Source organism: Hemicordylus capensis, chromosome 2 (assembly GCF_027244095.1).
Source record: "Hemicordylus capensis ecotype Gifberg chromosome 2, rHemCap1.1.pri, whole genome shotgun sequence".
NCBI lineage: Eukaryota > Metazoa > Chordata > Lepidosauria > Squamata > Cordylidae > Hemicordylus > Hemicordylus capensis.
The window spans coordinates 65,254,718-65,398,896 of NC_069658.1; the positions used below are offsets into that span (position 1 = coordinate 65,254,718).

Consider the following 144,179-nt stretch of genomic DNA (forward strand, 5'->3'; position numbering starts at 1 on the left):
TATTGTTGGGGAGCAAAGCACTGAGTGCCCATCCTGTCATCCTGTCCCATTTTATTTTATTTTATTTTATTTTAATTTTATTTTATAATTAATTTATTACATTTCCATACCACCTGAAACACAAGTTCTCTGGGTGGTTTACAAAACAATAAAAACAGCCAATAAAAGATTAAAACATTTCAACAATTAAAATTAAAAAGTTAAAACTATTAAAACACAATTAAAACAGTATCAAATAAAAGCCTAGGTGAACAAATGCATCTTGACTGCCCTTTTAAAAGTTGTAAGTGACGGGGAGGCTCTTATTTCAGTAGGAAATGTGTTTCAAGCAATGGAGAAGGCCTGTCCCCGAGTAGCCACCAGACGAGCTGGTGGCAACTGCAGAGAAACTGCTCCAGATGATCTCAATGAGTGGTGTGGTTCATAGCAAAGAAGACATTCTCTTAAATACTCAGGGCCCAAGCTGTTTAGGGCTTTATAGGTTATAACCAAAACCTTGTACTCTGCCCGGAAACATACCGGCAGCCAGTATAGATCTTTTAAGATAGGAGTGATATGGTCTCTCCGAGATGTCCCAGAGACCAACTTGGTTGCTGCATTCTGGACTAACTGCAATTACGTACAAATGCAGCCCCACATAGAGCACACTGCAGTAGTCAAGTCTGGAGGTGACCAGCAGATGTACTACTGTTCTGAGGTCATTTATCTCAAGAAATGGATGCAGCTGGCATATCAGCCAAAGCTGATAAAAGGCATCTCTGGCCACTGTCTCAACCTGGGACACCAGGGAGAGTTTTGTGTCCAGAAGCACCCCCAGACTGCATACCTGTTCCTTCTGGGGAAGTGTGACCCCATCCAGAACAGGCAGATAAAAAACGTCTCCTGAGTTCCGACCCCATACAATAAGTACCTCCGTCTTATCTGGATGCAGTCTCAGCTTGTTACCTCTCATCCAGCCCATCACTGCCTCCAGGCAGGCATTTAGGGAGGTTATGTCTTCTCCTGATGATGTTGACATGGAGAAATAGATTTGGGTGTCATCAGCATACTGATAACACCCTGCATCAAATCTCCTGATGTTCTCTCCCAGCAGTTTCATGTAGATGTTGAACAATATCGGAGACAACATGGAGCCCCGAGGGACACCATACCAAAGTTCAGTTTTTGAAGAACAAGAGACACCATCTGGAATCTGCCCAAGAGATAGGAGTGGAACCACCACAAAGCAGTGCCTCCCACCCCCAACCCCCTCAGACGCTCCAGAAGGATACTATGGTTGATTGTATTGAAAGCCGCTGAGAGGTCCGAAAGGACCAACAGAGTCACACTTCCTCTGTCAATACCCAATTGAAGATTATCCATTAGGCTGACCAAGGCAGTCTCCACCCCATAGCCCACCTGAAAGCCAGTCTAAAACAGGTCTAGATAATCAGTTTCATCCAAGACTGCCTGGAGTTGGGATGCCACCACCCTCTCAATTACCTTGCCCAGCCATGGAAGGTTGGAAACAGGCATATAGTAGCTCAACTCTGAGGAATTCAGGGCAGGCTTCTTCAGAAGTGGTCTAATGATTGCCAAGGACAAGGAGGCATCCTGCCCTCTCTCAGAGAAGGATTTATGATCTCTACTAGGCCTTCTACAACGACCGCCCTGCCAGACAGTATTAACCATGTTGGGCAAAGGTCAAGAGAACAGGTGGTAGGGCGCATCGCTCCAAGCAGCTTGTCCACATCCTCACAAGTCACAAACTGAAACTGATCCAGCCTAATCACATAAGAGGAGGCGCTGGATGCCTCCAATTCAGACACTGCAGTAATTGTGGAGTTTTAGTCCAAGTTGGCCCGAATATGAGATATTTTATCCACAAAGAAATCATTAAACACATCACAGTGGGTAATAGATGGTTCCAAATTCTGATTCAAGGGAGGAGGGGCACTCACTAGCCCTCTCACCACCCTGGACAACTTCGCCAGACGTTAACTTGCAGATGCAATACGGGCCGAAAAGAATTGCTTCTTTGCCGCCCGTATAGTCAGAGCATAGATCTTCAAATGTGCTCTATGTTATAATCTCTCAGATTCAAGTTGAGTCTTCCTCCATTTGCGCTCCAGTCATCTACTTTGCCGCTTCAGCCCCCATAGTTCTTCCGTATACCAAGGGGCCAATTTTGAAATGGGTCGGAGAGGACGCTTAGGTGTGATCATGTCTACTGCCCTGGTGTGCTTGCTGTTCCAGTTCTCCACCAGGGCATCAACAAGATCACCGGCAGAGTCAACACTGAATCCCTCCAAGTCTTCTTGGAACTCTGTTGGATGCAATAACCTTCTTGGGCAGACCATTTTAACGGGCCCCTCGCCCCTGCAAAGGTGGGGGTGTGACTGTGAGTCCAACCTTAACCAGATGGTGGTTCATCAATGACAATGGGGAAATCACAGGAGTCTCTACCCACAAAATACCACCCTGATCAGAGTTAAAGACCAGATCAAGCATGTGACCTGCAATGTGTGTCGGTCCCAAGACCCTTTGGGTTAGGCCTATAGTTCTCCATATGAACTCCTGAGCCACCCCAGACAAATTGGTCCCATAGTGGACATTGAAGTCCCCCAACACCGCGAGCCTGGAAGACTCCCAACGCCAAACCCGAGACCACGTCCGTCAGCTCAGTTAGGGACTCCACTGTGCAGCGGGGCATTCAGTACACCAAGAGAAGTCCCAGTCTATCCCTGGTCCCCAACCTTAGGTACACACATTCAATATGGTCAGACACTTCCACAGGGATCCTGGTCAGGTGTCGTAAATCTATTAGCTCGGGTAACCCAACAGGATTTACAACCCCCTTCAGCACTCCCCCTGTGAGATAACAGAAAGCAGCAGCGAAACTGCAAGAAGGAAAAGAAAAGGCTCACAAAGAAAATAGTAAATGAATTAAGTCCCCTGAACTAGGTACCCCCCTCTAACAATAACTGAGTAATAAGTGGGGAAAAAACCACAAAGCAAGGAATGAAATGAGCGAATGACACCAGAACAAGGAATTAACGGAACAAAGCAGGAAAACATAAACAAGGCAAACTGGAACTCGGAAAAGTCTGGAATTTAAATAGCACACTGTCTGCCGCCAGCAAAAGTTGCAAACAGCATCTGAGCAAGAACCAGCAGCCAATCAGGCTTCCCCGAGTCAGCACTTTGGCTTCCTCTCGTGATCTCCTGCACCTGCGTGACTGCCACTGTTCTTGCCTCTTGAGACACCATCTCAAGACAGGTAAAAATCCCAGGCTCCTCCCCATCAGAAATTATGTCAGGCAGCTGTTGCGAATCCTCAGCTCCAGAGTCTAGTCTCCCTGCCAAATCCTGTTGCTGTGCCTCTGAGCCCTCACTAGCAGGCGAATCCTCCTGTTCTGACTCTTCTGAGTCAGAAGTCTGAGCCATGACATCAGGGAAAGGTTATTCTTATAGACCACAGCCACTCCACCTCCCCGCACCTGCTCCTCAACAGAGTACCCTGGAGGGATAAGCTGGGACCAGAAGGGGCCACCAGCCTCCCCCAACCAAGTCTCTGTAATACATACCAGGTCTGCCCCTTCATCCAGTATCAAATCATGGATAGTTTCTGACTTATTCTGGACAGACCTGGCATTACAGAGGAGCAAGGTGAGAGTCTGTGGGAAGTTGGCACTGCTCCCCAAGGTCAAAGAGCTGGCAGGGCAGCTGGAAGGGGAAACAGCTAATAGATTTCTGATTTCCCTTCCCCTGTAACGATGCACTGACCTGCCAACTTTACTTCCTCTATTCCCCACCACCACCGGAATAGCCATCCCACAGTCAGTGGACACCCCCCATGTCTCCCCATCCCTAGACAAATCAAGACATATCTGAAATACCCAGGTTCCAAAAACAACAACAGAAGCCAACAAGTATCACCACGCCCTCGCCCTCATTGCCCCCCAAAGTGCTCCCGCAAATGAGCGACCCCCTTTGGTGTCACCCCCTCAGTGGCCGGCCCACCACCACAGTGCAGCAGTCCTTTTATAAGCCCGGAAAGATGGCTACTCTGAGCAGCTAACTCTCAGGAACTGCTGACTCACCCCCTCTGGCCCCGATCCCACACAGGCTCACCTGCAGGGCAGCCACAGCCCCACAAGCGAGGGGGCACCCAGGCTGCCAAGCTGACAACAGCTGACAGTAAACACTCAGGCTCTCACCACTAACAGTGGGCAGCCACTGTCTCTGGGAAGCAGATATTAAAGCCTCCTCCTTCCTACAAGGCTTCTGGCAACTGAGTGAGGCTTCTGAATGAGGCCCATTTCCTCCGGCTTGCCAGGTGGGGTGAGCGAGTGATTGATTAAGAGGAGGGAATGCCCCTGTGTGACTGTGCTGCTTGACAGGGACCTGGCAGCATCCCTGTTGCCAGGCAACTCCATAGCTGGATAGGTGACAGGAGGGGTGGGGCTGCTTTTCAGAGAGGCAGCCATTGTGAAGTGCTGCAGCCATGGAGCAGCTACATTCCTGGGTGGATCTGTACCACCATCTCTAGACTGCAGTTTAAAAATCAGCACGAAGCTACATTTATGGTCATGTCTGGGATCAGATGTAATACTTCGGTGGTCTTGGGGGCAAACCTTTGTGCAAACTGAAGGTTCAAATTGGAGTTTGGCAAGCCAAACCGCATGTCGCTTTCAGGTCGAAACTGCGGTTTTCACAAATTTGGATATAATGGAGTTGCAACCTCTGCTCCTTGTAATGGAGCATTTTTACAGTTGTGCAACAGCTTTTTTGCGCAAGATTGCAGAACTGTACAAAGGCATAAGTACAGCCATTGGAATAATGACATTCTTTTGTGCAGTTGCATTTGCACAAGTACTTGTTCAGTCTTGCACAACTGCACAAGTACTCCATTACAAGGCAGACAGAGCATTGCACTGTCTTTCAGCTAGAATACATAAATGATGCATGTCTTCATTTGTGAGTGGCATTACAAAAGCTATGTCCATTCTAGTATGCATGCTTCACACATGGTTGGGTAACCTATGAAAGTAGGAGCATATCAGTGTTCCTGCTTTGATATAGAGCACTGTTGTGCAGGCAGACATTTGGACATATGAGAATAGTGGCTAACATAGTGCGCAACATTCTGTTTGCCTTGCTATGGAACATGTGTGCAATTGCACCAGAGTGTTTTTGCACAAAATACAAGAATGGTTCAAATGCAGATGCATGATGAACAGCCATTGGAAATCATGGCCTCCATCCCACAACTGCATTTACGCAATCTTTGGTTTTGTACAAGAGCACTCTTGCGCAACTTTGTGCATATTCCATTACAAGGCAAGTGGAAGAATGCACAGTTACATCAGTCACTAACATCAAAACCAGCCATGAAAAACACTTGAAAGAACAAAAGGACGTGATCTATCCAGAGCTGTCACAAGTTAATTAGCATAAATTCATGATGATCATTTTACTGCACTATAAAAACAGTAATAATATAATGTTACAAATACATCACTTAAGAGGTCAATATCAGTTGCTCTCATTTCGATTCCAAAATGAATTAGTTATGCAGTTTCATACACAGGATCAAACAAATTATTACTTCATCAAAATTAATGTGGATAATTATATTAAGAAAATAAAGCTGATGTGTTTCCAATTCACATTGATTTCCATTTGACATTTTAATTATTTACTTCATTTCCTTTGGGTTTCAACACTGATGGGAGAAGGAGTGATGAATCTTTCAGACTTACCCCACTAGGACCTCAATATTCCAGTAGATGAGATACTGCCAAAGTTCATTTGCACATAATAATATCAGAGTCAATATTTATATCAAACAAGTTTTAGAAACACAAGGATAGATGTAATGAGGATTATAACAGCTCTGTGAACTGCAAAGACTGGCGTATGAGAGCCTAGTTAAATGAAATTTATATACCTGCTTCAAGATTGCAAGCAAAATAAGAACAGAAACTTAAATTTGAAATTTGAAATGAGTGTGTTCAAACTAAGATATTACTTTGATGTCTTGAACTTCGATTGATACCCCAAATCCTAGAGTTGCAGATTTTCTTTTGACCACTCTCCTGTCTGTATAATGCCTACATTCATGGTTGGTGCAAAGAGGTCTAGTCCGAGATGAACAGGTTTTTTTTGCACATGAATAGCTGTAGTTAAATTAATGTTCTTCCAAAAACTTTTGGACAAAGAATGTGGTCATCCCCACATCTCGTGCATGGTGAGGGGTGGAGAGTTGCCTCACCCATTTAGAGAAGGCATGAGCATTGGGGCTGAGCCATGGGAGAGGTGGGTCTCTTGGTCAGCTGTTGGAAAGGCACTCCCCTCCCAGCCTCAGTCCTCGCCGGGTTGGTTTCCCCCCTCTTTTCCACTCTGGGGACAGAGAGGGCTTTGCTGGTTGTCCATTTGGAGGCCAAGTAGGAGTGTTTTGCCTACTCCATTTGGTTTTTCATTTAGTTAGGTGCAGTGTGGGTTGGGTTCACAAATAGCGGGGTTTTCACTGGTGAACACCCTTTGGATAGTTGATATAGGTGAGTGGTTAATCAGTCCTTGGAGGCTTCATGGCTCAGGGCTTATTATTTAATTCTTACCTGCCTTGGGACTTCACATACCTCAAAAGCGGCACGGCTTGGTGTGGTGAAGTCCACGAAAGTGTCCTGACTTGTAAGGGTTGGCAAAGAGGAGTATGAATCCGCATGGTGCTGAGGGTATAACCTATCCATACAATCAGGCTCTGGAACTGGAAAGTAGCAAATGTAACACAGATTTTCAAAAAGGGATCCAGGGGCGATGCGAGAAATTACAGTCCAGTTAGCTTAACGTCTGTTTCAGGCAAATTGATGGAAACCATCCTCAAGGATAAAATTGTAAAGCACATAGAAGAACAGGCCCTGCTGAGAGAGAACTAGCATGGCTTCCGCAAAGGTAAATCTTGCCTGATCAACCTTTTGGAGTTCTTTGAGAGTGTCAACAAGTGTGTGAATCAAGGTGATCCAGTTGATATAGTATACCTGGACTTCCAAAAAGCTTTCGACAAAGTTCTTCATCAAAGACTCTTAAGAAAACTTAGCAGTTATGGGATAAGGGGACAAGTACATGTGTGGATTGCTAACTGGTTGAAAGACAGGAAACAGAGGGTAGGTATAAATGGAGAGTTTTCACAATGGAGGGAAGTAAGAAGTGGGATCCCCCAGGGACCTGTACTGAGACCGGTGCTTTTTAATTTATTCGTAAATGATCTAAAAGCAAGGGTAAGCAGCGAGGTGGCCAAATTTGCAGATGATACTAAACTCTTTCAGGTAGTGAAATCTAAAACACATTGTGAGGAGCTCCAAAAGAAACTCTCCAAACTGGGGGAGTGGGCAACAAAATGGCAAATGCAGTGCACTGTTGGCAAGTGTAAAGTGATGCACATTGAGACGAAAACCCCCAACTTCAAGTATATGCTGATGGGTTCTGAGCTGTCAGTAACTGACCAGGAGAGAGATCTTAGGGTCGTGGTGGACAGCTCGTTGAAAGTTTCAACTCCTTGTGCTGCATTTGTTAAAAAGGCCAATTCTATGCTAGGGATCATTAGGAAGGGATTGAAAATAAAACGGCTAATAATATAATGCCCTTATACAAAACTATGGTGCGGCCACACCTGGAGTACTGTGTACAATTCTGGTCACCACATCTAAAGGAGGACATTGTAGAACTGGAAAAGGTACAGAAGAGGGCAACCAAGATGGTCAGGGGCCTAGAGCACCTTCTTTATGAGGCAAGGCTACAACACCTGGGGCTTTTTAGTTTAGAAAAAAGACTACTGTGGGGAGACATGACAGAGGTCTAAAAAATCATGCATGGTGTGGAGAAAGTGGATAGAGAGAAATTTCTCTCTCACACATATAGCATTAGAACCAGGAGTCACATGAAATTGATTGCCAAGAAATTTAGGTTCAACAAATGGAAGTACTTTTTCACAGAATACATCATCAACTTGTGGAATTCTCTGCCACAAGATGTAGTGTTGGCTACTAGTTTGGATGGCTTTAAGAGGGGTTTGGATAACTTCATGGAGGAGAGGTCTATCAACAACTACTAGTCCAAGGGCTACAGGCCACCTCCAGCCTCAGAGGCAGGATGAATACCAGCTGCAGCCTTGCAGGGGAGTAACAGCAGGAGAGAGGGCATGCCCTCAGCTCCTGCCTGTAGGCTTCCACCGGCATCTGGTGGGCCACTGTGTGAAACAGGATATTGGACTAGATGGGCTTTGGGCCTGATTCAGCAGGGCATGTTCTTATGTTCTTATTTTGAGTTATTTAAATCCAGTTCTTAATTATGTTTTATAATAATGTTGTGGCCCAGATCTGTGTTCTGTATATTCTTTCACGTCGTTCCTTCAGGTTTAGGTGCAAAGAATGTGCTAAAAAAGCAAAGAGAGAGGGAGGGAGGCAGAGAGTTATAGCACGAAGAAAACATAGATCACTTTCATCTAGCAGGACCAAGCAGAATGCTTCCATGACATATCCAGCTGCTTTGGAACTTCTGACTTTGTATTCTGCTTTTTGTCTTCCAGATGTTCTTAAACATCATTGTGCTGGTTCAAACGTACACCAGCTGCTGCATGTGATAATGGCAGAACCATGACGAGAACGTGCCCGCCCCAACATCACTCAAGGATGTGCTAATGTGATTTTGACATGTCCTTTAATTGCATTTGAGGGGTGTTGATCAGAATTGCCTTCTACACCTGCTATAAAACCCTGTTTGAATAGGGAGGGACTATAAAGGTTCCCTGTTTTGACTAAGACTTAAGATTTTTCCTCTGTGGCAAGGTCTCCTTGCTAATATGGCTTTCAGCTTATCTTCTGATCTTGGCTTATTTGCTCAGCACAACTTTGGCTTTGTCTCTGACCTCCAGTTTGCTCTTTGATCCTGCATCCTCATCTGTTTGCTAGCTTGACCTTTGGCTCTGTCTCTATCCTCCAGGTTACTGCTTGATCCTGTCTCCTGGATTGATCACTTTGTTTTTTGAACCTTGGATTTGGCTCTGATTCTTGCCATTTCCTGCATCTGGTTCCTGGCCTCAACTCTTCCAATCCTGACTTTGGGTCCTGCATCATCCAGAAGTTTAAACTGGGTGTTGGATCACATGAAGAGGTGCAATTCAGGTGAACAACTCACTCATGCAATTAAAGTATGCTCTGATAATGCATCGGGATGGGCATGCACTCAGGATGTTCCCCTTCTGCTTGCATGATAAAGCCAGTGTTCATCTGAATCAGTTCATAGTCATATATTCACTTTCTTTGTATACTCCCTTTCTGCAAACCTTGCTCTCAGGATGGCTCATAACAAGGGAAATCATAAAATATTAGCAATAATATATCACTGACCACACTATATCAATAAAAAAACTGTTAAATAATATATGGTATCAATGTGGGTAAGCAATAACAATATAACAAATTTTACACATTAATAGATTTGCAGCATATAACCATTTAACATTGCAGTATATAACCATTTAACATATATGCCTCTCAGCTTAGTTCTAGTTATGAACACTGAAAGTACCCTTTGAAAACCATTTTGCTTAAAACTGCATTCTATAAAGTGATGTAATAGAACCTATGTTGATAGTCAATGTGCGTATGTCAAAATAGTTTTCTCAAAATACTATGTGCAGATATAAGCCTTATTCAGGTGTTATAATCATAGGTAAATTGAACCCAGGTAGAAGAGGAATGGGAGTGTGCTGGCTAGCCATGCCCCTCTGCACCCGATGCACCCTGTGGGCATGCTCTAACTACAACCACTGCTTGTTCTGCAGAGCCAAGCACTGAAACCAGAGAGCCTTTTCTCCTATGCTCTGGAAACCCCCCCCCCCGCTCTCCCTGCTGAGTAGGGGCATGCACAAAACCAGACGGCCCAGTTTGATTTGAGTCCAAACTGGACCTGAACTGGACCGGGCCAGTTCAGTTCTGCATCGCCTCAACCCCCCCTTCAGTTCAGGGGGGCGGTCACACAAAAAACCACCTTTTAGTACTCACCCCCTCCGGGGGGCTTCTCCAAGGTCAAGTGTGTGTGGTCAGTCTCCCTGCCAGTCTCCATTATGCAGCAAATCGCCCTGTTTGGGCAGTCTTCAGCCCATTCTGGGCCTCACCCCATTGCAGTGGCCATTTTGGAGGCCACCGTGCATACCCAATGGGCCTCTGCATGGATAGTTCATGACCCATGCCATACACTGGACCATTGGGCATGTGCAGCGGCCTCCAAAATGGCCTTCACAATGGGGGTGAGGCATAGAATGAGCTGAAGTCTACCCAAACCAAACATGGCAGTTTGCTGCATAATAGAGGCCAGTGGGGGGAGGGGGAACCTCTGGAGACACCCCTCACCATGGCCTTGGAGAAGCCCCCTGGAGGATGCGAGTACAAAAAAAAAAAGATTTTCACAAAAGATTGTGAAGCTATTCCCACAATCAGGCAAAATCGGGCTAGGGGAGCCTAGCCCGTTTTTGCCTGACCGTGTGAACCACCGGGCTCACAGGTGAGCCCGGTGGCCTCCAGGCAATTAACCCGCCAAACTATCCCTCCCCTTAAACTGGGTTTGCAGAGTGAACGCTCCGCAAACCCGGTTTTTAAAATTGTGAGTTGCCAGGGCACAGCTCTGCGCCGTGGCTACTCATGAGGAGACCCCCAACCGGGAGACTCAAAAGCAGCCTCCCGGCTCGGGGGTCTCTCCAGCATGCCCTGTGTGCATGCCCTGTGCGCTTGCATGCCTGCGAGCTCATGCCCTGCATACTCACGCAGGTCATGCTGGAGCTTCCAGGGGCCATACGGCCCCTGAATTCCCCAGTCCCCGCCAGCTCCGTGATAGAGCTGGCAGTCATGCGGGCAGCTAATCTGGCCGCCCAGGGCTGCCACCCTGCTTGTGTGCGGGGAAAGTGGGCTAAGCCCGCTCTTCCCACTAACCCCCTAGAGGCTCTTCTTGCGGATCGTGAGAAGAGCCTCTGTGAATTTTCTGAATGGCTGGGGGTGGGTGGGTGGCTGCGTGTTGGTTGGTTCAGTATCAGACCATTGAACCTAACAGGTTCAATGTCAAACCTGTTTGACATCAAGCCTGTTAATCCCTACTGCTTAGAGTATCAATAGAGGGAGCAGTGTGGTGCACAGACTGTGATCAGCCCTATGAGAGTAAGGGGTGTGGCCACAGTCACATCATCACAGAGAGCCATGGCTAGCTGGCACACTTCTGTCCCCCGCTGCCTCTGGGTATAATTATCCAGAAGAAGGACTATAGCACAATGGAAGAACATCTGCTTTGCATGCAGACAGCCCCAGGTTCAAACAGTGGCATCCCCAGACGTGGTTGGGATAAATCCCTTTCTGAAACCTTGGAGAGCTGCTGCCAGTCAGGTAGACAATACTGAGCTACATGGACCAACTGTCTGAATCAGTATAAAGTCACTTTCTATGTAGTCTTATTCAGAATTATCATGGCAGAATAAGGCTAATGTTGTATATTAAAGTAAGTCCTAATTCTCCTTCAGTTTTCATATTAGTCATTGCCTGAAGTATTAAATGTGTAAAATGCAATGATTTGTGAAGAGATGTTGCAAGTAATAATTATGAAGTGCTTGAAATCTATTAAATTACTTATAAAATAATTGGATTAAATGGCTTGTTTTAGCAATTTTATATTCATGTTAAATGTACTCGTAAATTATACTTATTTTTAAAATTACAAATGTAAAGATTTAATTTCCCATTATCATAATCCTAGCCTTCTTACTATTGGATAGACTCTGAGACAAGATTTCACTTTTCTGCCATTTGTTTTACACAAGTCCCATTGCTGTTGGTTTTACATAAGGTACATTGATTAGCAAGCACGGATATCTAGCATAAGGACTTCACCTTCTCTTCCCTTCTTTGGCCCGTGTCATACGTAACACAGAACCGCAGGTCCAGTAGACCCACAGTTCTGCACCCCCCTCCCCATGCTCTCCTGCCTGTGTTTGTACATTTTGGAGAGCAGTTTCTCAGCAATGAGGGAGACTGCAGAGAGGCCGGGAAGCTGGCTGTGCAGGCTTCCTTCATTGAAGGACAACCCGCACAGCCAGTCGGGCCAGAGTGAGGGAGGAACTTTGGGGCCCAAACGGCACTGCCAGCATTCATATGTAACACTGGTGCCATAGAAATGTAGTTTCCAGTAGGGGTGTGCACGGAACCGCACAGCTGCGGTCCGGAGGCCCAGTCTACTCGCCGGCAGGGGCCGAGGCCGGGTAGACCGGGCCTCCGGCGTCGGGGAGATGTAAAGCTCTTGTGCTGCGTGCGCGTGCGCAGAAGGCTTGTCGGAGCCTTTTGCGTTGAGGAGCAGTAAGGAGCATTTCTACAGTATTTCTACATTTCATTTCAAGGAGCATTTCTACAGGAGCATTTCTACAGTAAATACGAGCGCTGGAGGGGGCAAAGCAGCGGGAGGAGTAAGTAAACCCTCCCCGCCCTTAAAGGAACCCCCTCCACCTGGACCGGACCGGCCAGGTCCGAACCGGTCCGGACGGTCCGGAGGCCTTTACAATGGCCTCTGGACCGGTCCGGACCCATCCCTAGTTTCCAGCAGCAAAACTCTACTGTGATTGAAGGTTTAGAGTGGAGTTTGGTGAGGGAAACCATGGGTCGCCCTCCCCACCGTAGACCGCCCTGAGCCATTTTTGGAAGGGCAGTATATAAATCAAATAAGCAAACAAACATCATTTCCCCCGGGTTGTGTGTTCAGGTTTGGTAACTAGAGGTGATGGAACCTCTGGCTTCCCATTATGTATGAACCAGGCTGAGTACTATGAATGCTGATGATATTTTGAAGAAACAGCTGATACAGTTTAGCATTTGGAGACTTTCGAGTCCCATTGATCTCAACAGCAAAGTTAAACAGATGCTTGAATTCCTCTTATTGAAATCAATCCCTCCTATTGAAATTGTCTGGATCATGCCCCAATTTTTTAATCTCAGCAAACTTTATTACATTTACTTTCATAAATATACCTTTAATATACACTGGCAGGATAACAACCACTGGATGACAGTGGCCAACATACCGAGCAAGGATGCACCAGTGTGGTGATAGAGCAGCCTAACCGAACTTCCAACTAACTGCACCAGTGCAGCGGGAATGCATAGGTTTTAACACCTTCCCCTACCCCAGCAGCCGTCTGTGCGACTTGAAAATCTGTTCCCAAAGGCTGCACAACCCTCAGGCACATATTTTTGGGTGTCAGAGTGCTTCCTGGAGATGGGGAGAGAGTAGAAACTTGCCACTTCCCTGCTGCACGGGTGCAGTTAGTTGGGAAGTGCTATTAGCTTGCTCTCTCACTGCACTGGTGCATCCTTGCTCTGTATGCCAGCCAGTGTCCCTAATTTAACATTTCTAAAACTCCTTTTATTAAAAGTAGTGTCATTTTTTTCCTTGTCTTCTGCTCCTTCTTTTTGATCCCTTCAGACTGGTTAATGACTACAAAAGATGCTTATGGTGTGGGCTGAACAAGAAAATACACCTCTTTAATAGCTGCAAGGTTTGAACGCTGCTAGAATCCAGGATGGTGGCCCTACACATTCTGGTGACTAAAGCAGAAAATCTGCTGGTTCTAAATTCTAAATAATTGAGATTTCATTGCCCTTAAATGATAAAATTAGACATCTGAAGTGTGCATTTGACATTACCTAATGGTAGAGCTGGGCCTGCTCCCAAGATAGTATATCTCAAATGTGCAAAGTACCACTGCCGTTGCTGGAAATGGTAACCCTTAGTTCTTCCATCCCAACTTCCACTCCAGCGGACTGATTTCAGATGTTTTTAAGAGGGTGATCCTTTCTGAGACACAGACCTCTAACTTCAACATGCATGCTGTTGTGCAAGCGTGATCTTGTGCAAATGCAAGAATTGCGCAAGCGTTTCACAATAGTATGACCACTGAAAATAATAGTCATGCCATCACACAGCAGCGTTTGTGCAATTTTTGCATTTACACAAGAACTTTAAAGTGTACATGGGACACACACTGTGAGGATTTTCAGTCACAGGCAGTAACTTACATACACAGCAGAATCCCCCTGGAGGCTTGACATGAGCATACACAACATTCTTCCCTGCTTAATAAAGAACTTTAGCATTCCAAGAACATTAACTAACTACTCAAGCAATCATGGATTGGTTGATGCAATGCAGTTACAGGTCGAGCCTGTCAAATAGGGGTGTGTGTTTTGTTTCGGATACAAAACGTTTTGTGCCCCAAACAGGCCTTTTTGGCTGTTTCGTAGCCAAAATAAAACACCCAGTGCTCAAACCAGAAAATTTTGTAGCCGAAACAAAATGTCCCTGTTTTAGATACAAAACATTTTGTTGTTCTGGCTGTTTCGGAACTCCATTTTATAGTCACGAAAAAAGCAGGTGTGGATCCAACCAACTGGCAGCCTGTGTCCAGTCCTGCCTGGTGGCCCACAAAGGGGGCATGGCCCAGGCTCGGGATAGCCCAAGCGAGCTCTCCCCCGTCCGTTTCCGGCAGTGCTTGCTGCCTGACAGCGCTTATTTCTCTTTCTCTCCCTTGCTGGAGGGCGAGAAAGGGAGATAAAGGCTGTCAGGCAGCAAACACTGCCTGACATGGACAGGGGAAGAGCTTGCTCTGGCTCTCCGGAGCCCAGGTATGGTCGGGGGAGAGCTCACTTGGGGCTCTCCAGCGCCTGAGCCATACCCCCATGCTCATGATGTCACATGCACGGGGGCTTTTGGCGGCCTTTTTCATTTGCGGCCCAGGTTCTTTGAACCCATTCGCACAATGGTGGCACGGCCCCTGGGCTACAGAGACTGGCAAAATGGCTACCTGCCTACCAGTGACAGGAACAGCAGGATATGTTGACTCTGGAGCTTCAAGTACACAGAGTAGATCTTTCAAATATATCATAAGTAGTAGAGTAGTGAAGTAGTGTGGTAACTAGTTTGATTTTGGCTTCTGAGAATTTGAAATATTATTTAGATGCGAGTACCAGAGAAAACACGACACGCAGTATGCCTACATCCATGGCTATTTCCTAATAAAAACATTGACTTTGCCCACTTCAACAGAATATTGAACAGTCCTACATAAAATACACTGTGTTATTCCATTACCCGTTCTGAAGCTTTTACGTTTCCTAACAATCAATGTGTTCTGAGGTTCATGCTGGTTTTCTGAAACTCTTCTCTGCACGAAATAATTATTTCTCCCCATGTTCATATCTTTAGAAAATACATTGAAAATCTAAAATCAGTGAAATTGGCTCATGATCAGCATCAGGTCCATTATTCTTAGGCTTGTATTGTAACTGCTAGTGGGGAAAAATTGAAATATAAAGACCATGCAGGGTTGTAACTATAATTGAACAAGGGGAACGTGGGTGTGGGGTGAGGGTACAATGTCCCTGGGCCCCAAGGGAGGGGGCCACACTGGCTGAGTGTCAGCTTGTTCTTCAGTTTTCCTCTCCCACCTCCCCAGCTGACTAGGGATGGGTCTGGACTGGTCCGGAGGCCATTGTAAAGGCCTCCGGATCGTCCGGACCAGGCGACTTCCCCCCACATACAGCATGGCTGCCTTTCTTCTCCTCCTCCCATCGGGCCACGCTGTATGTGGGGGGAAGTCGCCTGGGAGCCAGAAGTGAGGGTGGGCTGGGCGCGGCGGCGCATCCTCCCTGGCGGAGCTCCTCTTAGTGGCTGCTGGCGGCGGCTCAGGATGGGGGAGCCGCCGGGCGGAGAGGCGCCGGAGGCCGGCTCGGTGCTGTGCCGGCTTCTCGTTTGGGTTTACCATTGCCATCAGTAATTACCTTTTAAAACGTGATTCCCTCAGCAACAGCATCTTCCCTTCGCCGAGCCGCGCGCGCGCCCACCCCGTCCTGGAGGCGGCATTGCAGAGGGACAAGGGGCGGCAGGGAGGTATCCTGCCGCCCCAATTATTACAATAAATACGAGCCCTGGAGGGGAAAAAGCGGCGGGAGGGGTAAGTAAACCCTCCCCACCCTTAAAGGAACCCACCCCACAGTGCCGGACCGCAGCTCTGCGGTTCCGTGCACACCCCTACAACTGACTGGCATGCTGTTGACTCCTGATCAGAGGACTCATCTTGAGGATCTTTTGATCAGAGGACTCATGTAGGTAGGTAGTAGGTGTATATGATTTGTGTTTATATATACAATATAGATACTGTATATGTGAGTCAGGGGTGTGTTCACATGCAGGCATGTGTGTGTGAAAGTGTCTGCATGTGTGGGGAGTGTGTGATATAATTTGCATAGGAGTGAGAGAAAGGGTATGAACACAATGTTTTGTTTTTCACCATGTCCTTACACTTCTTCTGCAACAAAGATAGAAGTGGGGGGAGGAGAAGAAGGTAGGGAGGTAGGCACCCATCTTCGCATTTGTCTCAAGGACCACTCCAACCTTGTTGCGCTCCTGAGACTGTAAGAAACTTGTTTCACTGATTAGCTGCAGCCCTAATTCTTTGGGAGAGCCAGATTTTATCCAGAAAACCAGGATACCAATATCTTCAGAGCAACTCAAAAGCTTAAAATAGTAAGAAGAGACAAGCGGTAATGACTGAATATTGGCATTCAGTTTTAAAGTACATTTCTAGGGTTTGTTGGGAAAACCTTTCAACTACATAGTTTCCCCTAAAGGTTTGAAAAATGGAGAATACGTTTACAGCATCTTTTCTTTTAAAGTCTCATAATTTCCAAGGCAAAATTTGTCCAAACAGTTCAAAAGCTTGTGTAGAGCTTTCTTTCTAAGCAGTAAAGTTTACCAGTTTGGTGCTATATAATTTCATTCAGTGTTGTGAGAGCTTTCAGGTTTTCGATGTGTAGGCTAGGAGGGGATTCTCACGATCAGGCAAAAGCGGGCTCAGGGAGGCCAGCCCACTTTTGCCCATTTGCCTGCTGCCATGGGAGCCACATGGTTCCCGGCAGCAAACCCTCCTAATTCCCACTCCCCTTAGACAAGGTTAGCAGAGCGAGCGCTCCGCTAACCCTGCCTTTTCGATTGTGTGTTTCCATGGTGTGGCTCTGCACTGCTGCAACACATGAGGAGACCCCCGCTGGGAGGCTGAAACAAGCCTCCCGGCCTTGGGGGTCTCTCCAGGATGCCCAGCGCTCTTGTGCAGGGCATGCTGGAACTTCCGGGGGGTCTGCGGCCCCCAATCTGTGAGGGAGCTGGCAGTCATGTGGGCGGCCAATCCGGCCGCCCAGGGCTGCTTTCCTGCTCGTCTGCGGGGAGAGCGGGCTAAGCCCACTCTCCTTGCAAACCCCTTCCCGGCGAGTCTCACTGATTGTGAGACTCGCCTCTATGACTGGTTAGCTGGTTGGCCATGAAAGCAATTCCCCTTTTCCTGAGCACTTCCAGACTGAAGGCTTTCACATGTTGCATGTGAAGGGCTGAGAGGCATCCTCTGGAACTAGACAGACATTACCTGTTGCATCACTGCTTCAAAATATAAAATTGGGGGTTATTAAAAAAAACCCTCACATCTTCCAAGAGCTCTTTTCAACCATGGATGGACTGTGGGCATATAGTGGTCACAAAGGGAGGTGTTCATTATGTTTGCATCTAGTGGGACCAATGGGGTTCATTCATAGCTAGCTGTAATAAGCAGACAGGATGGGCAAAGTCAAAGGCACAGCTGGTTGGCTGCAGCTTTCCCATGTACCATGTTGACATTTTCATACAACAGTAATAGACACTAAACCCCAGCAACTGAAGTCTTTTTGCTGCCGGTTGAACAGGTTTTGGAAGATTCTAATGTTACTTCCCACCTTGAAAGCAGCTGCATGGGGCAAATCCAGCTGCAGGGGAGCAACAGCAGGAGAGCGGGCATGCACATACCTCTTGCCTGTGGGCTTCTCAGAGGCATCTGGTGGGCCACGGTGTGAAACAGGATGCTGGACTATTTAGGCCTCAGGCCTGATCCAGCAGGGCTGTTCTTATGTTCTTAAATCCATTTTTATTGTTTGTTTGATTTCTATACTGCCCTTCCAAAAATGGCTCAGGACGGTTTACACAGAGAAATAACAAACAAATAAGATGGAACCCTGTCCCCAAAGTGTTCTCAATATAAAAAGAAATGTAAGATAGACACCAGCAACAGTCACTGGAGGTACTATTCCTGGGGGTGGATAGGGCCAGTACTCTCCCCCTGCTAAATAAAGAGAATCACCACGTTAAAAGGTGCCTCTTTGCCAAGTTAGCAGAGGTTTTTAACTTGAAATGAAGAATTATGCTCTTAATGTATTCATTACATTACTCTTACTGTGCACAACACATTCCACACTGAAATCTGACAATGTAAAGGGTGATATTGCATTAAAAACAAGCAGATGTTGCTTAACAAATGAGTTGAACCAAGGCCTCACTTTTCTTTGCCTTAAAAACAACAACAACAACAACAAACAGGTGATGGGGAGTGAGAGAAGAAAGAGCATATGAGTACCCAGGTGACTGCACAGCTGGAAAGGGTTTTCTCTTTTGATCTCTGACCTTCTCCTTAGTTGTTAGATGTCCTAATGTGTGCAATTCTTTGCACCTGTGCTGATAAGATCAACCTTTTTATGTGACAGCAGAGCAGAATTTCAAACAAGCTCTTTATGTCCCTGGTGATATTATGAAACCACCAGCAGCAAAACCTATATTTTTCCAAAGAGAAGATGACCGTAAAGACATTAGAAATATGTACTTTCAATTGTACAAACTGCAATGCTTCATATACTGTTGCTTGATAAGGGAGACAATGCAGAACATGCTCCTGTTCTTCTGTACTTTCATCTGGAGAGCATTTTAAAAATAGCCGTGCAAGTTGCTTTTTCTCTTTGTATGGAGCTGCTGTTTGGGCTTTGTAAAAAACGGCTTGTGTTTTAGCCTGGGATATATTGTCAGCATTATTGACAGCGATATAAGAGAGGCATCTTATTGCAAAGCCATATTCTGAGAGTGCTTCCTTTATCAGGCTCCTGCATGTGCTAAGATGGAATTTTTGTCAGGAAGTAGTTTGTCAGAAACCCTGCTGAGAGACATTGTTAGGGCAATCAAATCCATTAGAGCCACAACTCTTCTTTCTTTCTCCTCTCAAGGTGGGTCCATTTCCTTGCTTTTTGCAAACTGCAACTTCACTTTAACATCCCAAATTCTAACCAACAGGCTCTTTTTTATTTACTAGACATCTTTTCAAAAATCCTTTCCAGAATGTGTGTGTTTAAATTCCTGTGGAAAGAGACTATGAGGCTGTTCACACGATGGGAGGAAATAGGGCCAGCGGAGGCTAGCCCGATTTCCTCCTGTCGTGTAAACCACCGGGCTCAGCTGTGAGCCCAGTGGTTCTTAGGCGGGTAGACCCACCAAAGAACTAGTTTTTTTTACTCGTGTGTTGCCAAGGTGCGGCAACTCACGAGTAGACCCCCAACTGGGAGGCTCAAAAGCAGCATCCCGGCTCGGGGGTCTCTCCAGCATGCCCTGCGCTCTTGCCCAGGGTATACTGGAGCTTCTGGGGGCCAAGTGGCCCCCAAACTCCCCAGCCCCCGCCGGTTCCGTGATGGAGCCAGCAGTCGTGTCGGCGGCCACCCAGAGCAGACTGTTGCTCATCTGCGGGGAGAGCGAGCTAAGCCCGCTTTCCCTGCAAAACCCCTAGAGGTAGAGAAGAGCCTTGACCCTCTTACAAATTTCTGGCCCATGTTTGTAGGTATTTTATTGAATACTCACTAAATGTGTTGGTGTCAAAGACACTGCCTTCATCACTGATATCTTTGTGTCCATTTATTTATACTTATACAGGTCTGAATTGTCTGTATTTAGACATTACATCATACATGTTTACTGGTGTCTGTACACATCTACAATTTTTGTGTGTAGATGACTGTACATGTGTTCATTTTAAAAGTGAACTTGGGTAAAGGCCTCAGTTCAGGGTAGAGATAATACACTACTGTACATGCATTGAATATAATGTATGAATGACTATATGGGCATACAGATCTGTACATGCATTCCCAGTACATAGAATGTGCATGCATTGAACATAAAAGCCCTATCCAGACATTATGCTGTATATGTGTACAGTTGTCTGTGCAAACGTACATGTTTTTTGTGTGAATGACCGTGCGTGCATGCATTTGAAATGCGAACCTGGATACAGGCTCCCTCAAATGCAGCAAACAGTTAAGAACTGTACTGCTGTATGTGTGTTGAACATGTGAATGACTCTATGTCTGCATAGTTCTGTGTGTGTACAGAGCACACAAATTGTATGTGCATTGAACATAATATGTAAATAGGGCAAAGTGTGGATACAACTAGTGTGTAGGTAGTGATTTAGTGAATTTCTTTATCATAGATATTAACCATTTAAGACAGTGCACAAAAAACCCAGTTCATCACATTAATCTATTATACAATGTGCTGGTCTGTGATCGTTATAAAGGAATTGAATTGAATTGAATTGAACTGAACTGAACTATTATACAATAAATCCGGACAATATCACAGTAAAAATACCTAGCATAAAATTAACAACCCCCAAAAGCCAGAAACAGCAACATTAATGTTTGTCCTTATCTTTTCCAATGAAAAGATTCAGCTCTTTCCAAACCTCTTTTACAAGTCTGAACAAACAATCAAAATGCTTACATTGCTTCAAAAAAATAGAAAGATTTGAGTTCAGCCAGGTTTCTGAGGACAGCACATGGGCATATTCATGAGAACTTTAGTTTAGGAAGGACTAGGCATGGTGCCAGCAATGCATGTTACACAGTTCAGAAAAGGTTTCAGGCAGGGATGAAATTTTTCTGCACTAGTTCACGCACAAGTCTGGAAACCTTCCAGATCTGTAGGGTTTATAGAGTGCAATCTGGAGATTGCATCTTATTGTTAATGAAGTATATGCAATGGAAGAAGTTACTGCTATAACATCTTCTGCCTCATTAGTTTCCAGGTCCCTGGTCTCACCCTTATCCATCATCCACTGTAGGGGAAAAAAATCCTGCCTGATTCCATCTAGCATTGGTGGCTTTCTTCCCACTAGAAGTTGCTGCTAATCTGACTACACTAGTGAGTTTTGCTGGTTTGGAAAGGTAGTTTTTGGTACTGAGAATGGGAGGGTTTTAAGGGTACAAGTGCAGATTTGACTGAGATTTTAGCCATATTCACATGTTATATTTATGTGCACAGATCAATATCAGTGATTTGATTTCAGGTGGAATCGAATTGCAAACTCACCTAATTGATTCATGTCTTGGCCAGCTGCCTCAGCGAATCACTCTGATTCAACACGACTGATTTGGGTGCCATTTTTAGGCCTGTTTTGCTGGGAAAATGGATCTCAAAAAGGCACTTCTTTCTGGCAGAGCTGGTCTACCAATTGGGATCAATGCGTAGACCAGCTCTCCATGGTGGACTGACACACCAACTCAGGAGCAAAGGGTTGGTCTATCTGCTGATCCCAATTGATAGACCAGCTCTCCCAAGAAAACCAGAGAGCTGGTCTACCAATTGGGATTGGCAGGTAAACCAACTCTCCACTCTGGATTTGGTGTATCAGCCTGCCTTAGAGAGCTGGTTACCCACTGATCCCAACTGTTAGACCAGCTCACCCTGGAAAGAAAGAGGCCAATTTTCCCAGCAAAATGGGCCTAAAAATGGTTCCTGAATTGCCCAAATTGATTTGGGTTAAATCAGGGGTGATTCTGTTCTATCCTGAATCTAGCCCCCTTTTCTTATGGTGATTAAAATTGGGGTAGAATAATCGAATAACCCCCAATTCAACCCAGATCGATTCATGGGCAAATCAATTTGCACATCCCTACACTTAACTCTCAGCAGGTAGAGCTCGCTCTATCTATCTATCTATCTATCTATCTATCTATCTATCTATCTATCTATCTATCTATCCCCTACATTTGAGGGGGCTATATCCAGGCTCAATGTTAAAATGAACACATGTACGATCATTCAAACAACAACATGTAAATGTATGCAAATACATGTATGCTCACATAGTGAGTGTAATGTCCAAATAGGATGTAAGTTGAGCTATTTTCTGTTTTTTTTAAACTCGTTTTATTTCTGAAATAATCTGACATGAGCTGGAAAATCCACTCCTCCATCTCTAATACATATAGGGACGATTCTCACGATCAACAAAAATCGGGCTAGGAGAGCCTAGCCCGATTTTTGTTGGTCGTAAGAACCACCGGGCTTGCAGCCGAGCCCGGTGGTTCTTGAGTGGGTAACCCGCTTAAGAACCCCTGCTAAAAAGCAAGTTTGCAGAGCGAGCGCTCCAGCAAACTTGCTTTTTAGGCTCATGTAGCCGTGGTGCGGCTTCACACCACGCCTACTCACTAGTAGACCCCTGGCCGGGAGGTGAAAAGCCGCCTCCCGACTCTGGGGGTCTCCCCAGTATGCCATGTGTGCTCGCGCAGGGCATACTGGGGCTTGCGGGGGTCGCGTGGTCCCCCCACCCCCCGCCGGCTCCGTCACAGAGCCGGACTTCATGTGGGCGGCCGATTCGGCCACCCAGGGCTCCTTGCCCGCTCGTGAGCGGGCTTAGCCCGCTCTTCCCGCTCACCAGTAAAAACCAGGTCTCACTGATCATGAGACCCGGTCCATAATACCGTGTTTCCCCGAAAATAAGACAGTGTCTTATATTAATTTTAGCCCCCCAAAATGCACTAGGGCAATTAGCGGTACATCAGAAATTACTGCTAGGTCTTACTTTCGGGGTAGGTCTTTCGGGGAAACAGGATATATTAGAGGAGGCACTTTGAAGGTGAAGGAAGGTTTGAAGGTGTGTTTGTTTCATCTTTCTCCCCTTTCCCTCCTGGGTTGGAAGGTTTAGCTGAGGGCTTTGCTTTGCTTGGGGCTTCCTCTCCCACCCCTTTCCTCCTTGGCTACTCTGCCTTCCTTAATTTGCTCAGATACTGGGCAGCTGGGCAGGCCCAGCTCCATAAGTGAGTGCCAGGCTCCTGTGAGTGAGGTCTTTCCAACTCTTGGTCCTTAAAAGGGGAGAGCAGCAATGGGGCCTCAGCCTCGTCAGCAGGCAGCCACCAAAGCCAGCTGCCAAAGGGGGCTGTCCTTTGGAGGTGGTCTTCAGGGGTGGGATTGAAGGCTGAGGCTTATTTATTTATCTTCTTGGGCTCCTTCCCTATAGTGCCGGTTTCTCTTTTATTGCCTGGTTATTTGCAGCTGTGTGTCGGGGCTCTGGTATAGGTAGAGCTCCTGGGGGTTCTGGAGCGGCTAATACTGTAGTGGTGGGGAATAGAAGATTTGGTGTCGGCAGGTCAGCAGGCCATTACAGGGGAAGGAAGAAGAGAAATTTAATAGCTGTTTCCCTTTCCGGCTGTCTTGCCAGCTCTTGGGCCTCAGTGAGTAGTTCCAATCACCCTCGGAACCTGACCTTGTTCCTTTGCAATAGGGATGTGCACAAAACCGGTTTGGCCTGTTTGGTTCGAATTTGAACCCAATTTGAAACAGGGTGGGTAGGTTTTGTTTTGTTATGTTCGAACCCCCCTTTGATTTGGTTTGAATTCAAACCCAAGTTGAACCACTTCTAAAAAGTTCTACATGGGGTATAATGGGGACTCGAACCGGCCCATTATTCCCTATGCAGAGTACCTAGGGGCACAAAACTGGCACAAACCCCAAAACAGTCGGACTCTCCTGCGATTTGTAATGATTTTTTAAATTGACCCATTATTCCCTATGCAGAGCACCTAGGCGCACAGATCCAGGGTGGATGGTAGGCACCCAGGCATGGATGGTAGGCACCCAGGCACCCCCAAAGCAATGGTGATGGTAGGCACCCAGGCACCCCCAAAGCAATTGGACATTCCTGCAATTTTAGATTTTTTGGGAAGATTTTTCAATTTTTTGCATTTTCCCCGTAGGGAATAATAGGGATTTGAGGATGCCCCAATTACCCCCCTGGGGGGTGCCTGGGCACCAAAGTGGGTTTGGGTGCAAGGCAGGTATGGCCACAACTCCCCCTGGATGCCCCAGTTTAGCCTATTTCAAAGCAATGAATAGTGTGTTACCTTAATTGCTGTGAACTCTGAATTCAGAGTTCACAGCAATTAAGGTCACACTGCCCTACTTATGATTGGGGGAGGGACATTGCATTGAAACAGGCTAAAATCTTTAAAAATATATAAAAAATAAACCATGAACCCCACTGGCTTGGGGCCTAACGATTTGTGCCCCTAGGTCCTCTGCACAGGGAATAATGAGCCCATTCGAGTCCCCATTATACCCTATGGGGAAAATGCAAAAAATAATTTCTCAAAATTACTAAAAATCACAGGAGTGTCCGATTGCTTTGGGGTTTGGGTGGTAGTTGGCAACCATAGCTGCCTACCACCCCAAGCCAGTTTTGGAGACTCAAACCTTCAAACTGGTTCAAATAGAACCAGGCTCTGTTTGGATCGAACTTTGGCTTGCATTGCCAATCCAATGTCCTGTTTGGTTCGAGTTTGAACCGAACCGGTTTGAATTCGAACCTGTTCAAATTTGAACCTGTTTGCACATCCCTACTTTGCAATGCCAGGTTGGTTCAAAATAAGACTAAATAAAATAATGCATGAATTGATCATGGTTGAGGGAGCTTACTTGGGTTGTATAAGTGAGACCTGGTTGGGGGAGGCTAGTGGCCCAGTATGGGCTTGGCTAATCCCTACTGGGTACTCAGTGGTGGAGCAGGTTAGAGGAAAGCGGCGGGGGGTGGAGTGACTGTGATCCATCAGAGTAACATCTCCCTTACCAGAATCACTGTGAGACATTTGGGCCATACTGAGTGTGTGTATCTTGGCCTGAGAATTCAGGATAGATTGGGGATTCGGTTGGTGTGCTAAGCACCCTGTTGCACAATGAGAGCTGACGGAGCTGGTCGCAGAGCTTGTGTTGGAGTCGCCCAGGCTTTTGGTGTTGGGTGACTTCGATGTTCACTTCGGTCTGGCTTGTCTGGTGAAGCTCGAGTGTTCATAGTGGCCATGGCAACTATGGGCCTATTTCAACTGGTCACAGGGCCAACACACACTGCTGGTAACACTCTCAATTTTGTCTTTTGCTCAGATCAGGGTGTTCCATGGTTGGAGACTCCTAGAGTGTTTCCATTGTCATGGATGGACCACCATCTGGTTAAGGATGGTTTCATGGCTACAACCCACCTCTTCAGGGGTGTAGGACCTATTTGGATGATCCACCCAAGAAGGCTTTTGGATCCTATAGGATTCCAAGAGGCCTTGGAAGGTTTTGTAGTTGGTTCTGCCGGTGATTCTGTTGATGTCCTGGTGGAGACATGGAATAGGGAGATTACCAGAGCAGGAGACACTATCACCCTTAAGTCCCCTCCACTCTGCTTCAAAACTAGCTCCATGGTATATTGAACAGCTACGGGACTTTAAGCGGCAAGGGAGAAGACTAGAGCATAAATGGAGGAAGGCTCAACGTGAATCTGATAAGGAACTGCACAAAGCCCATTTGAAGGTTTGTCCTGTGGCAATACATGCAGCCAAGAAGCAATTCTGTTCTTCAAGTTCATGTCCAGTGGAGTTGTTCTGAGTTGTGAGGGGACTGACTCAGGTTCTCTCTTCTCTGAACGTGGATCTGGATTTTTCATTATCCCGCTGTGATGCTTTTAACAACTTTTTTGCGGTTAAAATCTCTCGCATTAGAGCCAACTTGGGCTCCATGGTTATGGCAGGATCAACTGCAGAGGTGTCCAGTATCTCCTCTGGTTCAATTAGAATGTATCAGTTTCAATTTGTGACTCCTGAGGATGTGGACAAACTCCTTGGAGGTGTTTGGCCTACCACTTGTCCTTTGGATCCTTGCCCAACGTGGCTTATAATATCGAGCAGGGAGGTTGTTAGAGATGGCCTAGTTGACAACATAAATGTCAACTCCTCCATGTTTGAAGGAGGCAGTTGGGAGACCTTTGCTTAAGAAGCCTGCCCTAGAGCCATTGGTAATGGATAACTATAGGCCAGTCCACTCTCCTTGAGAGGGTGGTGGCTGATCAACTCCAGGCAATTTTGATTATCTAGATCCATTTCAAACTGACATTATTATTATTATTATTATTATTATTATTATTATTATTAATTTGATTTGTATACCGCCCTTCCAAAATGGCTCAGGGTGGTTTACAATTAAAACAAATCACTAAAACAGTAAAGAGCTAAAACAAATTAAATAACAATATAGCAATTGACAATTTAAAAACATTTTTAAACAAACAATTACAGTGATTAAAATCCCAAAATCGGGTTTTTAATTTTAAAATAAACCAGATATTAAAACCCCCACAATTTAGGAAGCTGGGAAAGCTTGAGTGAAAAGATGGGTTTTCAGGTGTTTTTTGAAGATTGCCAGAGATGGGGAGGATCGTATCTCAGCAGGGAGTGCATTCCACAATCTCGGGGCAGTGACCGAGAAGGCCCGTCTCTGTGTAGCCACCAAACAAGTTGGCGCTAACTGGAGACGGACCTCCTCAGATGACCTCAATGGGCAGTGGGTCTCATAATGAAGAAGACGCTCTCTTAGATACCGAGGGTAACTAGCACTTCGTATTTTGTCCGGGAACCTATTGGCAGCCAGTGTAACTCCATCAGTAAAGGAGTAACATGGTCTCTCCAAGATGACCCAGAGACCAACCTGGCTGCCGCGTTCTGAACCAACTGAAGTTTCTGGACTATGTACAAAGGCAGCTCCACGTAGAGCACATTACAAAAGTCAAGTCTGGAGGTCACCAACAGATGTACCATTGTTTTGAGGTCATCGCTGAGGTCATCACTGTTTTGAGCCCCTGGTGGTACAGTGGTAAAACTGCCGCCCTGTAACCAGAAGGTTACAAGTTCGATCCTGACCAGGGGCTCAAGGTTGACTCAGCCTTCCATCCTTCCGAGGTCGGTAAAATGAGTACCCAGAATGTTGGGGGGCAATATGCTAAATCATTGTAAACCGCATAGAGAGCTTCCAGCTATAGAGCGGTATATAAATGTAAGTGCTATTGCTATTGCTATCGATCTTGAGAAACGTGTGCAGCTGGCGTATCAGCCAAAGCTGATAGAAAGCACCCTTGACCACCACCTCAGCCTGAGAAACTAGGGAGAGGTGTGAATCCAGAAGTACTCCCCGACTGCAAACCTGTTCCTTTTGGGGAAGTGTGACCCCATCTAGAACAGGCAGATCAAAATCGTCTCTTGAGTTCTGATCCCTCACAATAAGTACCTCCATCTTATCTGGATTCAGCTTCAGTTTATTCTCCCTCATCCAGGCCATTACATGAAACTGCTGGGTGAGCTCATCGGGAGATTTGGAGCAGTATATGGATCAATATGGATCAATATATGGATATGGATCAATATGCTCATGACACCCAAATCTATTTCTCCATGACCTCATCATCAGAAATGGCATAGCCTCCTTGAATGCTTGCCTACAGGCAGTAGGCAAGCAGTAGGCAAGCAGCTTGCCTACAGGCAGTAGGCAAGACTGGATAATAAATTGAAGCTGAATCAAAGCAAGATGGAGGTACTCATACTCGTACCTCCAGAGGTAAGGGGTCATATTTTGAGGGACATGATAGATCTTGCTGTTCTGGAAGAGGTTGCACTCCCCCTGAAGGAAAAGGTACATAGCCTGGGAGTACTTCTGGACCGAGGTCTCACTCTGGTTTCTCAGGCTGAGGCCATGACCAGAAGTGCTTTCTATCAACTTCAGTTGATACAACAGTTACGTCTTTTCTGATAAGGATCTCAGAACTGTGATGCACTCTCTGGTAACTTCTAGGCTTAACTACTACAATGTGCTCTCTGTGGGGCTGCCTTTGTATGTAGTTCTGAAACTTCAGTTGGTTCAAAATGCAGCAACTAGATTGGTCTCTGGGGTTTCTCGGAGAGACCATGTTATGCCTGTTTTAAAGCAACTGCATTGGCTGCCAATACTGTAGATTTCCGGGGGGAAAGAGAAAGTGCTGGTAATTACATTTAAAGCCCTAAACAGCTTAGTACCAGGTTACCTGGGAAAGTGTCTTCTTCTGCATGATCCCACTGCATATTAAGATCATCAAGAGAGGTCCATCTCCGTATACTGCCAGCTCGTCTGGCGGTGACTTGGGAGCGGGCCTTCTCTATAATCACTCCTGGATGTGGAATGAGCTTCCTATAGACATTCATGCCTTAACATCTTTACCAGCCTTTAAAAGAGCCCTGAAGACACACCTTTTTAGCCAGGCTTTTAGCAATCTCTGAATGTTTTAAATTTTTTATTCCTGTTTAAATTTTTTAATTGCTGTAATCTTTGAATATGTTAAATTGTAATTGTTGTTGTTTTTATTCTAATTCTATTGTGTCTATTTTTGTAAACCGCCTAGCAGTGGTTCCCAAACTGGGAGCCTCCAGATGTTGCTGAACTACAGCTCCCATCATCCTCGCCACAATAAATTGTATTGGAGTTGTAGTTCATCAACATCTGGAGGCTCCCAGTTTGGGAACCACTGGAGCCTTTGGAGTCAGGCAGTATATAAATAAAATAAAATAAAATAAAAAGCTAATTTTAACTTGAGGAAGAGAAGCAGAAAATTGAAATTCTATCAATTTGTGCCAAGATTCTGGATTTTTAAAAGAATTGTGGGCATGCAAAACATATAAACTTGTCACTTTTTAGTGAATTGTCATTATCATCTCCATAGTGTAGGTGTGCAGTTTTCAGTGCTACTTAATATGAATCTGCAGGACCCGGGGCTTTCAAAACACTGGGGAAGCTGTTGTAATGAACTTGCATCCTGATTCTATTTTAATTTTTTGAAAGCAAGTTCTATTATTTCTGTTCAACTTACCTCTGTATAAGTGGCTTGAAATTATAGCATCAAGAATCAAGCCCTGTTTTTAGTGCTAACACAAGTGTCCCATTAAAGTAATAAAAGTCATAAATTTGTCTCTTCAAACATTAAAATAGGATTAGTTTTCTTAGATCATCTGGGGAAGTGTGGAGAAGAATCATTAGTATTCTTCTGCTTACATGACACTCATATATCATGCCCAGCATGCATCACTCGTGACTAAAAGCATTACATACCTAAATTCCTCTCCGATGAGTCTCTGGTGGGCAGAAAGATCAGATCTTGCCATAAATTTCCCATTTTGTGAATGTGCAAAACGAGGTGCTTTAATAAGTATTAAGGATTTATTCCCTGAAAAATAACGGGCTGAATCACTGAGTGAGTTTGTCTTGAAAAAGAGACATACTGACTATACTGATTTGCCCACAGAATTTTCTTTTGAGAATCTGCACTGCATTACCTGTTTTATTATAAACATTCATTTCATGGGAACTTAGGAGATGCACATGATATCCAATGCTATAGGCATATTATTCTCCCTTCAGAGATATGAGTGCGTTCTTTTGTTTGGTATTGTGCCATTGTGTAATCTTAAGGCATTTGAGATAGGGTTTATGAATACGCCAAAAACGACAAATATTTATATACTGCTTTTCAATAAAAGTTCCCAAAGCAGTTTACATTGATATAATTAATTAATTAAAATATAAATGGCTCCCTGTCCCCAAAGGGCTCACAATCTAAAAAAGAAACATAAGATAGACAACAGCAACAGCCATCTGATGGATGCTGTGCTGAGGATGGATAGGGCCATTTAAATTTTAAAGCTAAAATTTAATATTTTTTAAAAATTAAATTTTTAAGGTCATTTAAATTTTAAACCTTTTTTTATTTCTGAACAAATAACTAGACAAAGCTTGTTTCACTGCTCTGGTGCTGTTCCAAAGCAGTAGATCCATTTGGCTGATTAATTTTGTGTATTAACCTATATTTATTCCCACATTCCATGAGGATCAAAGTTAAGCTTCTCTGGCTTTCTGGGGAAAGCTACATTTTTTAGAGCTGGCTACTGAAGAATTAATGCTATGTCGTGCTCTTTCACTTTTTCTTCCATGTAGAAAGTAGGTTTCATTGTCCTCACCAGGACGATAATGTTGAAATGAGAGACCCGGGAAAATTCACCTTAGATTTTCAGTTGGCCTCTCTTTAATGTGAAGCTATGGCTTATTAGGAGAAAGCAAATGCTCCTTTCTGCTTCATGTTGAGTTAAAAATTGCATGCCTCCCTTATTATATCTTTATCTTTTCATAACAGCAAAAGCCTTACTCTTGCTCACCCACTGAATTGTGCTCCTGCTACAAACATTCATAAGTTTTGTGGAGTATGTGGATTTCTTCATTCCTTTGACTTTTGGCGTTTATATTGTCTCAGTCTTGCACCTTGAGCCTGAACTTAATGCAGGTTTTTGTCACTGAATTTCTCTATTCTTCAAGTGTCAGATATGAATTAAACATTCTCATGCTATAGTCAAGCACTTCCAGCTGAGATGCCCAGATAATGCATCCTATTAAATAGAAAAATTCATCCTGCACAAAATGTGTTGTCATGTCAGCCTCTCTTTTCCTTTTACTATTTTTGAACCTTCTATTATATTCTTTTTTCTTCACTTGCAATTCCGCCTCACCACTCACCATATAGGTGCCACCATTCTTTGTCGTCTTATTTATTTATTTATTTATTTATTCATTCCATTTTCATACCGCCCTTCCGAGCTTGCTCAGGGCAGTTTACAATTAAAAAACAGAAATCATTTAAAACAATTAAAACAGAAATACAAATATAAACACCAATTTAAAAACATCTTAAAAAACAATTAAACTATCAAAACAATTAAAACCCTGAAAACCAGGTTAACATTAAAACAATTAAAACTAATTAAAAACCCTGAAAGGCCAGGCCAAACAGATGGGTTTTAAGGGCTCTCTTGAAGGATAATAAAAAATTAAGATTACGAATTTCTGCTGGGAGTGCGTTCCACAGCCCAGGAGCAGCTACAGAGAAGGTCCACCTCTGAGTTGCCAACAAACGAACCAGTGGTAACTGGAGACGGACCTCCCCAGATGGTCTTAAGGTATGGTGGGGATCATGTAAAAGAAGGCGCTCTCTTAGATATCTCGGACCCAAGCCATTCAGGACTTTAAAGGTAATAACCAGCACTTTGTATTTTGCCCGGAAACATCGGCATCCAGTGTAACTGTTTCAAAACAGGCATCATATGGTCTCTCCTGATTGCCCCAGAGACCAATCTGGCTGCCACATTCTGAACTAACTGAAGCTTCCGGACTACGTACAAAGGCAGCCCCACGTAGAGCACATTGCAGTAGTCGGGCCTGGAGGTTACCAGCTGATGCACCACTGTTTTGAGATCGTTCATTTCAAGGAATGGGCGCAGCTGTCGAATCAGCTGAAGCTGATAGAAAGCACTCCTGGCCATGGCCTCCACCTGAGATACCAGGGTGAGGCCCGGGTCCAGGAGTACTCCCAAGCTGCGCACCTGCTCCTTCTGGGGGAGTGTAACCCCATCTAGCACAGGAAGATCTAACTCACCCCTCAGATTCTGAGCCCCCACAATGAGCACCTCCGTCTTGCTTGGATTCAGCTTCAATTTGTTATCCCTCATCCAGCCCATTACTGCCTGTAGGCAGGCATTTAGAGAATGAGTGCCATTTCCTGAAGATTATGCGGAGAAGTAGATTTGGGTGTCATCAGCATACCGATAACACCCAGCACCAAACCTCCTGATGACCTCACCCAGCGCTTTCATGCAGATGTTAAAAAGCATTGGTGACAGATCCCTGAGGGACTCCATATAACAGCTCATGTTTTGAGGAACAACTGTCACCAAGCTCCACCATCTGGAATCTACCTGAGAGATAGGAACGGAACCACTGCAAAGCAGTGCCCCCTATTCCCAACTCCCCCAGGCGATCCAGAAGGATACCATGGTCGATAGTATCGAATGCCGCTGAGAGATCCAGAAGAACCAGCAGAGTCACACTCCCTCTGTCGATACCCTGGTAAAGGTCATCTGTCAGGCTGACCAAGGCTGTCTCAACTCCATAGCCCGTTCTAAAGCCAGTTTGAAATGGGTCTAGATAATCATTTTCCTCCAAGACTGCCTGGAGCTGGTCGGCCACCACCCTCTCAATCACCTTGCCCAACCAAGGGAGAATGGAGATTGGCCTGTAGCTGTCCATCGCTAAGGGGTCCAGGGAAGGCTTCTTTAAGAGTGGTCTAACCATTGCCTCCTTCTGGCAAGGGGGCACCCTGCCCTCCCTCAGCGATGCATTTATGATATTAACTAGGCCACCTCCAACAATCTCCCTGCTAGATAGAAGCAGCCAAGTCGGGCAAGGATCCATAGAACAGGTGGTAGGCCGCACCGCCCCAAGCAGCTTGTCCACATCCTCAGGAGTCACAGATTGAAACTGATCCAATCTAATACTGCAAGAGGGATTGCTGGACACCTCCTCCATAGACCTTGCAGAAATAGTGGAGTCCAAGTCAGCCCAAATACAGGAGATCTTATTTGCAAGGAACCCATTAAAGGCATCACAGCAGAGCAACTCCGGGGACTGATTGGAAGTAGAAGGAGGAGAAACCAAACTCCTCACAACCCGGGATAGCTCCGCTGAATGTGAACCTGCAGCCGCAATGCGCGCAGACCAGAATCTCTTTTTCGCTGTGTGCACTGCCACTGCATAAGCCTTTAAATGGGTTACATGCTGAATCCTGTCAGATTCGAACCAAGTTCTCCTCCACTTGCGTTCTAGTCGCCTACCCAACCGCTTCAGCCCCCGCAGCTCCTCAGTATACCAAGGGGCCATTTTTGCAGCAGGTTGGAAGGGACGCTTAGGAGCAATCGTGTCTACTCCCCTGTTGAGTTCCCTGTTCCAGGTTCCTACCAGGGCATCGACAGAATCACTGGCTGCACCAATGTCAAAATCCTCCAAGGCCTTTTGAAATCCCCCTGGGTCCAGCAGACTTTTCGGACGGACCATCCTAATAGGTCCACCACCCCTGCAGGGGTGGATTGTGGCTGTGAGACCATATTACAGGATAGTATGGAAAATTTCTTGGGGTATATTTCTCAGACTATGTGTGTAACCCTATCTAACACACACTGAATGTGTTCACTCACTTTAAGTGGAGTGTCAGTTTCTTCACAACCCCTCCTCTTCCGGAACAAATACAGGATACTTCCAAAAAAAGGAAAAGGAAAGAGGGGCATACACTTAAAATTAAATAAATGAACAGTATTTTGTGTTAAAAACATTTCTTTGATTTTATTGCTTAGTGCTAATGAATAAATGCATTAATCCTGGCCTGTGTAGGAGCCCTCTAGTCTAGACAGTAGCCAAACTGTCCTGCATTTCCCAGGTCCCTTTCTGAACCATCCTGAAGGGCATATGCAGCTGACTCCTAAAGGCTGCAGATATTATGACTCATTCACCCCAGCTGCAATTTATTATTTGGAAGAGCCCTTTGCTCAATTTATTATTTGGAAGAGCCCTTTGATCACTTTGACCAGTGATCCCACCTGGGAGGAAAACTTCAGAGCCGAGTCAAGTAAACTATCTCCCAAAGCCTTCTTATCTCTTTGTGATCCAAGGCTTCCTCCAACTGTCCTGAAATACTCATACCCACCTTAATCAAGCAACATACAATGATCATGACGTGGACAATGTTATATATGTAAGGAAGGTTTTATTGTTTGTATGCAACTTTAAGGAGCTGTATGTGGATTCCAAACTGTATGTAAATTCAATTGCCCAAGAAAAGGCTGTAAACAACTATAGGCCTGTGGCCAAAATTTCCTTCCTGGGCAAGGTGCTTGATCATGCAGTGGTTGACCAGCTCCAGAAACTCTTGGAGGAAATGGACTATCTAGATCCATTTCAATCAGGCTTCAGGCCCGACTTTGGAATAGAAACTGCTTTGGTCGCCCTGTGAGATGACCTGCTCTGTCTAGAGAGAGGGACAGGGTTAGTGCAACCCTGTTAATTCTCCGGTATCTCTCAACAGAAAAAGTAGGGAAGAAAACCCAAATCTGCAGAGCAAATTGATATTGTCTTTATTTTAGGCCTGATGCATTTCGAGCATTGCTCTTCTTCAGAGGCAAATGTACTTCATCTTTGTTTACTTGTTGGAACAAATGAAATTTGCTATTTTATGATATACTTTTCAACAAGTGAACAAAGATGTAGTACATTTATCTCTGAAGGGCGGGGGCAGAGCCAAGATAGTGACTGGCATCTGAAGCAGAGCAATGCTTGAAACACATCAGGCCTAAAATAAAGACAATATCAATTTGCTCGGCAGATTTGGGTTTTCTTCCCTCCTATTTTTGGTGCTGCATCATCCCCCTCTCCCCGCTTTTTCTGTTTCTGTTTTGGATTACTGCTCAGGCCCTTGGTAGTTGTGCTTTGGGATTTTGCAGGGTTCCTTATCTCTCTTTTTCAGCAGATGCAAGTGAGGCAGTGACAGTCCTGAATTAGTGCCTGGATGCAGTAATGGACTGAATGAAGGGGAACAAGTTGAGACTCAGTCCAGACAAGAAAGAAGTACTGTTGGTCAATGGTCCCTCTGCCCAGGTGAATGATGCTCAGCCTGTTCTAGATGGGGTTGCTCTCCCCCTGAAGGACCAGATTCACAGTCTGGGGGTGCTCTTCAATCCGGCATTGTCTCTAGAGGTTCAAGTGGCCTCTGTGGCTCGGAGTACCATTTATTTATTTAGAATATTTTTATACTGCCCAGAACTTGCATCTCTGGGCGGTTTACAATTATCAGCTTCAGCTGGTGCCTGGATAGAGATAGCTTGGCCACAGTTACTTGTAACCTCTAGTTTAGATTACTGCAACACATTGTATCTGGATCTGCCTTTGAAAATGATCTGGAAACTGCAGTTGGTACAAAATAGAGCTGCAAGATTATTAACTGGGACTGGACTGTAGGGACATGATTTGGACTTCTGCCCAACTCCTCCAGTTCCTCCTTACATTCGCTGTTGCACACAGGGGAGAGCCACCATTGTGTGTACCAGTGTTCAAAGAACCCAGAACACCATTCCCATGGAGCCACCCCCTCATCCAAAGCTGAGGTCAGGTGCAGGGAACATGGTCAGGTGCAGAAACGGGGCCTCTCGGCCCCATTTGTGAGGTGCTTCAGCCAGTGCTGTGGTTCCAACCTGGCTTGGAGCGCCTCTCTCTACCTCGAAAGGCAGAGAGACATGCACCCAGCCAGGCTGGAAATCCAGCATTGGCTGAAGCACCTAATTGATGGGGCTGCTCAGCTGGGTTCCCAGCCTGGTTGGGAGCATGTCTCTCTTCCTTTTAGGGAAGAGAGAGGCACTCCCAGCCAGGCTGGAAACCAAGCGCTGGCTGAAGTATCTTGTGAATGGGCCGTGTTTGTGAAATGCTTCAGCCAGCACTGCGTTCCCTGGCTGGGAATGCCTTTTTCTGCATTTCGAGGTCGATTGAGGTGCTCCCAGCCAGGTGGAGAATCCAGCACTGGCTGAATCATCTCACAAACATTTCCATGTCTGACCTCGTCCCTGAGCCTGGTGCCAGATGCAGGGCGTATGGCTTTGCCTGCGGGAGCAGCTCCACAGGAATGGCGGCCTGGGTTCTTTGTGTTGAAGAGTGATTACTTATAATCTATAAGTGATTGCACAGGAAGCTTGGCTTTAGTTGTAGGAAACAAGAGTTTGAACATTTATCCTTACTTAAAAACCCATCTTTTTAGCCTGGCTTTTAATGATATCTAGTTTTAATTTTAATCTGGTTTATTTTAATTGTATAATTATGTGTTTTTTATTTTAACGAAAAGTGCCCTGCGCCACTTTGGGAAGTGCGGTATATAACTCAAATAGACAGACACTAACTAACAAACATGCATGTGAGAGATAACCTCTCCATTTGAATTCTGAACAAGTAAGCGGCTTAACTGAGACGCAGACTCCACCCTCCAGTCTGAACACAGAAACGTACACATAGACAAGTATGCCCTGGACCAGAACAGAGACAATGCTCAATCCCATAGCAAATTGCAACACTTTGAACCCAGCGTGCAGTAGTGGTTCCGCCCTTGTGTACAACAGTGAATGTGTAGAGGGACTGGAGGAGTTGTGCACAAGCCCCATCGATGTCCCTACAGTCCCTTTTTACATGTGTTTATTGGTGCAGCCCCACCACTCACAGCTTCCTATGCTGCTGGTTGTGCAAGTGGGCAAAATGTCCCCACTCTGCCAGTAGGAACATAGGAAGTTGCCTTATACCAAGTCAGACCATTGGTCCATTAAACATTTTCCATCTAGTTCAGTATTGTCTACCCAGACTGACAGCAGCTTCTCCAAGGTTGCAGGCAGGAGTCTCTCTCAGCCCTATCTTGGAGATGCCAGGGAGGGAACTTGGAACCTTCTGCATGCAAACATGGAACCTTCTGCATGCATACCCTGAGGGGAATATTTTACAGTGTTCACATGCAGTCTCCCATTCAAATGGCAACCAGGGCAGACCCTGCTTAGCACAGGGGACAATTCATGCTTGCTTCCACAAGACCAGCTACTCCAGAATGTAGAAGAGAGGAAACATGTCGCTGAAACAATGCAGGTTTTTGTTACTGAGTCAGTGATGCATTTTAGGGGTGTGCAATTCGGATTTTTGGTGTTTTGATTCGGATCCAAATTGAAACACCCCCAATTCATTTTTGGGCCTGAATCTGACCCATCTGAATCAACCCAGATTTGATTCGGATCCGAAGCAATCCAAATCCAAATCCAAATTGATTTGGATCAAGGAAACAGGTCGCAAGGCCAAAAGAGTGGAGTAGTAGTGCCTAATGGGTGGAGGCTACCACCCAAATTGCAGAGGGATTGGGCAAAGGGCTGATTTTTGGTGAATTTTTCAAGTTTTAGTGTCTTTGGGGCAGATTGGGGGCATGACGTGGGATCTGGGGCGGAAGAGTGGGGTGGGGTGGTGGTGCCTAATGGGTGGAGGCTACCACCCAAATTGCAGAGGGATTGGGCAAAAGGCTGGTTTTTGGTGAATTTATGAGGTTTAAGGTTTCCCCCCATAAGGTATAATGGAGGTGTATCGCTTCACATCGGGGGGGAGGGGTGGCCTAGAGTGGTGTGGGGTTGGTGGTAGTGCCCAAGGGGGGCAAGGAAGCTACTAGAATTTTTTCAAAGGATTTTGACAGAGGGCTGATTTTTGGTGATTTGTTGAAGTTTACGCATCTTTAAGGTTTTTCCTCATAAGGTATAATGGAGGTTTCAGCAGCCCCATAAGTTCACTTGGGGGGTGTTGGGGTGGCCCAGAGCGAGTGGTGGTGTAGTGCACATAGGGTGCCAACCACCCCCATGGGTTTACTAACTCATGGGGTGCAGGGTTCTGTTGTTTCTGAGGTGTTCCTAGTGTAGATTATTTGGTAGCAAATGAGATTTTCAATACAAACCATGAATCCACTCTCACTTGCTACCAACGAATCTACCTGCTTTAGTCCCACTTTATAAATTTGTTAGTTTATTTGTTAGTCTGTGGCTCCCTGTCTCAAATATCTGAGACCAATCACATCTTTCTGATTCCTGTATGGTGTACTTGGACTCTAAGCATGTGGTGGCTAGTCCTGAGCTATTATAGAAATATGGAATACGCTTCAAATATGACAACCACCATGATTCATGGGGAGGGAGGATTGTGCATGCTAGCACATTGAATGTGCATTTCTCCAGGCTGAATTGTTTTAGCAGTTTATTTTATTGAAGTTTTATTTCTGTTTTTACCTTTTGGTTAACTGTGGTCTTCAGATGAAGGGTGGTATAAAAATATAAGTAAACAATAATTTAAAAGGTCTGATCCCAGAGCTAATTAAAACATCTTGCAAAGTGTTTACTGTGTGATGAGAGGGAGGGGAAATACAGGTTGGCATCAGAACCCCACTCTCAGGGCTCTTGCATGCTATCAGAAGCGGGTGGTTTTGGGCTGGGAAGTCCCCATGCTGAACAGACAAGCAGAGCCTCCGTTAGGCTCAGTAAGTCCAGAGCACAGACGTGTGGTGCAGCAGCAAGCTTGGATCAGGGAAATCTATCAAGAATTGGAAGACTCTATCCACAATGCATCACACTGCTAGGAGACAGGAAAATCTCATTACATCACAGCTACCCTTGGATTGACCATGAGGGGGAATGAGGTAGGGCAAGCCTTATTCAAGCCATTTTGAGAAAATCATCATAGAGTGGGCTGTGCAGAGCAGCACATTCAGAGATCACAGCCCCTCCAGCCACAGCACTCTCTAACAAACATGGTGGCCAGCTGCTGGAACCTGCAAACACAGAGGAAAGCAGTCACACGATCAACAACCCCTGCTATGGGGGCTGCTGCTTTGCACTAAGCCGGTTTAAGACTGAGGGTAAGAAGCAAGGTTACCCAGATTCGGACTACCAGGGCTTGGGGTTTTGACCTGGTTCACAATCACATAAGCATGCAACCCTGGGTTAGAGGCAGATAATCCTATTTAAAATGTTTGTGTGAAAAGGCTTTCAATCCTTCCCCAAAACAGATATTTGCTACTATTCATGACAACATAGCTGCCTCCCTTACAAAACTTTCAGCAATCAAAAGCACACTCATGGAGATAACTCACTAGACTTTTATTAAGTTTTTTTTAATTCTTTTATTCAGTTCTTTTATTAAGATATCATTGATTTGTCTAGATTTACAGTAGCCACAAAGAATTATATATTTTCCTGTGACTTTTCTGCATTTTAATTGAAAGGTTATCCAGGAAGCTTCACTCTCATACAACACCAGTTCATTTTCCTGATGCAAATCCAGAGCTTGGTGGATTGTGTCTATTGACCACATTCTACCCATCGCAACAGCACAACTTAAGGCAATTATTTTTAAAAACCTATTCTCTGCATCCTGCCTGTTCATTCCAGATGTTAATGTACTAGAATAGATTACAAAAATAAAGCAGGAACTTCTTGTTTTCTTTTAGCTAGGCTGTGTTGATCTTTCAGTGGAGAGTATTGGAGGTTACCAAAGCATGGCTTGGGGTTGTATTATACCATAATACTGTGATATATTAGAACTTATTGGAGAGGCTGTTGATGTACAGAAGACCCTTCTTATCCACAGGTTCTCCATCTATGGTTTTGTGTATCCATGGTTGGGTCATAAGGACCTGGTTTCTTTATCTGCAGTGTGAAAATAGGGCTGTTTTCACCTATCTGTGGTTCCTGAGTGGCCATAAATGACTTCTGACATCATTTCTAGCTGCCATTTTGTAACAGAGAGCAATTTTGTGGCTCAAAACATGGAAGGTCAAAAACATGGAAGATTTGGGGGGTTTGGGGATGTTGCTGGACAGTAAGGTACTGTGCTTATTTTTCCTCCCCCCCTGTTTCTTGTGATTTTCAGCACACTTCAATGTGCTTAGCAACCTAACCCCACCAATCCCCATAGGGTTAAGGTCTCTTTATTCATGGTTTTGTTATCTGCAGAAATCGGCAGGAATGGACCCCCCGTGAATAAAGAGAGCCTCCTGTATTTCTCTGGAGTTGAGATAGTTTTGGATTCTTTAAACTTTAAAAAGGTATATCAGAAGATGCAGAATCAGAATGAAATTAAAATGTGTATATCCACATAATCATCAGAGAAAACAAATACATCTTTGTCTTGCCCAAAGAAAGACTGCATCGTTTACATAAATAGGTTTGATTTATTTAGAATTTTCAGTGCCTACTAACAAAAGTGTGTAGAATGTCTGTAGACTTCTCTTATATCCCTATGGGTATTTGGTAATCTGATGAAAGAGCTGAAATGTTTCTTCTTTACCCATTGCTGGCCACAATCCAGCACAAAATTAAGTGTGCTTAAACCCATTGGCCCCAATCCAGAAAAAGCTAGTCGCGTTTTAAAAGTCCCATTCTAATCAAAAGCACAAATTACACATAACTAAAAGTTAAGTGGAATTAACTTCCTCTGGCTCGTAACATTGGATTTCAGTAGGCATAAGCATAAGGATTGTGGGTGTTATTTTTCATTCTGTGCTTCAAATAGATTATCCCCCCTTCCTCCAAAACCACAGTCATATGTGGCTACAATGTGTATGTTATGAACAAAAAAATGATGTTAGAAATTTTCTACTTGGCTTTATGTAGTTCTACTGAATGGATGATTCAGGTTGACTCAGCCTTCCATCCTTCCGAGGTCGGTAAAATGAGTACCCAGAATGTTGGGGGCAATATGCTAAAATCATTGTAAAACGCTTGGAGAGCTCCGGCTATAGAGCGGTATATAAATGTAAGTGCTATTGCTTTTGCTATTGCTATGATCTTTTATTCACGTCCTAGTTTCTATTAAACAGCAACAATGAAAGGTCATAGGTAGATCCTATGACTGGGGTATATTTTCATGTCTTCTCCCTTTTCAGCTCATCACAGATTCCTTCCCTTCCTGCCCTCACTCGTGTCAAGTCAGCAAGGATAGTTTGTTCCCAAGTGAAAGGCACTTTCATGAAATCAACCAACCATCCAACTTTTGGGACACGGGGTTGACTGGGGGTTCAAGCCCAAATTCAGTATCCTCATACACTAATGGGGTGAGGTAACAGATAAGGCTTCACTCAAAGCCTCCATATTCTTTGATTCCCTCCATCTTAACCATTCCTTTCACCACTTTCTGCTATCTCTTCACCTCTCCCACTTTCCCCATCCATGCCAGCCCTCTTTCACAGCTTATCACCAGCTTTCACATAGCAGAAGGCATTGCATCCTTCAGAGCTCTACACCATATCCATTTGCCTACTACAAATACATGGGGCTTCCTTTGAAGATTGTCCAGAAATTGCAGCTGGTTTAGAACTCAGCTAAGGAGAATACATTCACTAGTGCTCAAAGAATGGTACTGCTGCCTCACATTTATGTTCAAAGAGACAATGAGGGGCTATTCTGACAATCTGCAAAAATCGGGCTAGGCTCTCCTAGCCTGATTTTTGCAGATCGTCAGAACCTCCGGGCTCGGCTGCGAGCCCAGTGGTTCTAGAGTGGGTAACCCGCTCAAGAACCCCTGCCCCAAAACCAGGTTTGCGGAGCAAGCACTCTGCAAACCTGGTTTTCTGGATCGTGAGTAGCCGCGGCGTGGCTTTGCACCGTGCCTACTCATTAGTAGACCCCCGGAGGGGAGGCGAAAAGCCACCTCCCGGCTTCGGGGGTCTCCCCAGTTTGCCCTGTGTGCTCGTGCAGGGCATACTGGGGCTTCCGGGGGCCGTGTGGCCCTCGAGCTCCCCAGCCCCTGGCAGCTCCATCACGGAGCCAGCAATTGTGTGGGCAGCCGATCCGGCCACCCAGGGCTCCCTCCGCACTGGTCTGTGGGGAGAGCAGGCTTAGCCCGCTCTCCCCGCAGTTTGGGGGAAAGCGGGTCTCATGGATCATGAGACCCGCCTCAGAAGCTATTCACACGAGCAGAAAACAGGGTGACCCCATGCAAACAACTTTAACCCTATTTCAAGCCTCACAGCAAACACACATGCATTTGGTGACGCCTCGGCAGTGAACATGAGAGACTGGTGACCAACTTTTACAGGGTTCTCTTCAAGCAGTCAGCCACAGCTTGCAATGTTGGTACTCCAGTCCCCTGGGTGGCTAGGGGGGATCACGTGACCCAAGGAGACCACTCAGAGGGCTCCAAGCTGCAGTCCCGCTTTGTAGCTCTCTGATTGGTGGCCTCAGTTAACCCTTTCCTTGCAACTGCAGGACTGTCAAAGGAACTGAACTCCATCCTGATGCTCAAAAGGAGAGAGAAGAGAGCAGCTGCAGCTGCCAACCAGCCCCAAAGGAAGAGTCACCCCCCCCCAACGCAGTCCCCAGATCCAGGAGGGACACAGCAGATGCCCCCTGGAGCAATTGCCAGATGCCCCATAAGTAGCCCAGGCACAAGGCACACTCCGTACACCATACAGCAGCATGGTTTGGGAAGGCAGAAGGCAGAACCTTCCCCTTGCCAGCTCACCCTCCCCGCAGCTGTGGCTGTGGCCTCCACCCCTCCCACCCCACTGTATAGCGAGTGTAGAAAGTAAAAGGGAGAACCCCCCTTGCCCCCTTCACTGCCGCTGTAGCCAAGTGGCAACTCTGCCTCCCCATCAATCCGCCACTGCCACCCCTTGCTAGCCTCCCAAATAACAGGACAGTCAATCTGCAACCTCTTTGGGGCCTCTGTGTGTGCACAGAGGCCATTCGTGTTACCAGGCAAGTGGGCATAGGAGGGTGGGCATGTGGGGGAGGGTGTCCCCATCACCCACCTGCCCTGACGCCATCACTTGCCACTCTTGCAGTGCCAGCAGGGTGGGAGAGTGACTGACAAAGTGTCGCCCACACCTGCCCACGCTCATTGGCAGTGCTACCCTCTGCATCTTGATGATGGTGCAGAGGGTGGGTGGGTGGGTGCAGTGTCACACCCAGGCAAATTGGGCACTTGGACTGCCACCGCTGAGGTCTACCGGCCCAGCCTGGAAGTGAGCGCGGCAGCGGGCCGAACTGCTGGGAGCCTCTGGAGGTGGGATGAGCGGCGGGGCCCGTTGTGCTTCAGGAAGCGGCTCCCTTGCCTGCGGGAATGTCAGCCAGCCGTCCCACCCACTCCCTTGCTGTTGTCGGACCCACCCAGAGCAGCCGCTGTCTGCTTGGGAAGGAGGAGAGCGCTGGCAAGAATGCTGCTGCTCCCTGCCCTGTCTTTCCCTGATTCTGAGTGGGGCAGGGGCTTGATTCTTGGGCTGCTCTTTCCGCGCCTTTGCTGAGTGCATCTCTAGCCTGATTCCTTTTGAACTGGCTCCCAGCAGCAGCAGCTACAGCAGCAGCCCTCCCCCCCCCTACTGGCACCAGGAAGGGTAGAGCAGCAGCCCCATCACCCATGCAGTTTCCACCTGGAAAGGGCAAGGGTGCTGTTGCCCTTGCCTTGGCAGTCGGAGGAGGTGGGGGTGGGTGGGTTGGGAAGCATCTCCTCTGAGGCAGCAGATGGAAGGAGGAACCTGCGGAGCCCAGAGCGGTGTGCTACATACTCAAGTTCCTCCTCACAACAACCCTGTGAAGTAGGTTAGGCTGAGAGAGAAGTGACTGGCCCAGAGTCACCCAGCAAGTCTCATGGCTGAATGGGGATTTGAACTCGGGTCTCCCCAATCCTAGTCCAGCACTCTAACCACTATACCACGCTGCAGGCAAGGGCAGCTGCAGGCAAGGACAGGGACACTCCTGCTCTTGTCCAGTGACTTGCAGGGGACAGGAAGGAGCACAAAAATCCCCATTCAGCCATGATACTTGCTGGGTGACTCTGGGCCAGTTACTTAACTCTCAGTCTGACCTAGTTCACAGGGTTGTTGTGAGGAGGAACTTGAGTATGTAGTACACTGCTCTGGGCTCCTTGGAGGAAGAGTGGGATATTCTATATTATTAATTCTTCAAGATGGGCCATGCGCCCTGCGGGGCGGCTGGAAAGCAGTTTGACAGTTAGATCGGGGGCTCTGTGAAGCAGCAGGGAGCTCGGAGGCTGGGGGTGGCTTCGGGAGCTGGACGGTTGGCTCTGGGGGCTGCGGGCGGCAGACGGTTGGCTGAGCTGCCCCGTCAAGCAGCAGGGAGCAGGGTCACACAGGGGCGTAACAAGGCTGGAGTGGGCCCAGAGACAAAATTTTAAAATAGGCCCCTCGCTGATACACACACACTTCACAATATATAGTCATGTGACTTGCCTCTGGGGGGCCCCTTGAGGCGTGGGGGCCCCCAGGCCACCGCCTCCCCTTGCTTAATAGTAGTTATGCCCCTGAGCAGGGAGCTCGGAGGCTGTCAGGTGAGCAGGCAACAGTGCCTGGCAGTGGCAGGGGGAAGCAAGGACTTTGAGACAGAGATAGAAAGATGGAGGACAGAGAGCGTGAGCGAGAGACTTGTGGGGGGTGAGAGACTTGTGGGGGGAGAGCGGGGGTGGCGAGAGAGTTGCTGGGGCAGCGAGAGAGTTGCGGGGTCAACGAGAGAGAGTTGCGGGGGCAGCGAGAGCGGATGAGAGAGTCGTGGGGGGCAAGAGAGAGAGAGAGTTGCGGGGGGTGGCGAGAGTGGGCGAGAGCATTGCGGGGGCGGCGAGAGCGAACAAGAGCATTGCGGGGCGGCGAGAGCGAGCGAGAGCATTGTGGGGGTGCGATGCCACAGGCTCAGTGCAAGACCACACAGATGCTCTGTGCAGGGTCAGCTAGTAAAATGTAAAATGAATCAATAGTATGACATATGTGTCTGTGCAATTATTCCCCTTAGGGGATGGGGCTGCTATAGGAAGAAGAGTTTGAGCTCCCTGCCTGGCATCTCCAGGTCGGGCTGAGTGGGAATCCTGCCTGAGAGCCTCGGGAAGCCACTGCCAGTCTGTGTAGACAGTACTAAGCTGGATGGACCAATGGTCTGACTCAGTGGAAGGCAGCTTCCTATGTTCATATTTTCCCTTGGGCTCATTTGCAAGGTGCCTGCCACTTTAAGGAAATTTGAGTGAGTGCTCAGAGCTGTTGCTGGACGGGCTTTCGCCAAGTGTTCTGCTTGCTTTGCAGCCCACTCTGGTACGCAGGCTCTATGGTAGCTCTGTATAAACAGACCTTCCACAGCGTTCCGTGGCTTCACACGAGTACTGGAAGGGGGTAGGCAACCTCCCCAGCTTGCTAAACCTAGTTTTAGAGGAGGGGCTGGGAACTGGGTGACCCTCTTTCGACACAGCCCTGTTAGAGAACTTGCTGAGGTTTCACATGGTAGTGCTAACCCCGCCTTCAGACCTCAAGCCCTGTTTTTGCTGGTTGTGAGAATAGCCTCACAGTTAAGAGCTGCTTGTTTAAAGCCCCAAACAGTATAGAACCCAGGTATGTGAAGGAGTGCCTGCTCTCAGATCAGCCTATCTATGCATCTATAGGGTAGAAGACCCTTCAGATGTAGCACCCTGGTTGTAGAACTCTTTCCCTAGGGAGACTTGCTTGGCATCCACACTGTTGTCCTTTTAATATCAGGCACAGACCTTTTTTTCTCCCAGGCCTTTTAACTTACTTCAACCATTTTTAGCAGCTACTTTTAAACTGCTGTGTTTCACGATTGTTTCTGTTGTGTGTTATGATATAGTTTTATTATTTAATTTACTTTTGGGGAACTGCCCTGAAAACTTTGTTGAAAGGCAATATGTATATGTGTGTATAAATAATACATATTTATATATGTTTTATATACCTAAACATGTATAATATTTATTTAATTTGTTTTTTAAAATTTATTTTCACATTTATATCCCACTCTTCCTCCAAGGAGCCCAGAGCAGTGTACATGGTTGTTTATCCTCACAACAACCCTGTGCGGTAGGTTAGGCTGAGAGATACATGACTGGCCTAGAGTCACCATATGAGCTTCATGGCTGAATGGGAACCTGAATTCAGAATGTATATATATATGTATATGTACATGTGCATGTACATATAAAAATAAATAAATGGAGGGTGGGGAGACGGAATCCGGTTAATAAATTGCAGGCTTCTGCTGTCACATCAAACTTTATCACGTTGGATTTCTAGAAGTATAATTTTCCAACCATTCCTTACCTGTCTAGATGTTTACTCCAGGTAAACTGTCAGGGAACAGAGCTGAAGAGAAATTTCCATATACAAGATTTGGTAACATTTATTTGAATCTGACTTACTGAGTTTTGAACATGGCATCTTTTAAGAGGAGAAATTTATGATGTTGAGAACTATAAAAAATACTTTCTGATTATTATAGGCTATAAAATTTCCTTCTGTACTCCCAATGTGAAATAACAGACTGAGACACAGGAAAATTGGCTAGCTATATAGAATTGTTGAGATCTACAAATCCTGTTGTGCTAATCCAAAAGACATAAAGTCATTAAATCATTTGGAATTACTGTAGGGGGCATTTTATTGAACAATCTATAGAGGCAAATTAATTGGGCAATGAAACCTGACAGTTGCACAGGTGAGATTATCAAGCAATAATGATGCCCTCAGGGCATGGGACACAGCTGGGTGCTCTTCTTGCCCTCAGAATTGTGATTGTCTTGTGATAAAAATATAATTACCCCCTGTTGGGACCTAATGGCTTAATGAGATTTGTCCGGTGCCTAATATAAATGCCTTTTGGCATTTGTGTATTGCAGGACAAAATGGCTAATACTGGACTTCATAAAGTTTTAAGGAGACAGTACTGTATACAGAAAGGACACAAAATGTCCTTGCTGGCATTTGAACTGGATTTAAAACAGATTTCTCCTTTAAGCTCTTCCAAGATGTATGGCTGCTTGTAGGTATCCAAGAGGTTCATTTTCAAGTCAAGCAATGTCTCAGTGCAGCTTAGGAACAGAGGAAGTTGAAAAATAATCCTGATAATAGAAATTTGTTCAGAGTCTTAGAGTATTCAGAGTATTTTCATAGGTAGTTGCTTTATACAGAGTCAGACCATTGGTCCATCTAGCTCAGTATTGTCTACCCAGACTGGCAGCACCTTCTCCAAGACTGCAGGCAAGAGTTTCTCTCAGCCCTATCTTGGAGATGCCAGGGAGGGAACTTGGAACCTTCTGCCTGCAAGCAGGCAGATGCTATTCCCATAGCAGCCCCATTTTATCATAGGAGCATAGGAAACTGCCATATCCTGAGACAGACCATTGGTCCATTTAGGTGCACAGACTGGCAGCGGCTTCTCCAAGGTTGCAGGCAGGAATCTCTCTCAGCCCTATCTTGGAGATACCAGAGAGGGAACATTCAAATGCAAACCAGGGCAGACCCTGCTTCACAAAGAGGACAATTCTTGCTTACTACCATAAGGCCAGCTCTCCCCATATGTTGGCTCGTATACAGCACAGCACTCTGCTGATCCAAGAGCAAAGCACATGTTGCATGCATTCTGTGTCTCTCCACACTGTATGCTAACAAGCTTGGAGAGCCTCCGTCATTACTAATGGTAGCACCATCATTTTAGCAACAAGCTTCCCATTGGGACTGATGGGAGGTTCGTCACTGCAGAGGTGACACAATTCTTAATAGCTTCTGTGAGCTCAGTAGAAGTGAGCACATGGTTTGGAGAGACACAGAGCCGGGTCTCATGATCAGTGAGACCTGGTTTGGTGGGGTGAGCGGGGAGGGAGCACTGGGTGGCCGGATTGGCTGCCCACATGTTTGCTGGCTCCGTGACGGAGCCGGCGGGGGCTGAGGGGAGCGGGGGTCTATCAGCCCCCACAAGCTCCAGCATGCCTTGCACGAGTGCACAGGGCATGCTGGCAAGACCCCCAGAGCCGGGAGGAGGCTTTTCACCTCCCCTCCGGGGTCTCCTTGTGAGTACCTGTGGCACAGAGTGGTGCCGTGGCTACTCAAGATCTGATAGCATGGGTTTGCAGAGCGCTCGCTCTGCAAACCCAGGCTAAGGGGCAGGCTACTTGAGCAGGTTAGCTGCTCAAGAACCACCGGGCTCGCAGCCGAGCCTGGTGGTTCTCACGATTGAAGAAAATCGAGCTAGTGGAGGCTAGCCCAATTTTCTTCAATCATGTGAATAGCCTTACAGAATGAGCATAAGCCCCCTGCTCTTGGATTGGTAGGGTAGTGCTCTGTATGTCAGGCACTGGTTTGCATTTGGATGGATGAATACATGTGAGTGCTGACTGTTGTAAGATATTCCCCTTAGGGAATGGGGCTGTAGCTTTTTGGCTGAGCATCTGCTTTGAGTGCAGAAGGTCCCAGGTTCAGTCCCTGGCATCTCCAGTAGGGCTGGGAAAGACTCCTGCCTGAAACCTTTGAGAACTGCTGCCAGTCAGTGTATGTATGTATGTATTTAATAAATTTGAATATCGCCCACTACCAAAGTCTCTAGATGGTTTACAGCATCAAACAAACCAAGAATAAAAGAAACCAAGAATTTATCAGTTAAAACATATAAAAACCAGATTAAAATACAGGATAACCTTGTTATCCATGGATTCAGTACCCATGGTACCCATGGATTCACGTATCTGCGGTTGGGTAAAAGTCACCCGACCTCCGCATAAGTGGGACAAAAAGAGAAAAAAGCACATTGACCTCATGTATCTGTGGGTTGGGGGTGGCTGGAAATGACCATGGAAGTAAGTTACGGCCGCCATTTGTTCATTGGAACCACAAAAGAAAAAAATTGGCAACTTTCGGCCCATTTGGGGGCATTCCGGGACACAGCATGACATGGGGCGAGAGCAAAGCAGGGTAAGGAGCTCCCCCCATCTCCCCACCAAACATTGGATGATTTTCGGCTATTTCTGGCTGACCGGGAAACTAACCCTCGTGATCCCATAGCCTCAATGCCTCAGTATTTGCCACATCCACGGCTGCAGTCAGGAATGGAACCCCCGCGAATACTGAGGTCCACCTGTATCCATAAAAATGCCAACTAACTAAAAAGATTAGCTGAAGAGATGTGTCTTCAGCTGTTTCCTAAAAGCCAACAGGGATGGACCAGCTCTAATCTCATGCAGGAAGTGCATTCATAGTCCTGGGGCAACTACAAAGAAGACATGCCTTTGAGTCTCCACCCGACGAGCTGGCGGCACCCTCAGATGAACCTCCCCTGAAGATCTTAATAGGCAGTGGGTTTCACAATGAAGAAGGTGTTCTCTTAAATACCATGGGCCCAAGCCATTAAGGGCTTTAGAGGTAGTAACTAGCACTTTGTATTTTGCCCAGAAACCTATTGGTAGCCAGTGTCTGTCTTTTAGAATCGGAGTAATATGATCTCTACAGGACATCTCGGAGACCAATCTGGCAACAGCATTCAGGCAGCAGTGTAGACCAGTGTTTCTCAACCACCGGTCCTTGGACCGCTGCCGGTCCCCGAAGGGTTGAGTGCCGGTCCCTGACTGGGAGTCAACCCCCCCCCCCCAACTGAAATCAAGGCACTCACTTCCTCAATTTTGCACATGGCACAGAAGAGGAAGAGTATCACAGAGGCATGGGACCCTTCTTGTGCCTTGCCTCCACATGCTGCTGAGATCTTCCTACAGCTATCTTATTCCCTATCTTTACAGCTTCAAACAGTATGCGATGCGGGGGCATGGAGGAAAAAGTATGGCAGTGGGCGCCACTTGAAGGGCTGCTGGTTCTTGCATGCTCATTGTTTGCAGCCAAAGGTTGGTTGATTGAAACCCAGCTGCCTGTTGTGGTCGAGGCGCCTTGAGAGGGAACACTGTTTCCCTCTTGCATCAGTGGGGCTTGCTTGTATGTTGTTTTCATTGGCCCCGTGTAGCTTTTGAATTTTTCTAATGGCCCAACATCCCCTCTCCATTGAGTAATCACAAGCACCTCTACTCCAGACATACTGGAGACAAATTTGTTCACCCAGGCTTTTAGATTCAGGGGTTCTCAACCTTGGGTACCCAGACGTTGGTGGACCTACTCCCATAATCCCCAGCCATAATGGCCAAATGCCATTGTTGTTGGGGGTTATGGGAGTTTAACTGAGGGACCCAAGGTTAAGAACCCCTAATATTCAATGTTTGCAAAAGATTCCAAATTTAATTATTTTAATGCTTATATTATTTTCATTCTAAACTGCCCAGAGATGCAAGTTTTGGGCAGTATAGAAGTCGGATAGATAGATAGACAGACTTGAAACCCCTTTACTAACTGCTGGTCCGGGAAACTGCGCATGAAGAATGTAGCGGTCCTTGAAACTCTGCACGAAGAATTTAGCGGTCCTTGACTCCAAAAAGTTTGAGAAACACTGGTGTAGACAATACTGAGCTAGATGGACTGATGATCTGACTCGGTATAAGACAGCTTCCTCTGTTCCTGAGTTTGCTATTTGTAATCATTATATTCAAATGTAAGAGTAGCTGAATATGCTGCCACTTTTTTCAATTCTAGATTGTAGAAATAAAGGGAACTGAAATGAATGTTACAATACATTAATTTTCGCAAGGTTTGGAGGAGGTCTCCTGTGTGGAATCAATGGGTGCCTCTGCATTAGGCACTTAAAGTTCTTTAACTGGCACTTTAACATCAGTTACTTTAAGCCATTTTATAGCCATTTGGGATATGCCCATTTGCTCTCAAATAATTCATATGGAATAACTGGCTTGCAGTCACCTAATTCACAGTCATCAAGAGCAATCCACCTGCTGCTTTTGATGCATTTTCATGGTGACCTTACCAAATACTTAAAGAGGGGGTTTAACCACATCCTTTTCTCTTGGTGATGTATTTCATGAAATAGCTTGCCTGAAAGTATTTTTTGGGGGTACAGTAATTTCCCTGTTTATCAACATGGATACCATGTGGCACAACAAGTTCCACATGGAACATGGGCAAATGGCAGGATGTCACTGGCTGACATCCTAACCACCAAAATGTGTGTGTAACCAGCAGCTTCACACATGCAGCAGGACTGCCCCTGCAGCTCCCCTCCACATGCATTTTAATGCATTTTTGTGCAACAGAGTCCATGGGCATTTCTCCTGGAGTGCTCTCCCAAAAGTGATGTGCAGAAACACATCACTGCCCTCATAGAGCACAGAAGAGCACTCTTGAGAGCACTTCTGGGTGCACAGGGGAATGCTCTTGCTGGTTCTGTTGTGCCGAAATGTGCACATAAGGGAACTGATGGAATCACGAGGGCACTCGTGCTGTGTGCACACATCAGCAGTTTTTGTGCACACTTCTCTAGTTAAGATATCTAGCCACTGGCTGGCATCCAGATGAAGCACTGGTGCTATGGGAGAAACACCAGTGTAGCACCAGTGCTTTTGAAGAGTTCCAGATTAATGCTACACTGGTGCTTACAGAGAGGAGTTAATTTCAACAGTCTCCCCTTTCCCTGGAAACACACTGTGCCAGCTGAAAATATGTTCTTAAGGGTTATGCAACCCTCAGGTCATATTTTAGGATGGCATAGAGCACTTCTAGGGGAAGGGAAGGTTGTCAAAATTTGCCGCCACCACTGACCAGTTGTAGAGCTGAGTTAGTTAAATGCTTCAGGAACACCAGTGCTCCATTAATCTGGTTGTCATCACTGAGTGCAGACTTCATTGCATTCCAATTATCATGTGAATTGCAATTTGAAAACCCACAGCCCAGTAATAAGTCTGCACTGAAATATAAAGTCTTCTTTTAATATAATGTGGGTACCTAACATAGCAACCTGAAATTATTTAATATAATTCCAGATTCTGAAACATAATTGTTGGGAAGGAGCATGTACATACTGTACTGCACTCCTCGGCTGCTCTGGCCCAAAGACTTAAATAGATTTGTTGTTGTTCCCAGGTTACCTCATGATAATAGTCCTACAGCCATGTTATCTCTTATGGACCCAGACATCATCTGCATCAGCCAACAGCCACTGAAGTGAATAAATACTGCTGAGCCATTTGAGAAGTGCCTTCTCTTGTCCAGCAGTTGTATCATGTCATGACCCAGATCAGCTTTTTAGTCTTGTAAATAGTCACACTTGAGAAACATGCATGCGAGAGAGTCCTAGGGTCAGTCAAAACAAGGGATCCCTGGAGCAATAGCACACTGCCTAGCATGATTCTTTTGAGGTACTCTCCTCCAGCACTCAACCAATTTAAAGTGCTTTAAATAAGCAATAGGGCAGGCATATTGTGTCTGGGGAATCTGAAATGTACATGTAAAAGATGGTTGCACAGAGACAGAACCTTGAACTTTTGCAAGCACTGTGAAGCAGTCATCTCTGTGAGCATTCTCTTCTTTGAAAATGTTGACAGGCTTTGTGCGCTTGCAGGCTACTGTCAATCTGTTTGTGGAGCTGTAGAATAACATTGCATCCCTGTAGCTCTCAATGCTTGGTTCTGCAAAAAGATCATCCCTTTCATATGATCTCTTCATCTGTTCACGTGAAGGATGATTTGGAGCTCCCAAATTTCTATGCCACCTTCTATGCCAGCGTGGTGTAGTGGTTAGAGTGCTGGACTAGGACCGGGGAGACCTGAGTTCAAATCCCCATTCAGTCATGAAACTCGCTGGGTGACTCTGGGCCAGTCACTTCTCTCTCAGCCTAACCTACTTCACAGGGTTTTTGTGAAAGAGAAACTCAAGTATGTAGTACACCGCTCTGGGCTCCTCGGAGGAAGAGCGGGATATAAATGTAATAAATAAATTAATTAAATTATTGTCAGGTTATGCAGAAAAGAATAGATAGCAGCACCAGCTATTTCATTCTTTTAATAAGTAGAAACTACTTCACTTACTAAGATGTATTTGCTTGGCAGGCTATATCCTGATGTTATATATCATGACAGTGTGATATCGAGGAGAAACTGATTTAATGAGATTTTGCTGCCCCAGTATTATCAGAATTTTGTCAAATGGAACAAACAATTTAATGAAAATGATGAGTAGCAAGAAATAAACCTCTGAAAGTGCAAGAATCAAAGTAAAAATAAGCTATCATATAAATCCTTTTATAATGTAAATCCTTTGAATCAGACGCACTTCTCTCTCTCTCTCTCTGTCTCGCAGGGTTTCTTAACCTTGGGCCCCCAGATGCTGTTGGACTCCAACTTCCATCATCCTCAGCCACAAAAGCCATGTCTGGGGATGATGGGAGTTGTAGTCCAACAACATCTGGTTAACAAGGTTAAGAAACCTATCGCATAAGCAATCCCCATGCTTCTATTGTAACAACTGTAAGCTGATTTTGCTACACTTGGGTTAAATGTAAATAAATGGGCTGGTCATAACTCGGGATGTTGTAGAAATCTGGCTGTAGTAATTAATTTTTTGTAATGGATTTGAGTTTGTGAATCAGCCTCAGGACTTATCAGAATCTGTCAGTGGGCTGAGTGGCCTCTGGAATATCTTTAGAACTGTGGTATGATTCAGTGTTCTAAGTCAAGGCTTACAGAGTTGTTTCCACCACCCACCTGTGTGTGATGTACCAAAGACTTGGAACATGGAAAATAATAAGCTGGTTCTTATGCCCAGGAGGAGGAGCATCCAGCCAGGCTCCAAGCCCTGTGTGCACGCCCAGGAAATGGTCATGTGTCGGCAAAAATCAAGGTAGGAGGAGGGAGAAGTGATCGTGTGCTAGCCGTGATCTGGGTTGGATGGTGCAGGATTTTATTTATTTATTATTTTTATTTATTGTTAAATTTATATACCGTCTTTCCTAAAAATAATCTCAAGGCAGTTTACAGCAGAATTTAAAACAAGATTATAAAAATGACATATAAGCTAAAAATATAAAATATAAGCTAAAAGTCTAAAATATAAGCTAAAAATATAAAAACAAATCTGATTAAAAATTTAAAACTCTGAGGCTCTTCTCACGATCATGGAGAAGAGCCTCTATGGGGTTTGCGAGGAGAGCGGGCTAAGCAGACGACTAGCCAGTCTTCTCTGAGCGGCCACACACACGACTGCCGGCTTCATGACCGAGCCGGCGGGGGCTGGGAGGATGATGGCCTGCGTGGCCTCCGGAAGCTCTAGTATGCCCTGTGCGAGTGCGTAGGGCATACTGGAGAGACTGCTGGAGCAAACCCGGTTTAAGGGGAGGGGTTGTTTGGTGGGTTAACTGCCGGGAGGCAACCGGGCTCGCGTGTGAGCACGGTGGCTCCCACAATCAGCCGGAATCGGGCTAAGCTCCCCTAGCCCGATTTCAGCCGATTGTGGGAATAGCCTCACAAGCATAAAAACAGTACAAAATACAAAGAGAAGCAGCAGAGACAATCATATAAAAGCCTGGGTGAAAAGCCAGGATTTAACATGGAAACAGGATGTGTTTTTACTCCACCCTCAACATAGTGCTGAGTACATGTCGGCTGGCCACCACCTTCCCATCCAGATCACAGCTAGCATACAATTACTTCCTCCTACAACTTTGAATTTATCAACGTATGACAATTTTTTAGGAGCATGCATGGGGTTGGCGCCTGGCTGGACACTCTTCCTACCCAGCTGTCAGTCATGAAAAAGAGCCTAAGGCCTAGCATGTGCCAGGGGAAATGTGATGGATTAAGGGACCATTGTGCTGGTTCATTCTGAATTCACACCAAATTTGAACTAAACCATGGGTCCCCGAACTGGTTCAGTTGAACCCACCAGCTGGGCCGGTCAGGTAGATTAACCAACTCATACCAGTTCGAACTGATTTTTGATCAAACCACTCCAGTTCATGGCAGACCAGTTTGTGATAGAACCAGTCCTGCAAATCCTAATATAATCAGCCTATCCAATGTCAGATGCCTCTGCGCATGCTCGGCAGTTCTGAGTTGCATATGATCTCTCTCTCTCTCTCTCTCTCTCTCTCTCATTTTTATACGCCTAGGCAGTGTCCAAATTTAAAATATTTAAAAGTCACAAATTAAAATACATGACAATAAAAACAATAGAATTTTAATAAGAGCATCTTCTTCTTTGTTTGTTTGTTTGTTTGTTTGTGGTTCTTCCTGAAAACAAACAGAGAAAGAGATGTTCTTATTTCAGTAGGAAGCTAGACATTTGTATGACCTGTCTGGAATCATACGGATTGCAGCTTTATCTGAAGGTTTAGGGGAAGAAGGAATCACATACCCCCCCTCCCCAAACACACACACACACACACACACACACACACACACACACACACACACACACCACCAGAAATAGTCACTGGAGAGATGCTGTGCTGTGCTGAACAGGATCAATTGCTCTCCCATGAACAACTTTAAAAGTGGTTTTGCCCAGTTAGCAGAGTCCGGTTATTATCCACCACTGTGATGGAGGTGCTCCATAGATATCAAAGGAAGGACATCTGAGTTGATCTATGCTATATCCATAGAGCAGCTCACTGTAGGGTTTGTATGGTGTGGTATGCATCCTCTGCTCCCCACTCCCAAATCTGGGAAACCCCGTTTACCAGGAGCAAACTACTCCAGCACTTATTAACAAATTGTTCTAGTAAGAACTAATCAGCCTACTTTCCTTTCACTGTCTCTACATCTGGACTAAATTTGGTGCAAATTGAGGTCCACAAGTTAGATCTCTCACACCTCAAATGTTCATGGCTCTGCCATCTTGGATCAGGGTGGATGTCATCATTACAAACTGCACCATTGAGATGTCCCTGTATGTCATTCACTACAGCTGTTCCAAATTTGATTCAAATTGGCTAGACAGTCCTCAAGTTAGTGCACTTGTGCCACAAAATGTTTATGCATCTGCCATCTTGGATCGAGGTGGGTGACATCATCACAGACTACACCACTGCGGCATCCCTATGTGTCCATTCAGCTGTAGCAAATTTGGTTCAAATCGGTTAGACTGTCCACAAGTTAGTGCACTGGTGTCTCCAAAGTTTACATGTTCACCATCTTGAATTGAGGGGGATGACATCATCACAGTCTTCGCCATTGAGGTGTCCCTTTGTGTCCCTACAGCTGTAGCAAATTTGGTTCAAATCAGTTAAGTGATTCACAAGTTAGCCCACTTGCACTTCAAAGGTTTATGTGTCTGCCATCTTGAATTGGCATGGATGACATCATTACAAGTTATGCCACTGAGGTGTCTGTGTGTGTCACTTACTGCAGCTGTACCCAATTTGGTTCAAATAGGTTAGGCAACCCACAAATTAGCCTGCTTGTGCCTCAGATGTTCATGTGGCCGCCATCTTGAATTGGCATGAATGACATCATCATACACCATTCCATTTGGGCATCCCTATGTGTCCCTACATCTGTAGCAAATTTGGTTCAAATCTGTTAGGCGGTTCACAAGTCAGCCTACTTGTGCCACCACATCTTCTGACGTCACCACAAACTACGCCGTTGAGGTATCTTTATGTGTCCCTACAACTGTACCCGTTTTGGTTCATATTGGTCCAGGCATTGCAAAGTTGATGTGGGGGCAGGGGACACATGAACACACACACAGAATGCCAAGTGATCTCATTACCCTTTTGGAGAGTAGGCTAAAAAAGATAATTTGTATGTGGAGCAAGAGCTGTTACTCTGCAATATTATTTCCCATCAGAAAATAACACCCACTATGCTTGCTTCTTTCACGCAGAAACATAATCACGCAGAAACATGTTTTATTACTTAATTGAAATACACATGAATGTGAGAGAGCTATAATTATCCACAGATTTGTAAAACTCTTTTAGCACAAAAGCATTCCTGATCCCTTTCTTTTCCTGTATTCCCATGTATTCTGACTTTCCCCTCAGCATCAAGGAAGCTGCTTGTTTGTTGGCAATCCTGAGACACAAGAGATCTTTCAACGCTTCATCTCTTTTTAGATAAAGAGATTTCACCAGTTCTGCACTGCTGTCACTTGGCTGACTTTAACACTGATAGAACATGTATTTATTTGATTCAGGAACAGTATACTAGCAGTCAAATGACTCTCACTTTCTATTATTTTAGAGGCATACAGAGGGGCCATCCATTGGGATGCCAGCAGGGCAGCAAGATGTCCCTCACCATGGGAGGAGAGCTGGTCTTGTGTAGTAAGCATGAATTGTCCCCTTTGCTAAGCAGGGTCCACCTTGGTTTGCATTTAAATGGGAGACTACATGTGTGAGCACTGTAAGATATTCACCTTAGGGGATGGGGCCGCTCTGGGAAGAGCAGAAGGTTTCAAGTTCCCTCCCTGGCATCTCCAAGATAGGGCTGAGAGAGATTACTGCCTGCAACCTTGGAGAAGCCACTGCCAATCTGTGTAGACAATACTGAGCTAGATGGACCAATAGCCTGACACGGTATAAGGCAGCTTCGTATGTTCCTATACCATCCGAGCAGCTCTTTGGGATGACCTGGCCCTGGCAAACTTTGCAAATCTCAGGGAGAAAGCAGCTCTCCTCTCCTAACACTCCTTGGAAGCTTGGAAGAAACTCAAGAGCAGGTGAGGAGGCTGCTGGCAATGTCCCTTCCATTTGCACAGCCTTCAGAGGTTGGCTTTGAAAAGGGGCTCACCCTGCCCCACTGGAGGCATGGCTTAAGAAGCATTTGGTGCCTTGCTTCAAAGTTGCCACAATACCTTGGGTTGCCCCAGGCCTACTCCCTATTTTAACAATGACTGCTGGGCTTCCTAATTTTCAAAAAACCAGGCTCATTGTTGACTCATTGGTAGAGGTGAGGTTCAAGTATTGCATCCCCATTCTGATGGTCAGATGCAGCTGCCAATCCCCATAATGATACAACAACCACAGTTTGTTTAGGATTTACATGATTGCTTTGACAGAGCAAACCCATAAATGTAATAACTGAATAGAACATAGGAAGCTGTCTTTTACTGAGTCAAAACATTGGTCCATCCAATCCAAAACAGTCTATGACATCTCTGTGTTGGAATGTCCAGTTCTGATAAATGTGTACCGTCCCCAACCACCCCTGTGTTGTGCAGACACATACAGGTGCTCCCAGTGTGGCCAGCTCTGTGCAGTGCCTGCTATTTTGGGTGCTGGACTCTGGAGGTTCCTCTTCAACAGAACTAGAGTCCACAGAGAAGGCATGTGGGAATTTCACTTTCCCCATTAGGAGGAACTACACTTCCCAGATCTCCCTGCACAGCACTGGGGTGGGGGGTGGGGGGATGAAACACATTTATTGGAACGTGACATTCCAACACACAGGGCTATTGTCTACATTAGATGGCAGTGGCCTTCCATGGTTTCAAGCAGGTGCTTTCACAGCCCTACCTGGAGTTATGAAGAATGGAATCTGGGTCTTTCTGCATACAAAGCATACATTACCTGCATACAAAGCAGTTAATCTGCCACTGAGCAACAGCTTTCCCCAGAAGAATGTAGCTGTTAAAAATGGTGAGTAACCTCCTTCAGTGAAAAATAAGAGTTTGAACAATGTTAAAGTGAGTGATATTATGCCTGCACAGTGCTAAAAACCCAAAACATTCATGTGAAATGTGTATTAACTCACTTGAGTTAACATAGATTAAAAGGGCAGCACCGGGTATCCAAGTGCAATAGGAAGTGATGAATCATTTCCCGCTATTGCTTTTAGACTGTCCTTAAAAACAGGTTTTCCATCTCCATTTGTTGTATGACGCACTTAGATCCACAACCGATCAGCACCACATCATTTGAGCAAATAATGAATTTAAATTCGACGTAAATTCAAATTTAAATTCAAATCTTAAAATAATGTTATGTATTGTTCTTGATGCTATAACATCTTTTTAAATTTGTAAATCTCAACAAGGGTGATCTTGGCAAGTCCCATGTCCCACGTTGCCACAGAAGTGTGTTAAGAAGGATGCTCATCATCAGTGTTCCCTGTCACAGGGAATCCCAGATGTTGTTGACTGCAGCTCCCAGCATCCCCAGCTGCAGTGGCCTTTGACTGAGGATGGTGGGAGTTGTAGCTGAGGTTCCCTATTACAAGGAACACCGGCCATCGTTTCTTCTTCTTTACCAATTTCCTTCTTATGTATGGACAAGGCCTTGAGGCAAGTACTGAAAGCGGGGGGGGGGGGGATCCTAGTGAATATTGTAGAGCCTGAGCAGCTTCTTATTCACTTAGCAAGGAAAAGAGCCAGGGACACTGCTACCTGTACTGCACTGATAGGAATGGAACTCATAAGAAGGGAATGGTATATGACCTCTATGGCCAATCAAAACTGATGCAGGAAATGGTCTGGGGGGAACCAGGAGAAGCTTACTTAAGGCTGAAAGGAAAGACAATATAGGGCAGGAAGGAATTTCTGCTGGGCACTGAATGTATTTATGACACTGAAACCCCAGGAATGTCGCTCTGGCTGCATGCGCTCATAACGTGGAACCAAGGGTCCAATGGACTCATAGTTGCACACCACCCCCCAGCTTACCTGTCATCATTTGGACATAATGACCAGGACCTGAACTGCAGTCAGGGAGACTGCAGAGAGGAGGGGAAATTGGCTCTGCGGGCAGGGAAAGTGGATGCTGGGCACCCTCTTTTGCATGAAGTACAGCCACGGCAGCCAGTCAGGATGGAGAGAGGGAGGAGCTTCCTTCCCTCAACTCTCATCTGGGAGAAGTCTTCCTACAGTTCAGCATTTGGACATAACATTGCCGAATGCAAACCTCAGGTACTCACAACCCAGGGTTCAAACTGGAGTTTGTGGAGGGAATCCTCAGGTTGCTTTTTGAATAGGACAGAGGTTCCATGCATTTGGATGTACAAGAAATCCAACCTCTGCCCCATTTAATTTTGGTTTCCCATTACATGCAAATGTGGTGAGTGTCTGCATTTTGCTCTATCAATTTCAAAGGAAGATAAGTGATAGAAACAGGTGGGATGTGACAATGTCAATAATAAGCAGCAGCACAGTACACAAAATTTAATTAAGGTCCTGAATGTGTATCATTATGAGGGACACTTGGGAGATTTGAGTAGAGCTCAGGGAAGAGAGAAGAAATTTCATAAATGTTTTTGCTAATATACCTATATAGACATTTATTCCTGGCATTGTATAATGTAAAATTATTAAAATACTTGACAAATGATGGATAAGCAGGATATCCTTGGTATATGCCAGAACAATGTGTAGTAAGTTAATCTTTCATTTTGAACTTAGAATTTGATCTCATTGCAAAGCAGTAGGGAACATGCATTTGAAGAAAATAATAATCAGCACCTTTTTAAGGAACACATTTTTTAAAAAATCTATGCAAAGATCAAAACATTGCAAATAAACTATAACCCTATACACATGTTATGTTTAACACATGTACAGATCTGTATGTACACAAAATTATTGGCACATTACATTCAATACGTGATGATAGAACATTTGCTATCTGTACTATGCATTTGAGGGACCTACTGTACATCCAGGTTCATTTTAAAGTGAATGCATGCACAATCATTCACATCAAAACATATACATGTTTGCAGACACCTGAATGTACATACAGCATAATGTCTGAATTGTGCTATGTGTAACAAGAATGCACATACCCCACTTGGTATCCTGATTTGAATGCAGTGCTTTCAAATCCCTTATAAGTCTGGTGCTGAGTGTCCCCCGCCCTCCCCATGCACTCAAAGGAAAGAGTACAAAAAGTGAGTAGAAAGCAAGATGAGCTTTTTGTAAGAAGCACAGGACTGGAGATCAGGATCACTAGATTGCATTCTTGGCACTTGGATGAAAGTGTTAATTTCTAATTAAAGCGCACAGCTGAGCCAAGTAGTGTTCAGATACAGCATCTTGATTTTGGCAGGCAAAGCTAATAACAAAACTGAGTTTGCTTCCCAGCCTTGCCAGAAGTGAAAATACCTTGTAAAATGGGGGATCTGATACTTTTCTGTATCCTAAGATAAGAGTAATGAAGAAGGCTTACATTGATCATGCTCAGTAATGAGGCTTGTGAGGTGGTGATAGGAATAGAGGAAGATAGTTTGAACTCCCTTATCTTTAAGGACTGTTGCCCAATGCAGTACCCTTTCCTGGGCTAAATGGCAACTTGCTTTGATGGGAGATCAGCCTCTGGCCAGATTCAAATGAAACACCGTGGGATCCTGAATACAATATGCAGTTTACTCCAGCAACTATTTGGGCTTATGTCAGTGGGAGCTGCAGATTCCAGTTCCTCCTGTTCTCAGGTTCTCCTGGCTTTGGAGAAATTTGATTTATATTTGCTTTTTGTGAGGTTCCAATATTATTATCAGAATGGTCATAATACGAAGTTACCTAGTCACACTGAGTTTATATGAACTGGAAAAACAAATGGGATTTGCAGAAAAAAGATTTTTCTGTGCCCTCCCTTCCTTGATCAGTGGGAGGTTCAGAGCAGCTTTTACAGGTAAGTTTTGCTTTGAAGAAAAAATCACCAGAGATTTGCGGTGTTCCTGTAATATCTATTGACAAGCATACAGCTTGAACAAGCAGAACAGGTGATCAGAAGCAAGTAGGCGGGCATCACTAGCCATAAACAACATTGTCTCCAAAATCCTCATTAAAATATCTCTCCTCAGAAAATCTATCTGCAGCTTTGCCTAACTGGGTACAAACTACAAACTAGTTTCATTCTCCAAACCGATAGGCAGATATGATTCACATTCTTAGTAGCTGGAAGAGTAAACTTCCTGTTAGGGATGTGTGAACAGGTTCGAAGCCGAATCTGTTCGGAGTCGAACCAGTTCGGTTCAATGGCTCGATGTCAAGCTGAACCACTACCTCCGGTTAGGGTCAACATTGGACCAGCTCCAACCACCCCGCCATTCAGGGGGTTTCCAGGGGACTTCTCTGAGGCCAGGTCATGACCTAGGCCATGCAGGGGCCCATTGCACATGGGCAGCAGCTTCCAAAATGGTCACCACAATGGGAGAAAGGCCCAGAAAGAGCTGAAGATCACCCAAAGTGGGCACTTTTTGACATAAGGAAGGCCGGCAGGAGGAGGGGGAACCTCTGTGCTCCCCCCCATCTCGGTGTAGCCCCCCGACGGGGGTAAGTAAAATAAAATAAAAAGAATATTTGCAAACATCTCCCCTCCGAGCTGAACCGGTCTTCTACACACCCCTGCTTCCTGTTGTTGTTGTTACATTTATATCCCGCTTTCCCTCCAATGAGCCCAGAGCGGTGTACTACATACTTGAGTTCCTCTTTCACAACAACCCTGTGAAGTAGGTTAGGCTGAGAGAGAAGTGACTGGCCCAGAGTCAGCCAGCTAGTTTCATGGCTGAATGGGGATTTGAACTCGGGTCTCCCCGGTCCTAGTCCAGCACTCTAAACACTACACCACGCTGTTAATGTCCATTGTCCCCCATCTATGACCAGGCCATATCAAAGGAAGTCAAAAGACCTCCCTCTCTCCTTCCCTCCCTCTCCCATCCCCCTCCAATTGTGGTACTTCAGTGCTTATGCCAAAATGGGCATCTTCTTACATCCTGGTCCCAGCAAGAGGGCATTGAAACACCTCCGACTGGTTCATGTTGTGCCTCCCCTGTGCCTGCTGCTGCCAGCTGCACCTCCACCTTCCCAGCTGTTATGCAGTGGCAGAATGTTGCTGGCACTAATGTAATTTCTGTCTCTTTGGCTTCTATATCTGTAAACACTGCCAGGTACATTATATTCCAGTTGCAGTATCTAATATGGTAACACAAAGTCATGGTGTACCACAGTGCAGAACATGGTGACATTCAGAATGGAAGCACAGCATGACTCAGTTCACCCTCCCTCGGCTAACAGCTGAATGTAAGAACAAACTATACTAAGTATGTGTGTGGAAAGGATGCCAAGTCTGGGTATCCACTAGATACATCCCTTTATGTTATCTCCTGTGCATTAACCCCACAATGTACATGTGTGCTCTTCACATTATTGCATTTTGTTACCCATGACTGGTTTGAAAATGGTTAGCTTATTAATTAATTTATTAATTACATTTGTATCCCATTGTTCTTCCAAGGAACTGAGGCCAGTATACATTCCACCCCCTGCCATTTTATCCTGACAACTTTGTGACATCCCCCCGCCCCGGCCACCATTTTATCTTCACAACAACTTCTGTAAGGTAGGTTAGGCTGATTGGCTTCCATTTCTTAAGATTTCAAGTCTTTCATCAATCTTGTTTTGTTTTTATATGAGATTGCAGGGGTTATCTTTCTCATTTGGTAACACTACGCAAGAGTTCTAATCAACCCTTTCCCCCAGCCTCCTCCACACCATGTGTTTTTCAGTACAGAGGTAATTGGTATAAATAATGGTGCGATGCGATGCTACAGCATTCATGCAAACACTTCCATAACCATTTCTGCACAGATTGTATGTAAATGCATCAGTAATGGCTACTAGCCAAATGAGACTGTAGAGAGAACAGCCTGGCAGATTTGAAGGGGGAATGTCAGATCCACCTGGAACAAGCAATCAGAGAGAAACAAAGCCAGACTAAGGGCACTGTGAATGAATTACAATTGTGTATTACAAAGGACAGGATTATGTCACTTATTTAAGCTGATTTGGATGGAGCTCAAAGCTGGATCATTTCTGTGCATACATATCTAGTTGTATAGGCATAGAAATCCACATGGTGCTTCCTCTTATCCACCAAGTAAGCAAACCACACAGTCTGGTAGTTTTCCTGCATACTCAACTATCTAAGGCTGACAGAATGGTTTAATGTCTCAACTGCAGTGCTCCATATAGATGTCCAAGTATATGATCTGTCATCTACCCCTGCTACCACCATCATTTAAAGTACACATAGCACCAGTCGTATCCCAGGTGTTGTACAGAATGAAGAGGGGACATTGATTCAGATACTAGTGGAGAGACAGGTAATATAAGACCAGGGGAGGTAATCTACTTGGAAAAGGCTTTGTTAAATCTTGGGCACAATCCTCCATGAAATCCTGAAATGAATGGGAGCCCAAGAACATGGCACAGGGACTTCTCTGTGGTGGCATCTACCTAGTGGAATATCCTTCATAGGGAGGTCTACTAAGAGAGATCCTTTATTTTCTTCTACCAACAGATAAAATCATACAGTGTGTGTGTGTGTAGGCTGTCCAAATTGCTGGTTACTATGAATGCATTATTACACTGCTGCTACTCTAGTTTTGATTTGATTGTTTTAGGCATTAAAAACTGAGTACAGTATGCCTAAGTACAAGGAGAACAGGGAGACTGGGCATAACTATGAAGCATGTTAGCATCAAAATGTGTAACTGGCATGCTTCCATCCCCTCTGAACCTGAGTGCTGTGCAGCATTCTGTACACTTCCAAGTGCAAGGTTCTTGCATCTTCCAAATACATCAACTTGCACTTAAAAGCATTTGCACATTTAACAACAACAACAACAACAATAATAAAGAACTTTATTTGTTAGCCACTCCATAACAAATTGTTCTTTGGGCAGCTTACAACACAACATTAAAACATAAGATAAAAACACACATTGAATCATAACAGACAAAAACAAGGCGGGGGGAATACAAAATACAATACAAAAACAATTTTAAAACTTTTTTAAAAAATCAGTTACAATCAGATTACAATTTTTAAAAATTTACATTTAAAAGGTCTGAGTGAACAAAAAGATCTTTACCTGACATCTAAAAGAACAAAGCGAAGAAGGCAGGCAAAATTCACTGGGGAGGCTATTCCATAAATGCAGTGCAACCATAGAAAAGGCCCTCTCCCTAGTAGCCACCTGCCTCACCTCATTTATTTATTTATTTGATTTGATTTGATTTCTATACCGCCCTTCCAAAAATGGCTCAGGGAAAGCCGTTTCACACAGAGAAATAACAAATAAATCAAATGGCAGGGGCACCAAGAGAAGGGTCTCCAAAGAAGATCTTAAGGACTAGGTTGGGACATATGTGGCAAGGCCTTCCCTCAGGTAACCTGGTCCCAAGCCATTTAGGGCTTTAAAGGTTAAAACCAGCCCCTTGAATTGGGCCCAGAAACCTTCTGGGAGCCAGTGCAGCTGATAAAAGTTCTGCCGTAAAATGCTCAGAGTGTCCCGCCCCAGTTAATAACCTTGCAGCCCTATTTTGTACCAACTGCAGTTTCTGGACCATTTTCAAAGGTAGCCCCACGTACAATGCCTTGCAGTAATCTAAGTGAGAATTTCATTTGCTGAAATTGCACAGGAGGTTACATGATCGCATGATCCATTTCCAATGGCCATGCAACTGTGCTACTCTCTTGTACGAATCTCAGGGGGAAGTGATGTAAAACCCGGAAATCAGCTTCTTTATTTCTTTAAAGTTAAGTTTAAAAACTGGTGGAAAATATTTTTTTTAACCCAAATTAAATGTATGGGCAGAGCGGCAGGTGGGCAGATAGAGAACGGAAGATAGAGTTATTAAAACTTAGCCAAGATTGTGAAAGGAGTAAAAAGAAAGACTCCCACTTCTATTGGGAGCTCCGAAGCAAGGTTGGAGGGGGACGAATGGGGTCGGTGGATCTGAACTGAACTAGGCTTCTCTAGATCAGATTTGGAACATCTCTAACTGCCTCCGATTGGTCCGTGTTGGGCCATTTCCGACCCTCTCACTCGATCTGACCTTGCATACCCCTACTGTGCAGTATGTGAGCTACTGTGCCCAGTTTCTTAACACTTGAAGGAGGCTGTTTTAACTCATTTTAATCTTGTGTTTTATTGTGTCTGTGTACAGTGTTATACTGTAATTTGTCTTGAGAACAGGTTTATTATAGAAAGGCAAATACATTTAATAAATAACTACTTTTCAGTAGGGCTCTTTGCAGGATGCCTTCCTGGTGAATTGTGCTCCCCCTCCCCCCACTCTGTTTTTTGGAGCTGTTGAATGCTCCAAAAAATGTAGCATTCAACTCCATGGAAACTCTTATTTGCAGATATCCAAAGTAGGTGGTTTGTTTTAAGAGTAAATTTTCTACACTTGCAGATCCAATATCCAGTCTTCTTAATAACGAATGCATACATTAGTGATCTATATGCTGATATTTCTAAGTTAGAATGGGTTACTTTTCTCATGGCAGCCCTGAGCTTTTAAAGCCACTGGTTCTAATAAAAAAGTAAAAGCACATTTTTGTTAATAAAAACTCTAAGAACATTAACCTTGCTGTATTACTCATACGATGTGTAATGCAGATAGGACTCTGGGTAAAAGGCTGACCTCATGAAGGTTGCTGAGAGTTTTCCCCCAGACTTCATTAAGGGCAGGATATCATTTTGTGTGTGTGCATGCTTTCCTAATTAGTTGTCATCTAAAGAGGTTGAGGCTAGTTGGGGCAACACTTGAAATCACTGTCTTTATTTTCATAGCTTATCTGGCGAACATGCTATAGCTGTGCATGTGTTCGTCATTATTAATATTTTGCTGATGTGTCAGTTCAGTAAGGATATAGAATAATGACCTGAAGCTCTCTTAATGCAGTTAAGTTTAACGATTTTTAATGATCTCGCACCTCCACTGCAGTTTTTATGTGGTCTGGTTTTGTATACTATGTAGCAGGGATTCCCAACCTTCAGCTGGTCCTTGTATGTTGCCAGACTACAACTCCCATCATACCCAGCCACAATGGCCAACGGCCATGATGGGAGATAATGGGATGCTGGGAGTTGTTAATGCCAGTAGAGTGTTCATGGAACAAGAAGTTGCATGTACTGAAGCATGCAGACTCTTTGAAGGAAGTGGGATGTGAATGTAAATACATAAAGAAATTAGATTGCTGACATATTGTGCAGTGCCCCATCAGTGGAAGAGCAGGGTGCACATGCTGGCCCATGTGATTCCAAATGGCATCATCACTGCTACCGAACTTGCAAAGCCTCCATGGCTCCTGAGAACTGCATCACCATTGTAGTGACACAGCTCCGATTGTTTCCAGGGCACTTTCCAGATAAGCTGCTCAACAGTGGCAAAATGCTTCCATTCTGGCAAATCGCAATCCAAATGTAAACAGCAGGGGGAGCAGTCTCGCAAAAACTAATAACCTGAAAAAACCAGCAACTTTTTAACGCCATATATACGATGTCATAGCACTGTATCGTCGCGATTAAATTTGAAACAAAGTATTGGAAATATGAATGGCACCCTGCTGTCAGCGTAGGGACTGCGGTGTCAAAACACAGGAAGTATGGAAGTACACTTCAGAGAGACGTCCTGACCCCGTTGCAGGATCTAATCTGGAAAGTGCCCCGTGGAAGCAGTATTGCTACTGCAGTGATACAATTCTTAGGAGTTCCTGAGGCTCTGCAAGCTTGGTAGCAGGGCAGATGTGGTTTGGAATCACACAGAGCCTGTGCACATGGCTTTCTCATCCACTGACGCATGCTGCAAGGTATGTAAGCCAATACATGCAGCATTAGCAAGCTAGGAATCTTCACAGGTAAGACACAAAGGAATGAAACAAGTTCACCCCTTTTGTATTTGGTTACATGTGTATTTAGTTGTAAAATGGTTGTTTCTTTAAAAAAAAAAAAAGCCCAAAGTGATTGTTTACAATTTGGTCCATTTCAGCCAGTCTAAGACGTCAGCCAAGGAAACAGAAACCAAAGAGTAGGCAAAGCAGAAACCAAGGGACTAGAAGAAATGAAATGAGTACTGTCCTCTTGATTGGCTAAGGGTTGGATGAGCAAGTTCTAGGATGTAAAAGCTAGAGCAGAAAACAAAGGCAGTCAGAGAAAGAGAGAGAGATAGAAAAGAAGGGGAAAGAAGGGCCAAAAGAACTGTAAGATCTTGGTTAATTACAGAGAGCTTGTTTTAGTTAGTTGTAGATGAGTGCATTTATCACTTGTTATTTAACATCCTATTGCTCATATGAGGTTTTCTTGTGTGTGGAAGAAGAATATCTTTGCCTTAAACTTAGTTTGAACAGGAATGCCACCTGGTTCAAAGAACTGGCTTGTGGGCTGGCTTAGGGCATATACTTGTAAAGGGGAATCTGGCTACGATGCCCTAAAGGGGAATATTTACCTTTAGTTTCCCCTCAGTGCGGATGGCGGAGGTAGCAACATCGGAGGCGGTGGGGGTTCCTAACACACACACTCCGCTGGCCTCCCAAATGAAAGGCTGGGCCAACTGTGGCCAATTTTCAGCCTCTGCACATGCACAGAAGCCATTTGCATCACCACACAAATTGCATGTGTGCTTTCTTACATAAGAACATAAGAATAGCCCTGCTGGATTGGGCCCAAGGCCCATCTAGTCCAGCATCCTGTTTCACACTGTGGCCCACCAGATGCCACTGGAAGCCTACAGCAGGAGTTGAGGTCATGCCCTCTTTCCTGTTGTTACTCCCTTGCAGTTGGTACTCAAAGGCATCCTGCCTTTGAGGCTGAAGGTGGCCCTCCAACTAGTAGCTGTTGATAGACCTCTCCTCCATGAACTTATCCAAGCCCCTCTTAAAGCCATCCAGATTGTTGGCTGTTACCACATCTCATGGCAGAGAATTCCACAAGTTGATTATGGCTTGTGTGAAAAAATACTTCCAGTTGCTGGTCCTACATTTCCCGGCAATCAATTTCATGGGATGACCCCTGGTTCTAGTGTTATGTGAGAGGGAGGAGAATTTCTCTCTATCCACTTTCTCCAATCCAGGCATGATTTTATAGATTTCTATCATGTCTCCCCACAGTCATCTGTTTTCTAAACTAAATAGCCCCAGGTGTTGTAGCCTTGCCTCATAAGAAAGGTGCTCTAGGTCCCTGATCATCTTGGTTGCCCTCTTCTGCACCTTTCCCAGTTCTACAATGTCCTTTTTTAGATGTGGTAACCAGAATTGTACACAGTACCCTAGGTGTGGTCACACCATTGTTTTGTATAAGGGCATTATAATACTAGCAGTTTTATTTTCAATCCCCTTCCTAATGATCCCAGCATGGAATTGGCCTTTTTCACAGGTGCAACACACTGAGTTGACAGTTTCAACGAGCTGTCCACCATGACCCCAAGATCCCTCTCTTGATCATTCACTGACAGCTCAGATCCCATAAGCGTGTACTTGAAGTTGGGGTTTTTCGTCCCAATGTGCATCACTTTACACTTGCTAACATTGAATCGCATTTGCCATTTTGTCGCCCACTCCCCCAGTTTGGAGAGATCCTTTTGGAGCTCCTCACAATCTGTTTTGGATTTCATTGCCCGAAAGAGTTTGGTATCATCTGCAAATTTGGCCACCTTGCTGCTTACCCCTACTTCTAGATCATTTATGAATAAATTAAAAAGCACCGGTCCCAATACAGATCCCTGGAGGACCCCACTTCTTACTTCCCTCCATTGTGAAAACTCTCCATTTATACCTACTCTCTGTTTCCTGTCTTTCAACCAGTTAGCAATCCACACATGTACTTGTCCCCTTATCCCATGACCACTAAGTTTCCTCAGGAGTCTTTGATGAGGACCTTTGTCAAAAGCTTTTTGGAAGTCCAGGTGTACTATGTCAACTGAATCACCCTTATCCACACACTTGTTGATGCTCTCAAAGAACTCCAAAAGGTTGGTGAGGCAAGATTTACCTTTGCGGAAGCCATGCTGGTTCTCTCCCAGGTGGGCCTGTTCTTCTAGGTGCTTTACAATTTTATCCTTGAGGATGCTTTCCATCAATTTACCTGGAACAGACATTAAGATAACTGGCCTATAATTTCCCGGATCATCCCTGGATCTTTTTTTGAAAATTGGTGTTACATTTGCTACTTTCCAGTCCGCCGGTACAGAGCCTGATTGCAGGGAGAAGTTATATATCTTTTAGCAAGGAGGCCGGCAATTTCACAATTTAGTTCTTTGAGGACTCTTGGATGGATGTCGTCCTGCCCTGGTGATTTGTTAGCTTTCAGTTTTTCCAAAAGGGTTAGCACATCATCTCTTATCACTGCTATCTGACTCAGTTCTTTAGCCTCCATCCCTAAAAAGCCTGTTTCAGGAACAGGTATATGCTCAGTATCCTCTTCCATGAAGGCAGACACAAAGAACTCATTTAGCTTCTCTGCAACCTCCATATCTTCTTTAATAATCCCTTTCACTCCCTCATTGTCTAATGGTCCACCACCTCCCTGGCAGGTTTCCTGCATCTGATGTATTTAAAGAAGTTTTTGTTATTCCGCTTGATGCTTTTAGCTAAATGTTCCTCAAACTCTCTTTTTGCCTCTCTTATTGTCACCTTGCATTTCTTTTGCCAGAGTTTGTGTTCCTTTCTGTTCTCCTCATTTGGGCAGGCTTTCCAATTTTGAAAGGAAGTCGTCTTCCCTTTTATGATTTCCTTGACTTTACCTGTTATCCATGCTGGCATTCTCCTGGACCTAGTGGTACCTTTCCTCCTTTTGGACTTAGTGGTACCTCTTGGACTTAGTGGTACCTTTTGGACTTAGTGGTACCTTTCCTCCTCGGTAAAAGCTTGGGGGGAGCCCTGGGCTATCCAGCAGGGCAGTGCCAGGATCAGCCTCGATCCTGACACTACATGAACAGCCCTACCCAGGTAGGACTGAGGAAGTCTGGGTAAGGCTGCTCATGTGAACAGCCTTATTGAATCAAGTCCACAGAATGATGCTTGTCTGTTTTCTAATGGTGAGCAAACTGCATATTAATCATTTGAAGGCAAACAGTTTGCTTTGGGAATATGTTGAACAGCAGAATTTGGAATCTTCTTCTCTGGGAGGAAACTGGTCCAAGGAGCCGTTGCCAAGTACTGAGTATAGAAGCTGATCCTGCATTTGCTGCAGGTAAAAGAAGGGGGCCAAATTCATCACAGACATAAGCAGGAACAACTTGGTTGATTTGTACATTGTAGACAGATCCAGATGGCAGGAATCCATAAAGGAATCCATGGACATAAACAAAGAAATAAGCAAAGCTTTAACTGACATTTGGAAAGGTTTATTCAGAGTGTGATGGATTCCTGGAAAAGGAGAAGAAAAAAATCTTTCCTCTGTATTTAAAATAAGGTCAAGAGACAACCCGGCAAACTGTAATAGAGTTATATCAACATTGCTTGGAAACTACCCTATGAGTTACAGGGTGTCTAGAGAAAGTCAATTTGGTTAAGACCAGCCAGCATGGATTCTAGCTGGGGAACACAGACTTACGGTAATTTACTTGCTGCAGTTCTTTGAAGATAATGCAGCGCTGCAGTGGAAGAGGAGATAAGGAAAATTGAAGGAAACTTATGTGTTCAGGTTTATTAAAAAGCATTTAATAGTTGCAGTCTCAGGCTAGGGTAAATTGATATTTATTTATTGTTTATTTATCTATCACATTTTTATACTGCCTGCCTTGTACATCCCTAGGTATGTTGTACCTAAGTTTATATATATATATATATATGAATGATAAAGTGATTAAAACAATTGTATGATATATAACCAATTAAAATTAATTAAAATAGGTGTGTCTTATGGGTCTTTTAAAAATCAGCCAGAGAAACTCTGATTTTAACAGGGAGTGCATTCCAGAGCCCTGGGGCAGACACAGAGCAGGCCCAGTTCTGAGTAACTACCAAATGAGCCAGTGGCACCAGTAACTGGACCTCCCCAGATGATCTTAATAGATGGAAGAGTTCAGGACAAAGGTGGCGCTCTCTTAAATACCCTGGACCCAAGCCATTCAGGGCTTTATAGGTAATAACCAGCACTTTGTTTTTCACTTGGAAACATATCAGCAGCTAGTGCAGTTTTTTAAAAAGATCAGTGTTATATGGTCTCTTCTGGTTATTCTCGAGACAAGTCTGGCAGCTAACTCTGAGGGATTCAGTGCAGGTTTTTTCAAATGAGCTCTAAATAAGGTCTAATAATTGCCCCCTTAATGGAAAGGGGCATCCTGTTACTGACCATGCATGTGGGCCGTGCACGTGTGGACGCAATGCCCCACGAACCCATTGCTAGAGTGAGCGTCGCACCCAGAAAAGTGGCAAAGCGGCAGCACAGCAGGCAAGGACTGGATTACCAGCTCCTTAAGGCAACCACTCCCCACCCCAACAACCCATGTACAGACCATTCGTGCACGTCCCTAAGCTGTACCCAAGTCCACTTTTAAAAATGAATGCAAGTGCAGCCAGTCACCAAAAAATGTAACAACTGAAGGCACAACATAATGTCAAAATAAAATAGGACTATTCAGTTTCATTTTAAAGAGGAGAATCCCTCAAAATATATCTGTTAACTTGAGCCATCTACTACTACTGCTACGGATATTTATATGCCGCTCTTCAACCAAAGTTTACACAGCGGTTTACATAGAAAAATAAATACATAAATAAGATGGCTCCCTGTCCCCAAAGCACTCACAATCTAAAAAGAAACATAAAGCAAATACCAGCAACAGCCACTGGAGGGATGCTGTGCTGGGTTTGGATAGGACCATTTGTTTCCCCCCTGGTAATTATAAGATAATCACCGTTTGAAAAGGTGTCACTTTGCTCAGTTAGCCATCTGATGCCTATGGACTTCTTGCCTTCCAGATATGGTCTAAAAATGAACATGTAAGAACATATGAATTTGCCTTATATGGAGTCAGACCATCTAGCTCAGGAAAGGCCTGTTGACCAGGATTCTGGAGAGAAACAGCAGCTGCTCTACAGGCAGGCAGAGATTTTTCTAAGCCCTATCTGGAGATGCCAGGAACAGAAACAGGACCTTTTGCATGCGAAGCACATGCTCTACCACTGAGCTCTACCACTTAGCTTTCCTTTTACCTAATGAAGAGTTCTGTTTGACCTATGTTGACCTTTGCCACCATAAAGGGAGGACAATAAAACTGGGCGGGGGGGATCCATGACCTTGTATGACTTTGCTCACTTCCAGAGCTGATCCAGAAAAATAGCAGCCATTTTATGCAACCACAAATCTTACATTCAAAACCAAGTGGAATGGATTGCATCTGATGTACTAGTTTCTAGGCTCTTTCCTACACAGCCTTCAGGGCAACTTAGAGTCACTTAGAGTCAACTCGAAGTCAATTCAGTTCAGTCACTACTTTGTAGTACCTCCAGGATGGCTTTCAAGGGCATTTCATTTTACTTCAACTGCCAAGTCATATCAGATTCAGCAACTGACATGTCATTTCATTATGTACCAAGAGGTCACAGCACAACCATTTGTTTTCATTCTGTGGCATGAGAAAAAATACACTAGTCCATTAAAAGCCTGTATTCTCTGTTGTTCCATTACTGACATGCAAGACAGATGTGGGGGAAAGAATGGCAAGTGAGTTGAGGAGAAATAGGTTTAAAAACCAAACAAATACTATCTCTCCCATCAATGAAACATGGTGGAAAGTGATTTCCTTATCTCATTTAAAACCCTTAACTTCCCTTGGCTGCTCAGGTAGGTGTGTGTGTGTGTGTGTGTGTGTGTGTGTGTGTGTGTGTGTGTGTGTGTGTACACACACACACACACACACACTCCAAGCATTAGATATATGTGTGTGAAAGAGATTACTCTGTTGTCTTCTATCTACATCATTTTCTGGCAGTTCTCTAATAGATGGCACATGCTTTTGTTATAAAATGGTACATGCTTTTGTGATAAATCCATAAGTATTTTGAGCAGTGCATGATTTCCAATTATTAACAGCTTCAAAAACAAACACGTGAAGCCTTTCCAAAGTCTTGCTTGTATCAGTAGAGTTTCCTGTTTTGAAACGAAATAGAGGTGTAAGGTGTAGCTTTCTCAAAGCAGGAATGAATCTTGCATCATCAGTATTCTATAGTGAAGATGCAACCTCTGACCTATGATGATATTTGGAAGTAGGAAATTATATGGGCAGTTTCAGTTGGATGCAGCTTTTATGTGATATGGACATGAGCCCATGGTTCTAGCTTGTACAGTGGTCCCTCTACTTACGAAATTAATCCGTTCCGAATGCACATTTGTAAGTCGAAAAATTCGTAAGTCGAAAAGCGGTTTCCCATAGGAATGCATTGGGAATGGATTAATGCGTTCCGGAGCCTAGAAAAAAGACCCAGACCCCCAGTAAGGCTTGCAAACTGCACAGGAACATTTCTTTTCAAGAATAAACAGGCAGTAAACAGGCAGGCAAGTCAAGGAAACCGCATGTAAAATTTGTAAGTCGAGGAAACCCCATCTAAAAATTTGTAAGTCGAGGAAACCCCATCTAAAAATTTGTAAGTCGAGGAAACCCCATCTAAAAATTTGTAAGTCGAAAAAATCGCATCTAAAACCGGATCGAAAACTGCCGTTTGTAACTCGAAAAATACTTATGTCGAGTAGTTTGTAAGTCGAGGGACCACTGTACTATCATTCCACTCAGTGTAGACAATACTGAGCAAGATGGACCAAGGTTCTGACCTGGTATAAGGCAGTTTCCAGGTTCAGGTAGCATTTGTTAGCTCAGACCCCTGCACCTTCAGTCCACTCTCAGATCCATCTCTCCGTCTATCTTTCATTTAGTTTGTTTCACCCAGAAGTTGCAAAAATGCAGTTTCTTTCATTCACACACCAACCTCGCCCATTAGCTGGAGGACCCCTCTTCCATCTTTGGTGGTTTTTCCACACTCCAGACATTTCATTATTCCTACATACTTCCCATTAAGAAAAATCTACTGACCATTTAAGAACATTGACTTGGTCTTCTTGGATTATTACCAGTAATCTCTTTAATGAAAGAAATGGCCAGCAGCCATTACAATGTCTTCTTATCATGTTTGAACATGGTGGGTCTTTTTAAGTATTATCACAGGAGCAGGTTTTTCTTAGACACTCACAATATACAATTGAGAGTCACACATACTTAGATTTACAAACCCTTCAGTAAAAATGTCACTCAGCCACTTATGTGCTAGAGATGTTCCTTTCAAATTTGGCGAGCACAGGGTAACTGAAGCCTTCCTGTTGAAAATCCAGTAAACCCATGAATCAGACAGTGATTCAGACGGGATGAAAAGGAAGACTATAAGCAATGCAGACATTTTGTACCACTATCAGTTCATCTGGAAACATTGTTTATCAAGCAATTTTTGCTGAATCCCATGATGTGTCAATGTATCTATCTATTGCAGTATCTATTGCATTGCAGTCCACTGAAAAGAAAGAGTTTTCAACAAAAGATTATAGATGTTAAAGTTTATTGTTTCCAAAAGCACAGCTAAAAATGTAGAATAGACTGGTTTGGGGGGAAGAAAAATCTGTTTTGATGCAGTGACCTAAAGCAGAGTGTTGGGTAATATTGAGCCTAGTATGTCCATTTCTTCTGTCAGTGTTTCTTGGTTCTATTGACTTTGAGAAATCTGTTTAATGCAGCTGAGAGGATATTGATGTGAAGCAGCTTAAAGAAAAGAACTGTAGCTTTGCACTCTTAGCAGAGGCAAGGAAGCCTGGGAAAGGGGGAGAACCATGAAACATTTTTAGAGATGTACACAGAATGGGATTTGCTTTCTGTTCTGAGTTCAGAATGAAATGTAAATGCCCAGAATATTCTGTTGGAACAACCAGTCGAGCCAGTTGTTCTGATGGAACAGGCCCAGAACATTTTGTGTGTTCTGAGCACCATTTTGGAGCTCTGTTCTTGACCACCCCCATTATAGACCCCCAGGAGGGCAAATGGGTTCATCTTCTAATGAACAGGAGTCCCAGAGAACGGGATGAGTGTATTGTGTTGGTGGGAAGGGCTCGTGCCAGTTTCCAGAGAAGCCCTTTGGTCGCTCAGCTTCTCTGCAGTGCCCACCACTGGCACCCAACTCATGTGGAGGACTATCTCTCTTTCTCTTTCTTCCCCCTGCCCTCCACACTTAGGTTCCCCCTGAAGTCCTGCACTGAGGCAGGAGATAGAAGGCCCGGCTAAGGGATCTCCTGTCCCTCAATGCCTCCTGCCGAATAGCTGCCTCTTCCATGACATCAGGAATCTGAGGGGTGGGGCTGGCTCCTCTCTGCTTTTGTGGCCCCCTCATGAGTGCTGACTGGTTTTGGCACTGGTTTCTGACTGGCTTGTGATCTCTTTGGTTGGCTTGTTATCATACAAATTAACTTGATTTGTATTATACCAAGCCAACCAAGAAGCAAGGAGCTTGCAAGGCAATTGGAAGCCAGTGCCAAAACCAGTAAGCAAGGAAAAAATAGCCCTCTGAAATGGCACTTGGAACACTAAAAGCTTTCCAGCTTGTAATGGGATCATGTTAGTCGGAGCTCGAAACAGGCCCTTCATTTGAAGGGCATTCTTAAACGTGAAATGGCCCATTTTGCCTCGGAATATTTTGAGCTCAAAACTTTCTACACATTCCTACTTTTTTCTTCCTTTTCCCTTTAGAAATGGCCCCTGGTTCTGTGTTTTTTAAAAAATAGACTATATGATTAAAAGTTCCACATTTAATGGTTGAATGGCCCATCTTTGAAAGTATTTGTTCAATGAGTGCCCAGCACTCCCACACTCTTTCTTACACTGTGTTTTAAATCCATCACCATAATATGCAATTGTGCAATCTCTCCACACTGAGGAATTGCATAGGCTGCAAATTGCACAAAGCCAAAGCATATAACTCATTCCAGCAAAAGCAAGGTGGAAAATAGACTTCCCTTTTGTGTCAGGAAGAAATTGGCAGCGTAGTAGCAATAGAAGGAAGGGCATGGGAAGGCACAAACCATTTGTGGTCACACAGGGCAATAACAGCCAAGTATGAGTTAAAAAAGGATGACCTCCCACAAGAAACCAGGAGAACTTCCAATACTAAAAACATCTAATGTGCATTTAGCATTAATGCTTTTGGGAGGAAAGTCCCAACCAAAAATAAATAAATCAAAGTTTGCGTTTTTAAAAGCCGAACAGTAGAGCTTTCATTTAAAAGAAGAAACTATGGTAGAATCCTATTTTCTTTTCTTTTTTGTTTTTGGCTTGTCTCTATTAAAACCTATAATTATTAAGGGTTCACAGATTTTGGCTGGTCTTGTTAGTCAACAATTTTTTTCTGCTAGTCACTGAAGTCCTATAGCATCATGATGCTGCAATCATATTACGTGCATTTTCAAAAGCAGATACCAGTTTCATCAAACTGATTGCAGTTAGGTACTAACTCAGGCATTATTTCTGTCAATGAACACATTATTTTTAAATAAATAATAATAATAATCTGTGATTTCATGGATGTTGACAGGTTGTTGTCCTCCCCTGCCCCGGGCCCAGGCGGATGTTTAAGGCTGAACTTTTTCCTCCTGCAAATCTATGTGTATAATTTTATTGAAGGTTGAAATATTATGAAACTTTTCCATTATCTGGTGCAGACACCTAAATGTATAGGAAGTATAGATTTTGACCAGGTTAAGGTGTCTATTTTAATTTCTATCCAAGAACTTTTATTACAACAGTTAAAAAAGAATAGTGTGCTGCCTCAACAGTATTACGGGTTTACTATGCATGCAAGTAGCAAGCCAGGTTAATACTGTTAGATTTCCTTTTGGTGTATGCAAATAGAAGAGTGACAGTCTATGTTATAAGATGAACTAGAAGTCTAGTTCGAGCTGGTTCACACTCTGAATGGCTCGGTTCAAGGGCTCAACCTCAGACCGAATGAGGTGTGGTCTGGTCCTCTCATGCCAATTTGGGCCCTGTTCAAGCACCATTAAAATTTGTTTTTAAAAAGATTTACTTACTGCCACTGAGGGCTTACCACTGAGGTCACAACCTGGGTCATGCAAATGTCCTGCACACATGCATAGTGGCAAAAATAAATGGCTGCCATGCATGTACATAGGGCTGCAACGGCCCCAAAATGGACCAAAGCAGTCCGGGGAGACTTGGGAGGAGGCCAGTGGGGGAGGGAAGCTCCCAGAGCCGCTGCAGTACCCCCTGAGGCCACCAAAGCCAATCTTTTAAAAAACAAATTTTAACAGTGCTCACCACCCTTAAATAAGGCACAAACCGGTTTTCGAGCCAAGCTGGGGCCCCCATTTGAGGAGACAAATCTGAACATGCCTAGTCCAGTTTGAATCTGGTTTGGATTTGAAACAAACCAGGCAAACTGGTTTTGTGCACACCCCTCAGTGTGTGTGTGTGTGTGTGTGTGTGTGTGTGTGTGTGTGTGGTTTCTCCCCCCTGCAACACACTTGAGTTGCTCTCTGTGAGATCTCCCCCCCCCCCTCAGATTTGTGTGTTTCTCTGAGGGGAGAGATTTTCTTTTCTCTTTCATTTGGAAGTCACTGTTGGGGTGGGAGTTAGTTTAGTTTTATTCTTTTTTTATTTTGCTAGAGCAAAAAACGGCTTTTGCATTTTTATTTCTGATTCTGAGCTGCCGTGTGGCAATTGATTGTGGGGGTAAGTGCTAAATTGTTTGCAGGCTTTAATCTGGTCTGGATTTTTTCTTCTCTCTTTGCCTTGATCTGTTAAATATATTTATATACTGCTTTTCAACCCCCCCACCCCCCCAAAAAAGTTACATAGCAGCAAAACATGTAAGAATATGGTCCCCTGTCCCCAGAATAGCTCACAATTCTGCATGGGGAAAGGGGAAATGGAACATTAAGGAGCCTGAAAGTAACCGTTATACACAGTTGATAAAAACATGTTTTTGTTGTCGTTTCAAATGGTCATGGTGATGTGTATAACTTGTACCAGAAATGTTAAGATCTAATATATCATGTGCAAGCTCTGTAGTTGACTTTAACCCACACACCTGCCCTGTAGGGGGATGTTCCTTATCTTGCAGCAGCAGCTGACGGGGTGGGGTGGGGGGAAGCCTCTAAGTCCAGGCTCCAAAATTATGTAGGATGCACAACTGTACTTTCTTGTGGCATGTGTTTTCATAGGCTAGAGTCTATTTCTCATGACCAAACCAGTTGATAGGTTAATTTTGTGATCGAGGCCTTTTTTTTTTTTTTAAGTGCCATATAGGGCCTCAATCTGTAGTTAACGCTTTCCCCCTGTCGTGGTTCTAATCCATGACCTATTTGCACAAGTGGAAAGCTCCATGGACACCAATGGTAGGTATAGTTTCTTCATACTGCCCATTCCCAATATTTCTGCATTAACAGAGGTATATATAGTGACTGACATCCAGAATGATGAAGCACATTTATTTATTTTTTATTTATTTATTTTTACATTTCTATACCGCCTTTCGTTAAAAGAAAACCCCAAGGCGGTTTACAAAAATTAAAACATACAATAAAAAGCAGTAAAAACATCAAGCTAAAAACAAGCATAAAAACAGACAACAGATAAAAAACACATAAAAGCAGCAGTAAAAAATGATTATGTAAAAGCCTGGGTAAAAAGCCAAGTCTTTAAAAGCTTTCTAAAAGCTGTGATGGAGTCCGAGGAACGAATGGCCACTGGGAGAGCATTCCAGAGTCTAGGAGCAGCAACAGAGAAGGCCCTGTCCCGAGTGCACGACAGCCGGGCCTCCCTCATTGTCGACACCCAGAGCAGGGCCCCCCCAGATGTCCTTGTCAAGCGGCCAGCAACCCTTGGGAACAAGCAACCCTTGTGCAGCATGCTGCATTCTAGGTTAAAGCTACACAGGCACTTTTATGGAGTGATTTTTGCTGATCCCTTTCCTCTGAAGTGCTCTGTGCCATCTGAAAATATGTACCATGATCCTCAGGGACATATTTTCAGGTGGCATGAGTTCACTATTGGCAAAAATTGCTCGTGCTGCTTTAGTTTGAATTGCAACAGGCTGTAGGCATACATCCTTTGCTTCACATGCACTTTGTTGGTCTGGATGTCAGCCAGTGTCAAGAAAAATGTGGCTACTACTTAAAATCAGGTTGATTGGAGAATGGGGCTTTCACTGAGATGGGGTGCCAAATGTTATGATTATCCTTCCTGACTGAGCCAGGGCGCTTTCCAGACTAGCTGCTCATTAGCAGCAAATGCCTCCGTTCGGGCAAGTTGCATTCGAAAAGGAAACAGCCGGGGGAGCAGTCTCGTAGCAACTAACAACTATACAAAACACCAACTTTTCCATGCCGGATATATGATGTCGTAGCTCCATTTTGCAGCGATTAAATTTGAAATGGGGCATTGAAAATGTGAACGGCACCCTGCTGTCCACGTAGGGACTGCGGTGTCAGGACGCAGGAAGCGTGGAAGCACACTTCCGAGATGCGTCCTGACCCTGTTGCAGGGTCTAATTTGGAAAGCGTCCAGGATAGTTGCAGGATTTAACAGAGTTCCTGTTGAAAAATGCAACAGGACTCAACAGTATTATTAAGACTGAGATTCCTCATGCTTCTCCCTCCCACATATGCCCAGTCATTTCATTATGTTGAAGTCTTAAATGGGCTGCTATACAGTTAATTGCATTAAAATCCTCATTGTTTTCTCTGTAATATATCTTCTAGGAAACAATGAACCGTGGAAACAATGAACCATGGAGAAAATCAGGCTTTACATTCAAAATCATCCAGCATTTAATACTCAGTACAAGCCTGTTAGTGGCATTGCATCTGCAGGAAAGTATAGCTCTTCACCCTGCTCAGCTATGGGGATATTGCGTGGACATGAACTGAAGTGATCTTCTTGGGTTTAGACAGAGGAAAATCTCTTAGCTCCCAGTTGGGGATATAAATGGAGCACTTTACTGAACAGCAATAATAACTGGAAGGCTAAAGCAATTTCCACCCGAGGGTGGTAAATCATTCACATCTCCAGCCTCCCCCCGCCCCCCGCCAACACTCCCCCCTCCAAAATGCAGTGAAACCTTACCCATTAAAATGTAATTTTATCTCATTTCATGTCTGTATTTATTGCTTTGGTGGTCCCAGGCTGTTTCCCTGTAGCAGGGAAAGCAAAGGCATTGTTCAATATGTGCAAAACAGCTGGTGAGGGTAAAGTCAGGCATTTGCAATTAGGTTGTCTGGGACAAAGGATGGAGCAAATGGACTTTGAAAGCCACACCATTATTTTGAAATAGCCCAGCATGAACAAGATAATCCCCTGCTCATGTGACCAGCGCTTTCTCCTGTGTGTGAAAATGTGTATGAGGTTCCTGGGTGCGGAGATGGCCAGACTCTTTGGCAAGAAGCTTTGCCAAGCAGTCTGCCATGTAACTCATCCGAACGCTCAAATGCCCAGTTGAATCCGTCAGGTGCCCACACCTTCTCACCTTACTCCTGTGAGTAACTTTGTTACAACCATTAAGTACCTGTGTTTGGAAGAATGGAGCAGGATCTGGCCCATGTTGTTAGAGAGAAACGCCAGCTGTTTTATTTCAGGTATCACATGGCTTCTAATGTGGCATGCCTTGAGGATCTCTACTATTTGACAAGCGTTAAATTAGAGTTTGGGATAGCCCGGTTGTCTCAGCTTTCAACATTATCTTTTTCCCCAGGAGGACCTGAACTTGGGTTTTGATTCCTGGGAATTGGAACCTACTAAGCTTCATGTTTGCAGTTTAGAAACCAAGACACTTAAAACTAAATTAAAGATTGGCATGAACCCCCAAGATTAGTTTTAGGACCTAAAATTCCCAAATATTGCAGATCTTGAATTTAAGACTGTCCTGGAAATAGGAGTTGTGAAAGTCATGTCTGTTCTCTGTAGGCAGGAATAATGTCATGTAGCCACTTTTAACTCAAAATGCAATAAAAGATTCCTTGGGAAATTATAACAGCAGTGCTATTTATTATAAATTAATAAAAGCTCATCAGTTTGATGGGTTGTGCTGTTCTGGAAGAACACTCAACACATGGTTTTACTAGCCCTGAATGGCAATAGCATCACAGATGCTACAGGGTCTTTGTAACCTTTTCTAGTTTCTCCCTGAGCTGACACTCAAGAGACCAGCACAGAAATAAACTGAGAAGTAAATTCTGAGAAACCATATATAATTTAAGCACTAATGTTTATAATGTTTGTCTGTCTGTCTGTTTGTTTGTTTGTTACATTTCTGTACTTCCAGATCATCTCAAGGCAATTAATAAATATTAGCAATTATAAGAAATAAAAGAATTAATCAATTCAAAACAGTTTAAAACAATTTAAAACCTAACTAAAAGCCTGGTTAAACAGGGATGTTTTGAGACCCTCCTTTAAAGTTGTTGGGAATGTTGAACCAGCAGGGAGTGCATTCCAAAGCTAACTGAACAAAAGAAGCACCTTTTAAAAGTGGTGATTCTCTTTATTGAGCAGGAAGAGAGCAACTGACCCAATCCATCCCCAGCGCAGCATCCCTCCAGTGGCTGTTGCTGGTGTCTGTCTTGTGCTTCTTTTTTAGATTGTGAGCCCTTTGAGGGACAGAGAGCCATTTTATCTGTTTATTTATTTCTATCCAAACTGCTTTGAGAACTTCTGTTGAAAAGTGGTATATAAATATTGGTCGTATTTGTATTCATATAGCGTAGATCCAGCCGGCCACAAGTTGTTGCCCTGTATGTGTGTATCTATTCACATGCCTCTATATGAGCATGAATCTGATAATTTAAACAAGTTATCATGTATATATGTGCATGAATAGATATAGCAACACACACATGTAATCAAAAGAATTTCTCAGAGGGCTGGTTTGGACAGTACTTCTCCAGCCCATGTGATTAAAAGGGAGATGTGCTACAAGCTTGCCTGTCTTGGAATCTTTTGTGGACTTCCTGATGCCCTCCCTGTGTGCTCCTTTATCATGGGGTGTGGTCCATTCAAAGCACCACTCTGTGCAAAACCCAAATACTAATTTAAGCTAAAAAATAATTACTGATACAACAACAACAACAAGAAGGAAACCGAGTTTCTCAATATGTTGATGTTTGCTCCAGATTCAAATTCTATCCTTACATAAAAGGTAAAGTGTGCCGTCGAGTCAGTGTTGACTCCTGGCGCCCACAGAGCCCTGTGGTTGTCTTTGGTAGAATAGAGGAGGGGTTTACCATTGCCTCTTCCCATGCAGTATGATATGATGCCTTTCAGCATCTTTCTATATCACTGCTGCCCGATGTAGGAGTTTCCCATATTCTGGGAAATATACCAGCAGGGATTTGAACTGGCAACCTCTGGCTTGCTAGTCAAGTCATTTCCCTGCTAGGTGGCTCATATCAAGGTGATCTCAAATGCCCATAGAGCCCCTACTATGCTGGAGGGGATGGGAATGTCTGGAGGCATCTTGTCATGTCAGATATATGTTTGCCTGTGCACGCACAGCTTACATGGCAATACAGCAGTATTTCTCTAACACACACTGACTCAGCTACACACCATACCATTCATAAGATGAGAAAGCATGAATTATATTTGCACACTCCACTTGGGGAAACAGGATACTGCATATTTATATCTAGGATATTAAAAGGAACTAGACTGGATTTAATGACCAGGGGAAGTACAGATAAGGTGGTCAAACCAGTATTTTCCCACAAAAAGAAGCCACCATGAAACCATGAAATTACAGACACTTCTCAGGATACAGCATACTGTATTTTAAGTGGTTGAGTTAATTCATCATCTCAGTGTCACATGAGCTCACTCCTGGCATAGTTTCAAGAGATCTCATTATTTTTTGATGTCTATGATGGATTAGAGATGAGAATATTGCTGGCCTAAGGGTTCTCTAGCTTTGCCTGTCATATTTGTCAGCTACAAACCAGCTCTACTGAAGGGTTAGAAGGGCATTTGGGATAGTAGGCCATTAAAAAGCTGTTCCATTACTTACACTCAGACAGACTGAGGAAATGTAGGGTAACAAGTGTGAGAGTTACCCCATGGGATCCATTTTCCCTGTTATGCACCCAAGAAGGAAAAATCAAGATGACAGCAGTCACAGCTAAGAAGCTTTCCCAACACTTAATAGACTCCTCTTGTAGTTTCCCACTCCTTGTGGGCAATTGTCAGATTGCAGGCAATTCTGGGAGTCCTGAGGTGCAGGAAACATCCTGTCTTATCAGCTCCACGCTGTGCCAAGTAGGAAACAAAAAGGGAGGAGAATTTACATAATGTCATCTTAGGAACATAGCAAGCTGCCTTATACTGAGTCAGACCATTGGTCTATCTAGCTTAGTATTGTCTACACAGACTGGCAGCAGCTTCTCCAAGGTTATAGTAGGATATTACAAGGTTATAGGTAGATATTACTATAGGACATCCTGTTGCATTTTGGGGGCACTTCTTAATCACATGAGGGGGCTGTTAATCTGAATCACTCTTCTATGTATGCTCCCAATAATTGTTTAAACAGCCTCCTCACAGAATTAAGGGATGCCCCAAGAGAGTGTCAGCCTTCAGAACATCCTCTGGAGACAACATGGTAGGCACACTCTGGGCATGATCCCAGTCTTATTGTGTGTGCCAACAGTTGTATCATCCAAATCAGCCTATAGTTTAATAAGATTGGGAGGAGATGTTGCACTAGCCCTGGGGAGGCTACCAAAAATTGATCACATTGTTCTTGTTGCTTCCACCAGCGTTAGCTGATGATGTACGATGGGGTAGAGACACTCACATTATGGTGAGTCACTTAGATGTTCCCAAACATTATTGGCAGAGAAGGGGTCCTTTTGGCAGCATCTCTGTGGTGGATGTAATGTCTGATTGTACCAAAAGGGCTACTTATTAACTGACATGCCTTTTTCTTTGAAAGTACACATGTGAGGGATCAATTATCACGGCTTGTGTATTGGGTAGAGAGGAGCCATGGTTCATACACATACCTTTCATAATGGATACATGTACATTATGAAATGAGGTTCCAGAATTCAAATACAAAATGCTTTCAAAGCAGCAGTCATAACGTTCACATCTCCCAACCAGTTCTTGCCATTGCTACCATACAATTCCCCACTATACATCTTAATTAAGACCCAAAAGAGGATAGTTTGGACATGATCTATCTTTCCCCATTATTGTCATCCTGTAGGGATGTGCAAACAGGTTCAATGTTAAATGGGTTCGCTTTGACAGTTTGGGGTCAAACCAAACCAACCCCTGTTCGGTCACACCCTAGACCACCGCCCCAAGGGGGGAGGAGTTTGTGAGTCATTTTCATGAAAAAATTGTTTAGTACTTACCTCCTCTGGAGGGCTTCTCTGAGGCCATGGCGGAGGGTCCGCAGAGGTTCCCTCTCCCCCCACTGGCCTTCCTTATGCCCAAAATCACCTGGTTCTGGCCTTCGGCCCTTTCCGGGCCTTTCCCCCATCATGGCAGCCATGCGCAATGGGCCTCTGTGTGGCCGGGTCATGACCCAGGCCATACAGAGGCCCATTGAGCATGCACAGCAGCCTCCAAAATGGCCACCATGAGGGAGAATGGCCCGGAAAGGGCTGAAGAATGCCTGAACCAGGGGATTTTTAGCATGAGGAAGGCCTATTACTTGCCTGTTCCCTTAGCTGGCAAAGGACACCCAATAGCTTGTAAACTTGCAGCCAGGGCTGGCAGATGATTGCAAAAATGAGGTTAAGAGACTGCAGGGCTCCTTGCCGGTGACGGGGGATCCCCATAGTGCACCACATACTTGCATGGTCCATTTTGGGGTTCCAAGGGCCTCCTGTCCCCCAAACCTCCCTATTACCTCCCTATTGCCTGCAGCGGCAGAGGATCAATCCGTGTACCCAGCAAAGGGGAATGGATCATATGCGTGGGAGGTATGTTTTTGAAGGCTTCCTCCCCTCGCACCTTGGAGCCCTTTCTCATGATCATGAGAAAGGGCTCTTAATTCATTTATAGGAGGCACTCACTGAGGTGTCCAGGATTCAGAACGTTTAAGACTTCCTAGGCCAAAGCCAGCACCTTGAATTAGATCTGGAAATATACTTGTCACCAGTGCAACTGTTAACACTGGAGCAATATGATCATGTTGACTCACACCCAACACCCAGCTTGGTCTGGAAATGTGGGCCTGATATAGTAATGTACTTTAATCTTTAGAACAAAATGAGAAATTAGGTGGTTACACTTTATACAAAATTACGCTTCTATGGTTGCCCGTTTATTCAGAGCCCAGTGTGTGTCTTGATAGTACATGAAACTCCTATGAATGCACAAAATGTAGATGGATCAGGGTAACGGAATATAAACGTGAGGTTGTTTTCATCAACATTGCCTTTGCAGAATACAGGTCAATATTCTTTATGCCACTGGTAAGTCCTGCTAGTGTTGCCATTGTCATTATGAATGCAGTACTGTCTCTTTTAATGTTTTATTCCAAACTACCTGCTGCAGACCAATAGGGAGATGCATTTTTTAAAGTGCTCCTGTCTCTCAGAATGCATTACTTTTCAAGAGAATCCACCCAGAAACTGAAAGAGAAATGTAACACAGTTCAGTTCAACGGTTTTGAATTGGTATCTCCCTATATTATCCGAGTGTACCTGAGAAGCTATGGAAAGATTAATCTGACAATTAGAACATCAAGTGTAATACCTCAACATCTTCTAAAATCAATTCAAGATATAAGGGGTAAATGTCAATTCGTACTGAAGTTGGGACAACCTATTATTTTTAATGAACAAATCTTCTTATGTACATTGTATAAAAAGACATTCTGAGGGATGGATGGATGTTGGAGCTTCCCTTAGGAATATGTGGTTAAATTCCTCTTCATTTCTTTCATGACAGTTTTAAAAGACTCCCCAAAGTGCCTGGATTAACTGGATATCACAAATGCATCTGGGCATTTTTTCCATATATTAAGTGCTTCATAGCGATGAAGATTCCATTGATGATTTAATGACTACTTGTGGTTCCCCAGATACTAATATAATGTTAATAAGTTTGTATTTGTCTTAGGAACAATTGGCTATGTTCATCTTTTTAAAATAACCATACAGAGGTTGTGGTTTATGAGAAATGCAGGTAAGCCAAAATGTACAATTTTGGCTAACGTCAAGCCATATAGTCCAGGAAGGAACAGAGATACCACACGCACCAGAATCTGCAGCTAGCAATGGAATCTATGTATGCAGTCACCACATGATTGCATAAATATGCAGTGGTGACTGATGAGGGTGGCGTGGGGAGGGGGGCAAGAGGTACCTCTAAAAATCTTAACTGGCAATACCAGCAGCACCTGGAAGCTGCAGGGAGCAGAGGCATCGTGCCCAACATCCTGCGTGGTGGCTACCCTGCCTACAGTACTCATCTGACCTCTGCGCATGCGCACCAGCCATTTGTGTGGTCAGCTTTTTGTAGTTGCCACACAAATGGCTGTTGCATGTGAGTGCTGTAGGTGGGGCAGCCACTGCGTGGGATGCTAGGCGGTGCACCACTGCTCCCTATGACTTCTAGGTGCCAGTGGTATCGCCGGTAAATTCTTTTAAAGGTACCTCTCACTGCCCCCCCCCCCGTGTCACCCTCACCGGCTGCCACTGCACATATGGAAAGATTAATCTAAAGATCACATACAGAAAGATTAATCACGGGAGGAGAGCTGGTCTTGTGATAGCAAGCATGAATAGTCCCCTTTGAGAAGCAGGGCCTGCCCTGGTTGCATCTGAATGAGAGACTACATGTGTGAACACTGTAATGTCACAATTGGGCCCTTATAACAATTTTACCCTATTAGAAAGAATTCAATCTGGTTTTCTCAGAGCGCTGTTTAACACTCCTAAATGCACTGCTAATGCAGTGCTCTGGCAAGAGGCAGGGCTTCCAAAAGTGGAAACTAGGGCTTGGAGGATTATCATTAACTACTGGCTGAAGATTCACTTGCAGTCGCTCGGTTTATTATCTTTCTTCCTTTCTGTTTTCCCCTGGCCTACTTGGTCTGAGGGGATATTTAACAAATTGCTTTCGATAGGGTTAGCTCCTGAACAACTCTTGAGTTGGGATTACGGAGAGCAAATGAGATTACGGAGAGATTACGGAGCAAATGGGATTACGAAGAGCAATGAGCCCCTGGTGGCGCAGTGGTAAAACTGCCGCCCTGTAACCAGAAGGTTACAAGTTTGATCCTGACCAGGGGCTCAAGGTTGACTCAGCCTTCCATCCTTCTGAGGTCGGTAAAATGAGTACCCAGAATGTTGGGGGGAATATGCTAAATCATTGTAAACCGCTTAGAGAGCTCTGGCTATAAAGTGGTGTATAAATGTAAGTGCTATTGCTATTGCTATTGCCATATCAAAAGCTCTTGTATGCCAACGTCTTTCTGACATCGAGCCACAGAATGAGACAGCTCTCATTCCAATACTATATATGCCTTTAAAAATCATGGGCAGGCTTCTCTACTGCCCCATACTTGTCCACTATCACCTTTTCTAAGTTTCGTTGGGGCTTTTCTCGAGCTCGTTTTAATGCCTTGCCATCTGCTTTACTGTATGGAAGATTTAACCAGTGGCCGATAGAGGTGCGACTATGTCCCTGTAATGCTAATAAGATCGAGGTGGTTGACCATGTGTTACTTTACTGTGAATTTTATCAAGATGTCAGGAAGCGTTTAATTGCGCCCTGGCTGGCTCGGTATTCTGATGGCCCGGGGTGCTTTTGTAGATCTAACGATCTGTTTGTGAACTTCTTACTTGAAGATAAAGACTCTAGTGTCTCTTATTCAGTGGTGAAATTCTGTTACATTACTGGTAGAATTCGGACCACTCTGGTGCATGGCGGGACTGGTGGGATTGTTTGAATGTGTTTTTTAATTGTGCTGCTGTTTTATTTATTTGTTTTGCTGGTCAATTGACAAAATAAAGATAAAAGTAAGTAAAGTAACTGTAAGATATTCCCCTCAGGGGATGAGGGCCACCCTGGGAAGAGCATCTGCCTGCTTGCATGCAGAAGGTTCCAAGTTCCCTCCCTGGCACCTCTGTGATAGGGCTGAGACTCCTGCCTGTAACCTTGGAGAAGCCGCTGACAGTCTGTGTAGACAATACTGAACTAAATGGAAAATGAATACAACAAATATTTACATACTGCTTTTCAACAAAAGTTCCCAAAGCCGTTTACATAGATATAAATAGAATGGCTCCCTGAACCCAAAGGGTTCACGATCTAAAATGGGCTCACAATCTACATGAACAAATGGTCTGACTCAATATAAAGCTACCTTTGGACGTCATGGGAAACCTGAGGCAAATTCACTTCAGGTTGGCTCTCTGTAACATCTGAATTATCAGAACCATGGTTCCGGAACCCAACCGCAGTTCCAATTCGTCCTCCCAACCTCTGGATGAATGCTTGGCTTCAAGTCAAGTCAAGTTTTATTTACGGTCCTAGACCAAACAGTCCATACATGCAAAAGATGAAACAAATGTATAAGAAACTCTATAGATTCTCATTATACATCTTAAAAGCAATATAGCAAAATTTAGCTACCGAGTTAAAAATTGAAACATCTCATCAGAAAGTAAAAATTTAACAAGTTGTTCAGCAGATTGATCTGTCTGTTTACAGACCAAAGGTAAAATTAAGTGCTCCCTCAATTGCCTATGTATTTTACAGGATAATAGAATATGCTCGATAGATTCTATTTCCCCACTGACGCATCTACAGTAGCGTTCTTCCAGGGGAATACCACTGTATCTCCCGGCTAGTAGTGCAGAAGGAAAAGAATTTGTTCTCGCCCTTGTAAATGCCCACCGAAATTTGCTGAGTGTAATATGGGACAAATAATTTGCTGGTAAAAGATCCCGTCTAGTTCTTACTACTTTATAGAATTCTGTCAGAGAGGCCCAGTTATTTTGTAATTCAATATCTGTCAAATGCTGTTTCACTATTCTTTTAGCATTTACCAAGTCTAACTCCAGCAGCTGTTCAGGGTCTATTCCAGCTTTTTGCAAGCTTTTTGCTAACCACAGTGCACCATTGCGGATTTATTGATAGAAATCCACCATTGTGGATTTATTGATAGAAACTGAGGAATTAGGCCCACCGGACATAGGTGGACTCTCAACCAAAAATAAATAATTAAAAGCCAGGCGCGAGATTCAGTCTTTATTAGGGATGTGCACGGAACCACAGAAGTGTGGTCCGGCACTGAGGGGACTGTCACTTTAAGCGGGGGGGCGGCGGTAGTACTTACCCCCCCCCGCCGCTCTTCCCCCTCCGGTGCTGGTGATTTTAAAAATCTTCTTGGGGCAGCAGAGTTCCTCCCTGCCGCCCCTGCCCCCATCATTGTCCTTCTAAGCTTTAAACGATGAGGGCGCGCATGCGCCCTTCGCGGCGCGCGCGCTCATCTGTGCCGCTGGTGCACGCGCGCCACATAATGTGTGCGCCGCGTGACATATGCGGCGCGCATGCACCAGCAGCAGAGACGAGCGCGCGCGCCACTAGCTCTTCATCGTTTAAAGCTTAGAAGGACACCGACAGGGGCAGGGGCGGCAGGGAGGAACTCTGCCGCCCCAAGAAGATTTTTAAAATCACCTGCACTGGAGGGGGAAGAGTGGCAGGGGGGTAAGTACTACCACCCCCCCGCTTAAAGTGACAGTCCCCGCCCATCCGAACCGCCAGAATTCTGGACCGGTCCGGAGGGCTTTTCCATTGTGCCGGACCAAAACCATGCACATTATTAATCTTTATGAGGCCGGCCTCCATACGCAAAATTACATTTGAGGTGCATCTCGTAGCAACAAAGATAGCTCTCAAAAAACCTGATTGAATTCTTTCTAGCGTATCAAAATTCACATAAGGTCCCAGTTGGATCTCATATAAAAGCTGAGGGATAACCTTTGCTGAATATAATTTTAAAGCCGCAGGAATAAAACCTGCTCCCTGCGTTCTGAAAAATCTGTTAATTGCCACCACACTGCGTTTTGCTGAACCAGCTACCATTCTCACATGTTCCGCTTTCCCAGCATTTTGTTGAAAAACCACCCCAAGTTATTTTATTTGATTGACCTATTCTAATTTATGACCATCCAAGGTGCATATAAATTTCCTTGCTTTATTTTTAAAGCACATGATTTTAGATTTGTTATAGCTGATCTTTAAATATTCCTCTTGGCAATATGATGTTAGAACATCTAGAGCTCTTTTGAGCCTGACCCTGGTTTGGGATAAAATAACCACGTCATCCGCGTACATCAGGATCGGGATCCTTTTATTGGCTAATTTAGATGCGTGGATATTAACATTTTGCAGCCATTTAATCAAATCATTGATGTAAAAATTAAATAAGGGGCCAACACACACCATTGCCACACACCTTTCTCAGTTGGAATTGAATTGGTGAAACTGCCAGCAGTGTCTAAGCGTACTCTTAAAGAGGAGTTCTCATGGAGCTTAATGAGCAGTAATAAAAGCCTTTGGTCTGTAGCTATACTAGCCAATTTGGTCCATAGTAAACTCCTTGAAATTAAATCAAAGGCCATTTTAAGGTCCACAAAAGCAGCAAACAAGGGTCTTTTGTAGACCCTAACTTGTTTGTCCACAAGGTACACTTGTAAGGTACATTCACCAAACCAAAGGACTGAAGGCTGTAATGTGTCATTTGGTTTTGGCAACTTGCCCAGAGCGGAGTTAAGCTCCTCCCACCGTTTTTATTCTATTGGCTGGTGTGGCTTTCCTTCCAGGTTCAGAGGAAGTCCACACAGCCAGTTCTGCTCCCTTTATAATTTCCCAGACCTCATATCTTATCCTCATATAGGGATGTGTGGCGGCATCCCCACCAGAGGCAAACTGCAGGTCCATTGAACCTGCAGTTAAAGGTCTGTCCAAAGGCACCCTAAGGCAGCTTCCTATGTTCCTGTGTTGCTGAAGCCTTGTCAGATTTATAAACTTGTCAAGGGTTATTCATGAAAGTTTTCTAGTCTTGTATAGCTGGTATGGTACACCACAAATTGTATAGTATCACTAAAGGGCGGGAAATTGTACATTATTTATTTTATTATTATGCTTTGCTACCATGTGGAGAGACACAATTTGGGTTTTTTTTGGCCTCAAGCACTAAATGGTTTGGACTATCTCTGTTCATCATTCAGTTCTCTGAATGGCACTTGGTTGTCTCCCTGCTCTCTGAATTCTTTTCCAATGGAAATCATCTGGTAGAACAGAAAAATATTTTTGAAACAGTTGCAGGAATTTAACTGATGACTCAGATGAACCATTCTTGATGAGTAACTTGCTCTCCACTTCCCTGTGGGCTTTGCATCTAAGACTAGTGCAATAACAGAACCAGCAACTCCCTGAACAAAAATATGAGTGCTTTGGCGGGGGGGAGCTTCTATTTCTCTTAAGTACCTTTGGCAACACAGCTTCCATGTTCTTTTAATCTCAAAAGTCCTGCCTGAAACTTTTCTGAAAGCTGAATTAAAGAGGTTTACTGTAACTCTCTTTAAAAAAAAAAAAGCTTTGAAGGGCTTCAGTTGTCCCCTTTGCCACCCCACCTGGTGTGCCAGAGACAATGAAACAGATCAAATTATGTGATTGCTGTGAAGGAGAAAGTATAGGTCAAGACTACAAAAGGAAAAGAAAAGAAATAAGGAGCTCAAAGGGAGTATTTTGCCTTTGATCTGTTTTCTTAATGAGCTAATTTTGGAGGTAGGTGAATTAGTTTGCTTTTCTTCTTTTTTACAGAAATGACTCAACAGGAAAAATACTTCATAGATTAATTTAGAAAAAGTTCTTTCCCTTCCCCCTTCTGCACTGAAAATGTTAATGCTATAACAAATCTATGGTTTCTTGCAAAGGAATTGGACAGTGGTCTACTTGAGTACCACAGCCACCACTTCATCTAATTCTGCATCAAACCTCTGTCTCGTAGCACAGATATGAAGACCACTGTTACATTACACTTCTCTCTTACGAGTGCTCTTGTAAGCTACGCTTCATGAAAATAGGAAGGGTGGGCATTACTGTTATTCAGGTGATATTTTTACTCTGTCCTTCAGTACAAGTCCTCTCAGCTTAGCTAAGAATACTAAAAAATAATCTAAACAACCATATTGAAAACACACAATAAAAACATGCATCGCAGGTTTTAAAACACAGCAGCTGAATAAAATCAACCCCAAATTAAAAAGGCCTAAGTTTAGCCTTTTCCTAAGTATAATTTAGAGCAATATAGCACCTCAGCATGCTCAGGCAATACTCATCCACTTGCCAACAAAATGTTTCTCTAAAAATCACCTTCTTATCTACTTAGCCTCATATTCTTGGAGTAATGTAAATCCTAGAAGAACATTGTAGAACAAACAAGATTATAAGCAAAAACTATATCAGAATGAAGATATATTTCAGGTACAATTTATTATGAGTTCTCACAAAACTCTGCAAGTACACATTTTTACAGCAGTTTAATACTTTTTTTCCTCCCACACAAAGGACACATGCTGCAAATGAAAATTCCAGACTTGCAAATGTGATTAGCAAAATTAGCATGAATATCCAAGCTAGCAAAGGCTTCTTACATCTGCTTGTGTAGTTCTGGAGTCTAAGAAAGCCACCTGTCCTTTAGGGAGGAAATGAGTTCTTCACAAGAATGGAATCCAGTAGAAATGCTGCTCTAGGGCAGGAAATGGGCAAGAAATCATCTGTTGGGCAGATGGCGCTTTAAAGCTGCCTTGTTGAACTTTGGCTGGAAAAACTATCTGACTGAGGCTGGTCATGAAGAACAATTTGTAACAGAGAAATGTTGCATGCTAACATGCAGATAATATTTGCCTGAATACTTATAGAAGCTTGCAATATTTTTGTCTTCATTAAACTAAGAAGGCTGTTAAAAGAAAGAGAATTATCACAAGTTAAGATAAACTGATTGAAAGGGAAAAGTTCAAATTTTGGAAAGACATATCCATCTGTCTCACATTTGTCAATCTTCTATAATTCAGCACATACACTTGTAAACTAAATATTTGACTAATATTACTATCCTCCTCCAGGCCTTCCTGACACCTGGTGGCTTCTTCCAAGTAAACTGTGCTCATGAACACTCTCTTATACTTGACTCCTTGCAATCCTGATGCTCTCTGAAGAGGTGGCATGTGGCAAAGTGTTCAGTACATTCATTTGCTTGTTATATACTTCAGCAGTCACATAAAAATGGAAAGAACCCCCAAAGACCATCTGCTCTCAGACAGCTGAGAATCTTTCTCACCCTTTATTGTAACCCTTCTCACTACAGATGACTGCAGTAATTCATTATGGTGTTGATATTTCAGTTCTGGCTATCCCAGCTTTGTCTCTGGTCCTGTGGGATTCTGCCATCTTTTTTTACTTGCCAAATCAACCATCATAATTTCATGACACTCACTTAAAGTGCAATGTCCCTTCAGCTCTGTCTAGTAAATATGATATACCTTAAAGAGCATGTGCAGAGCTGACCTTTTTTCCCAAATGGAGATGCTGAACTGGCAGTGGAAAAGTTGCCTGTTTTAATCTGAAGACAAGACTACTCCAGGTTTTTGTTCTTATTGTTCATCATCTTCATATCCTTATCAATGTATTTCACTGTCTCTTATTGCACTTTATTCCTTATACTGTACAGTAGTTCTATTGTGCTTTACTACCCTCTACAAGTCTTTCATCTCATTTGACATTCTCTGTTCAGGTTTGTAGGGGCTTATTTTTCCCAATATTGATTTATATCAGAGATTTATATGCACTCAAAGCTTCATCTGGTGACAATGTGCCTGCATATGCCAGCTGCCACTATTCTCCTCACATGTCTCTTCCTCTCTCCCATTCATCCTCCCTGCCCTGCCATTTCAAAAAAGGTTTTTCCCCCTGCCGCTCATTCAGTTCAACACCTCCTGCCTTTGAAAAGTCAATTTTTTGGCCCAAAGAAAGAAGAAAATAGGAAATTAAAAAGAGGGGAATGGGTGGTTGAGAAAAGATATGCAAGAGCAGCAACTAGAACAGAAACAGACCTTGGCAATGAGATATCAGGATGATTCATCTTCAAAGGCTCAAAAGAGAAAGATTCCAAAATTTATTTATTATTTTCCTATTATTTCCTACCCAGCTATATTAGTTAAATATACCATCCAATAATACAGTCTTGGGTAATTTCTTGTTTTTGGACTGCAACACCTATAATTCTTGGTCACAATGGCTGAAGGCTTGGGATAATGGGAGATGTAGTCCAGAAACAGGTTACTCAAGACTGCAAGGATATATAGTTGAGGTGGTGTTTTTTTTTTGGCATTCAAATTAATGTCATAATGAGCCTTTTGACTACCAGACATTGGTAGTCTGGTACCTACCAATCTTGCTGCCAGCATGTTGTAGTGGTTAGAGGGCTGGAGTAGGACTGGGGAGACCTGAGTTCAAATCCCCATTCAGCCATGATACTTGCTGGGTGACTCTGGGCCAGTCACTTCTCTCTCAGCCTAACCTACTTCACAGGGTTGTTGTGAGGAAGTCTGGGCTCCCTGGAGGAAGAGTGGGGAAAATGTTTTTAAAAAGTAAAAAAAAATGTATATTATTGTTGTTGTTGAAAAAAAGTTTAAAAAGTAAAAAACAATGTATGTTGTTATTTGTTTGTTTCTTTGTTGTTATTATTACATTTATATCCCGCTTTTCCTCCAAGAAGCCCAGAGCGGTGTACATGGTTAAGTTTCTTAACTTAAATTAGTATTTCGTTAACACATCAGAGTAAAAATACTCAGCGATGACAAATATTTAGGATGCTTTTAGAATGTACTTGAAAATTTGTTTCCAAGAATGCTGTCCCAAATAAGGAACCTTGACAGCCTGAGGGCCAGAGTACACCTTACATGTCTTCAGTTGCAAACATGCACCTGAAAGTCTGCTGTGGAAACAGAGGGTTGGGGAAAGGCCTCCCACTGCCTCCTCTCCAATCTTGGCTGATTCCTCTTGAGCCCGCTTTTTAAGATAAAAAGGTTTCTGGGATGCAGTTGCACATTTTAATATTTACTATGTAGTCTGGCATCAGAGTGCCCACATCTGTATTGTTTGCACTGCCCTTTCTTCCATGTTAACTGCTTCTGTTCTTCCCCAGTAGCACGCCACATGAATATAAAGGTAGAGCCCAGATGGCTAAGCTGTGGTACATGTGCCAGAAGTGGCCCCAGCAGCAGGGTTTTTATGGCACCTCTGGACATGAGCTGGAGGGATAGGACCGGCACAGAGCGGGGTGGGCTTCCTGCAGGCCTCTTCTGTGTTGCTCTACCGCCTACTCCCTGGCTCAGTGGACCATCAGTCTGGGAAGTCCCCAGCTTACAAATGGGTTGTGTCCCAAAGGTTGGTTTGTAAATTGAATTCTACTAACTCAGAAGACATACAGTTCTCAAGAGAGAGTACTTGTTTGTATGTGTAGGTTGACCAGGGGTGTAGCTATAACTGAATGGAGGGGTTCACAGCCCCCCACCCAGCTCCTGAGGGCCCCCAAGCTCCACCCCTCCCTATTTTCTTTACGATCTCCCTCACTCTGAGGGGCTGCTGGGAAGAGGGGTGAACACGGGGCCCATCTCCCTGTGGGCAAAAGAGGCAAAGGGATATGTACCCCTGAGGTTGGCATTTGTAAGCTGGGAACTTCCTCAGTGTAATACATTATGGAGCTTTGCTTGTATGTGTGGATGTTTGTAAGACGGGTGATTGTATCTCGTGTCTGTATTTGTACGGCAGAGTGCACTAGAGTGGCACTAATTCATACTTTGAGCTTGATGTTGGGTACACTTGGCAAAAAGGCTGGCTACCTCTAGACTAGATTTTCAAGCTTATTTATCACGGGGTCCTAGAATTTCATTTTTGCTTCTGTGGGTTGAATTAGCCACTGGGAAGGACACTATGCTGGGCTGAATTGATACAATAACTCTTGCCCTACTAAATATATGAGAACCACCACTTTAAAATGTGCCTCTGACCAGCTAAAGTAAAGGTAAGGTATGCCGTCAAGTCGATTTTGACTCCTGGCGCCCACAGAGCCCTGTGGTTTTTCTTTGGTAGAATACAGGAAGAGTTTACCATTGCCTTCTCCCACGCAGAATGAGATGATGCCTTTCAGCATCTTCCTATATTGCTGCTGCCCGATATAGTACCAGCAAGGATTCGAACCGGCAGCCTTCTGCTTGTTAGTCAAGCTTTTCCCCGCTGACCAGCTAGCAGCAGTTTAATAGTAATGATTTGTATAATGCTTTCAAGTGTTTCATATGCATTATCTTTCTGCATTCCTTAAAACAACCCTGTAAGGTATGTACATTTTATTATCCCTAGATTGCCGATAGAGGTCTGAAAGGGAATGGCGTGCCTAAGGGCACCTAATGAGTGTGCAGCAGAGGTGAAACGGGGGAATTCCTGAGTCATAGCTCAGTCTCTTAGCCACCACTCTGCACCAACTCTCAGGAAGAAGGGTCAGCTAGAAAGGAAAGTTTGTCCTTACCATTACTGTTATTGACATATTGCACAACATTCCATCTGCCTTGTAATAGAAGGTGCGCACAGCTGCAGTTGTAAATAACAGCCCTCCATCATGTGTCTGTGCTTGCACCATTTTTGTGTTTTGCACAAAAGCACTCATGCGACTGTGTACACGTTCTTTTACAAGGCAGGCAGAACATTGCATAGTATGTGCCTCACCCACACTGATCCTGTTAGCTTGTCAGCATATGGATTGGCATAGCCCCCACATGGACTGCAGGTGTCAGATGCTCTGATTCAGCACATGAAAGTTCACCAAACCCTCAATCTCAAAACGTCTCTATAAAATCAAAAGCTTATGAATAACACCAGCTATGTCCTATGAAACATAAGTGAAATGTAAGCACATATATGGGGAGCTGCAGGGGAGATATGGGCAAATAAGGCTGTTCAAGCATGGACAGAGGCGGCTGATGATTTCACTGCTTCTGAATGAGGAGGGTGGAGGAATGGCTCATCCAAGACTTTTGGGCCAAGGGAGGACAGAATCACAGCAAGGGATAAGCCTGCTGCTGCATAATGTAGCAACATAACAGACGTGTTGATCAAGATGCTCTTAAAATAATTCAGTATTAAGTTGCCCCCCACCCAAAAAAACAACCACCCTGCTGTAAATGTTAAGAGCGTCTTGATCAGCGTGCCTATTTTGTGACTACATTATGTAGATCTTGGACTTTTTATTCTTGATGGGAGCACCTCTGATTTCTGCTCGGTAACATTTGATGAATGCTGAAAGTGATAATGAAAATTATTGTGCAGGACCTACATGAATGGCAAATGTGATGCATTACATTAAGTAATGTTCACTCTGATTATATAAAGTATTTGAGCAGCCACACCTAAATTGATAATGGAAATAGTAGGGCAACATTAGTCACAAAGTGCAATCACTCAAAGACCTCATTACACATAATAGTCCTTTTGCAGTACAGAACTATGAATAAATTTTTTTTCCCTATTAGAGATTCAATGGACACTGTAAATCTACCCAGCTGAGTACATATCCTGAGTAAATTTCCCCTGGGTAATAAACAGCTATCATTTCACTGTTATGTCTCCAAAAGTGTACTCAGAATGGCAAAAAACTCAAGTTCGGCTTCTTGTCTTCATGGATTTTCTTTTTACATAAGCATTAATGGCCTTTGTGCAATTATTGTCAGCGTACTCAACATTTTGTCTACGCAAAGGTCCAGGAACTGACAAAAAGGCGATGTTACCCTCTTAGGGTTGCCAACTTAGATTGAAGTGATTCCTGGAGATGTTTTCCCCTATTCCTCCCCCGCCCCGCCCCCATTAAAATATCCAGGACTGTTTTCAATAGTTTCCTAGAGAGGAATGCCAATTCCTGGAGCTGAAGTCCAGGTCAACCTTTGAAGGTTGGCAACACTATAACCGATTATAGTACCAGTTCTTGCAGTCAGGGCTTCTAACAATGGTTGCTCAGTCCAGTCTTATGGGCACAATCCAGTCAAAAACAAAGGATAGGTTTATGTGACACCCCACCCCCACCCCCCGCCCAGCACAAGAAGAAGCCAGGAACATATCAGTAAAACGTCAGGACCAGAGGTGCACCTCGATAATTTTGTAGCCTGGACGTAAAGGTATTTAGAGTAGTCAAGACACATTTGTTCACCCATGTAATTAACCTTTTTACATGTTGCTTTTATTGTTTTGTTGTAAACTGCCCAAAGACTTTTGTTATGGGCAGTATACAAATATATTTAATAAAATAATAATAATAATTATTATTATTATTATAACAACAACAACAACGATGATGATGATGTCGTCGTCACTCAACCGCCCCTCCCCCCACCACCACGCTGCTCTCAATAACAGCAGTCAACATAATTTACAGTTACTTCTGCACAAATGTATAAACACAATATGAGAAGTACTTATTTATTTATTACACTTATATCCTGCTCTTCCTCCAAGGAGCCCAGAGCGGTGTACTACATACTTGAGTTTCTCCTCACAACAACCCTGTGAAGTAGGTTAGGCTGAGGGAGAAGTGACTGGCCCAGAGTCACCCAGCTAGTATCATGGCTGAATGGGGATTTGAACTTGGGTCTCCCTGGTCCTAGTCCAGCACTCTAACCACTACACCATGCTGGCACTTATATGTAGCCATATAAGTGTATTTTTGTTTTATCAGAATGATCATGTCTGTTTTGGAGTCTTTTTTCCTTTCTCCTTTATTTTTCAACCAATCGTGTAAAACTGGACATTTTGTCACTTTTTTGTATTCAGAGGCCCCTCATAATGTGAGGCCCTAAGCTGCAGCAGCTTACTTATTGATTGATTAAGTGCCATCAAGTCACTGTCGACTCTTAGCAACCACATAGATAGATTCTTGCCAGGATGATCTGTCTTCAACTTGGCCTTTAAGGTCTCTCAGTGGTGCATTCATTGCTGTCATAATCGAGTCCACCCGCCTTGCTTTTGGTCGTCCTCTTTCCTTCAACTTTTCCCAGCATTATGGACTTCTCAAGGGATCTGGGTCTTCACATAATGTGTCCGAAGTATGATAGTTTGAGCCTGGTCATTTGTCCTCAAGTGAAAATTCTGGATTGATTTGTTCTATGATCCATTTGTTTGTTTTCTTGGCTGTCCATGGTATCCTCAAAAGTCTTTTCCAGCACCAAAGTTCAAAAGCGTCAATACTTTTTCTATCTCACTTCTTCAAAGTCCAGCTTTCACATCCATAGAGTCTCATGGGGAAAACCATTGTCTGAATGATTCTAATCTTTGTAGATATAGACATGGCACGGCATCTAAACATCTTTTCCAATGCTTTCATTGCAACCCTACCAACTGCTAGTCTGCGGTGTATTTCTTGACTGCTGGATCTTTTATTGTTGACGGTCAATCCTAAAAGGCAGAAGCTATCCACCACTTCAGTGTCTTCAGTGTCAAGTCCCATTTTTTCACTGTGCTCCTTGACTTGCATTACTAGAGCTTGCAGATCATCTGCATTCTCAGCTATCTCAGCTATACCCCTGCTAACTGGGCAAAGAGGCACCTTTTACCATGGTGATTCTCTTTATTTAGCAGGGGGAGAGTAACTGGCCCTATCCACCCCCAGCACAGTACTTCCAGTGACTGTTGCTGGTGTGTGTCTTACGTTTCTTTTTAGAATGTGAGCCCTTTGGGGACAGGGAGCCATCTTATTTGTTGTTTCTCTTTGTAAACCGCCCTGAGCCATTTTTGGAAGGGTGGTATAGAAATCGTATTATTATTATTATTATTATTATTATTATTATTATTATTATTATTATCAGAGTGGTGTCATCAACGTAGTGCAGGTTATTGATGTTTCTTCCTCCGGCTTTAAAACCACGCTAATCTTCTTCCAATCCAGCTTCTCTCAGTACATGTTCAGCATATAAATTGAATAAAGAAGGAGAAAGTATACAGCCTTGTCTTACTCCTTTGCCGATCTGGAACCAGTCTGTTTCATCATGTTTTGTCTGGATGTGACTTCCTGTCCTGTGTACAGGTTTCTCATGAGAACAATCTGGGATGCCCATTTTCCTAAGGATATTCTACAACTTGACATGGTTCATGCAACCAAAGGCTTTTCTGTAGTCAATAAAGCACATATTGACTTCTTTCTGGTACTGTTTGGCTTTCTCAATTATCCAGTGTGCATCGGCAATGATATCTCTTGTTCCTCGGCCTTTTCTGAAACCAGCTTGAACATCCGGTATTTCCCTTTCCACATAGGGCTCTAATATGCATTGGATGATCCTGAGAATTCTTTTGCATTGGATGATCCTGAGAATTATTTTGCTAGCATGTGAAATAAATGATATTGTGCCTTTGTTTGGTATGGGTTTGTAGAGTGACCTCTTCCAATCTGTTGGCCATTGTGTCGTTCTCAAAATTTGCTGGCATAGTTTGGTTAGAGCCTTGAATAATTCTTCTGTTTTCTGTCATATTTCTGTAGCAATTCCATCTATTCCTATAGCCTTCCAACTTTGTAATGCTCCGTGCTGCTCTAACTTCATGCTCCATGCTGATCTAACTTCATCTTCCTGTACTAGAGGTTCTTGCAAGTGGGGAATATCTTCTAGAGTGATTTTCTTCTGGAAGAAGTACAGTATACTCCTTCCATCTCTGTTTGCTATTTGTCCTTTGGCATCCTTTAACATACCAGTTCGAGGTTGAAACCTCCTTCTGAGTTCAGAGATCTTTTGGAAAACTTTCCTTGTTTTTCCGTGTCTATTTTCATCCTCAGGGTCTTTACAGATGTCATTATAGTACTGCTCCTTGTCTCTTCTAACAGCTTTCTGAAATTCCCTATAAAGTTCCTTCCTGAGGTCTTTATCTTTCTTGACTTTGGCTTCTCTCCTTGGCAATTTCCACCTTCTGTTCTGACATCCATTTTGCTTTCTTCTGGTTCCGTGAAGTTAATTCACAGTAAGATGCAACAAATGTTAAATATAGACTTTCATTTTTCTCCAGAGATTATTATGTTAAATATTGCTAAGCCTTATATACCTTCAGAATATATCAAGTTGTCCTTATACATGATAACTGCAGCTAGAATTCTTACCTCATATAAAAAAAAATCAGAAGATGAATTTGGCTTTATTTGAGAACTCTTTATATGTTATAATTTGTCACAGGGTTGGATACCTCATCTTGAGATTTGGATTTTTCCTGCTAATGAATTCTTGAGCAAGTTTGCTTTAATTTGGATACTGCTTAATTTTGATATCTAGATATTTAGTTAGATATTCTGTTTGAATATTCAGGATTGGTGGTTGAAAGTTCTAGGGTTGTGCGTTTTGGTTTTTTTTCTGTTTTGTTTTTGGCCCGAATCCGAAACACCCTCATTTTGTTCTTTGTTCAAAATCAGCCAATCCGAAACACCCCAATTTTGTTCTTTGTTCGAAATTGCAAAATCTGAATCCGAAACGTTTTGGATTTTAAAAAATGGCCCTGGGGAAAAACTAGTGGTAGTGCCCAATGGGTGGAAACTACCACCCAAATTTCAGATGAATTGGGCAAAGGGCTGATCTTTGGTGAATTATTGAAGTATAGGATTTTTCCCATAGGGAAGAATGGAGGTTTCAGCAAAAGTATAGTTTCATGTTGGGGGGAAAGGGGTGGCCCAGAGCAGAGTATTGTGGGTGGTCATGCCCAGTGGGGGCAAGGAAGCTGCCAGAATTATTTCAAAGGAATTGGGCAGAGGGCTGATTTTTAAAGATGTAATGGAGTTTGCGCATCTGTAAAGTTCTTCCCCATAAGGAATGATAGACCTCCATAATTCTTGCCCCATAACTGCACTTGGGGGGCACCAGGGTGGCCCAGAGCGAGTGGTGGTGTAGAGCACATAGGGTGCCAACCACCCCCATGGGTTGCTAACCCATGGGGTACTGGGTTCTGTTTTTTCTGAGATGTTTTGAGTGTAGATTCAGATTCTCTGGTAGCATATGAGAGTGGATTCATGGTTTGCCATTGAAAATCTCATATGCTACCAGAGAATCTACACTCAGAACACCTCAGAAACAACAGAACCCAGCACCCCATGGGTTAGCAACCCATGGGGGTGGTTGGCACCCTATGTGCACTACACCACCATTCACTCCCGGCCAACCCGGTGCTCCCCAGGTGGAGTTATGAGTCTGCTGAAACCTCCATTATTCCCTGGGGGGGGGGGAACCTTAAAGAAGCATAAACTTCAACAATTCCTAAGAAATCAGCCCTTTGCCCTATTCCTTTGGAATCTGGGTTGTGGCAGGCACCCCTTGGGGCACTGCGACCCAACCCACTGTTTTGCCCCTCAGGCCCCCTTTCTGTCCTGAATCTGCCCCAAAGACATGTCAACTTCAGAAATTCTTTAAAAATCAGCCCTTTCCCCAATTCCTTTGGAATCTGGGTGGCAGCAGGCACCCATTGGGGCACTACCACCTGAACCACTCTTCTGCCCCCAAAGCCCCCTTTCTGCCCAGAATCCACCCCAAATAACATCAACATCACACATCAACAACAGCAGAGCTCTGGCCAGTGAGGGTAAATGCACACTGCCCCACTAGCCAATGAGGGTAAAATTTACCCTTAAATTTGCTTAAAAGGAATAAGGAGGCAATTGCCAGCAGATCAGCCCATGCTCTCGCTGGCCAATCTGCGGGCTGGAAGGGCTGGAAATTCAAACAGATGTCAAAATTCAAAATGGAGATTGAAGGAGAAAGACTTTTTGCTATTGCAAAATGGAGTTCCAAAACAGCCGAAACAACAAAACATTTTGTATCCGAAACAGGGACGTTTTGTTTTGGCTACAAAATTTTCTGTTTTGAGCATTGGGTGTTTTGTTTTGGCTACAAAACAGCCCAAATGGCCTGTTTTGTGCACAAAACGTTTTGTATCTGAAATGAAACGCACATCCCTAGAAAGTTCTAATTAGAATATGGGTGGTTAGGAGGAGATGTTGATATGATTGAGTGTTGTTTTCCAGTTTGATGTACAAAACAATATATGAGATGTTATCTACTATATTTGCTTATTTTTCTTTTTCTGTATTCTGTACTCTGTATTCTTTTTTATATTAATATATATATATTTTAAAAATGGTGAGTACATTCTCAAGATCATATTGTGGAAACTGGATAGCTTTGTTTTTCTGCTTTAGCTTGACTAGGAACTTGCACATGAGCAGTTCGTGATCTGTTCCACAATTGGCCCTGGGCCACATTTTTGCTGTTATAACTGAGCTCTTCCACCTCCTTGCACCTATAATGTAATCACTTTGATTTCTGTGTACTCCATCTGGTGATGTCCATGTGTATAGGCACTGCTTTGGTTGTTTGAAGAATGTATTAGCAATGAAGAGATCATCGGCTTGGCAGAAACTAATAAGTCATTCTCCTGCTTCATTTCTGTTTCCTAGGCCATACAGTCCAACTGTGTTTTCCTCCTTTCCTTCCAACCTCCAGCAGCACATCTTGCTTGCCTGTTCTGTCAATTTTAGCTTGAACTTGAGCATAAAACTCATCAACTTCTTCTTCTGCATCAGTTGTTGGGGGATAGACTTGAAGAACTGTCATGTTAAAGGGTTGCCCACAAAATCTAATTGATTTTAGTTGGTCACTGACCTCATTGTACCCAAGTACTGTCTTTGCAATATCCTTCCTGACTATGAAAGCAACACCATTACTTCTTTGTTTTTTGTGTCCTGAGTAGTAAATAGTATGATTTTCTGACTGAAAGTGTCCTATTCCTGTCCATTTTAATTCAGTGATGCGCAAGATGTCAATCTGTAGTTGGTTCATCATTTCATCTTTCATTGTGTCAAGATTTCCTACATTCATGCTTCTTACATTCCACGTTTCCATTGTAATTCTGTCTTTGCAGCTTTGAATTTTCTTTTCCCACACAGCAACATCAGTTGCAAGACGTCCAAAAGGCTTTAATCTAACCACGTCATAAACACCATTGGTACTCTGAGAGATCCTCAGCTCTTCCTCAGTAGCATGTTGAGTACCATCCGACCTGAGGTGCCCATCATCCTGCACTACATTGACAATCACTCTATTTTGTCTATACATGTGGTTCTCTTGGTAAAATACAGGAGTGGTTTATCATTGCCTTCTCCCATGCAGTATGAAATGATGCCTTTGTCAATGTCACTGATGTGATCGTCCGCCTCCACCTTCCTATATCACTGCTGCTCAATATAGGTGCCTGCTTACTTTAGCTGGGCAGCTGGGATGACCTTCGCGCTTTGGGTGACCCTACTGGGAGTATACCTCCCGGCATACTTCACTCATCCCTCCCAGGGACACCCCCCCCCCGCCACGATGAGGCAGTATAGCAGGACTTGGAGGGGCAGCTTACTTCATTTATGCCTAAATCTGGCACTGAACCAACTTGTATAATCAGGACTTGAAGTCAGCTTGACCAAACTGGTAAAATGTTAGTAACATCGTGTGGGAATCAGACTTTAGACATCACACCCTGCAGGATTGTATGCTCTTGTGTCCCAACATTTTACCAAGACGTTAGCAACTCAGATGTCAGATGTCGCTGCCGGGCCAATGTTTGTGTGAAACCACTCAATATATACTACAATGCTATTGATTTCACTGCAAGTAATTTAAGCATGTGCTTGTTTATCACATGGAAATTCATGCATTATTGCACACTTATTTTCTGCCACCAGCATTTTATTCTCTTATCTTGTATAGTAATCTTGATCCCTGAGTCTTGATCTCTAGTTTTGATTACAGTATCTCTAAACTTGGTTTAATTAATATAATCCATAGTAAAGGTAGTCCATAGTTTGTCAGATCCTTAGGTAACGGTAAAATGTGCCATTGAGTTGGTGTCAACTCCTGGTGACCACAGAGCCCCGTGGTTGTCTTTGGTAGAATACAGGATTGTTTTACCATTGCCATCTCCCATTCAGTATGAGATGATGGCTTTCAGCATCTTCCTATATTGCTGCTGCCCGATATAGGTGTTTGCCATAGTCTGGGAAACATACCAGCAGCAGGGATTCGAACCAGCAACCTCTGATTAAGTACAAATGTATAACACAAATTTAAAATCAATTTTAGTGAATGACAGTGAAAATAAAGCACTGGACTGCCCAGTGAAAAGAACAAATATTTATATACTGCTTTTCAACAAAAGTTCCCAAAGCAGTTTAGATAGATAGATAGATAGATAGATAGATGGCTCCCTGTCCCCAACGGGCTCACAGTCTAAAAACGAAACATAAGATAGACACCAGCAACAGCCACTTAGAGGGATGCCATGCAGGGGATGGATAGGGCCAGTTGCTCTCCCCCTGCTAAATAAAGAGAATTACTACTTTAAAAAGATGCCTCTTTGCTCAGTTAGCATGGAATAACTGGCCGATGGGAAGTCCATAACCTATTTAAGAATCTTTGTGATCAGCTAAATATATTATTTGACTTCTATGCATATTTGAAATGAAGCCGCCTGTACATTTCTGTTCTCTCCTGCTGACACTATTATTTTGCATATATTCTTTTGTTAATATAGGTTAATCTATATGAAATATTTGGATTTGGAGGATCTTTGTCCACTAGGAGTGGGGATGGAGTAAATGAGCTTCAATCCCTCTTAGTCTTACCAATTTATCGTTTTAGAAATTAAACTGTTTCTCAGGCTCAGACAGGCAGATTTACATCTACAGCTGGCTGTCAGCAAGCAAATGCCTTACAGCCTATAACAAATGTCTTAATGGGCATACAGTCTTTCACATTGTGATGCAAAGAACTGTGGCATTTAATCCAGAGGCATTGTGTGTTCTGGTAATACTGGCAAATTAAAGAGGCCACAGTTTGTGGCCGTGTTTCCCTTAGTTCTCTTGTCTAAATATTTCTCATGGTGGAGGTGGATAAGTTTATCTTGTTCTCCCTTCTCCAACAGTGAAATGGGATTAGCAGTGACTTAGCATGATTGTGGGGATGAATGAAATTAGGCCCCTTGGATACTTGGTCCAGTAGGTACATTTAGCAGGACATCTTTCAAAATGACTGTCCCTGGGCATCTTAACCCAGTCATCTCCCTGGAACCTTCTTGGTGGCCTTGTTGATTTCCAGACTGTTAGCATTGTCCAAATAGATCTAGCTTTTCACATATAATACAGTTTTGTGAGATCTGTTGTTTTTAGTTGTCATATGGCTGGGGTCTCCAGATGCTATTGGAACACAACTCCCAACATCCCCAGATGCAATTCTGAATCTGTTGTTCAATTTTCCAGTCAGCTCTGCAGAGGATGAATAGCCAGCACTGATAGTGCCAATGACTCCATTTGGTTGCCACAAAGATAGGTTCCAAAATAGGTTATGAAAAACAAAACAAATGGTGAAGTAATTTGTTCCAGTGAATGGAAGAAGGCTGGTGTTGGATAGCTTTATGAGATAAGCTGTAAAAACAACAGTAAGTTTCATATGGTTGGACCATGTAGCAGGGGCGTAACTATAATAGGACAAGAGGAGACAGTTATCTGGGGGCCCACTGCCTTGGGGGCCCCCCAGAGGCAAGTCACATGACTGACTCCACCAGCTACACACCCGCCCATACTTCCTTCAGTTGTATTCATCCTCTGAAATTGATGTGAGTGTTAAGACCTAGAGCTACCAGAACAGCATGTCTTTCTCTAGTACCATAAATTATTTGCATCGTCCACAGTTCAGAAAACCTTTTAAAAAATAATTTAGGATAATGTTCTATTGTGGCACATAGAGAGAGAGAGAGAGAGAGAGAGATGTATAACAATTTTACTATGCTTTTTGTTACCACTATTCAGCCTCATTTAAGATTTCTTTACTTCATGAGCTGAGCGTCAGGGAGGGGCAAGGCCCATTTTAAAATTTAGTCTCTGGGCCCACTCCAACCTTGCTACACCCCTGCCATGTAGAATATAAGCTATTTTCATTATCTGGATTTCTTTTGAATGCGATAACCTGTAACTGCAGATGATTATGCCCTCTTACTTACAGGATCCAAACTAGACCTTCTGCATATTTGTAATGATGACATCTTTGGCCGCATCTTTTCTTGCTCTCTTTTCAATAGAAATTGAATGAATGAATGAATGAAGCCAAATGTGATTTTATTTTATTTTATTGCTATCATTTTCCACTGGCAAATGATTGAGAAAGAACATACTGAGGATGAGTTCAGGAATCCTGATTATCTATCCTGATTAAATGCTAGTCAACTGGAGTAGTTTGACCAGGATTACCCTGAAATTCTCAGTTCTCACAATCAGCTCTACAGGGCTCACTAATCCTGATTAATGTTTTAACCAGGATCCTCGTGACTGTGTGAACCCAGCCTGAAATTCAGACTGTTAAAAAATATGCTGAGAATCATTTATCAGAAATGAGCAGCAGAGAATTGTCTGCTTTAATTGAGGATTCCATGATGATCTTCTAAGCAGAGATGGAAAAATCAGTTCCCTAGAAAAATGCTGAAACTTTCTATCCTGGCAAGTAGGGTTGTCACCTTTAAATCGGAAGGGTTCTGGTGTCCTTTGTAAGAGAAAATGGATAAAAATTCAAGTAACAGAGAAATCACTTGTCCTAGTCCAATTCAGAGTGTAAAAAATCATAAATGGATACAATTATTTCAACGTTATTTTCAAATATGAGAGTAACCTTCCAATGCCTTCTATGAACCTAAAATTGACTCTGAAGCAGTAAACGACCTGAATATTTTTCTTTGGTAGATGAGATAGCTGTTCCTCCTAAAGAAAGGTCACTAAAACCTTCAGCCATAAAAACACACTTCCAACATCAAAATGGTCAGAGGGTGGCTGGAGCATAACAATCATTGGATGGTTTTATGTGCTATAAGAATAGTTTTAGTAGTTCCAATCAGAGATGAACGATTCTTTCCTAGCAGATGTGCAATTACAAAGATGATTCACTGGTTTTAGGAATGTTTCTCCATTTAATTTTTGCACAGAACCAAAGACTCCCCAGAGCATCATATAATTTTTAGATAGATCCTAGAAGTCGGGCAGGCAAGCAAAGAAATGTGCTTCTCAACAGCCATATATGTTCTTCTTTAAATGTCTTTGAACAGAGAAATAAGATAAGAATGTACTTCCTTGTATTTGTACATAGGTTTCAGATTTCTAAGATTCACAGGTTTATTAATGATGGGTCTACTCTGAGGAAGCAGGAAAGAGGCCAAAGCTATCTGTTAACGTGAATGGTTGCCCTGAGCTTGTTCTTAAACCACAAATAAGACTGCTAACTTTGTTTTTTCTGTTGAAGACTCAGTGCCTTTCACAGCTGTATGAGAGAAACGAAATTCAGCAACTGCAGAGACTTCTTTAGCTTGGAGATGCCATGATAGAGAAAACATCACATGATGAATTTCCGCTTGTCATGCAGCCATTAAAGGCACATCACCATTGTCAGGGCTAAAAATGACAACTGCAGAAGAAGGCCAGAAGGCATATCCGGGGTGAAGGTGAGGCATGGACATTCTGGTCCACTCTAGGACATCAGCCATCACTGACAGCTAGGAACATAGGATGCTGCCTTATATTGAGTACACTTCTCCCATTCAAGTGCAAAACAGGGCAGACCCTGCTTAGCAAATGGGATAATTCATGCTTCTTACCTCAAGGCCAGCTCTCCTACTATAGAATAAATACTGGAGAATTACTAGAGAAGTACTATAGAATACTATAGAATAAGGAGCTACTATAGAACAAATAGATGTAACTTCTTGGTTGATGGTTCTATGGAAGTGCAAGTGGAATGCTTGACAGTAACTGACTTTCTGACTAAATTTACTAGAGGAAGTCCTATTGAAATGTAATAGCTCTTTAGACTACAATTCCCTGAGTAGTACCTTTGTAACTTTTAGTCAGGATACAATGCAATGGTACGTCAGTCCAGTAATGTATGTATACAAGTGATACAAATGATCGCAAATGATGTTACACAAGAGCAAGCCCATTGGAAATTATCGGCTTATGTTTGCATATGTGCAGTTTTTGCATTTGTGCAATTTGCACAAATTGCCTACATGCAGCATTACTGGTACTCTTGTGTGCTATGTCAGGCGGTAATGTTTAAAGAATGCTATTTTCCAAAGATGATTATCACATCTCACTTCCCTTGGGTATTCAGGAGATTCTTCGTGGAGCACCTTTGTCTTCTTCTTGTCATAAGTTATGTTGGCCAAGTGGAAAATAAAGGAGCAGATTTTCATAAGTCATACCAAAAATGTTTTGCCTTCACTAGCCGGGTGGGAAATCCCCAAAGACATGTTCTGTGAATTCACTGGGTAGAAATCAGAAGTCCAAAGAAAAACTGACTATCAGCCATAGCCATGGGAATTCAGGCCGAAGGGCCTTGAGTGGGATCTTCACCAGAGACAGATGTTTGTACCGCTAAGCAATTTGATGCAGTGCCAGCATTTTTACAGTGCTACACAAAAGCATGTTTGGTGGTCAAATTTATGTGCTGTTTGGAAACGAAGTATTAGCCATTTGGGGATTACAAACATATGCTTTCAGGGATTTAATCACGCTAATATGAGTTATTATTGGAACAGCAGTATGTTTTCACGACTATCTGAAAAACCCATGTTATACATGCAAACAGCTTTCATTGCAACCGAGACTACTCTTTGATGAAGATATTTTCTAGGCTTTGGGTGCTATAATCAATGGCTGAATTTAGATCATCGGTCTTTAAAGCGCATAGCCGTCTATTTTTTTACAAGTATATATTAAATTATTTCTCTAGAAATGGAGCATGTAGGTGAAATTAGAGCATCTGATATTGAAAAGTGGAGTGTTGGTAATGTCCTTTTGTCCACTTTGCCTTCAGGAAAATGTTTTCTTTTTAATTACATTTATGAAGGAGGAAAAAGTATTTTTCTTCTGTCTGATCAATGAACCTGAATTAGGTATTGAAACTATCCCATCTTTGCAGCATTTTTAGTACTCCTTGGGCTCTTTTGGTTTGCATTAAAACTCATAATAGAGACCATTCTCAGGATCAACATAAAATGTTCATATGACTTTCTTTCTTTATACCTTGACAGTGTTAACTCTGCATTGCTTTTACATATGTGACATATCTTTTATTGACTTAAAAAAAAAATCTTTTGTTTGCAACCCATAACAAAATGAGGCAGGTTTTGCTTTTGTGTCTCATCCATGGCTCCAGTAAGTCATGAGAGTTACAGTTCTATGCAATTAGGCTACATTAAGTGAAATAAAGATATCTGAAGATGAACATTGAAATGGAAAACCTGTCCTCAGCATGTAATTATTTGCAAGTCATTAAGGGCATTTACACATGCAGCCTAAACCAGGCTAGGACAGCCCAGCCTGGGCCATTGGGGAGCAGCAGACTTGCAAGCTGAGCCTCACGCCCAAGTGTGCACAATGCTGCAGCCATGGCGTGGTGTACTGCCTGAAAGGCCACAAACACTTCTGCTGCTGGCAGACTGCCAGTGAGCCAATGGCCTGTTGGTGGTGGAGAGGCTGCCACCACTACCACTGGGGGAGGCCTCCTCTGCTTGGCCACTCACCCCCCAACCTCCTGGCGGTGAAGATGACAAATCATCAGTGGGGCAGGTGTGGGGAAGCGGTATAGCGGCAGGGCGCTAGGGAGGCCCCCATATCATTTGGAGACACCCCCCCTGGTGACAGGAGCAGCAGTGGTGGCAGCAGCAGGTTAAAAAAATAATAATGAGGGGGCTTGTGGGCGAGGGACTCCGAAGCCCTTCAGGTCCAGTCCAGTCTCGTTTTTGCCCTAGGTGTGCCACTGGCGAAGTGCCAGAGGTGAGGTCCCTCCCGGTGCTGCCCCCATGCCGAGCCCTACTTTTTAACCCAGCATTTAGCCAAGGTTAAGTAGAACCTCAGCTGGTGATCATCTGGGCGATTGTTGCCGGGTTAAATAGACCCCCCACCCCAACCCTCTACCACTTCCAGCAGTGAGCTGGGGGAAAGGAGCCAAGTGCAGTGGCTGCTCTAACAAGAGCAGCAGCCACGCTCATGGCCTAGGGCAGGGATCCTCAATGTTGGGCCCCCAGATGTTCTTGGACTTCAGCTCCCATAATCCCCAGGCCCAGTGGCCTTTGGCTGGGGATTATGGGAGTTGAAGTCCAAGAACATCTGGGGGCCCAACGTTGAGTATCCCTGGCCTAGCGCACTCTGGGCTGCAGGAGAGGGAAGTCCTCCCGTTCCCAGCATTTCCCTTCATCATGCTGTTGCTTGTGTGGATGCACGGCACAGTGGCGGGGAGGACGATAGCCACTCATCGACCAAGGAAGGTAGGTAAGCTCCTACCTTCCCCACAGCCCCCCGCCCTCCCCAGCTAGGTTGTGTGAAAGACCTCATTCAGTTGCAATACGTTTCTCCAATGTAGCTGGCTGGGAGAAGTCTCCCTGGCTGCAATCCACAGACCATTCATGACTGTGAATTGCAGCTCGTGTGAGCCTGTACAGGAAGAGCATGAGGGGAGAGCTTTCCTTTCAGACATGAGCGAAGAGCTTTCCTCTGATAGAACTGAGGGAAGTGTTTCAGCTCCAATGATATGGAACAGAAACACTTTCAGGGATAGATCTACCCTATTAGTAAAAATGCAACTCCTTTACCAAATTATCCTTTCTGCAAACTATTTAAATTGCCACAGTTAATTCTGCTTTTTCTTTTATAGTGACTTTGCTTTATCTCTTCTCATTTCATCTTTGCTGAAGTTAGTACAGGGTTCCTTGATAATCCTCAGTAGTAAAAATCTGTTCATAATCCAGAGAAGTTAGAAACCATTTTGGAACCACAAAATTTAAAAAAACAAAAAAAAAAACCACTTAGTGATTAAGGCTGCAATTCTAAACATGAGTACTAAAGAGGAACACTGTTAGACTTACTTTTGAATAAACTTGCCTAGGATTGTGCTGGAAATTGTTTCAAAATTGCGTTCCAAATCAATAAGCTTTTTTCTTGGTGTTTGGCTTTTCAGAGTAAAGGAAACCAAGAGAAGAGGAGACATTCAAGGCTTCCACTGGGATTGAATCCGCTTATTTTTGCCAGTCTAGATTGCCCTGATCCAGCAATGCTGATGTGTGAGCAGATGAGGGCTATTTTCCCCATACCAATGAAGAAATGAGGCATTGATACTGTTGGGGGTTTTATGATTATTTCCCTTTCCCTTTCCCTTTGGGGAAAGTGCAAAGTATTCTTGCAGAGTGCTAGGGAATGCTTCCATTTCAGTTACAGAATGTGGAGTCCAGTTGTTGCATCTATTTATGCTAACTTGTCAAAGAGGCACCTTTTAATGTGGTGATTCTCTTTATTTAGCAAGGGGAGAGTAACTGGCCCTATTCACCCCAAGCACAGTACCTCCAGTGACTGTTGCTGGTGTCTATCTTACATTTCTTTTTAGATTGTGAGTCATTTGGGGACAGGGATCCATTTTGTTTATCTTATTTATTTGTTATTTCTCTGTGTGAACCACCCTGAGCCATTTTTGGAAGGGCGGTATAGAAATCGAATAAATAAATAAATAATAATAAATAAATATTTAAGGAACACGCTTGGAGATCACAGTAGAGTCTAAATTACTTAACTAGTTCATTGGTAAAATACATTGGGATAGGAAAGACCTAATCATATCAATCAATCAATCAATCATCTCTATTATGGTCAAAGACCAGCAGAGGATATAGTACAGATACAATGAAATAAAAAATCATTAAAATCATTATAAACCAGATAGATACACCTAAAATGCTGTGAATCCATAGCTATAATTAGCCTAGAAAATTATTATGATTATGATGATTATATTATGATTATATTATGATTAGTGAAATACAACTCTAAAAATTGTGGGGTGTTTAATAAAATAAGATAAAACAGGGGTGAAATTATGTTTATTAAGATACAATCCTAGAAGCTGTGGTGAGAGTAATAGAGTAGCAATAAAACAAGGGTAAGTATACAACTATCTTTAAAAGTAGGGCATCAAGCTAATATGTAAAGTAGAGCAGCAAATTAAAATTAAACAATCCGGTAAAATGATTAGTATTTAAAAGTCTGCTGCAAGGGGTCTTGACTGGCAACCAGGACCTGGGAGATCTTGCATGTTGCCATGCAGAACTTGGCAGCATTGTACGTGAAGGTGCAATTGTCATCTGAGAGCAGCATCTTGCTATAGTCTTGACTAGAATGACCAGGGTATTTGAGAAGCAGGGGAGATATGAGCTTGTCACGACTGTCTTTATAAAAGGGACATGAGAGGAGTGCATGCTCTATGGTTTCCACTTCCCCAGAGTCACAAGGACAAAGCCTTTCCATGAATGGGATCTTCCTGAATTTGCCTTCCAGAACAGCAGAGGGAAGGGCATGACACACCTAATACTATCTAATAGCTACACATTGAATAAGTAGGGGAAGGGAGAGATCTCTCTAGGAGGAAAGGAAGAGGACTGACAACTCAGGAAGTACCTGAGGAGTCAAAGCAGGGGTCATAGAGTAGAGACAAGCAGGGACAGGTAAGGGACCCTCACTAACTACCCATACACCCAATTACCCTAGGTCCACTATCCCTAGTGGGATAGTTGGTGAAAAAAGTCAATGTCACTGGAACTCCATATCCAACAGATAGTTGGACAACATGCTCTATGGTTCTCTGCTGTTCTGGAAGGCAACAGAAGAGGAGGAGAAAGGTTTGAGGGTCCGGCTGTTGTTTCCTCCCTCCCTCCCTCCACCGTTCGGATTTTACATCTGGCCCCTCTGGGCTTGTGTTACCATCTTGCCCTGACGAGGAGCTGCCTGTCAGCCTGCTGTCTTCAGAAAGCCTGACAACCAACACCTGTGTCAGCCAGCAGTCCTTTGTGGCAGAGGGGGCTGCTGGGAAGCTTTAAGACTCATAAATCTTGCTGAAGACACGCCGCCGGGCCGGCGGCATAGCTGGCGGCCTGCCTGTAGGCGGCCGCCGAAGCCAGCTGCCAAAGGGGGCCGGCCTTTGGGGCCGGGCCTTCGGGGGTGGGGCTGGGGGATGGTTGTTTTCTGGGTGGGTGAATTTTTTGGGTTAAGTGTTGTTTTTACTGCCCTGAGTTGTGCCAGGCCTAGTTAGTGAGATGTGTTTGGGCTCTCCTGAGGGGGATGATGCAGGGGGTGCACCTGGCAGCCTTGGGGCAGCTATTGCTGTAGTGGTCCGGAATAGAAGAATTGGTGCTGGCAGAACAGCTGGCCATTACAGGGGAAGAGAAATTAGTAATTTAGTAACTATTTCTACTTCCAACTGTTCTGACAACTCTCAGGCCTTGGGGAGCAGCACCAACTACCCAAAGAGCCTGACCTTGCTCCTTTGTAATGCCAGGTCAGTTCAAAACAAAACCGAAATTGTTCATGATCTGATCATGGATGAGGGAGCTGACCTGGCATGTATAACTGAGACCTGGTTGGGGGAGGCGAGTGGCCCAGTGTGGGCTCAGCTTCTTCCTCCAGGTTACTCTGTTATGGAGCAGGTTACGGGAAGTGGGCGGGGTGTGTGTGGAGTGGCTGTGGTCCATAAAAATACTATCTCCCTTACCAGGGCCCCTGTGAGACAGTTGACCGATATCGAGTGTGTATTCTTGAGGCTGGGAACTAGGGATGGATTGGGGATTCTGTTGGTGTACCGTTCACCCCGCTGCCCAACTGACTCCCTAACTGAGCTGACGGAGCTGGTCACGGAGTTGGTGTTGGGAGTCCCCCAGGCTCTTGGTGCTGGGGGACTTCAATATCCACTTTGGGACTGGCTTGTCTGGTGCGGCTCAGGAGTTCATAGTGGCCATGACAACTATGGGCCTATCCCTATTAATTTTTGAGCCAACTCATGTTGCCGGCCACACACTGGATTTGGTCTTCTGTTCGGATCAGGGGGGTGTTCCGTGGGTGGGGAATCCGGTGGTTACCCCATTGTCATGGACGGATCACTACCTGGTTAAGGTTGGTATCACGGTCACAGTCCACCCCTGCAGGGGTGATGGACCTATTAGGATGGTCCGCCCAAAAAGGCTGCTGGACCCAGCAGGTTTCCAAAAGGCCTTGGAGGGTTTCGATGTTGGTGTGGCCGGTGATTCTGTCGATGCCCTGGTGAGAACATGGAATAGAGAACTCACCAGGGCAGTAGATATTATCGCTCCTAAGCGTCCCTCCAGGCCTGCTTCTAAGATGGCCCCCTGGTACACGGAGGAGTTGCGGGGGATGAAGCGGCTTGGTAGGTGACTGGAACACAAGTGGAGGAGAACTCGGCTCGAATTTGACAGGATGCAGCATAGAACCCATTTGAAGACCTATGCAATGGCAGTGCGTGTGGCAAAAAAAGTGTTTTTGGTCGGCGCGCATTGCGTCTGCGGGTTCACGTACGGCAGAGTTATCCCGGGTGGTGAGGAGTATAATCTCTGCTCCCTCTGCCTCACATCAGCTCCCAGAAACACTCTGCTGTGACGCCTTTAGTGGGTTCTTTGCGAATAAAATCTCCTGTATTCGGGCTGACTTGGACTCCACTATTTCTGCAGGGTCTGTGAGGGAGGTATCCAGCAATCCTTCTTGCAGTGTTAGGTTGGATCAGTTTCAATCTGTGACTCCTGAGGATGTGGACAATCTGCTTGGAGCGGTACGGCCTACCACTTGTTCTCTGGATCCTTGCCCGACCTGGCTGCTTCGATCTAGCGGAGAGATTGTTGGAGATGACCTAGTTAATATCATAAATGCATCGCTGGGGGAGGGTAGGGTGCCTCCTTGTTTGAAGGAGGCAATAGTTAGACCTCTTCTTAAGAAGCCTACCCTGGATCCCTCAGCGATGGATAGTTATAGGCCAATCTCCAATCTCCCCTGGCTGGGCAAGGTAATCGAGAGGGTGGTGGCTAACCAGCTCCAGGCAGTTTTGGAGGAAACTGATTATCTAGACCCATTTCAAACTGGCTTTAGAACGAGCTATGGGGTTGAGACAGCCTTGGTCGGCCTGATGGATGACCTTTACCAGGGAATCGACAGAGGGAGTGTGACTCTGTTGGTCCTCTTGGATCTCTCAGCGGCATTCGATACCATCGACCATGGTATCCTTCTGGGTCGCCTGGAGGAGTTGGGAATAGGGGGCACTGCTTTGCAGTGGTTCCGTTCCTATCTCTCGGGTAGATCCCAGATGGTGGAGCTTGGTGACAGTTGCTCCTCAAAGTAGGAGCTGTTATATGGAGTCCCCCAGGGCTCCATTCTTTCACCAATGCTTTTTAACATCTAATTGAAACCACTGGGTGAGGTCATCAGGAGATTTGGTGCTGGGTGTTATCAGTATGCTGATGACACCCAAATCTACTTCTCCTTTTCATCTTCTGGAAATGGCACTCACTCTTTAAATGCCTGCCTACAGGCAGAAATGGGCTGGATGAGGGAGAACAAATTGAAGCTGAATCCAAGCAAGACGGAGGTGCTCATTGTGGGGGCTCAGAATCTGAGGAGTGAGTTAGATCTCCCTGTGCTGGATGGGGTTACACTCCCCCAGAAGGAGCAGGTGCGCAGCTTGGAAGTACTCCTGGACCCAGGCCTCACCCTGGTTTCTCAGGTGGAGGCCATGGCCAGGAGTGCTTTCTATCAGCTTCAGCTGATTCGACAGCTGCGTCCATTCCTTGAGGAGGATGACCTCAAAACAGTGGTGCACCAGCTGGTAACCTCCCGGCTTGACTATTGCAATGCGCTCTACGTGGGGCTGCCTTTGTACGTAGTTCAGAAACTTCAATTAGTTCAGAATGCGGCAGCCAGATTGGTCTCTGGGGTAACCCGGAGAGACCATATTACACCTATTTTGAAACAACTGCACTGGCTGCCGGTATGTTTCCGGGCAAAATACAAAGTGCTGGTGATTACCTTTAAAGCCCTGAACAGCTTAGGCCCAAGTTACCTTGGAGAGCGCCTTCTTCTGCGTGATCCCCACCGCACATTAAGGTCATCTGAGGAGGTTCGTCTCCAGTTACCACCAGCTCGTCTGGTGGCAACTCAGAGAAGGGCCTTCTCTATAGCTGCTCTGGGGCTGTGGAATGCGCTCCCTGCGGGAATCCGTAATTTGAATTCTCTATTAGCCTTCAGGAGAGCCCTTAAAACGTATTTGTTTGGCCTGGCCTTCCAGGGTTTTAAAAATTTTAACCCGATTTTGGGGCTTTTAATTACTGTAAATGGTTTAATTGCTGTTTTAAAATGTTTTTAATTGTTAATTAAACAGCTATACTGTTTTTAATTTGTTTTAGCTTTTTATTGTTTTAGTAGTTTGTTTTAATTGTAAACCGCCCTGAGCCATTTTGGAAGGGCGGTATATCAATCAATCAATCAATCAAACAAACAAACAAACAAACAAACAAACAAACTTATGGAGGAAAGGGCCACAACTTTATTTAAAACAGCACAATAAGAAACTGTAGGAGGTCTGTGCTCCACCCCTGTGAGCTTGTACTGGAGGAGCATCTTCCCCCTCGACTCTGCTCCCCCACCCCCACAATGCAGTGCAGGTCCTGTTTCAGGTCAGACATAAATATCCTTCCCACTTCCCATAGTTCAAGCATTGGAACTGAAGAGCTGGGGTCCCCGCCTTGCTAACCCTCTAAAAAAGGTGTGTGTGGGGGGGATCAGGGCATTCAGAGGCATCACCCCACCCAAGTCCTCAGACACTGAAGTGGGTGGTGCTGCTGAAGTAGAGAGGAGTTTCAGCCATACATAGCATTCATGCCATAAAGCAGGGGCGGAGCCACCATTGTGCATGGGAGATTCAAAGAACCCGGGCTGCCATGCTCACAGGCCATGCCTGGTGCCCCAGCCATGCCTCCTGTGTCTGACATTATGCCACATTGGCAAACGGGGCCATGAGCTCCATTTGCAAGTAATCTCCAGCTGGCACCTCATCCACAATGATTTTGCACATTCCAACACTCCGTGGGCCCTCCCAGACCAAGTTGCACAAGGGACCCGAAACACAATGGCCAACACACTGTGCAATGGCACATCAGCTCAGTAACTCTGTATGCATGCAAGTTGAGCAAATGGCACAAATGTTACACAAGGTACTCCCACTGGAAATAGTGCAACTGCTCTTTTGAAACATCTTCCACAATTGTGCATTGGTGCAACTTGCATGCATGCAACATTGCTAGACTGATGTACCCATGTGTGGCATGTCAGTCAGCAAAGCTGATGCCCTTTTCTTATCTTTTTTTATTCAGAAGTAAATTTCACTGGCTTCATTGGGGCTTACTTCTATGAAAGTGTACAAAGAACAGCATAGGAATACAAGAAGCTGCCTTCTACTGAGTCAGACCATTGAACCGTCTAGCTCAGCATTGTCTACACAGACTGGCAGCAGCTTCTCCAAGCTTGCAGGCAGGAGACTCTCTTAGCCTTATCTTGGAGATGCCAGAGAGGGAACTTGGAACCTGGATGCTCTTTCCAGAGCGGCTCCATCCCTTAAGGGGAATAACTTGTGCTAGAAGGGGAATATCTTGTGCTCACACTTCTAGTCTCCCATTCAAATACAAACCAGGGTGGACCCTGCTTAGCAAAGGGGACAATTCATGCTTGCTACCACAAGACCAGCTCTCCTCCCTCCTGCAGTCTCAAGTTCTCATACACTGAGTTGAAGAAGAGTCTCTCTCCACTCATAGGAACATAGGAAGCTGTCATATACTGAGTCAGACCATTGGTCTATCTAGCTCAGTGTTGTCTACACAGACTGGAAACCTTCTCCAAGGTTGCAGGCAGGAATCTCTCTCAGCCCTACCACTTAATGCGGCTAAGCCATGGCTCCCAGAGGACCAGCAAGAGTGCCCTAAAATCACCTGCAAACAGAAAGCTAGCGAGCTAGGCAAAACATTCAGGGAAACCCACTCACATTTCTTAAAAGAGTGTGTGGTAGCCAAAAGAGTGTGGCAGGGAGTAAGCAAGCTGTTAGAGTGGCCTGATTTGGAAAAACAGACTTGGGAAGAACTAACCTCGGGTTTGAGCGATAGAACCTCCATTCGAGGTCCTAGAAAGAAACCTTCAAGGAAACAGGACGGAACGGGTGCCCCCATACTAGGGAATTGGAACGTTCCCCTTCTCGTAATCAGGTTAGTAAACGTGTATGTCATTTATGCAATGCTCCTGCATAGGAATAGGGAGGGAAGACGTGACCAAGAGGTTCACGCAGATGAGACAGTAAATCTCTTCTGGAAAAGTTTGTATGGTTATGTGCAAAAAGACAAGAGTATCTCTTCTAAACAGCAATGGGACAAATTGTGGAAATGGACGTCAGACGTAACCTCCCTGATTACCTGATGTGCCTTGTAATCCCCCACCCCCGAGTTACAGTACTACCTGCATATACTTCATAACTTGTGTGTTTCCAAATCCTTGTGTGTAAATCTTTGTAGATATATCATGTACAAACAACCACTTTGTATATAATTGTGCTTTGGCATCGTACTGTATGCTTTGGTAGTTTGTTGGTTCAATAAAAAAATCTTGACCTATTTTTTTTAAAAAAAATCATCTTGTCCTATCTTGAAGAAGCCAAGAAGGGAATTTGAAACCTGCTCTTCCTGGAGCGGCTCCATCCCCTGAGGGGAATATCTTACAGTGCTCACAAATCTAATCTCCCATTCATTTGCAAACAAGGTGGGCCCTGCTTAGCTAAGGGGACAAGTCATGCTTGCTACCACAAGACCAGCTCTCACTCCATTTTCAAACATTCTTTCCTCTCAGCAGCCTTTCTTGTAGGTTAAAAGGTGTGGACTAGGATAATAGTCCATGCACAAAATTGCCCAATAGACAATCAAGACATTTATTTGTGGCATTAATTTGAGATTTTCCATGCTATTCTGCATCAACATTTAGACAAAAGTTACACATTTCCTGTTTAAATTCCCAAAGCCAACTTTTTAGATATGACATTGCAAAAACGATCCCCTAGAACTTCAGGGAAATGCTAACATTTTGGCATTCAGGATCTGAAAAAGTACAACATTCCCGAATAAGGTTTTCTTCTCAAATGTCACTGTGGGGAATCTTTTGTATACGATTGTGTGTTCTAGCTGGAAACATATGATGTCATTTTGCTGGCAAACCCCAGCTGCTAGCTGTGATTGGCTTTTCTTTTGGCAAAGTCCCCTGTGTAAAATCAATCACATCTTGGAGATCAGAACACATGCAGATCTCATTAAGAGAAAATCCATGTATAGTCTACAGCTGTACACATCAGTATTCTCTCATGTGGTTTTAGATTAGCAATATGCATATGGCTGCATATGCCCTGCTCATGAGAAGTAAAGTCTTCCCCCCCATATTTTTAATGGTCACGGTATCAGTCCAGAGCAATATAGGAAATAAAATGATATACTTTATATGTAGATCATTCTACTTACGGAGGTCATCTTTCTATAGGGTGTTGTCCCATGTTGAAATAATTAGGATTCAGGATTTGTTTTTTTAACAGTAAAGGAAAGGTTCAGATAGGGTGGTGACTCTGTTATGTTTAGCGGGGTGGGGGGTGGGGAGAACTGTCCCTGTTCAACCAAGTTGCTGATGTCCACCTTGTATTTCCTCTTACATTTTGTGAGCCCTTTTGGGACATCTGTAAACTATTTTAAGACCTTTTTTTTTTTTTTTTGCCGAAAAGTGGTATACAGGAGACCCTCGTTATCTGTGGTTTCACGGATTGCAGTTTCAAGAATCTGTGGATGGGTCTTAGAGACCAAATTTTTTATCTGCCGCAGGAAATATAGGCAATTTTCGCCTACTTGTGGTTCCTGAGTGGCCGGAAATGGCTTTTGACGCTGTCATTTCCAGCCGCCATTTTGAAGCACAGAACCGTTTTGCAGCTTTTTAGTTATAAATAAATAAATAAATAAATGAAAGGGAAGAGGATTTGGGGACATTCCTGGAGACCTGAAGAACAAGTTACCATGATTTTCTACCCTTATTTCTGCTCCCTTCCTGCTTCTTTGGCATTTTGTTTAGAGTAAGGAACCTAATCCCTGGATTCCCATAGGGGCAAGGTGGCTTTATGTGCGGTTTCCATATTCACACTAATTGGCGAGAATGGAACCCTCACAAATCCAGAGGTCCTCCTGTATAAATATTACTTAATAATATTTGCCAACATGACAGGCAGCCCTTTTTCAGTGTTAGGGGCCTGTGGAGCCTGCTGTGCAGCTTGAAAGGCAGCCCCTATGGCACAGCATATGGGCCTGCTGCAGAATGACTTAAAATTGCTTCCAGGTCTCAGCAGTGGAAATAGCACTTTGTGACTGGCCAGAAGTGGTTTTAAGTTATTGCACAACATGGTTGGGGTTGCCTTTCAAGTTGCACAGCAGTCCCAGGGGGTCCCTAACATCGATAGAGGGCTGCCTATCACATCAGCCAATAATAATGACCTTGAGACACATATATGTAGGCAGAGGTGCACCTAGGTAATTTTGGAGCCTGGACCTAAAGGCCTTTGGAGCCCCCGCCCCTGCAAATTAAGCATCATCGTGCTCTGCTGGGCAACCACACCACCCAAGACAGACTAAAGAGGATTTAGGGGCCCCCAGGGGCTGTGAAGGCCCTGGACTTTGGCCCCAAAGTCCTGGGGTAAGAGCGCTTCTGTCTACATATTACCATAATCTATCCTATTCTGTTCTAGTTATCCTTTAAAGATACATGTATAATGTCGAAAATGATTGTGGAAATAAAATAATGCATATTTCCATGATCATGATCAGTGTGTGTGTGTGTGTGTGTGTGTGTGTGTGTGTGTGTGAGAGAGAGAGAGAGAGAGAGAGAGAGAGAGAGAGAGAGAGTAATATACTGTGTGTCTATATAATACCAATTACTCAAAACTTGATTAGTGGCTGTTGGAAGTATCTGTGATTGTATATTCCAACCCGCAAGTTACCACTTGATGCTGCAGTCATCAGGCCATTATTGGCTGCCATAACCATGCAAGGGTACATTGGCCCATTAACACTGCATGCACACACGTTGCACCAATGCCGTTTCCAATGGGCTTACTGTTCTGTGACATCATCTGTGCAATATTTGCATTTGTGCCATTTGTGCAGCTGCACAACCTGCGTGCGATGCCACTGGGCTGACGTACCCGTGCACAGTATGTCAGCCACCATTTTTCAGAGTGTGCTTCTTTACAAAGAACTTTTCAGTTATGGTAGTTTTTAAACTGCGTTAGCAGGATAGAAAATACATGAATGATGATGTGGAGTGACCTTTGTTTCAGAGCATTTGGTATGGACTGTCTGAATGCTGGTGTACAAGTGTCCTTTACACTAGTGCACAGGTCACCAGCCTGAGTCCCCCAGATGCTGTTGAACCACACTTCTTATCATCCCCAGCTACAGTGGCCTGGGACACATGTACTAGTGACCACATCTTCTTCCACATTTCAGAACACGACACAAAATCAGATGTGATTCAGTTGTTTCCTGGAGCATTTCCAGACAGCAGGTTTTACTGCATTGCCCCAAAGAACTGACACAAAAAGTGGATTTTTTAACCCTGAACATAAATTGGGCTACACTCTAATGCATGATGAAAAACCCGAATCGTGTCTGAAGTGCTCCCCAATAGCTCACAGGGACTTCAGGGTAAATCTGGCTGAGATAGATAGATAGATAGATAGATAGATAGATAGATAGATAGATAGATAGATAGATAAACTTTATTACAGTCACTGACCAGTACAGAAAACTGGCCGATATGTAAATGCACACTCTTCTTTCTGGAGCAGAAGTGAGCTAAAAGCTGTGTCTGGAAATGCTCCTGGAGACCTTAAGATTCATCTGGTCAGAGTGAAAATCCAGTGTGTGTAAAATGTTCACTTCAATTAAAACCAGAATGACACATAGGTTTTCCTGCAGAACATCTTCACCCCTACCCTTCCAACTGTGATATCTAGAATGCCCAATGCTGGGCATGGCCGATATCACTTGAGATTACCTCTTCTTCCTCCCTATATTTAGACAAAGGGATCTGACTTTAAAAGCCAACTTGCTTTCCCTTTCTATGAAAGGAATGAGGAGGGGGATAGGACAATAGTTAAACTGTTCTACAACTCAAACACATTCAGATGTCTCGATATTCTTCAGTCCTACCAATTAACTTTTATTATCTTTGGGAGAGATGAATTTCATATTGTGGCTGTAATGCTTTGCTTTTAATATACCTCTAAATTATATTCAAGCTATTATATATGGAAAGCAGCGCAGCTATCTCTAAATCTCAGTAGATAAAACAGATTAATGTAAAGCCCAGGACTGAAGTTGTCTCCTTCACCTGTTGAGAATGTTTCCCACAGGGTCTCTCTTAAAAAGAAAACCCAAATATTATTTCACACGGGCTCATAAAAATGTTATCTTTCATATGTTCATGGGGAAAAAAATTCCCCTCTTGGGAAATTGTTTTTATAGTGTACCCCATGGAGGAAGATAATCTGTATATTACTTCTGAAGGAAGAAAAGATTGCTTGTCGTGTCTGAATAGCTCGAGACGCAAAAATGTTGCCTGGAAATCCAGAGACAGATAAAAGCAAAACAAACAGGTGGATAATGGAAGCTTCCTAAAATAGCTAGTCATTTTATATCCCACTTTTTGTGCCCAAACAAGGAATTCTATAATATTTAACTGGGTAAACATAATACTCTCTTATTAATGTTTCCCAGAATTACTGCCAGTGCATGAAAATGTTTACAAGAACAACACAAAATGAATGAAAGATGAGCAGAAAATGGGAATGAATTTGTGGGGAGTGGGAGCTGGATGTGTGTGAAACACAGCGTCTGCTTTCTTTTTTCCTTCCTGTGAAGCTCTGGGTTGTACAGTATATCTGTATAGTATTGTCATCCTGAAAAGTTTGTGAAATGATGGTGGATGTTAGAAGTCTTCTTGATGTGCCTTATAATTTATCTAAGGGTCTTGGGCAATTTGTCTAAGGGTCATGCAGGACAGGTCTCTCAATGGCTACTAATTTAGTGGCAATAGGCCATCTTCAGTCTCTGAAGACGCAAGATGCCTCTGAATACCAGTTGCAGGGGAGCAACAGCAAGAGAGAGGGCATGCTCTCACCTCTTGCCTGTGGGCTTCTAAGAGGCATCTAGTGGGCCACTGTGTGAAACAGGATACTGGCCTGATCCAGCAAGCTATTCTTATTTTGTTATGTTCCTTTCCCTCTAATCCTCTAACTTCTCCCCTATCAATGTTGGCCTTTTCTTCCTCGTCTCACTCTCCTCATTTCATTGCCTCATTATTTCTTACTACACTCCTGTTTTAACTCTGAGAAGCCCATAGGCAAGAGTGAGGACATGCCCTCTCTCCTCCACTCTCTCTGCATAATTTTATATGCATAATGTTATAACCTCTACCATGGCTCCTCAGAGTCGCCTCCCTGGAGTTGCCAATTTTCCAAACTAAAAATCCCCACATGCTGAAGCCTTGCCTCATAAGTTGCTCCAGGCCCCTGTTCCTCTTGGTTGCCCTCTTCTACACCTTTTCCAGTTCTACAATATCCTTTCAGGGGTATGGTGACCAGAACTGTACTCAGTATTCCAAATGTGGTTTGCACCATAGATTTGTATAAGAGCATTATAATAATAGCACTGAGTGAACACTTCAACAAGCTGTCCAGCATGACTGCAATAAGATCTCTCTCCTGGTCATGATCTGTTTTGGATTTTACTACCCTGAATAGTTTAGTGTCATCTGCAAATTTGGCCACTTCACTACGTACCCCAACTTCTAGCTCATTTATGAGTAAGTTAAAGAGCACTGGTCCAGTATATATCCCTGGAGAACCTCACTTCTTACTTTCCTCCATTGTGAAAACTCCATTTATTCCTACTCTCTGTTTCAACCAGTTACAAATCCACACAAGAACCTGTCCCCTTATCCCATGACTGCTATGTTTTCTCAAGAGCCTTTGGTGGGAAACCTTTTCAAAAGCTTTTTGGAAGTCCAAGTATACTATGTCAACTGGGTCACCTTTATCCACATCCCTGTAGAAACTTCCAAAGAACTCCAAAAGATGAGTGAGGCAAGACTTGTCCTTGCAGAAGCCATACTGGTTCTCCTACAGCAAGACCTGTTCTTCTATATTTAATAATTTTGTTCAAAAATGCCCAGCAGATAACATATCTGGCCCGACATGCATGTTGGACTGGCACAGCTAAACAGCCCTACTACATACTATGTCAAATAAACATGTCTTATCTAGGTATACCCTAATTCTGTCTGACATATGTAGACACTGGCTGGTCAGGGAAACACTAACTGACTAAAAGACTATTGGAAATGGTGGTCTCTTGGTCACCCCTCTCTAGGCTCCATCCTCATAGTTAGTTCAGATGTGTGTAAGACATGGCTTTGCCATGAAACCTCTGGGCAGTACAATCATCCGTAGTACAATACTCATAGATTCCCCAGCTCTTGACCACCCAAATCCAAAGATGGCTATTTCAAAAAGTCCAGGCTTCTTTAGCAGGGCCAACAGATGTTTACTTGTGTGGCAGAACAGTCCGAAACCAGATATGTTAGCTTTCTGAAACTGCAGGAAATTGAAATATTCTGAAACACTTGTTTAAACAAAGTTTACAGCAGCTGCCGCACAAGTGGTTGCTGTAACAAATTACTGTTCCAAACTCCATCTTACACATACAGCCACCCAGAAATCCAGAAGGCCATTACAAAAAGTGGAGAACTATAAAATTTGACAAAATGAATAGAAGATACAGGCAGCTAAGCAGGATGACATGCAGCTAGACATTTTTAATTTTGCCAGTAAATAAAATATACCTGATTGATGATGTCAGGGAATATTTGCCATGAAAATGAGAAAAGAACCATAACATTATTCTCGGCTAGTTCAAGGTTTGACCTATGGATCAAAGCCTTTAAACAAACAGAATGAGATAAAGTGATGGCTATGCCAGCGTATTCAGCTGTTGCCAACCAGAACTTGATTTTTATTAGCCTACTTTCTTTAAGGAAAGTAAGCTTATGAAATCACCTGGCTGTGTGTGTGTGTGTGTGTGTATTAGGGATATGCACAAACTTGTTCAGAGGCCCTTTTACATGCCTCCGAACGGTTTTGAACACCGGCTGGTTTGGAGGCTCAAAGGTGGTGATGGGGACAACTGTAAGGGTGGGGGAGGATGCTCTTACTCCTCCCACTTCCGGCCACTTCTGGTCAAGGAGAGAACGGGGAGGCAGGGAGGTATGCTGCCGCCCCAACATAGTCCTTACAAACCCTGCGCCGGCGGGGAGAAAGCAGATGGAGAAGTAAGTGCACCCTCCCCCACCCTTAAAGTTGTCCCTCCCCCACCTTCAAACCAGCCCTTGCCAGTTCTGTGCACATCGTGTGTGTGTGTCTGTCTGTCCCCACTCATCAACTTTACAATGCCTGGACCAATATGAACCAAATTGAGTACAGTTGTAGGGACAGATAGGGACACCTCAGAGGTGTCGATTGTGTTAATGTCATTTACTCCAATTCAAGCTGGTGGACACATGAATGTTTGAGGTGCAAGTGGGCTAACTTATGGACCATCTAACTGACTTGAGCCAAATTTGGTACAGTTGTAGTGAGTGACACATAGGGATACCTCAATGGCATAGTTTGTGATGATGTCATCCGCTCCAATTCAAGATGGTGGAGATGTGAACTTTTGAGGCACAAAAGGGCTAACTTGTGAACTGCCTAACCAATTTGAACCAAATTTGCTACAGCTGTAGGGACACCTCAACGGCATAGTTTGTGATGATGTCAACCATTCCAGTTCAAAAATGGCAGACGAATGAATGTTTGATGTGAAAGTAGGAACTGATTTGGACCAAATTTGGTACTGTTGTAGGGACACATAAGGGCACTCAAAGGGATAATTTGTGATGTTGTCATCCATCCTAATTCAAGATGGAGGACATGTGAACGATTGAAGTGCAAGTAGGCTAATTTGTGAACTGCCTAACCGATTTGCTCCAAATTTAGTCCAGTTGTAGGGATAATGAAATGAAAGTAGGCAGGTTAGTTTTTACCAGAACTAATTATTATTATTCATATTTATTTATATAGTGTCATTAGTGTACATTACATTTTGCAGAGTATCAACAGCAAAAGCCCCAACAATAAGAATCCCTGTCTAAATGAGTTTATAGTCTAAATTCATGCTGGTCAACAATTTTATTTGAAATACATAGAATGTATTTCATTGTATTTGAAACTGGTACAAAACCGAGGCAAAGTCTGCAATCCTCTGCATTACACTTTGCTCTTTTTCAGACAGAAGGAAAGAAGAGGAAGATTGTCAGGGAGATCTTATGCATGTTTACTCAGAAATACACCCCACTGAGTCCATGAGTCACTGACTCCATACTAAGTGTGTGCATATAGGATTGCACTTGATCACTGCCAAAATGGTCAGAGTAGTGGAAATGGTGAAAGTTTCCAGAGGAGGGTTGCAAAATTTCAGCCCTCCAGATGTTGTTGAACTACACTCCCATCATCCCTGACTATTGGCCACTGTAGCTGGGAATGATGGAAGTAGTAGTCCAACAGCTGTACAGCCAAAGTTGTGCTATGATCCAGGGCCAGAACACGTTGTCCGACCTCCAGGCATCCCGAAATGCACCATGTGGCACACACGATTCCCCCACCAGACAGGTGCTCTATGTGCCCATCTCTGTTTCTTCTCAGGCTGCACTCAGCCGAAAGAGACACACGATACCCGACCGCCAGGTTAAGGGTGCGAATGCAGCCTTAACATCAGCCAACAGCCAGGTTATTTAGGAGGGCTAGGCGGGCAGGAAGTTGAATGATATGCGAGGATCCCACTGCTTCTCATGACCAGCTTAACCCAGGCTGGGCTGCTACAGTTTGGGTTAGGCTGGTCGTGAGAACAGCCTCAATGAGTTGGACATGAACCTGAAAGATCTGTTTTTATATCCTTTCTCTTCCATGGGCTCACTTCATTCATTGTCAGTTCCCCATAAAAGAGAACTAATTTGGGCTTTTCTCATAGGGCTGTTGTAAGGGCAAATATAACCGAGACTGTAAACTGCAAATTAAAAGTGCCAGAGACATGATTAGTGGTAGTAATTATTCAAAATATAAGACATCTGCCACACTTTTGGTATAAGCTCCATCACTAGGATGACGAAATTAATAGCCAATCTCAGAACACTATGCTGTTCTTTATAGGATGTTCCCTTGATAGATAACCCTACCTTCATGATGAACACAGTGAAACTGTCAGTGTCAGTAGCAAAGGTGATATTATAGCCCTTTAGCTCAGGTTTGATGGATTGAACCCGAAAAAAACCTATAATGGTGCCATAATAGGATTCATAGGAAGCCTCTGCCCAATATTGTTTTCTGATTATGGTGCTGGTTTTCTCATGCATCATTCTACCGAAGACTGAACGGATATTTTATTGCGTAGGAAGATCTCCCCCCACTCTGCCCCAAACTCTTATATGTATGAACCTTGATCCAGTGAGAAGCCACACATCCAGTGAGAAGCCACACAGCATCCAGTGACAAGCCACACATAGACACAGTTTTTGCTCAAATATATGTTTTACTGAGGCACAAGAGATCTGGTCTTGTGGTAGCAAGCATGACTTGTCCCCTTAGCTAAGCAGGGTCCGCCCTGGTAGCATATGAATGGGAGACTAGAAGTGTGAGCACTGTAAGCAGAGGCGTAACTAGGGAAAATAGCCCCTAGGGCAAGCACTGAAATTGCGCCCCTGTCCAAACAGGAATGATGGGACTTGTAGTCAACAATATCTGGAAATCCCTGTTAAAAGGAACACTGTACCATCTAGAAATGGTTGTTGATCAAAACCTGAAAACATGAGCCATCTCTCTAAAAGACTTAGAACAACAGTCAGGAGTTATGCGAGGATTCCAAGTGTCATTTTCTCTGTCTCATCTCATTCTTTTTAAAAAAACATGACTTTGTCCTAGAGGATCACCTGCCCAAATAGCCAATAGCAAAATAGGGGAAGAAGAAGGTGGTGCTGGGGGCGGGTCTATAAACCAGTGAATGATTCCTGCCAGCCTTTGTCTTATGATGACTGTTGGCTCATGATGGGGTATATATGTGCATTCACCACACCAGTGCTTACTTTGACACCAAGAGGGAGGAGGATACATTAGTTTGCCACACTAGACAGAGGAATTTGCAACAGGAGCAGACAGCCAAGTTCTGCCAGGGCCAAAACCAGCCCCTGCCAGACTAAGAAATCATTGTAATTTGCCCCTTCCTGTCACAAGCAGTGTGCTGTTCTTTTATTATTGACTCTAACTCTCAAATATCCCAGTCATGGATGGAAAATTCAGGGTCAATTTACAAGAGACACATTTTCTACATGGAAGTTTCTTCTGTGCAGGTGTTGTGCAGAAACCCATGTGTAGTGACCGCCAGGGGCATAGCAAGGTTGGAATGGGCCAAGATGAGATTTTAAAATGGGCCCCCAGCCCCTCAAAGTCCAGGGCCTCCACACATCCCAGGCCCCCAAGGGTTTAAGTCTGATATTTCAAAATAAGTATGCTGCCTGGAAATACATTTCACTGAATACACACATGCACACTTCACAGTATATAGTGATATACATTGAGTACTATATATTTGTGCTACTTTTAATGCCTAGAACACACTAGCAACGCTAATTATTAAAATGGCCCCCTCACTGCAGATTAGCAAAGGAGACTTTCAACCATGCAGGGTGAGCCTATGTTTGTTTTCTCAGAATTCTGAACAAATTCAGTAAAGTTTGATTCCAGGAGGTTTTCACACGAGGCTTTTAAAGCCCTTTAACACACAACTCCTCTGGAATGGAGGTGCTGCATTCACATGTTGGCCAGATTTACCCTGAAGTACCTGCAAGTTATTGGAGAGCAGTTCACACACAAGAAAAATAAAATAAAATAAAAGCACAACACATGCTTTACAGTTCTCACTCAGACCTTCTGGGGTGCAAAACAGCTTGAACATAAGTGCATTTATAAATGAATGAATGAATGAATGAATGAATGAATGAATATTTGTTCCAGAAGTTTTTGTAATTTTCTGACATGAAACAAGCCACATATAGGCCTTTTTAGATAGTTTTTGTTTTTAAAGCCAACACATTTTTCAGTCTGTTTTAAATTAAATACTCAGAGACTTCTCAGTCTCCCCCCACCCCCCATATCAAAGCCCTATGGCAAGCAGATCCCTATATATGGGGGTAACCACAAAAAGGAATTCACAGCCTACCTGGCAAAAGCTGTGCTGGATGGTCTGGTCTGCTGCAGGGAGGGTCTGCTGCAGGGAGCTCTGCCAGCCGCCTTCCTGGCTTGCTGGGGCCTGCTGAGTTCAGGCTTCCTGGGAGGCCTACTCGGAGGCCTCTCTGGAAGCCCCACCCACCCACCGATCAGCTTAGAGGCAGGGAGGGAAAGAGCTCTCTAACAGCTTGCAGGCTGCTCCGATCCTAGGCCTCCCCGATCCTAGGCCGGAGCTGGAGGCAAGTGGCTGAGGGGCCCTGGGGCTGGGCAGGTGGGCAATGGGGTGGGGGTGGCAGGAACTGGCATGGTGCCGCCACCTCAGTGGCGCCTAGGGCACGTGCCCTGCCTGCCCCCCCCCCCCCCCGGTTCCTCCTATGACTGCAAGATATTCCCCTCAGGGGATGGAGCTGCTCTGGGAAGAGCATCTAGGTTCCAAGTTCCTTCCCTGGCTTCTCCAAGATAGGGCTGAGAGAGATTCCTGCCTGCAACCTTGGAGAAGCCGCTGTCAGTCTGGGTAGACAATATTGAGCTAGATGGACCTATGGTCTGACTCAGTATATGGCAGCTTCCTATGTTGTTCCTATGTACATGGATGAGGAAATCCCTATATCCAGCAACCTGACTGTGCCCCAGAGGCTATGCTTATATTGTCTCAGCCATCTCCCCATCAGATCAGCACTGGGTTTCTGAGTGGTCCCATAAGCAGCAATTGTCAGTCTGGTGATGAATGGGTAAGCCAGTCTATGTACAACACAAAAAGTGGGAGAAAGGAGGACGAGATAAGCATCAATGCGTGGGGAAAGAGAGAGGGAAGACACAAAGTGCTGAGGAAACTATTTTGTTAAATTACTCCTCATAAGAAGTGCCCAGCATGTTTTAATTGCTAGCTTTTCCACAGAAGCAACAGCGGCTTGCATACTGCGCTGATCCAAGCAAGAGGTGCACACGCTGCTTGCGAGCCACTCCAAAGTCTGCCCACACTGTTTGCAAAGGTGAGGCAGCTCTGTGTCTGCTAAGGAGTGCTTCTCCCATTGGGAATGATGGGAGTAGTGTTGCAATTGTGATTGTGCACCCTGTCTCATCTTTGCAAACAGCACAGTTGGGCATTGGAGTGATTGGCAAGTAGCACATATGCCTCTTGGTTGGGTTGGTGGCGCCCCACACAGTATGTAAACGAGTACCTCCTACACCTTTGTGTTGAATGCTCTCAGCTTCAATAATAGTCATTCTGGCACAGTCTAGGTACCCCTGGCAGCTTCAGCACTTGGTGACATACCGTGCAAGGGTATATCAGCTTAGTAAATTGCATGCACACAAGTTGCACAAATGCAAAAATTGCGCAAATGATGTTAGACAAGAGTAAACCCATTATTTTCATTCTTTCCCATGGGCTTACTCTTGTGCAGTGACATTTTTGGGTTTGTGCAGTTTTGCACAACTTGCCTGCATGTAGCATGCCGGGCTGATGTACTCTCATGCAGTATGTTAGCACCATCCTTATTCTCTATCATTGACATTTGTTCACTCTGCTTTCTTTCCTGCTGCATTCCCTTGTTCTCCCCACCTTCTCCCATTGTCTTGAAGTTGCTTGGGATTTTGCTTTCCTTATGCTGCAGCTGCTTCACAGGTGGAATGCAATGAAATTCATTTGCATTTCAGGTGTGAATTGCCCATAACACTATTAGCTGCACAGCACGATATACTGCACGAGCAGGAGGAGGACTTAGGGTGCCCTTCTCTCTTATACTGAAGCAACTCCTGATTTGAATGGGGCAGTTAGATGGAGTCCTGGAGGCAGAGGCAGTCTATGCTACCTCCACAGGTTCTCACCCTAGAGCCCCAGGATGAGCAGGATTGCTCTGAAAGCTTTTAATAGATGTATTTACTTACTTACTTAACATCTTTTTATACCGCCCAAAATTTAAGTTCCAGTTTCCGGGTCCAATTCCAGATGCTGTTTTTGACCTTTAAAGCCCTTAACAGTATGGGCCCGGGATACCTGAGGGACTGCCGGCTCCCAAGGGTTGCTGCCCACTTGACGCGGTCATCTAAGGGGGCTCTGCTCTGGGTGCCGACAAAGAAGGAAGCTCGGTTGTCGTGCATGCAGGACAGGGCCTTCTCTGTTGCTGCCCCCAGACTTTGGAATGCTCTCCCGGTGGCTATTTGCACCTCGGTCTCCTCTCCATCATGGTTTTTAGAAAGCATGTAAAGACTTGGCTTTTTACTCAGGCTTCTATGTGATTGTCTCCATTGCTGCTTCTTTGTATATTGTATGGTTATTTTTATGTACGTATTTTAAAAAATTTTTTAACTAGATCTGTTTTTATATTTTAGCACAATATTTAATTGTGTAATTTTTATAGTCCTGTTTTAATTTTTTTCTATGTGAAGCGCCTTGTGATTGTTTTTAATGAAAGGCAGTATATAAATTTAACAATAGATAGATAGATAGACAGTCTCTGGGTGGTTTACAACAATGACTGAGGGTCAAATGGGAAGGGGACTTTTCGCTTTCATTAGAATGGCAATAGAATTGGAAACCCACTCTGTTTTCACATGGTGGAAAACAGTGGCTGATGTCCTGACTAAATTACTTGATGGAACGGCTAGCTACTAGTCTGAGGGTTATAGGCTCCCTCCAGCCTCTGAGGCAGGATGCCTCTGAATACCAGTTGCAGGGGAGTAACAGCAAGAGAGAGGGCATGCCCTCAGCTCTTGCCTGTGGGCTTCTCAGTAGCACCTGGTGGGCCACTGTGTGAAACAGGATGCTGGACTTGATGGACCTTGGGCCTGATCCAGCAGAGCTGTAGGCAATATAGTCAAAATGGAATAGCTCAACTAAACATGGAATAACAACACTGTAAAAGCTCTCTTTTGGGGAGAGGCTACTTTGGATGGGTTATGCAGCCTGGTAATTAATGGGTTAATCCTTGCCCTGGAATCCCTCTCATTGACAATAGATTTGGAATACATATACCCCTTCCTTATCATGGACAGTCTTCTTTCAGCATTTGATGACAATCCTGCAGAAAGGGAGCTATGGAGGAGACTAGGTGGGGGGTGGGGAAGGATTTGAGCCGAGTAAGTGAATGAGTTACTGTAACTCTCTTCATTGCAACACCCTTCCCTCCATTCATTTTGCTTTGGGCTAGTACTGTTCTCCAACTCACAGACTGGCCTGCATTCTTTCCAGCTGTACTGCCTCACCCACTCCTACAAAAGAAACATTTGTTAGAAATAGAGAAAGGTTGTCCCCTCCTTGCAAAAGTGCCATTTGCTGTCAGAAATATGTCCCTGAGGGTCACACAACCCTCAGGGATATTTTCCTGGCAACAAAAAAGGCTCTTCAGATGAAGCCCTTCAGTGCCTCAAGGAATCCTGCCACTTGAACTTTGTTGTGGCCTGTGTAGCATTCCTGGGCTCGGAGACTGATAAGCAGGGGTGTAGCTTTAATTGAGCGAAGGGGTTCAAAGAACTCAGGGGCCCCAGCTCCTGAGTGGGCCCCCGCACAACCCCTCTCTATTTTCTTCATTATCTCCTTCACTCCAAGGGACTGCCAGAGAGGGGGCGAACACGGACCCCCTCTCCCCTAGCTACACCCCTGCTGACGAGCCTTACACTACCCTTCTGAAAATGTGGGTGGTGGACAAGCATGAACTATACATAAAGATGGGTGGCAAGGGAGCTATTTAGTTTACCGCCTTCCCTTCCCAAGAGGCTACACACTGGCAAGCAATGTTGTTATAATATCACACAAAATATAACTTTGGGTAATGTCTACAAACACATGTGTATGTCAAGTAGGTTTCTCTTCATTGCCCACATGTTACACAGTGCTAGGAGGGTGGAGCAAGAGCCCTGTGCTTAGAAGGGGCCAGTAAACTAGCTGTGCTCAAGGCTTGCCTTGCAGCACAACCTGCAGGGCATAAGATGGGGATGTGATATTTGCTTCTCTCTCCTCCCTGCAAAGGTGCTGTTTTCTGTCAGGAATATGTCCCTGAGGGCTGCACAACTCTCAGGGAAATATTCCTGGCAATGCAAAAGACTTTTTCAGGGAGGTAAGAGAAGCAAAAAAACATGTCTTGATACCCCTCTCCACACACTATGTTGTGAGGCAAACCTGGAGCACAGCTAGTTTACTGGCTCATTGTCGAGCAGTGCTCTTAATCTGTCCTCCTATGTCTCCGTAACATGTGGGCTCATGTCTCTTATAGAAACTATTTACTAGGATGAGTGTGTGAAAATGACCTTTTGTTGGTACCTCTAGAAACTACCAAGTGGTTGTGCACTGGTGGAAATCTGATAAGATTTACTGATCCATTGCCTGGGCATGAGAGCATAAGGAACTCGTGAAGTTAGTGATTGATACAAATTAGACTGGTCTAGCCAGTTGGTCACTATCCAGGGAGCCTTTTGTTGCAAAAGGAAGCAGAAACTACATGATTTGCCTCCACAAGAAGTATGCACACAGCAAGTTTCTATTGGCAACTGCTACAGAAAATGGAGCTTCACATTAATTGCACAATAAGATCCCCTTCCTGGAACATCTGTGCCCCTGTGACACTGGGCAAGTCGAAACCACTGAGCATGTCTTCCTACACTGCCTATTTTATAGAGACATCCACAAAACCCTCATTCTCCCTTTACTTAAAAGGCTCCCAGGCCGCACAAGCCAGTTCTATGTCTCCCATCTACTCTCTGACTGCAAACCTTTAACACATAATGTTGTCAAGTTTTGTGTGGGATTGTTGTACAAAATTCGCTGGGATCTGAATTAAGAATTAATTAATCAGGCCTGACACAGCTCATACTTGCACTGCCACCCCTGCTACCAAGTTTAACATTCCTCTATTTATTTAGTTAATACATTTTTATACCCCACCCCCCATATACAAGTACATATACAAACATTTTTATACCACCCCCCTCCCACGAAAGTCCCTGAGCGGTTCATATTTTTAATCATATTTTCTCAAATTTTAATTCTAAACATAACTATTTTATAACTTCTCATAGATTTCTGAGAATCTAAGGAATCTATTCTGAGCATAAGGAAGTCAGGCGGTCAATAAATTTGCTAAATAAATAGATGAATTTTAACCTTATGCTCACAGCCTCCAACTTCTTAACCTTTATGCATTTACTTTATCATATTTTAGCACTCCATAGATTTTAGTTGTACAACAATAAAATTTTAGCTTTTACTTTACAGTCACTGTATCCACAGGCATAGACTATTTTTAACGCTACTGTTGTTATGTTTTATCTTATGCTGTTCAAAGACCGAAATAAAGATATTGATTGATTAATTGAAACAAGCTGCTCTACTCTTTCATATGTTAGGTTGCACTTGAGTATGCTGAGTGTGTATTTTCTTTTAATGAAAAAGATGCAGGATTGTGAGGCAAATGAGAAGCAAGAGGAATCAGAGGCCTGGCTATAATTCTACAGAAGCAATTTGCTTAGTTGACTCCCAGATGGGATTAAATTTTTGAAGATGTTCTGACTTCTGCAATATTTTGAAGTGCTTTTCCTGCATCAAGTCCTAAGAATATTGCTTGTTTAATAATCCAGTCAAATGCAGAAGCAATAATATCACCTCTAATATCACCACTAAAACCGCTGAATCTTGGCTCTAAGAGATATGCTGCAGAATGAACAAGCTGTGACAGTGTTATTTTAAAACACAGTTTAACTTTTTTTTACTTATCGTTCTGAAATAGAAAATATTTTTAAAAGGTTTGTTCCCCAAATCTCTTCTTTCCCCTCCATTTCAGGACTTCAGCATTTATTCTGAATTTTCACAGCTCCCCCTGCCCCGTCTTCTCATCTCTAGATACATAACCCCTGTAGTACTTGGGCAAAAAAACCCCAACTGCACATATATGCTGATGGGATCTGAGCTGTCAGTGACTGACCAGAAGAGAGATCTTGGGGTTGTGGTGGACAGCTCATTGAAAGTGTCGTCTCAGTGCGTGGCAGCTGTGAAAAAGGCTAATTCTATGCTAGGAATCATTAGGAAGGGGATTGAAAATAAATCTGCTAATATTATACAAAACTATGGTGTGGCCACATCTGGAGTACTGTGTACAGTTTCGGTCACCGTATCTTAAGAAGGATATTGTAGAACTGGAAAAGGTGCAGAAGAGGGCAACCAAGATGACCAGGGGCCTGGCACACCTTCCTTATAAGGCTAGGCTACAGCATCTGGGGGTCTTTACCTTGGAAAATAGGCGACTATGGGGAGACGTGATAGAGGTGTATAAAATTATATATTGGAGTGGAGAGAGTGGACAGAGAGATTTTTTTCACCCTCTCTTACAACACCAGAACCAGTGGTCATCCCATGAAACTGAAGGTTGGGAAATGTAAGACCAACAAGAGAAAGTCTTTTTTCCCCCCAGACAGTGCATAATTGATCTTTGGATTTCTTTGCCATGGGATGTGGTGACGTCCACCAACTTGGAAAGTTTTAAAGGGGGTCTAGACAAATTTATGGAGAACAGGTCTATCAATGGCTGCTGGTCTGATGGCTGTGGGCTAGCTCCAGCCTCAGAGGCACCAGGATGATGCCTCTCAATACCACTTGCCGGGGAGCAACAGCAGGAGAGAGGGCATGCTCTTACCTCTTGCCTGTGAGCGTCTCAGAGGCATCTGTTGGGTTACTGTGTGAAACCGGATGCTGGATTAGATACAGTAGCCTTGGTCCTGATCCAGCAGGGCTGTTCTTATGTAGGGATGTGCGAAACGATTCAGGTACAAAATGATTTGTATCTGAATCTGGCCAATTTGGGTGATTTGTAGACAAAACTAATAACCCCTGTCCTCAATTGCCCAGATTTGGGTACAAAACAAATCACCCCAGATTCGGACCCAATAAATTCAGAGATTCAGACCTCCATTTTGTGGCCAAGGTGGGTTGGGTGGTAGTGCCCAATGTGTGAAAATCACCTCTTTGCCCAATTTCTTTGAAATGTGGTTGGTAGCTTCCACCCATTGGGTAATATCACACACCCCAATCTTTTGGCCCCAGGACCCTTTTTAAATCTGAATCAATTCGGATTCAGAAAATTTTGGTACAAATCAAATCTGGGGGGATTCGGGGTGGGGGTGGTAGATTTGGACCCAAAACAAATCAGGGATGATTCAATTCAGGTACAAATAGAAATGTAAAAATCGATTCGTGCGAATCCCTATTCTTATGTTCTTAACCCTTCTTTATTTAAAAAGTCATACCTGATCTATGCAGGTAGTAGAATCATGTAAAACAGACTTTAACATCTGCAGATGAAGGTGTGGTGGCTTTTTTTTAATGCCCCCCCCCCCCCGGGTTGCCAACTGTCCTGAATTAACAGGAACATCCCTCATTTCAGGGAGGAAATGTTTGTCCCATTTGGGGCTACATTTCTCCCTCATTTTGGTGGCTGGGGGTGGGCAGAGGCAGGCTGACAGCCAGCCAGTGGGAAGAAGCAGCAGCAGCTGCTCTGAGCTCTGCCTCTGCTCTGCTCCTAGCGTTCCTCTAACAACATGCAATGTTCTTTCCTTCCATCCCTTCCCTCAAAGTCAAGCCTTGGTGCCTCTGTAAGTTGTTTCATTCTTTATTGCCTTGGCTTCCCCATTGCTGATTGACCATGGTGGCCCCCAATGGCTAGGAAGGTGTTGCTATGCACGGGAGGCGGTGAGCAGCAAGGAGGTGAAAAGCCCATTGTGGGCTGACTCTGCTTGGGGTTGGGGACTGTGAAAGTGATTGGGGTGGGGGTTGAGCGGGGATTACGCAAGGGAGAAAGAAAACCCAGTTGCTTCTGCCTGGAGTGCACTGCAGTGAAGGGAGAGACACCCATTGAGGAAGGATATATGTGGGTGTAATTAGCTACACTTTGGGTGTTTGTTTTTTGGAAAAAAGCTGAAATCTCTTTAAGGAAAGAAAAAGAGGTGAGCTTTGATACTGCAGGTTTTTACTTTCTCATAGTATCGTGAACATCTTATTCATGTCTACTCAGAAGTAAACCCCATTGTACTCAATGGGACTTATTCCAAGGTAAGTGAACCAACACTTGAGAGGCAGTGTGGTGTGGTGGTTAGAGTGTTGGGTTAGGCTTGGGAATGCCTGGCTTCAGGTCCCTCCCTGCTCAGCCATGAAGCTCACTGGGTAACCTTAGGCCAGATACTCTCTCTCATCCTAACCTACCTCAATGGATTGTAAGAATACAATGGATTGTAAGAATAAATGGGGGAATGAATTCAAGAAGTCCTGAACCCCCTGGAGGAAGGGCAGAATATAAATGTCATACACAGTAAAATACTCACATGCATGTACATTTAGGACTGCCTTTAGATTTTGTGGGTCTTCTAAATGCTTCATCTGTTCACTAACAGTGTTTGACAATTGTGGGAGAGGGGTAGTCAAGGATTGACTGCCTTGACTCCCTCTGAACATGGAGGTGCTGAATGTGTTAGGAACAACAGTGGGGAGAAGCCTCTGGCCTTCCTGCCCCGCTCTGCAAGCTTCTAGAGGCATCTAGCTGGCTGGCTGTTGTTGAAAAGAGGATGCTAGATTACATAAACATATGGAGTCTGACCCTTCATCCATCTAGCCTTTGTCCAGTTAGCTGTGCATTTTCTACACTGACTGCAGAAATGAATTTGTAAAAATATAGAAATTAGAACATTGGGTTTTTTTCTTTGTTTGCTTTGTTTTCTTTGTTTTTCTTTGTTTTTCTTTGTTTGCTTTGTTTTCTTTGTTTAAAAGAAATAACTGTCATAATATGTTCAGGAACACATTTCCCTCACTTCAAAATACTTTACTTTTATGCAAACTGTTCATATAACTTTCAGAAGAGCAATTAAACTTCTCCTTGCTTACAGACGTCTGCGTTTCACTTACTTTGCTACTCTTGTTATAGTGCCTTAGAAGAGTTAGAAATGAGCATATTTCTTGTCTGTTAACTTTTGAATGGCTGAAGCTCTCTCTCTGGCCCCTGTTCTGAATTTATTTTGCCAGAGTTCTGCTTCTTGCTGAAACAACCTAAACAGGGAATGGAGACAGGTGTGTGTGTGTGTGGGGGGGGAGACTTTTAAAGTTATTCTCCCACCCCCAGTTCTTTTGTGCCCCAAAAGAGATGCTGTTGGCAAGGTGGGGAGGTCTTGTTGCTTTGTCTCCAGAGTCCAGCCAGAGCATGGAGGAGACTGAGAGTTCCTCTGCTGCTAACTCACTGGGCGCTTTCCAGATTAGCTGCTCAACAGCAGCAAAGTGCTCCCATTCAGGCAATTTGCATTTGAAATGTAAACATCAGGAGGAGCAGTTTCACAGAAACTAACAACCCGAAAAAAGAGCAACTTTCTTACGCCGGATATACAATGTCATAGCACTATATCACAGCGATTAAATTCGAAACAAGGCATTGGAAGTCTGAATGGCACCCTGCTGTCAGCGTAGGGACTGTGGTGTCACAATGCAGGAAGTGTGGAAGCACCCTGCAGAGATACGACATGACCCCACTACAGGGTCTAATCTGGAAAGTGCCCTGTAGCTTCCTATGGGTGAAATTACTGCTGGAGGCGAAAAGGCCTCTTGCAAGTCATTGACTGTGGTGTGGCCAACTTGGGGCTCTTTTGCCATTGCTGGTAGACTATTGCTCCCATCATTCCCATCTGTTGTGGCTCAGGATAATGGGAATGATAGTCCAACAGCAGCTAGAAACTCCCAAGTTGGCTATCCTTGATCTGGGAAATAGGGTGAGCAAAAGGTAGATAGGGATTTGCTTGTAGGTTTCTAGGTGATGCACAGTTTTGACTCCCACCTCTCTTCTTAGCATTATTTATTTTGTATTAAGAACTTGATGACCCTCCCCTCCCCTCCCCCCCCCCGCATACACACACCATGTGCTTCTTCAAAAGCAACCAGAACAGCTTACAAATAAACATCCATCATGAAGTGTATAACACTTGCAGGGCGGCATTTTATTCATTTTGCTATGTAAACTATTTTGAGACCTTTTTCATTGAAAAGTGGTATAATATAATTATGTTCTAAATAATAACAGTGCTGGCATTATTTAATATTTTTACATTTATATTCAGCTCTTCCTCCAAAGAACCAATAGCATTCATACACACACACACACACACACACACACACATATACATACACATAATTCAATAACATATACACCATTGATACTCAGGCTCTTGATTACTACTGCATATACCTCCTGGCCCCACCCCCCTCCTCAGGCCCCACCCTCTCCCCTGGCCCCACCCCCATCCCAAACGTGTGTCCTCATTCTGGCAATGAAATGTTCGCAGCCCCACCACCACTGCACACATATAAATCTTCCTGCAAGTTAAAAAAAACTAGCAAAGAAGGTAAAAGGTTCCAAGCCAGCCACTCTCTACTGTGCTAGTTATAATTATTGTTATGCATTTATTTCTATTGGGTAGAAGAATTTAACACAAGGATGCTTTTAAAAATAAGATCTTCACATGCAGCATGAAGTGGAGAGGAGAGCTGGTCTTGTGGTAGCAAGCATGACTTGTCCCCATAGCTAAGCAGGGTCTGCCCTGGTTGCATATGAAAGGGAGACTTGATGTGTGAGCACTGCAAGATATTCCCCTCAGGGGATGAAGCCGCTCTGGGAAGAGCAGAAGGTTTCAAGTTCCCTCCCTGGCTTCTCCAAGATAGGGCTGAGAGAGATTCCTGCCTGCAACCTTGGAGAAGCCTCTGCCAGTCTGTGAAGACAATACTAAGCTAGATAGACCAATGGTCTGACTCAGTATATGGCAGTTTCCTATGTTCCTAAGTGGAACAGCTAATTGTACTATTCAGTATTCTACCCATCTTATTCCAACCTCATTTTGCTGTATATGTAGACATCAGACAAAAGCTTAAGGGAGATTCCTTGCCAACATTCTCTTTCCTGGAGTGATCTGAATTTCTGCTTGCAAAAGCAAACAAACAAACAAACAAACAAACAAGAATCATGACCACAAAACCAATATGTTGATTGCCTGTTTGGGGAAGAATTATGCACTTCGGGAAACACTGCTGCCTCTTTGTCAAACAAAAGCATACTTTCAACAACAGGTACCTTGGCCTAAGGGGATTCATGAGTCAGAGTAGGAGGTTGGCCCCAAAACATATCATGGAATATGGAGAGAGAACACAGAAGAGGGCTCAAAACATTTGTTTTCCTATACTGTTTTAGCAAAGCAGCTGTTTTCCAGATCTTGCAGGAAGTCACCTGTATGGTACCTAACAAAGACCTATACTTTGTTGCCAGGTTACCAGAAAGAGCAGAAAGAAATTGTTTTGTCATCGTTACCATGAAGACTATTAAAGAAGAAACATGGCTTTGCCATTGTTTAAAAATATTGCAGCTTCTGTTCTGACACCCAGATATTACTATTATATTTATTTATTTATTTACACAGTCAGATGGGTGTTATTGACTGGTTTGTTTTATACAGACATCAAGTCCTTCCCAAGGACCTGGGATGGCTGAATTTTATTGTCAATGTTGTTGCTGTTGTTATAGATATCGTTGCAGAATATAGGCTGTTCCCAGTAAAGTTGCTTTTGTAATTGGGAACATATTCTGCAACGATATCTATGGCACAATTGGGTAATATTATTCATAGAGTTTAATAACTGGGGATTACCATCGTGTAATCCCACTCAGAAGCCCCATTAACATCTTACTTTCAACACTCCGAGTGTATACAGGTACAGATCTGTACACAGGTACAGTGATTCACATGTTATGCTGAATACAGACAGGTACAGGAGTACACTTCCTATCTGTATCATGCATTTTAGGAGTCTGTACCAAGTTCATTTTAAAAATTAACTCAGGTACAGTCATTCATACACAAACGTGTACGAGTATACAGATCTCTATACACTCCGACAGAATAATGTCTTAAGACCATAAGAACAGCCCTGCTGGATCAGGCCCAAGGCCCATCTAGTCCAGCATCATGTTTCACACAGTGGCCCACCAGGTGCCACTAGAAGCCTACAGGCAGGAGTTGAGGGCATGCCCTCTCTCCTGCTGTTACTCCCCTGCAACTGGTACTCAGAGGCATCCTGCCTTGAGGCTGGAGGTGGCCTATAGCCCTTGGACTAGTAGCCATTGATAGACCTCTCCTCCATGAAGTTATCCAAACCCCTCTTAAAGCCATCCAGGTTGTTGGCTGTCACCACATTTTGTGACAGAGAATTCCAAAAGTTGATTATGTGTTGTGTGAAAAAATACTTCCGTTTGCTGGTCCTACATTTCCCAGTAATCAGTTTCATGGGATGACCCCTGGTTCTAGTGTTATGTGAGAGGGAGAAGAATTTCAGCATCACATTGGCAGTTATTAGTGACATCAGGGCCACATTGGAAGTAATTAGATGACCCAACTGATAGCCCCTTCATACATAAGTGTGATGTGGAACTGATGGTAAGAACTGATACCACTGAAGAACATAAGCATACAATAATGTAATCATGTGCGTGGAACTGATAGCATGTACCTTTCTCACCCAATCAGGATCCTACTGGAATGAAGGCTACAACACCTGGGGCTTTTTAGTATAGAAAAAAGATGACTGTGGGAAGACATGATAGAGGTCTATAAAATCATGCATGGTGTGGAGAAAGTGGATAGAGAGAAATCAGGTGGGAAAGATCCATGTAATCACAAGAGCGCTCAAGTGACTGTGATCTTCATACACATCCCCCGATAATGTATTGCACCATGGGGAAGTATGCATTCAGGATTTCAGGTAACCTGTGTATACATACATTATTAATGTTATCTGGAATGAATTTGATTATAAGACTTTCAGGGGAAAGGATGTTTCCATCCTATGTACTTAGAGCTCAATCTGGAAATACAATAAAGGAAAGACTATTTTCTATTCTTCCATTTGCTCATATGGCATAATATATTGGAAAAAGATTTTAACTCCACCAGTCTGCCTCTCTGCTCTTCAAATCTCCGCCTGTGTAGCCTGCAGAGCATGTGCAGCATGTAATTATTCTTGTTAATTTTTTGTTTGTTATTCCCTTGCCAGGCCTCCCTCCTCAGTCATGTTTGTCTCATTTTAACTTGGCAGAGCCAAGATGCACCACAAATATTAAAGTGCATTTGTACATGCCGTTCACAATTGCTGCTGGCTTCAATCACACTGCAAGAGACAGAAATTAAGATTAAATGAAGTCAGACAGACAGGACAGACCGTTAGAAAACCACAGCTTCGGTTCACTAATATTTTACAGTACAAGTTGTCATAACCTCCCAAGAAGCCATGATCAGAACACTTGTTCATTTTTGTGTGTACTTGCCTTGCTGTTCCTGAAGCAGTTTAGCTATGAAAGCATCCTTGTCTGCATGAAGGGACATCTCCTTCCTGCCCCACCCTAGAAAGAGATGTCTAAGGCTCGAATTAGATGGAACATCATGGCAGATGCATGTGTTTAAACCTGGAACTGCCCCCATCATAGTCTTTGTGAAGGAGAGAGCAGAGATGACCACAATGTCAGGGGAAAAATTCATTTCCTAGAAGCATTGATGCCACTTACAGAACCTAGAAGGGCAGTTTTTTAGAAGAGAGAGACAAAATCTCTCTTAAATTCCAAGCTGCAGAAGGCAGCTGCCGGCATGTGCATGCCCCCTCCAGAGTGAAGATAAAGCAATGCAGCTTGGCCCCTGCCCGCGAATAGTCACAGGCCATGCTCTCTGTTCTGGGATGGGCAGGATTTGGTAGGCGGTGGAGGTGAAGAGAGAGAGGGGGAGAGTAAGAAGGGAAGGTGGCAGCAGCAGCAAAGGAAGAGGGTCTGACAAGGCTGTCAGGTCTCCAGTGGAGGTCAGCATGACAGCAG

At 44.1% G+C, this 144,179-nt stretch overlaps 1 long non-coding RNA gene across 2 annotated transcripts; it reads left to right on the top strand.

The window, feature by feature from the left end:
• The first annotated feature begins 44,104 nt into the window (after positions 1–44,104).
• Positions 44,105–80,032, top strand: LOC128348250 (uncharacterized). Of its 2 annotated transcripts, XR_008318032.1 has the most exons (5): positions 44,105–44,620; positions 56,356–56,438; positions 62,340–62,444; positions 63,065–63,207; positions 79,645–80,032. It is a non-coding gene; the product is annotated as an uncharacterized LOC128348250 (long non-coding RNA). The 2 variants fall into 2 exon arrangements; XR_008318031.1 differs by lacking the exon at positions 63,065–63,207.
• Positions 80,033–144,179: the final 64,147 nt, after the last annotated feature.